The sequence below is a fragment of the Tachyglossus aculeatus genome, chromosome 11 (genome assembly GCF_015852505.1).
Source record: "Tachyglossus aculeatus isolate mTacAcu1 chromosome 11, mTacAcu1.pri, whole genome shotgun sequence".
In the NCBI taxonomy this organism is placed as follows: Eukaryota; Metazoa; Chordata; class Mammalia; order Monotremata; family Tachyglossidae; genus Tachyglossus; species Tachyglossus aculeatus.
In genome coordinates this window covers 55,135,369-55,279,547 of record NC_052076.1, presented here as the reverse complement: position 1 = coordinate 55,279,547, position 144,179 = coordinate 55,135,369, and the positions used below count along the sequence as shown (strand labels likewise).

General features: G+C 47.6%; 1 protein-coding gene across 5 annotated transcripts; it reads left to right on the top strand.

Annotated features, from left to right (window-relative positions):
* Positions 1 to 54,480: 54,480 nt before the first annotated feature.
* NDRG4 (NDRG family member 4) lies at positions 54,481 to 142,062 on the top strand. Of its 5 annotated transcripts, none has more exons than XM_038753563.1 (17): positions 54,481 to 54,593; positions 84,368 to 84,459; positions 95,206 to 95,250; positions 118,738 to 118,843; positions 122,332 to 122,452; positions 122,700 to 122,762; positions 123,858 to 123,918; positions 124,674 to 124,760; positions 125,224 to 125,280; positions 126,092 to 126,195; positions 126,764 to 126,820; positions 126,898 to 126,949; positions 128,412 to 128,459; positions 130,038 to 130,073; positions 132,915 to 132,966; positions 136,969 to 137,007; positions 138,817 to 142,062. In XM_038753563.1, exons 2-17 carry the CDS (start codon positions 84,391 to 84,393, stop codon positions 138,969 to 138,971), a joined length of 1,152 nt encoding a protein of 383 aa, XP_038609491.1. In that variant the 5' UTR covers positions 54,481 to 54,593; positions 84,368 to 84,390; the 3' UTR covers positions 138,972 to 142,062. The 5 variants fall into 5 exon arrangements, with proteins under 5 accessions (XP_038609491.1, XP_038609487.1, XP_038609488.1 ...); XM_038753560.1 differs by lacking the exon at positions 54,481 to 54,593 and adding an exon at positions 55,295 to 55,456; XM_038753561.1 differs by lacking the exon at positions 54,481 to 54,593 and adding an exon at positions 79,028 to 79,106.
* Positions 142,063 to 144,179: the final 2,117 nt, after the last annotated feature.

Genomic DNA, 144,179 nt, shown 5'->3' with positions numbered 1-144,179 from the left:
GAGCCGGAATTCGAACCCATGACCTCTGATTCCAAAGTGATCCATGCTGCTTCTCTGCTGCCATGCTGCTTTTAAGGCAACTTGAAACCGGATCAATTTTCCTCACATCTTAGCAAGGGCTCAAGTCAAAAAACATCAAGTCAAACAACACAGAGAAGGTTTTGAGAGGAAGCTGGGCTCGGCGGCTAAATGGATGGATTAAAATTTCAGACAGGAATTTCAATTTCTGGATTTCTTGCCTAGTGTAGTCCAACTGTGACCCTAATAAGTCAATATCAACGAAATCAATGCTCTGCTCAGCTTCCAAAAATAGATATAGAGTTAAATTTTGCTTAGTTTATGGATGCAGGCTTTATATTCCGTAGCATTAATGGTGAATAAACTGCGGGGTATAAAAGGCCGTTCAGATGAACAGTCTCCCTCTCATATTTATAGTGAAGGACTAATAAAAGGGAAAAGTTCTATCTTGTCTTTGGGGGCCGTTAAAAACATTTTTATTGATTTTTCTTTTATGATTTTACGTTTCTGCTCCCGAAATCACTGAAGCTCGGCGTATCATTAAAACAATAACTCTTCAAACCATTTATAGAAAAGACAGGTTTCTCCTTTTTACAAATCGCAAGTGCGTTTTCTTCATTGCTGTCTCAGTCCTCTGGAGGGCTCTTTTATAGGTGGAAAAATGAAAGCAAGGATATTGATCCGATACTAAACTAAAAGTGGAAAAAACCCCAACACTTACTAGTGTGATGCTCAGCAGTGGCTTAGGAAATGGGTGAGGGTGGGATGGCGTCTGCTGTTGCTGAAATCTCAGAGGTGGTCTATCATCATCATCATCATCAATCGTATTTATTGAGCGCTTACTATGTGCAGAGCACTGTACTAAGCGCTTGGGAAGTAGAAATTGGCAACATATAGAGACAGTCCCTACCCAACAGTGGGCTCACAGTCTAGAAGGGGGAGACAGAGAACAAAACCAAACATACTAACAAAATAAAATAAATAGAATAGATATGTACAAGTAAAATAGAGTAATAAATATGTACAAACATATATACATATATACAGGTGCTGTGGGGAAGGGAAGGAGGTAAGATGGGGGGATGGAGAGGGGGATGAGGGGGAGAGGAAGGAAGGGGCTCAGTCTGGGAAGGCCTCCTGGAGGAGGTGAGCTCTCAGCAGGGCCTTGAAGGGAGGAAGAGAATGGTCTATCATGAGAAGCAGTATGGCTCAGTGGAGAGAGCCCGGGCTTTGGAGTCAGAAGTCATGGGTTCAAATCCCAGCTCCGCCAATTGTCAGCTGTGTGTCCTTGGGCAAGTCACTTAACTTCTCTGGGCCTCAGTTCCCTCATCCATAAAATGGGGATTAAGACTGTGAGCCCCCCCGTGGGACAACCTGATCACCTTGTAATAATAATAATAATAATAATGGCATTTGTTAAGCGCTTACTATGTTTAAAGCACTGTTCTAAGCGCTGGGGGGATACAAAGTGATCAGGTCATCCCACGTGGGGCTCACAGTCTTAATCCCCATTTTACAGATGAGGTAACTGAGGCTCAGTGCTTTGCACAGAGTAAGCGCTTAATAAATGCCATTATTATTATTATATGACCACAGGCAGCCTCCCTTCTCTCTAGCAGCTTCCCCCAATGCGGGCCACTAGGTGCCGGGGGGCCATCAAGAGTGTGGGAATGACTCAGGGCCAACCCTCACTACTGCAAAAAGTTGGGCCAACGACAGGTCACGCCTTTCTCCTCTTTTAACTATTGATGTCTGGGCAAAGTTCATCCTCAAAGGCAAGTAACCAGAAAAAGTGCACGGCTATTTTCATGGACAAAATGCGCAAGTAAGAAAGATACTCTCTGTGCCACTTACAAGCATCCTCTTTGAATCAAAAGACAACTCTAGTAAGCCGAAAGACTTGGGGTCATTTGTTGCCTTTCAAAGGGAAAACAAAATGGAGCTTTGATCTTTCCAAGCTTTTCCTTAAAGGTTTGCACTGAAACCTTTTTATGAATCTACCGCCTAAAATTCTCGTAATGCCCTGATATGGATTAAAAGTTGATAGCCTTTGATAAGGTTATCTGAAACGATGCCATTCATCTGGGGTGAGAAAATAGAGGCCAACACCTTGATTGTCAAGTAACCCCCTGTTCAGTGGCAACCGTAGAAATGACATTTATTGAACACTTAGTATAAATACGATTGAATGAATGAATATAAAGCATTGGGAAAGTACTGTAGAAGCAAAACATAAGTCCAACCCACAGGGAATTTAGTCCGACAAAGGACTTTACAATTTATCAGAAGAGGTTACAATCTATCGGACCATTTCTGTCAGGGCCAGTATACTTGCCCCAGAGGTTAGATCTGAACAACAACAACCAAAAAAACCCTTTTATTTCAGTTAAAATCTCTGACAATTTTTTCTAAGGGCTAATATGATTTTTCTTCCCATCTCCTTTTATGGTAAGCCCCATTTATTTTCCTTTGTTTCCAAAGAAGTTTGAAATGAACCTCTCTTTAGACACCCGAGTTGAGAAAAAATATCAACCTAACTCCAAAAAATAGTGTCGTAGGAACTCCTGGTGATTGAAATGCATTGAAAGGAACTCGAGAGAATCAACTAATGCTTTTGATCATTCCCCAACCTGGCTTTTTTAAAAGCTTAGAAATTTAGAAGCCAGATGTCATTCGTCACTACACTGTCATCCTTTGAAGGTACATTATAGTTGATGCCTGTTTAATTAAACCTGTCTCTTTAAATCTGCAAATATATGAAGCAAAAAAATCATAGATGGAACTGAGCAGTCAACTGAAGGAAGGATTGTGAAAATATATTAAAAAAGAAACCTCCTGCCCTCTCATTTTGATCCTACAGTGGTGAAGACTAAATTAATAGGTTTCAAAGATGGTAATTTATTTAGCAGAAAGGGAAGTGAGCTATCAGTTTTGAGGCATGGGAACAGATTGTATGGGAGAACTGTAATGAGCAAGTTGACATTAGTTATGTCTAAAACATAAAGAAGTAAAGAGACAAACTTTTGTTCCCAGGAAACCATCATCTAACACAACCAACACACTTGGACATGCGTCTGTCTTTTCGACTCAGAAGTAATTTTTTTAAAAGTGCTTAAGGATTCACAATCCTTTTGAATATTCTCTCATTTTTTCCATTATGCAAAGTGTCCAGGTATATCTATACTTCAGGAAATCTTTCTTTTTGAGTCTTCAGCTGCAGTCAAAGGACCGGGTGGACAATATAAATCCAGGAACCTTGCTTACTTCAGAGTCTCAATATTTGTTCCATTGGATCGGCATTTCAGAGAATTCTGCTACTTCTGCCACCTAAGTTGTTTCAAATATATATTTTTTAATCTTTGTCAATGTTGGTCTCTTTTCTGGAGCCGCCAACAATAAGGTAATCATGTGACTGCAGTGAAGTGAAAAAAGTTTCTCCAAGAGCTACATTTTCGTTAACATTTACGTTTTCATTTTAATCTTCTAGGAGGATACTGTGAAAAAATAATCTCCAAAATCAGGAAAATCATTTAGATGGTGGTCTATTTTGAATTGTCACGCGATTGTGATATGTGTTGATATATACTCTGGGCTCTTTCCTGAATTCCATCAGGTTAATTTTTAGTTTAAAGCCCATTACTTGCCCGTTAAAGCATGAAGTCAGTAAACACACTTCTGATATCAGAGGGTGGACAAATTGCAGAGCTTTATAGGCACCTTGCAATTGAAAGAAAAGATTAAAAAACCCTAAACGGCTGTAGGGAGGAGGCAGAAGGCCACGATCATGAAATGGAATTGTGGAAGTTTTGCTTCTGAATCGAAGAGATAAGTGGTCAATATTGCAATAGTGCATTGTTTGATTACAGCCCCAGATGTACCCATTAACCCTGAGTGACACTCCAGTATTTGCTACCTGGGCAAATAGACAAAAAGGAAACAAAATAGATTTGTCTCCAGCTCTCTTGGGGACAAACACAACAACAAATTTGTCAAGTGGAAATGGCCAAGAAAATAATTCTTCTGGACTTACAGCCTCCTGGTTGACACCGGCAATGGAAAGGTCAAAGAAAGAAAGTATAACCTAACGCCATCGGCTCAGGAAACATTTTGTTTGGTTTTATCTTAAGGCAACTTCTTCCAGAATGTGTGAAAGACTCATCCTTCCACAGGTATCAACTTGTTTTCTCCAGCCTAGCCAGAGAAGAAAGGTGTTGTTTGTCACCAGGAGTTACTTGGTAAACTGGAACTTCAAACTTTGTTTGAAGACAATCATGGCCTAAATCATCAAAGAAGCATGAAACTGGCAGTCAGGACTGCGTTCTAGCCATGGCTCTGCCCACTAGTCTGCTGCGTGACTTTGGACAAATCACTTAGCCTCTCTGTGTCTCAGTTTTCTGTAAAACATGGGGTAGATCTGCTGTCATAGATTCTGAGCTGTGTGGGAGACAGGAACTTGGCGCGAATTGATTATTGCGGGTCTGCCTCAGCGCTTAAGAAATCCCATCACTGTTAGTATGTGGATCATTCCCAAGTGCTTGGAAATGAGATACAACGCTCCCATTTCGGGGAATTAAGTGGGTTAATGGAACAGGGGTTTGTCAGGCATCTCGCTCCTTCCTTAGGTTAGAAAATGGCAAGTAACGCTAAATAATGACATTCAAAGGAAACCAGCCGCCCCCCTCCCTCCTGTTTCAAAACACGTCTTCAATGTCATAGACGATTCAAGCACGTTCTTGAGATAAGCGAGTTGCTATTTTTGAAGAGCTGTCTGTTTTGCTCGGCAGCCTGCCGAAAGGTACCCCTAGCCTCCTCTAATCTTCATGTGGCTATTGGCAGGACACCCTGTGGTCCTTTGGTTAGGATTAATTGGGATTTAATCTTGCCACCCTAGCTCTTCTGAAAGACCCTCCTCTCCAGCGTCATCCCTTGCATGATGCTTGAAAACAGAGTGAGCTAATGAATTTGCCATGTTTACTGATAGCATTGTCTGGGGCCAAGGAAGGGTGAACCAGCCTGCTGCTAAGAGCAACTCTGTAGGAGAAGGGAGGCAGAATTTGGGCAAAACTGGATGGGACACCAGTCTTTCTCTGAGAAATTTGTGCCAAAATCGTGGAAGGTCATTGACATTTTAAGCTGCACCTCATTTCCAAGTTCAGGGGCAGAGAACTGCACCCGTTTCTCTAAAATTCAGCTAAGGGGAACATCCCACCCAATCCTCTTGCTATTTGGGACTTTTAAAATCCACGTCTTGGGATGGCTGACAGGTTCTTGGCCCCAGGAGCAGCTTTACTTTAAGACTTTGAAACTGGCTTTAATTTCAGAAATTGCCCTAAACAATTAGCGGCGGGGGGGGGGGGGGGTGATTCTCTTTTCACCACCTTCAGTTTAGTCAAAAACAAATGGAGACACTGTCACCAAATTTTCTGCCACCTTTGGGCCCAGAATAAGACTGAGAATGTTATCCTCACATGGTAATTTTAAAACAGAGTTTGAAAGGCTGGAGAGCAGAAGCTCATAAAGAAAGCACCTACTTTCCAACACTACTTCAACACCGTAACTGGATAGAATGAAGGCAGGGGGGAATTAATAAAAATAGAATTCGACTCTATAGCAAATAAGGCTCACACTGCCAACAAGTTCTTTAGGTATTAGATTGGTCTAAAGAGGAAGACTGAATGCAGTGGGAAAATTGCAAAATGATGTTAGGGAGAAATTAGAAAGCACTGTCAAACTATATTTTCAAGTTCAGATTCAATACTCATCGAAGGCTGCTGTGTTTGCTCCCTCTGAAGTTAAAAGAGCAAAACATGTATTTTCTTGAATTTTAATTTTACATTGTAAATAACACGATCGGGTGATTTATTTTTTATTGTATTGCAGGAGTCAAAATCCCTCTGATTTGGTTTGTTGTTACTTTTCTGTTATTGTTGTTATTATCATCATTATTATTGAATTATTGAATAATAATAATAAAGTGGTATTTGTTAAGTACTTACTATGTGCCAAGCTTGGGATAGATACGATGCTTTCAGATCGGTCCCACTTTTGACTTCCAGTCTAAACGGAAGAAGGACTGCCTTGGCCTAGAGCACAGGCCTGGAAGTAAGAAGGGCCTGAGTTCTAATCCCGGCTTTGCCACTTGTCTGTTGTGTAACCTTCACTTCACTTCTCTGTGCCTCAGTTACCTCATCTGTAAAATGGGGATTAAGACTGGGAGCGCCATGTAGGACTTGGACTGTGTCCAATCTGATTGTTTTATATCTACCCCAGTGCTTAGTACACTGTCTGGCTCATAGCAAAATAATAATAATAATTCTGGTATTTTTAAGCACTTACTGTGTGCTAGGCACTGTACTAAATGCTGGGGTAGATACAAACCAATCACAATGGACACAGCCCAGGTCCTACATGGGTGTCACAGTCTTAATCCCCATTTTACAGATGAGGTAACTGAGGCACAGAGAAGTGAAATGACTTGCCCAAGGTCACACAGTAGAAGAGTGGCAAAGCCAGCATTAGAACCCAGAGCCTTCTGGGCTCTAGGATCTACCCCAGCACTTAGAACAATGCTTGGCACATAATAAGCACTTAACAAGTACCATAATTATTATCATTATTAGTAAGCATTTGACAAATACTATTTTAAAAAAACAGGCATTCAATCCCCGTTTTACAGATGAGGAAACTGAGACCCAGAGAAGTCAAGTGATTTTTGCCCAAGGTTACAAAGCCCCCAAGTGCTAGAGACAGGATTAGAACCCAGAACTGACTTCAGTTCTGTGCTCTACACTGACACACTATTGCCCCATGTTAATTACTTTCTATGTCAGTTTCTAAGTTAATTAGTTTCTGTGGCTCCTTCGTGATATAGTTTTGCATCAGCCAGCCTTGCAATTGAAGAAGTAATTCTAATTCTTTCCCTGTCACTGCTCAAGAAAAAAAAAATATATCAGTTTGGCATGGGGGAGCAATTTGACCGTAATCCAAAGTAGTGGACCAAGAACGATTAAATAGGAGTTCGAGGAAGTGATTATAATTAATGCAAATTATGTTTTCACTAGGTCAATTTTTGCAGAAAAGCACGGACTGAAATAACATTAGCTTCTGAGACTTCCTGTTGATCCTTATTGGAAGTTGAACAAGTAAACACTATATCGGTGCCCCAACAGTCTCTTCTTTAGTTTAATTTTCTAGTGAGAAACATTCCCGTCTGTAGCAGAAGCCCCTGGGTGACTGTTGCCAACTTGTACTTCCCAAGCGCTTAGTACAGTGCTCTGCACACAGTAAGCGCTCAATAAATACGATTGATGATGATGATGATGCTGATGATGATGATATGCACCCAACTTGGAAATGGTAAGGTTGAAAGGTCAATTTTAAGAGTGATTACAGTGGGGAGGAGTTACTTTATTTTTCTGTCTCCTAGTCCAACCCCCAATGCAATCGTGTAGGGGGAAGCATCATTCATTCATTCATTCAATCGTATTTATTGAGCGCTTAGTGTGTGCAGAGCACTGTACTAAGCGCTTGGGAAGTCCAAGTTGGCGACATATAGAGACGGTCCCTACCCAACAGCGGGCTCACAGTCTAGAAGGGGGAGACAGAGAACGAAACCAAACATATTAACAAAATAAAATAAATAGAATAAATATGTACAAGTAAAATAAATAGAGTAATACATCTGTACAAATATAAATATAAGTGCTGAGGGGAGGGGACGGAGGGAGGGCGGCGGGGATGGTGAGGAGGAGAGGAAAAGAGGGGCTCAGTCTGGGAAGGCCTCTTGGAGGAGGGGAGCTTGTATCTATCCAAATGCTTAGTACGGTGCCTGGCATACAGTAAGCACTTAACAAATACCATAAAAATGCTACGAAACTGCTAATCGGAAGAGATGTTTTATCATCTTGCAGCTATCAACAGCCATGCATTCCCTCCTTTAAAAGAAAGAGAAAGACTAGACATAATCATTGGACTTAAGCACCACCCAAAAAAGAAATTCAAATACAGTATCCTGAAATATTAGTCCTCTTTTTTTTTTTTCAATTTCAAGGTGTTGGGTGTATACTTGGGGAATCAGCTCTTATGCTTAGGATATATCAAGCGCTTAGTACAGTGCTCTCCACACAGTAAGCGCTCAATAAATATGATCATGGAAGGAGAATGGGCTTGGGAGTCCGAGAACCTGGGTTCTAATCCCAGCTGTGCCACGTACCTGCTGTGTGACTTGAGGCAAGACATTCAGCGCTCAGAACAGTGCTTGGCACATAGTAAGCACTTAGCAAATACCATTATTATCATTTAACTTCTCTGTCCCTCAGTTCCCTCAACTGCAAAATGGGGATTCAGTACCCATTCTCCCTCTTACTTAGGCTGTGAGCCCCATATGAGACCTGATGATCTCACATGTGGCTCAGGGGAAGGAGCCCGGGCTTTGGAGTCAGAGGTCATGGGTTCAAATCCTGGCTCCGCCACTTGTCAGCTGTGTGACTTTGGGCAACTCACTTCACTTCTCTGGGCTTCAGTTCCCTCATCTGTAAAATGGGGATTAAGACTGTGAGCCCCCCGTGGGACAACATGATCACCTTGTAACCTCCCCAGCACTTAGAGCAGTGCTTTGCACATAGTAAGTGCTTAATAAATGCCATTATTATTATTATTATTATTATTATATAATCGGCTCTTAGTACGTAGTAAGCACACAAACCATAAAACCACAATACCAGCGTGATCTAGTGGAAAAGACATGCCTCTGGGAATTAGAGGATCTTGGAATTAGTTCCAACTCCGGCCTCAGCCTCCTAGGTGACCTCAGGCAAATCACTTAACTCTCCTGTGCCTCAGTTTCCTTATCTGTAAAATGGGAATAATAATATTCCCCTCTCCCTCCTAGAGGAAGAAAAACAAGGTAAGTAATGGGAACAAGGGAAGCAGTGTGCTTAGTGGATAGAGCACGGGTTTTGGAGTCAGAGGTCATGGGTTTGAATCCCCACTCCACCACGTGTCTGCTGTGTGGCCTTGGGCAAGTCACTTAACTTCTCTGAGCCTCAGTTACCTCATCTGTAAAAATGGGGATTAAGACTGTGAGCCCCACGTGGGACAACTTGATCACATTGTATCACCCCCAGCGCTTAGAACAGTGCTTTAACTGCCTAACTGTTAACTGTTTAACTGTTTAACTTACTTTAGTAAGCACTTAACAAATGCCATTTTTTTTTTTAATGGAAAAGCACTTTGGAAAAACCAAAGGGATCTACAGTTTCAAGAGTTCATCACTTACCCACCCCTTCCTTCCACACTTGACCACAAAGAAGGTAGATGATTTGAGATGCCCTTAGAGACCAAGGTAACTAGGGGCAATCCCATCCAATTTAAGGGCTCGGGAAGGGTTCGGCCATCACCCTGTAAACCCACGTAAACAGCAATTGTGCCTCAAACCAGCTAAACCGAATTGCCACTCAGTTAACCAAAGCAGCATTTATGCTTTACATAAAATGGGACATTCTGGGGAACCTGGAAAGAACTACTTGTAATTTACCATAGTGGCTGGCTTCCCTGCAAGGCCGTAAAATTACCTGAGGGCAGGGATCTTGTTTATTTACTCTATTGTACTCTCCCAAGCGCTTAGTACAGTGCTTTGCACACAAAGTACTCCATACATTCCACTGACTGACCGATTAATTGACTGAATCTCTCTCCTGATCCCTCTTCATTCATTCAATTGTATTTATTAAGCCCTTAGTGTGTGCAGAGCACTGTACTGAGCGCTTCTTCTCTGCCATCTGGCATTGCCTCCTGCCTCCAGGACATCCCTACCCGGTTTTCCTGCCAATTCCTCAAGTCCAACTCTTGAGGGCAAGAATCATATCTACTCATTCAATTGTACTTGGGCTTAGCATAAGGTTCTGCACAAATAATAAAAATAACAATAATTGAACTATCTGTTAAACTCTTACTATGTGCCAAGCACTGTACTAAGCGCTGAGGTAGATACAACGCCATCAGATCCCATAGAACATGGGCCTGGGAATCAGAAGGACCTGGGTTCTAATCCTGATTCCAACATTTGTCTGCTCACTTCTCTGTGCCTCAGTTACCTCACCTGCAAAATGGGGATTAAGACTGCGAGCCCCTTGTGGGATACAGACTGCGTCCAACCTGATTAGCTTGTATCTACCCCAGTGCTTAGTACAGTGTGTGGGACATAGTAAGTGCTTAACAAATGCCATTAAAAAAAGGGGAAGTCGTGCTGTGAAAAGAAGGGAATATGTTCTTTCCCTGGAGCGTTATTCCAGCAGCTCGCTAGGAAGCCACATTTCCCGGGTGAATGATTGTTCCTGTGGCAGTGCTGGTTTCTCCTGGAATCAGCCACCGCTAAAGGATTTTTTGGGGTAAAATGAGGAGCCTCACTGGGGAGTGTGTGACCCCCAACAGATGAGTCAGGTGTCGGGAGCAATGTGCGTTGTGACAGTCTGAGAGGAAGATAACACCATTTATCTCTCTGACAGTGATGAAGCTGTTTGCTTCTTGGCCTGACAAGAAAAGCCGTTCAAAATAGGCAGGCTTTAGTACGATTTTTTTCCCCCTGGCCTGCGAGAGGTCTGTAAAGGCTTTCTTCGATTTCATAGTAGTGGCCAAAATGAATACGCGCTTCCCAGATACCAAGCATTTATAGCATTTGATGTCAGAATAAGAGAGTTTTTATTTTCTAGTCCATGGGTGCTTTCGAACCACGTGAGATGGAAGCACAGCGGTCATTGCCCGGTTCCTCAGGCGTGCTGTTTGAGATTGAGATTGCGTGCTGCAGTATTCTCTCAGTTGGCTTTTTTTTAAAATGACGTAAGCAACAAAGGAGTCAGAATAGGCCTGCAGGGCAGACATTCTGAACCTTCGATTCGCCCAACAGCTCCACACCAGGAAATTAGGTTTGGAGGAGAGAAATTTTCCTTTGTAAAATACGGCTGTGGCCACATCGCTCGCTTAGACCGAACTTAATAGTGAGTGTCCGGCCCTAATGTTTGCAGTTGATCGATTGTTTCAGAGTCAGGAGGGCAAAACCATCACTAGGGAGTCGGGCGGCATTTGGGTTTCTGTGCATCCCACCCCAAGACCCTGTGGGAATAATAATAATAATAATAATAATAATAATAATGTTGGTATTTGTTAAGCGCTTACTATGTGCAAAATCCCACAGCCGCCTTTAGGACATTACCTGCGTCTGAGCAAGCTAGCAGGGGGAGAATGGTGCTTCGTACATAGTAAGAGCTTAACAAAGGCCATCATCATCATGAGGGGGAGACTGAGGGGCTGCCATAATGCAGGCAGCAGCTGGCAATCAAGCAGACTCTGGGCCAGTTGCGAGGCATGTCTGAAATAGCGCTCTGACAGTCAGTCAATCAATCATTTTTGAGCATCTTCTGAGTACTGGGCAGTGTCAAGTGCCCTGACAAGTACAATAATAGCAAGACATAATTTTCCCTCTCCCAAGGAGCTTATGCTCTAAGGAGGGAAACTGCGCTTCTTGTGAGAAGACGGTGGCCTCCGCTCATCTCTGGACCTTCAAACCGGGGGGAGAAAGACACGAATGGGGAGGAGAGAGGCCGATGTCCCTGAACGATGCATTATGGTGCAGCATCTTGTCTTTCTGGCTCAGCCCCTCAGTCCCCGACTCTGGGCACAGGTGGCAGATGGCCGGAACTGCCTGGAAGGAGTCTCGAAAGCCAAAGGGATGAAGGGGAGGGAGGAGGGAAGAGAAGGAGGGATGCTGGAATCCGCCTTCTGGAATCAGCCCTACAGCTTTGTACGGTAAACAGCAATCAACCCAATTGAGATCGGCTTTATGGAGACAATAAAAGGGGCTTGCGTCTGTGCAAACACAGCAGCAGGCCAATGGGGGAAGTCCTTACCAGGCCAGTTGTTGGTCCTTTTCAGGGTGGGGGAGAAAAAGGGGTCTCTTTCCTCTGAGAAGCAGCACGGTGTATGGGAAACAGTATGGTGTATGAGAAGCAGCAGATTTTAGCTGCAAGAGGACAGGCCTGGGATTCGGAAGGTCAGCGGTTCTAATCCCAGCTCTGCCACTTGTCTGCTGTGTGGCCTGGGGTAAGTCACTTCACTTCTCTGGGCCTCAGTCACCTCATCTGGGGATTGAGACTGTGAGCCCCACATGGGACAGGGTGTGTCCAACCCAATTTGCCTGTATTCACCCCAGTGCTTAGGACCGTGTCTGGCTCATAGTAAGCACTTAATACCGTTATTATTATTATTATTAATAAAAGCCCTGCTTTAAAGGAAAAGGGAGGTCAAAGGCCTGCATTGCCTTTGTCAAAGAAGGGAAGCAGAGTTTAGCATCAGGGGCCCATCCACCTTTCCCATCAGACCCCTGAGCTGTTGACCATAGGAGAGGAGCATTAGTGCAGCTAAGTAATCTGAACCGCTGAGGCCGGTGCCAGGAAGATAACTCTGGCTTTGAAAGGGGTCTACGAGAAAAACGCATTTAAAAATTCATGATCAAGTTGGCTCTAGCGGGACGGAGAAAGATTAGAAAATGGATGCGATCCGAACGACGGGAAAGACTCTCTGGGAAATGTTGGCCTCTACTGAGAGGTGGGTATCACACTGGTTTTCATCAATGGCATTTAGCGAGCGCCTCCTGAATACAGAGTACTGTATTGTTAGTTGACAATACAATGGTAAACTCACTCTGGGCAGGGAATCTATCATCTATGTTGTACTGTACTCTCCCAAGCGCTTAGTTCAGAGCTCTGCACGCAGTAAGCGCTAAATCAATGCCACTGATTGACAACCGTAACCAAGACGTACATTCCCTTGCCCTCAAGGAGCTTACCATCTTCAGATGTTCTAAAACAGCTGGTACTAGTTCTTTGGTCCTCCGACATCCCATCTGTGGGGCTGTGGAAAGACAGAGACTTTTCTGAGCACCGTGCTTCAGTTGAACTACTGAGTCACGCAGCACCCGGAGAAGCAGTTGGTGAAAGTAGAAGAAGCAGCTTGACCTAGTGGCTAGAGCCCGGGCTTGGGAGTCCGAAGGATCTGGGTTCTAATCCCGCCCCTGCCACTTGTCTGCTGTGTGACTTTGGGCAAGTTACTTCACTTCTCCAGGCCTCATCTGTAAAAATGGGAATTAAGACCTGAGCCCCACGTGGGACAGGGACTGTGTCCAACCTGATTAGCTTGTATGTTCCCCAGAGCTTAATACAGTCCCTGATACATAGTAAGCACTTTACAAATACCGTAAAAAAAAACCAAAACACTGAAATATCTTCCTTGTGTGCCATCATTATCTATCATTAATGGTATTTATTGAGTGTTTACTGTGTGCCGTACATTGTTCTATGCGTTTGGGAGAGTACAGTTCAGCAGGGTTAGTAGCCACTTTCCCTGTCCACAAGTCAATGCTACAGCACCAAACTATCTAGTACCCAGATGCCTCTTGTTTATTTCCTCGCCAAAAAGCCAGAGCAAGTTGTCACCCCAAGATTCAGCACTTAGAACAGTGCTCAGTGCTTAGAACAGGGCTTTGCACATAGTAAGCGCTTAATAAATGCCATTATTATTATTATTATTATATAGCCGTTCTGTAGCTCTGAATCGCCCGGTGTTGAGGTCACTGATTCCTCACCCCCGGGGATGTTTACGCAGAGCGGGAGAGCCTGAAGATTGAGCTCTCACCACCCTTATTTCCTTCATTTGACCTTGCCGGGCACATCCTAAGGACGACCTGGGGCGTGGAGGAGGAAGTTCACAAATCCTCCATCCCCTAGCCTGCAGCCTGGCATGAGGTATTTTCAGGCCCACGAGCCGATTACCGCCAGCGTGTTAATTGGCGGCGACAGCTCATTTCTTTATCTCGCATTTAGTTATTGACGTCGTTCATGCGATTGGATGAAACGAAAAGGTCACCTCCAGCGCTGCCTCCCAATACCTCCACCGTGTTGATAGCTGTGTCCTTAGGACTGCACTGTTGCTGGGCTTTGACCCAGTGCTTTGAACAGCCACGGCATCATAAAGCAAACACCTTTTGATTGGGATTCGGTAAAAAATTTCAATCTGGATTCTTCTTCCATGTCTCCTACTCTGCCTGACCTCTTTGGGACGGGGCTATAACCCCTGGACTGAAATCAACCTCTCATGTTGCCAACTTGTAATAATAATAATAATAATGGTATTTGTTAAGTGCTTACCATGTGCAAAGCACTATTCTAAGCGCTGGGGAGGTTATAAGGTGATCAGGTTGTCCCATGGGGGGCTCACAGTCTTCATCCCCATTTGACAGATGAGGGAACTGAGGCCCAGAGAAGTGAAGTGACCTGCCCAAAGTCACATAGCTGACAAGTGGCAGAGCCGGGATTTGAACCCATGACCTCTGACTCCAAAGCCCGGGCTCTTTCCACTGAGCCACATTTGTACAGATTTATTACTCTATTTATTTTACTTGTACATATTTACTATTCCATTTATTTGTTAATATGTTCTGTTTTGTTGTCTGTCTCCCCCTTCTAGACTGTGAGCCCGCTGTTGGGTAGGGACCGTCTCTAGATGTTGCCGACTTGTACTCCCCAAGCGCTTAGTACAGTGCTGTGCATACAGTAAGTGCTCAATAAATACAATTGAATGAATGACTATCTATTGGGCTTTCCTTTGCGATAGGTCAGCATTGTCTCTCTGCAGATGACAGCAAGAAAGAACAAATCAGTACAAGAGACAGGATTAGAACTCGGCACCTGGATGCTTTTCTGACTCTGCTCTGCTGTAAGGGCAGGGAGGAGGTGAAAGATCTGCCTCTCATGGGGAAAGCAGCGGGAAATGTTAAGCATCCTACACCCTCCTACCACAGGAAAAAAAAAACCAGATTAAATGGCTTCTTCCAGGGCAAGGCATTCTGCAGTATGACAATAATGATAATAATTGCGGTACTTGTTAACTCATTATATGTGCCAAGCACTGCTCTAAGCTCTGGGGTAGATACAAATTAATCAGGCTGGACACAGTCGCTGTCCCACATTCATTCATTCACTCTTATTTATTGAGCCCTTACCGTGTGCAGAGCACTGTACTGAGCGCTTGGAAAGTACAATATACTAATAAAGAGAGTCAATCCCTGCCCACAATGGACTTACGGTCTAGAGGGGGAGAGAAAGACATCAGAACAAGTAAACAGGCATCAATATAAAGAAACCGAATTATATACATAAATACATAAGTGCTGTGGGGGGTAAGAGCAAAGGGGAGTGAGTTGAGGTGGCATGGAAAGAAGGGGGAGCATAGGAAAAGGGGGCTTAGTCTGGGCTCGCACTCTTATCCCCATTTTACAGGTGAGGTAACTGAGGCACAGAGAAGTGAAGTGGTTTGCCCAAAGTCACACAGCAGACGTGTGTCAAAGCGGGGACTGTCAAACTTGCCAACAAGCTCTGTGGAATTCCTAAGCAATGGCTGCCACGGTGCAGTTTCTTTCCTAAACAAGACAACCGAAATAGGACAACGAGAGGCAGAATGGCCTAATGGATAGAGCCCGGGCCTGAGAGTCAGAAGCACTTGGGTCCTAATCCCAGCTCCGCCACGGGTCTCCTGTGTGACCATGGGCAAGTCACTTCATTTCTCTGTGCCTCATTTTCCTCATCTGTAAAATGGGGACACTTACTCTCCCTCCTATTTAGACTGCGAGCTGCAGATGGGACAGGGTCTGTGTCTGATCTAATTAACCGAATTAACAAATTCAGTAATTCATCCATCAATCATATTTACTGAGTGTTTACTGTGTGCAGAACACTGTGTTAAATAGTCGGGAGTATACAACGAGAGAAGTGGCAGGGCCCAGTGGAAAGAGCACAGACTTGGGAGTCAGAGGTCATGGATTCTAATCCTGGCTCTGCCACCTGTCTGCTGTGTGACCTTGGGCAAGTCACTTAACTTCTCTGTGCCTCAGTTACCTCATCTGTAAAATGAGGATCAAGATTGTGTGCCCCCTGAGGGACATGGACTGTGTCCGACCTAATTACCTTGTATCTACCCCAGCATTTAGAACAGTGCTTGGCAAATAGTAAGTGCTTAAAAATACCACTATTATTATCAATAAACAGACAGATTCCCTGCCCACAGTGAGCTTATAGTTGAGAGGGAGGCAGACAGACATTAATATAAATAAATGAATTGCAGATACGGACATAAGTGCTGTGGGGCGGGGAGAGGGGATGAATTCCTTCTCATCCCCCCAAAAACAGATGAGTGCATTTCTCTGACCTGCTTACCCAGTAAAAAGTAATAAAGCCAAGATGATTGGTAGCGCAGCCGAAGAGCCGATACTGCCGGAAACAGCTTTTAAGCTCAGGGAGGCTTGGGATAATCTTGGCTGAGTAACTGGCCCCGGAATATTTATCCTTGATGGTGGTGGAGAAGCCAGGCTGGATCTCTAAGGGAGCCCAGCCGATCCCTCTGCTCAAAGGCGTCAAAAATATCCGTGCCCTGCTGCCCAACAACTGCCTGCTGGCTGATTGAATCTGGAACCATTAACATAGGAATGAAGACCGTTCCACACCATATCACCTTCCTATTGAAATATTAACTGAGCAAGGGAGCGGCTTCAGACAATCCTCCCGGAAACAGATGTCTCTCCACGCCTTGTCCTACAGGCAGCTGGGGACGGCGAACGCAGCAAATTCAAGGTAAATTGCTTTCTCTCTTTCCTCCAGATTACACTTTTTTTGTGGTATCTGTTAAGCGGTTACTACGAGCCAGGTACGGTACTAAGCGCTGGGGTGGATACAAGCAAATCAGGTTGGACACAGTCCCTGTCCCATGTGGGGTTCACAGTCTCAATCCCCATTTTACAGACGAGGGAACGGAGGCCCAGAGAAGTGAAGTGACTTGCCCAGGGTCACGCAACAGACAGGTGTCGGGGCTGGGATTAGAACCCGGGCGACCTTCTGATTCCCAGGCCCGTGCTCTGTCCACTATGCCAGCCAGCTCTCAAGATGGATTACTCTCCTCCCCTCTCCTGACACCCAAGCCAACACTCTTCTTCCCCATCAGGCTGGAATCTGCTGGTCTGCAGATTAAGCGCTTAGTACAGTGCTCTGCACACAGTAAGCGCTCAATAAATACAATTGATTGATTGGTCCCAGGTGGATCATCTGCCCATTTGCCTGGAGGTTCAGATCGGCCGGTGGGTCACGGAGCTGCCGGGAAGATTTCTTTTCAGGAGCGTCAGATGGGGACGGTGCTCGGAATTCACGGGATACAGTGCTATGCATCCGGGAATTCAGTGAGGGTGGTGCAGTTTTGGAAAAAATAATTGCATTGAATTCCACCAAGCAGGCAGGTCATTGAGTACTCTGAGTTCATCTGGAATTAGGTGGTTTTGAAGGGACCCGGTGGAATTTGTGAACTGACGGCAATCAGGACAGAGATGATGCTGACTGCAGCACCTATAAGCCATTTTACATGAGGGAAGACGGCCTAATGGAAAGGACACAGAATTTGGAGTCAAGAAGCCCAGGTTCTAGTCCTTCCTCTGCCCGCTGTGTGATCTTGGGCAAGTCATTTAATTTATTTGGGCCTAGTTTCCCCAAGCATAAAATAGAGATAAGAAACTGTTCTGTCTCCTCCTCTTATAGACCGTGAGCCCTGTGTGGGGGACAGGAGCTGTTTCCAATCTTATTATCTTGTAGCTTAGACCGTGAGCCCTGTGTGGGACAGGAGCTGCTTCCAATCTTATTATCTTGTAGCTAGTGCTTATCATAATGGTGGGCAAATAGAAAGTACTTAATGCATTCTATTATTATTACCTTTCAGCTGAACAGCTCACAGCACTTTCTAAGCTTTAATTAAGTTGCACAATTACTTCTATGCAAGAGGGGTAAGGAAATTCCATTTCCAAGCTAGTTAAGCAGAACACAGCTGGGAAGGAGATGAGACCCGAGTCCAGGAGTTCTGATTCCCCACCCACCGTTTGATTTTACTAGTTGATCCTTAGAGCTCACTTTATTTCACCAACCAAGGGACGGTTTGTCATTGTGCAGATTAGAGGGTGGCATGCAGCAGTTTGGAATAAGCCTGCTGGGGGGTTTTTGTTGGTTTTTTTTTTATGGTGTTCATTAAGTGTTTACTATGTGCCAGGCACTGTACTAAGCCCTTGGGTGGATACGAGCTGATCAGGTTGGAAACAGTCCATTGCCCACATGGAGCTCACAGTCAATCCTCATTTTACAGATGAGGTCACGGAAGCACAGAGAAGTTAAGTGACGGCCCAAGGCCACGCTGAAGACTAGTGATGGAGTTGGAATTAGAACCCAGACCCTCTTTTCACTAGGCCACACTGCTTCTCCACTGGCTGGCTTACTTCCATCTCCTTTCTCCTCCTTTCTCCATCTTCCACTCTACATGGCCCTATCTCACCCCAGCTCTGGGCATTAAGGTTTAAATCAGGCAGGAAGGAGGTCATAGATCTATTCCATTCTGCTTACTCCCTTCTCCAGATTCGACCTCTTATTTGGGCCTTGTAAAAAAAATATAAAATGGGAGGTGGAACCAAATGGAAGCAGTGTTGCAAGCTCCTAATGCCCAGTTGTGTGCAGGCTCTTATGGCCACCTCCCCTTGGCCTGGAGAGAGATTAGCAAGCTAAATTGGCTATTACCGATGCACAGCGGCAGAGCAATATAATAATAATAATAATAATAATGATGGCTTTTATTAAGCACTTACTATGTGCAAAGCACGGTTCTAAGCGCTGGGGAGGTTATAAGGTGATCAGGTTGTCCCACAGGAGGCTCACAGTCTTAATCCCCATTTTACAGATGAGGTAACAGGCACAGAAAAGTTAAGTGACTTGCCCAAAATCACACAGCTGACAATTGGCGGAGCCGGGGTTTGAACCCATGACTTCTGACTCCAAAGCCCAGGCTCTTTCCACTGAGCCAAGCTAATATCAGCCTCTTAGAACACACCTGAAAGAGACAGGCTTGGTGGAAAGAGCCCGGGCTTGGGAGCCACAGGTCATGGGTTCTAATCCTGACTCCACCACTTGTCAGCTGTGTGATTTTGGGCAAGTCATTTAACTTCTCTGGGCCTCAGTTACCTCATCTGGAAAACGGGGATTAAGTCTGTGAGCTCCACGTGGGACAACCTGATCACCTTGTACCCCCCCACCCCCAGTGCTTAGAGCAGTGCTTCGCACATAGTAAGCGCTTAACAAATGCCATCATTATTATTATTATCTTCCAATCCGAGGGGGGAAAACCCTCCACTCTCCCGAGCGTTTGAGTAGCTGTAAAGCCAAACCAGGATCCGCCGTCACCCTCGGATCGTCAGCGTCACGAGACAACGTCCTCAGCTGAGGATCCAAGGTGTCTGTGCCAGACACGAAACAGAGCCCCGGGGGGAGCACGGAAATTTTGCAGGAAGGAGATGTTTGAGGTGGAGGAGCTCTGCTTGGGAAATGATGGCCCTGAGCTGGCTGCTCTTCTGCTTAGTGGATATTCCATTTAGGGGTTATTTCGTTTACATAAGGTACATTGCCCAAAGACCAAATCAGTGGCTGGTAATGCAAACTGACCTCAAGTGAACACGGATTCTTTTAGACTCCTTGTGGGCAGTGAATGAGTCTATCTACTCTATTGTATTGTGCTCTCCCAAGGGCTTAGTATAATGCTGGGCACACAGTAAATGCTGAAATACATTAAAAAAAAAATTTTTAAAGCTGGTGGTCAGGAGGCATTTGCTTCTCCGGGAATGCTAGAATCCTCAATGTTGGGTAATTAAAAATGCTCGTACCTTCCTCTGGTGATTCTCCTTCAACCTATGCCAGGTCAGATTCTTCGCAGATCTTTCTAGAGCCCAGTTTTCCCCGTCAGTCGGGAAAATGAAGCCCATAAAGGCATCACCTAGCAGGAATAGACCCTTAGGAAGTAATTTTCACAGCTGCAGCCAGTCTGTGATTCAGTCCATGGCATTTAGGGCCTCCCACTGTGGAGCGAACTATCCAACCTACGAGTTGAAGCAGCTTGGCTCAGTGGAAAGAGCCCGGGCTTTGGAGTCAGAGGTCATGGGTTCAAATCCCCGCTCCGCCAACTGTCAGCTGGGTGACTTTGGGCAAGTCACTTCACTTCTCTGAGCCTCAGTTACCTCATCTGTAAAATGAGAATTGACTGTGAGCCCCAGGTGGGACAACTTGATCACCTTGTACCCCCCGCCCAGCGCTTAGAACAGTGCTCTGCACATAGTAAGTGCTTAACAAATGCCATCATCATCATCATTATTATTATTATTATTATTTAGTGCCTCACACTGTGGGGAGAACTATCCAACCTACTAGTTGAAGCATCTTGGCTCAGTGGAAAGAGCCCGGGCTTTGGAGTCAGAGGTCATGGGTTCAAATCCCGGCTCTGCCACTTGTCAGCTGTGTGACTTTGGGCAAGTCACTTCACTTCTCTGTGCCTCAGTTACCTCATCTGTAAAATGGGGATTAAAACTGTGAGCCCCCCATGGGACAACCTGATCACCTTTTAACCTCCCCAGCGGCTAGAACAGTGCTTTGCACATAGTGAGTGCTTAATAAATGCCATCATTATTATTATTAGTTACAGCTAATCCTTTTACTCTGAAGGGCGATGTTAGGCCTTCCAACTCTATTGTGCCAGCGCTTAGAACAGTGCTTTGCACACAGTAAGAGCTTAATAAATGCCATTAAAAATGCTTAGCACAGGGCTCTGCACAAGGTAGGTGTTCAATAACTACTAATGAATGATTGATAAACTATCACTCTTGTGCCAAAGAGAGCGAGCTGAGAGTTTTGTTTCTCACTCTTGACTGAAGTTTTTTTTATTCTGCCTGAAGCTGGAACAGGAGTATCTCTCCCACTTTGAATTTGTTGGTTTTACAATAATCTGAGGAGAATCTGAACAGTCAACTCTAAACTTGAAAGGGGATTCTCACTTCAATCACTAAACTGAGTCCCAATTGCACATATTTATGACGTACCATCGATTAGTGAACTCAAAGCGTTTTATAGGCAGCTTTATATTCATTAGTCCAGGACCCTGGGAGATTGAGGGAAAGTAGGGATGATAAACTCATCTTTTAGAAAAGCAGCTTGGCTCAGTGGAAAGAGCCCGGGCTTTGGAGTCAGAGGTCATGGGTTCAAATCCCGGCTCCGCCGCTTGTCGGCTGTGTGACTGTGGGCAAGTCACTTCACTTCTCTGTGCCTCGGTTACCTCATCTGGAAAATGGGGATTAAGTCTGTGAGCCCCCCGTGGGACTACTTGATTACCTTGCATCTACCCCAGCACTTAGAACAGTGCTTTGCACGTAGTAAGCGCTTAATAAATGCCATCATTATTATTATTATTATCTTTTCAGAGTGATGGAGGGGGTGGGAGTGGGGCAAGGTAGATGGGATCAATTTAGCACCCTGATCTGCTGCTGCACCGGGGCACTCGGATTCCTAATAAGTCAAACCTCAATCTCTGGGTGACACAAATAAGAAGCAGTGTGGCCTAGTGGATAGAGCCTGTGCTGGGGAGTCAGAAGGATCTGGGTTCTAATCCCCGCTCTGCCACGGGTCTGTTTTGTGACCTTGGGTGGGTCACTTCTCTTTGCCTCAGTCCCCGCATCTGTAAAATGGAGATTAAGACTCTGAGCCCCTTGTGGGACATGGACTGTGTCCAACTTGATGAGCTTGTAGCTACCCCAGTGCTTAGTGCGGTGTCGACACTTAGTAAGTGCTTAAAAAATAGTTGCCCTAGGGACCACCAGGGTAGAGGGAAAATCCTGGCTGACTGATGTCCAGATGGGCCAGTTAATATAATTATTATTATTATTATTATTATGGTATTTGTTAAGTGCTTACTATGTGCCAAGCACTGCTCTAAATACTGGGGTAGACACAACATAGGTTGTCGCACGTGGGGCTCCCCATTTTCCAGATGAGGTAACTGAGGCCCAGAGAAGTGAAGCGACTTGCCCAACGTCACACAGTAGACAATCGGCGGAGCCGAAATTAGAATCCGTGACCTTCAGAGTCCCGGGCCAGTGCTCTAACCATTAGGCCATGCTGCTTCCCTGGAGCAGTTGGGCTGGCTCTGAACGGCCCTTACTTATCTGAGTAAGGAGTTGCAGTCATTCATTCATTCAATCGTATTTATTGAGCGCTTACTGTGTGCAGAGCACTGTACTAAGCGCTTGGGAAGTACAAGTCGGCTAGAGACGGTCCTACCCAACAACGGGCTCACAGTCTAGAAGGGGGAGATGGACAACCAAACAAAACATGTAGACAGGTGTCAAAACTAACAGTCAATCGATCGTATTTATTAAGCTCTTACTGCGTGCAGAGCACTGTACTGAGCGCTTGGGAGAGTACTATATAACATTCCCTGCCCACAGTGAGTTTACAATCTAGAGGGGGAGAGAGACACTAATATTCAGGAACCACTCAGAAGAGGCAGCCCGTAAGTGTGCTGTAATTAAACCCCTTCGACTGGGTGGAGCATTCATTCATTCATTCAATCGTATTTATTGAGTGCTTACTGTGTGCAGAGCACTGTACTAAGTGCTTGACAAGGGGCCTGGAGATCTCCAGAAACCAAATGGAGTTTAGCAAAGGCACACCTGAATCGTGTTCCCCTTCCTTGGAGCCTAAAGTCAACTAGGAGTTGCTCAGACCCAGCCAGGAGAGCAACAGGACTGCCTCTATATGTTGCCGATTTGTACTGGCCAAGCACTTAGTACAGTGCTCTGCACACAGTGAGCGCTCAATAAATACAATGGAATAAATGAATGAATGAACACACACAAAAATCCCCCTACTCCCTATCTCAAGCGTTCACGTTGGGACTTCCGAGCAGAGATTTCTGAGCCAGGCAAATCCCGATTTCCCCGGCTCCCGTTTTTTCCCTCATTTTCCCTTCCTGCCACTTCCTTTTCTGGCCCTGGTCCTGTCCCGCCTAAGGTGCCAAAACTCTTCAGTCTGTTCATTAATCACGAAACCAGAATTTCTTCCCCAACAGCGCACCGCTGAAATCATCTCTCTCCCACCCACCACTCACTCCTGCCTGCCAGGAAGTGAAGAGCTCCAGCCTCAAAGGCCCGCTTCTGTTTACTGAGTGACCTTGGACAGGTCATTTTCCCCACCGTGCAATGGGGATAATAACAGCCCTTTACCTGCCTGGTAGGGAAGGTAGAGAGAAGCAGCGTGGCTCAGTGGAAAGAGTATGGCCTTTGGCGGCAGAGGTCACGGGTTCAAATCCCAGCTCCACCAATTGTCAGCTGTGTGACTTTGGGCAAGTCACTTAACTTCTCTGGGCCTCAATTACCTCATCTGTAAAATGGGGATTAATTGGCATGTGTTAAGTGCTTACTATGTGCAAAGCACTGTTCTAAGCGCTGGGGAGGATATGGGGTGATCAGGTTGTCCCACGTGGGGCTCACGGTCTTCATCCCCATTTTACAGATGAGGGAACTGAGGCCCAGAGAAGTGAAGTGACTTGCCCAAGATCACACAGCTGACATGTGGCGGAGTCGGGATTCGAACCCATGACCTCTGACTCCAAAGCCCGGGCTCTTTCCACTGAGCCACGCAAACTGTGACTGTGAGCCCACTGTTGGGTAGGGACCGTCTCTATATGTTGCCAACTTGTACTTCCCAAGCGCTTAGTACAGTGCTCTGCACACAGTAAGCGCTCAATAAATACGATTGATTGATTGATTAAGACTTTGTGCCCACCATGGGACAACCTGATCACCTTGTAACCTCCCCAGTGCTTAGAAAAGTGCTTTTTTACATAGTAAGCACTTAATAAATGCCATCATTATTATTATTATAGGGATATTGGGGAAGAGTAAAGAGTTGTTTTGCACTAACGTGCTTTTATCTCTTCCCGGGCAAAGCATTGTGAAAGTGCACAGTGTAAGCATTTATCAGGGTTGCTTCATTTCTCCATCCCAGCTTTAACTCATTTCTCTGTCCTTTCTGCCTTTGGGAAGAGTGTTTCAAGGAGGCTTTGGATGCTTGTCTTCATTACAGGCTAACAGCCAGGCAATAGTCCTTTTAAAAACTCGGGTGACCCAGGTTCAAGACCATCAGACTCAACCACTTTGCTGTATTTTTCCCCCTTCCCAATTCTGTTAAACCACGCAAACCGATTTTCAGATCGGTAAGAGTCAATAAATCTGAGGCTCAAACGCAAAAAAGGAGAAGCAGTGGGGCCTAGTGGCTAGAAAGCACGGGCCTGGGAATCATAGGGGATCTGGGTTCTAATCCCAGCTCCTCAACTTGTCTGCTGTGTGACCTTGGGTAAGTCACTTCACTTTTCTGGGCCTCGGTTACTTCACCAGCGTGGCTCAGTGGAAAGAGCCCGGGCTTTGGAGTCAGAGGTCATGGGTTCAAATCCCGGCTCCGCCACTTGTCAGCTGCGTGACTTTGGGCGAGTCACTTCACTTCGCTGGGCCTCAGTTGTATAAAGGGAATTAAGACTGTGAGCCTCCCGAGGGACAACCTGATCACCTTGTAACCTCCCCAGCGCTTAAAACAGTGCTTTGCACATAGTAAGCGCTTAATAAATGCCATCACTATTATTATTATTCACCTGAAAAATGTGGATTAAGATTGTGAGTCTTATTTTGGACAGGGACTGGTCCAACCTGCTTAACTTATACCTATCCCAGCACTTAGAATAGTGCTTCACACACAGTACCATAATTATTATTAAGCTCACTGTGGGCAGAGAACTTGTCTATTGTATCGTTACATTGTATTTTCCCAAGCACTTAGTACAGTGTTCTGCACACAGTAGGTGCTCAATAAATACGACTGACTGACTGACTAGAATCCTGGCTTTCCGACTCCCAATCTTGGGTTCTTTCCTTTAGGCTACTTCATCATTCCTCTTTCTTACCATTTCCCAGCACTGAGCTAACGCAAAAGCTTGCCTGTCTCCCAGCCTCTCCTTGCTCCAGTCTGTCTTGCGCATGATCCGATCAAGTACTCGGGCTGTCCCTCATCCTGACGAGGAAGAAAAACAATCAATCACTCGTACTTATTGAGCGCTTACTGTGTGCAGAGCACTGTATTAAGCACTTGGGAGCGAACACCATAAAGAGTCTTTTAGACCCTCAACAGCTGGGAAAATTGAGGTACAGAATGGAGAAGCAGCATGGAGTAGTGGATAAAGATGGTCCTGGGAATCAGAAAGTCAGGGGTTCTAATCCCAGCTCAGCCACCTGTCTGCTGTGTGACCTTGGGCAAGTCATTTTACCTCTCTGTGCCTCAGTTCCCTCATCTGTAAAATGGGGACTGAGACTGTGAGCCTCACGTGGGACAGGGACTGTGTCCAACCCAATTTGCTTGTATCCACCCCAGCCCTTAGTACAGCACCTGGCAATATAGTAAGCACTTAACAAATACCATTATTATTATTATTATTATTATTATTATTATTATTATTATTATTATTATCATTAAGGTGCATGTCAGAACCATGGTGCGTTTTGGGAACAGCACCTGTTGCCTCGCTCTCGGGCTTATTCTGGGTAGATTCCACTGCTGTTTGGAGAGAAAAATCACCTGATGGTAGAGGCCAAACAATAAGAAAGGCGCCGCCAGTGATGACATAGTACACAGGCCCCTAGTGCCATGTAATCCAATCGACTGAGAAATGCCTCAACTAGAGGGCTATTTGTGGAAATGGAAAAATTTCCCCAGTGATTTATCTCCCTCCAAAACAAAGTGGTTTCTGGGTTATGAACTAGGGAGGTCACGACTGAAGAGCCGTGAGAGTCACACGAAACAGTCGTTATTCTTGTCTTACCAGCCAAAAGGGAGACTGGAGGTTCAGATTCCACTGGATAATAATGATGGCATTCGTTAAGCTCTTACTATGTGCCAAACACTGTTCTAAGTGCTAGGTCAAAGTTTCTGCGTTAGAAAGGCAATCCCTCCTTTATTCCCCCACCCCACAACCCACCACAGGTAAAGGTATAAGCTAGGGGGACATGTTTATTGCTCCCCACCTTTGGTGTTCTGACTCGTCTTCTCAATTGTCAACTGGCTTTTGGATGCGGGAAAATCTCCTTTCTCCGGTGGGATTCTGCTGGTGAAATTCTTTTGTGAGTGAAACACACCTTCTTAAGCACTCGGGGAACCACTATTCTTCCTGAATTTTTAGAAAGCTGAAGGAACATGGCTATTTTCTTTAATGTGTGGAGATCAATAAGCACAATAAGAAAAGTGAGAGTGTTCTCGCTTTTTCCCCAAGGACAAAATAATCTTTAGGGTCAGCAGGGCTCTGGGGTGGGGGTGGGGGGGGGGCTGTCTCTCCTGGGAGTGTGTTCAGTGCTTCCTTATTTTTATTCCTTTTTTTTTGGTATTTGTTAAGTGCTTACTAAGTGTCTGGCACTAAACAAAGCACTGGAGTAGATTCAAGCTAATCAGGGTGGACAGTCCCTCTCCCACATGGGGCTCACGGCCTTCATCCCCATTTTACAGAAGAGGGAACTAAGGTCCAGAGAAATGAAGTGACTTGCCAAAGGTAGCAGCAGGAAGGCCGTAGACAGCGCAGGAACCCCTCTAGACTGTAAGGTTATTGTGGGCAGGGAATGTGTCTGTTTATTGTTGTATTGTACTCTCCCAAGTGCTTAAAACAGTGATCTGTACACGGTAAGCGCTCAGTAAATAGGATTGAATGAATAACTTCCTGTGGAGAATCAATGAGAGGTGATACTTCGCTCCGGAGGCGTATCAGTTCTTTTCTCCTTTTTGATGATGCCTGCAGCCTTCTGAAGCTCGGCATTTCTGGGTTTGCTGGGCCTCCAACGCCTAACTGAAACTGGGTTGAACGTTTGGTCTCTTCCCCCACCATTTCTAGATTCGTTTCTGGAGGATGAAGCTCCTTTGTCGTGAACCTTCGATTTTTTCCATCCAGCAAAAGAAATCCAGACAAGCCTAAGACAAAGCCAAGAGACCCGGGCTGACGTGGAACACAGGCAGCATTTCAAATGGGGAAACCCAGGAGCCTGGCGACTGCTGCCTTTTGTCCATTTCCCTTCCACCGAGATCCAGCCGGGGGTTGAAACCAGACTCTTTGAATTGCAACGTTAATGACCTCAGCCCAAAGGAACAGGAAAAGTAGAACGAGTGAATCGAGAGCTCGATAAAAATAAAAAAACCTTGAACAGGAACCAAGCCTATTAAAGAGAGGAATCCCTAATTCATGGATTTGGTATGGGGAAAGTGTTTGGGGCCTGGATGGAAAATTACAGTACAGGCAGCCTTGCTGTGCCAGAGGTGAGAGACTGACATGGGTCTGTTGGCAGACTTCCCACTGAGGCACAGAGTTAACTGGGAGTTAGTGAGGGGAGGACAGAGGAATGGTGGTCCCCAGGGTATTTTCGATTGCTAGGCCTCAGGGAAGTCTTTTCTGTTCATTCATTTATTCATTCAGTAGTATTTATTGAGCGCTTACTGTGTACAGAGCATTGTATTCATTCAATCATATTTATTGAGAGCTTACTGTGTGCAAATCACCATATTAATAATAATAATGATAATAATAATGGTATTTGTTAAGCGCTTACTATGTGCAAAGCACTGTTCTAAGCGCTGGGGAGGTTACGAGGTGAACAGGTTTTCCCACGGGGGGCTCGCAATCTTCATCCCCATTTTACAGATGAGGTAACTGAGGCCCAGAGAAGTCAAGTGATTTACCCAAAGTCACACAGCTGACAGGTGGCGGAGCCGGGATTTGAACCCATGACCTCTGACTCCAAAGCCCGGGCTCTTTCCACTGAGCCACACTGCCTCTCCAAATCACCTACATACTAGGAATTAAATTAGCCCTGGCTCAAGAGCTCGGTGTTAGGGGAGCAGACTTTTCCAACAGTAAAATAATAACATCATGTTAAACCGTCCTCATGACCGGGGAATCCCACCCCTTCTTCCCCTCCCCGACTTCCATGCCTTTTAACCTTTTCACTCCCTTCTCCTTCCTCTCCACTTCGCAGCTTTCCGTCGGTAATATTTATTGAGCACTGAAGCCCTTCCAGGGCAATGGTATTGACTGGCCCAGGGCCTGCTAGTAGTAGTAATAATAATAATAATGATGATGATGGCATTTATTAAGCGCTTACTAGGTGCCTTTGCACTGTTCGAAGTGCTGGGGAGGTTACAAGGTGATCGGGTTGTCCCATGGGGGGCTCACAGTCTTAATCCCCATTTTACAGATGAGGCAACTGAGGCACAGAGAAGTTGGGGAAGCAGCGTGGCTCAGCGGAAAGAGCCCGGGCTTTGGAGTCAGAGGTCACGGGTTCAAATCCCGGCTCTGCCACTTGTCAGCAGTGTGACTTTGGGCAAGTCACTTAACTTCTCTGGGCCTCAGTTACCTCATCTGTAAAATGGGGATTAAGACTGTGAGCCCCCCGTGGGACAACCTGATCACCTTGTAACCTCCCCAGCGCTTAGAACAGTGCTTTGCACATAGTAAGCGCTTAATAAATGCAATTATTATTATTATTATTATTACTACTAAGCGCTTGGGAGAGTACAATATAACAACAAACAACAAACAGATACATTCCCTTCCCACAATGAGCTTACGGTCTAGAGGGGAGACGGACATTCATATAAATAAATAAATAAATAAATAAATTACTGATATTTTCGTAAGTACTGTGGGGTCGGAAGTGGGGGGATGAATCAAGGGAGCAAGTCAGGGTGACGCAGAAGGGAGTGGGAGAAGAGGAAAGGAGGGCTTAGTCAGGGAAGGTCTCTTGGTTTCTGTCACAACCACCATCTATAGCCATGTTTGGGGAGCAGACAAACCTTCGGTTTGTTCTCTCACTGATCTCTCGTCACAGAGGCTTGGCCAGACCAATGTCCATTTTCCTTCTCTCAAGTTTCCAGTGGATCCAAAGCAATGGGGACTTCTTCTCAGGGAAGGGGCATGCCCTAATAGAAGGAGCACAGGCCTGAGAGTCAGAGGACCTGGGTTCTAATCCCAGCTCTGCCAGCTGCCTGCTGGTATGACCTGGGGCAAGTCATTTCTCTGTGCCAGAGTTTCCTCCTCTGCAAAATGAGGATTCAATATCTGCTCTTCCTCCTACTCAGACTGTGAGTCCCATGTGGGACAGGGACTGTGTCTGACCTGATTCTCTTGGCACTTAATATAGTGCTTGGCACATAATAGGCCCTTAGCAAATATTGCAGTTATATCATTCCCAAGCGCTTAGTACAGTGCTCTGCACACAGTAAGCGCTCAATAAATTGATTGATTTAGCATTATGATTGTTATTATTCGATCATAGAAATTCAGCTCCGGAAGCTGTGAACTTCATCAGGTGAGATGCGATGCATTTTCAGGTCAAACTCACCTGCAAAATTTATATAAGGCAGAGAAAGACTCGTATCTACCCAGCACTTAGTACGGTACCTGGCACATAGTAAGTGCTTAACAAATACCATAAAAAAAAGACTGCCTCCACTTCTCTTTAAAGAATGGTGCTGAAAGATCATTAATAAAGGACATCAAAACCTCTGCCTCCTCCCCTCGTCCAAATGCCTTTCTGCCTCAGAGCTGTCGGATAGACACAGGATATCTGTTCATTGGATTTGCTCAAAAGTCCCTGGAGCGAGTTCAAAAGGAATATGCGAGTTGAATTAAGAGAGCGACCCAGACTCTTTACCAGGACATAGGGAAATTAACGGGCAAACTATATTAGGGAGAGTCGGACATCAAGAATCCCAGATAGAGTTCAGATCCACAACCAAAACGCTGCAGAATCGGATGGGGAGGGGGCTTCAAGGCAAAGAGATTCAGGCCCAGGGTCTTGGAGAACCTCACAGCCAGAGGTTTCTGCCTGATCAGAGGGGTCTTAAGTAGGGGAGTCTTAGAAGAGGATGATAAGGAGGAGGAGAAAGTGATTCTAGACCTATCAGAGAGGAGCCTGGCCCTGGAATGAAAGCAAATAGTTTGACCTCTAGATATGTCCCCTGCAGAACTTATTTCCCAATAATAATAATTCAGGGTAAAGCAGAAGGGAAAGGAAGTAGTAGCATTAATGTAGTGGATAAAGCATGGGCCTGGGAATCAGGAGGTCATGGGTTCTAATCCAGGCTCTGCCATTCATCTGCTGTGTGACCTTGGGCAAGTCACTTCACTTCTCAGTGCCTCAGCTACCTCATCTGTAAAATGGGGATTGAGACGGTGAGCCCCAGGTGGAACAGGGACTGTGTCCGACCCGATTTGCTTGTGTCCGACCCGATTTGCTTGTATCCACCCCGGCACTTAGTGCAGTGTGTGGCACATAGTAAGCACTTAATAAATACCATTATTATTATTATTAAGTACTGGTATACTCTGCCTTTCTTTCCACTGTGTTGGTTTGGCCTCACCTTGGGTTTTTATTTGATTCCAACTCAGGTCCTGAAGCAAACCAGGTAACCAAGACTGGCACTTAGGCATCTGGAATCCCAGCTCCGCCACTTGTCAGCTGTGTGACTTTGGGCAAGTCACTTACCTTCTCTGTGCCTCACTTCCCTCATCTGTAAAATGGGGATTAAGACCGTGAGCCCCCTGTGGAACAACCTGATCCCCTTGTAACCTCCCCAGCGCTTAGAACAGTGCTTTGCACATAGTAAGTGCTTAATAAATGCCACTATTATTATTATTATTATTATTATTCTACTCTTATTGTGCTTTTTGGCAGAATTGTTTGTGTGGAATTCTCCCTGTAATTCTTTCTCTGTGAGCCTGTCCTCTTCATCCTCCTAATAATGCTACTACTATATTGCTTATAGTGCTTGTTATATGGAGGGCCAGAGAGTCAAACCACTGTACCTATGAAAACAACTCTCAGAGGGTTTTTTAAAAAAATTCTCCAGGACTTTGAACTGATTGAGGAAAGGTCAGGAGCTAGTCCAATTTTTCACCTAAAAGCCCTAAAGAAGCCAAAAGGAGAAGAATCAGTTCCCTGCCTTTTGCTTAGCAGTGAGATTGTGGATGTAAATCTCTCCTGCTTGAATAAAGTGGCTCACTCTTGCCCCTCCGCCAAGCTAGCTCTCTTCCTCCCCTCAAGGCCCTGCTGAGAGCTCACCTCCTCCAGGAGGTCTTCCCAGACTGAGCCCCTTCCTTCCTCTCCCCCTCGTCCCCCTCTCCACCCCCCCCATCTTACCTCCTTCCCTTCCCCACAGCACCTGTATATATGTATATATGGTTGTACATATTTATTACTCTATTTATTTATTTATTTATTTATTTATTTTACTTGTACATTTCTTTCCTATTTATTTTATTTTGTTGGTATGTTTGGTTCTGTTCTCTGTCTCCCCCTTTTAGACTGTGAGCCCACTGTTGGGTAGGGACTGTCTCTATGTGTTGCCAATTTGTACTTCCCAAGCGCTTAGTACAGTGCTCTGCACATAGTAAGCGCTCAATAAATACGATTGATTGATTGATTGATTGATTGATTCTTACTGACTGCTGCATTTTGGCTTCTGGTTGGTGTACCACAGTTCTGGTGTGTATTTATGACCACTATGAAGGGCTTTCAGTGTAAGCTCCTTGTGGGCAGGAAACACGCCTACCAACGCCACTGTATTGTTGTCTCCCATGTGCTTAGTACAGTGCTCTGCACACGCTAAGCCCTCAATAAGTACAATTGATTGATTCATTGATCACAGGGAATAGATCCAAGGATAGTGCTTCAGGCCTTCAAGGAAACCATGATCTGAAGGTGGGGGAACCGATCACAGACACACAGGGAAAGAAATAACGGAGGAAATTTAGCAAAAACAACAGCAGAAGCCGCAGTCCATTGCTGCTGGGAGGGAATAGCTCTCAGGCTTCTCCCAGCTCCAGACCATCCAAGCCCCCACAGTCTTCCCAGTATTCCGGCACCCCTTAACCCCCAACTTCGGCATGACGGAGCATCCCAATAATAGCAGGCAAGTGAAGAGCACTGAGACCTTTTCCTTCACCAGTTATTCATTCAGTTGTATTTATTAAGCGCTTACTGTGTGCAGAGCACTGTACTAAGCACTCACATTTCCTGAGGAATTCTAGGAGCAGATAGAAGCAATCCCAACACAGCCAATACAGATTTGCACTCAACTACACCGTAAAGGAACTACATTGTTAATAGCTGAGGAACAATTGGCCATTCTTCACAACACTGCCAGAAATGAAGGCATTCCCGTTATACTGCGGAAAAAATGGCAACGTAGGAAAGACGGAATATTTGCAGGGCCGGGGGGGGGTGTCAAATTCAGGATCTCAAAATCAGGCTCTCTGGTGCTTTGCTGAGTTGCTAACGTCCCTGAATAGGTTAATTTGCTTCCTAAGTCCCAGCACAAAGCAAGTGCCCAGAGAGAAAATGAATAAGTATCCTGAAGATTGCTGGGAACTTCCAACTCTTGTACTTTCATTCATTCATTCAATCGTATTTACTGAGCGCTTACTGTGTGCAGAACACTGTACGAAGCGCTTGGGAAGTCCAAGTTGGCAACATATAGAGACGGGCCCTACCCAACAGCGGGCTCACAATCTAGAAAGGGGAGACAGAGAACAAAACAAATCAACAAAATAAAATAAATAGAATAAACATGCACAAATAAAACAGAGTAATAAATTCATACAAACATATATATATATATATATACAGGTGCTGTGGGGAGGGGAAGGACAGGTCTATTTCCTGAAGGCCAGAGCAATCAATTGTATTTATTGAGCGCTTACTGTGTGCAGAGCACAGTAATAATAATAGTAATTATAGTAATAATAATGATGGCATTTATTAAGCACTTACTATGTGCAAAGCACTGTTCTAAGCGCTGGGGAGGTTACAAGGTGATCAGGTTGTCCCACGGGGGGCTCACAGTCTTAATCCCCATTTTACAGATGAGGGAACTGAGGCCCGGAGAAGTGAAGTGGCTTGCCCAAAGTCACCCAGCTGACAGTTGGCGGAGCCGGGATTTGAACCCATGACCTCTGACTCCAAAGCCCGGGCTCTTTCCACTGAGCCACGCTGCTTCTTGTGTTTTTTAAGTACTTTTTAAGTGCTTACTATGTGCCAAGTATTGTTCTAAGCACTGGGGTAGATACAAGTTAATCAGTTTGGACAGTCTCTGTCCCCACTGGGCTCGCACTTTTAATCCCATTTTTTACAGATAGGGCCCACGGAAGTCAAGCGACTTGCCCAAGGTCACACAAGCAGACATGTGGTGGAGGCGGAATTAGAACTCGGGTCCTTCTGACTCTCAAGCCCGTGCTTTGACCACTAGGCCACACTGCTTTAGTATTAAGCACTTGGAAGGGTACAACACAACAGGGTCGGTAGACCTGTTCCGTGTCGCTACCGAGAATTCAGACATCGTCCCTACCTTCTGGGAATTTACATTTTGATGGAATTTACCTAGCTTTCACTTAAATTCCTAGGGGCTTTTTGTAAAGGAGAGGTAACATCTGGAGGATAATAAAATCCTGAATAGTAGGCAGAACAAATTGTAAATGACACCCTTGATTTTTTAAAATAAGTGTATTAAATTAGGTAAAGGGCCACGTTAGGTGTAACAGATCTGTGGAAGGCAACTGAGTGTCTCGTTCTTTGACAAATGGAATTCCAGTTGGCTAGGATCTGAGCGCTTTGCCCAGCTCTGGATACTGTTGCTTAGTACAGTGCTCTGCACACAGTAATCACTCAATAAATACAACTGAATAATAGTAATAGTTATGGTATTTGTTAAGAGCTTACTATGTTCCAGGCAGCGCTGGGATGGATACAAGCAAATTCGGTTGAACATAGTCCCTGCCCCATGTGGGGCTCACAGTCTCAATCCCCATTTTCCAGATGAGGGAACTGAGGCACAGAGAAGTGAAGTGACTTCATTCATTCATTCATTCATTCGTATTTATTGAGCGCTTACTGTGTGCAGAGCACTGTACTAAGCACTTGGGAAGTACAAGTTGGCAACATATAGAGATGGTTCCTACCCAACAGCGGGCTCATAGTCTCAGCCTTCATCCCCATTTTACAGGTGAGGGAACCGAGGCACAGAGAAGTGAAGTGACTTGCCCAAAGTCACCCAACAGACATTTTGTTAATATGTTTTGTTCTCTGTCTCCCCCTTTTAGACTGTGAGCCCACTGTTGGGTAGGGACTGTCTCTATATGTTGCCAACTTGGACTTCCCAAGCGCTTAGTACAGTGCTCTACACACAGTAAGCGCTCAGTAAATATGACTGATTGATTGATTAAGTGGCAGAGCCTGGACTTTAAACAAAGGAGAATGATAAATGGCAACTTGTGCCTGTGTTTGGGGGTAGGTGGATTGCAGAGAGCTACCAGGGGGAGGTGTGAACTTGAATTTATCGGACATTTCCGTAACAAGCTGAGAGCAGGAGCAAGAAGTATGTTCATGAAAGGATGATCCCAGATTGGGAGGTCGTGTGAACATCAGAGAAACCACCAGGCCAATAGGTAATTCCGTAGGCAAGGAATAACACAGTGAGATTAAATAATAATAATATAATAATAATGGCATTTATTAAGCGCTTACTATGTGCAAAGCACTGTTCTAAGCACTGGAAAGGCTACAAGGTTTTAAGGTTACCCCATGGAGGGCTCACAGTCTTAATCCCCATTTCACAGATGAGGTAACTGAGGCACAGAGAAGTGAAGTAACTTGCCCAAAGTCACACAGCTGACATTTGGCGGAGCCGGGGTTTGAACCCATGACCTCGGACTCCAAAGCCCGGGCTCCTTCCACTGAGCCACGCTGCTTCAACCAAGACAAAGCCAGTTAAAGGAACTTGATGAAAATCGGAAAAAATAATTACGCTTTCCTGGGGAAAGATTCAGAACTCTGGAGGCAGATGGGATAATTCACAGGGCTTTTTAATGAGGACAACATGGAACGCAATCCCCTCCCAGACTCCCTCGACTTTCCTGCCTCCTCTTCCCTATCTTGTTGGTCAGAAACAAAAGTCAGAAAACCAACGGGAATAGGAAGAGATAGAGAGCCTGGATGTCCACAAGTCGGACAATCTGTTCCTACCCAGCAAAGCAGCCTAAATAAACAATCTTGGCCTTGGAACTTTGTTTATTCTTGATTGTTAGGTTGACGATACACATCCCTTGCTTGACTTTTTTTAATGGTATTTGTAAAGAGCTTACTATGTGCCTGGCACTGTACAAAACACTGGGGCTGATTCGTTCACTCAGTCAATCGTGTTTCTTGAGCGCGTACTGTGTTCAGAGCACTGTACTAAGCGCTTGGAGAGTACAATTCGGCAACAAATAGAGACAATCCCTACCCAACAAATCGGGCTGGACGCAGTCCAAGAGGAGCAGCGTGTCTCCTGGAAAGAATACCGGCCTGGGAATCAGAGGACCTGGGTTTGAATCCCAGAACCCCGACTTGTCTGCTGTTTGACCTTGGGCACGGCAATTCACTTCTCTGTGCCTGTTACCTCATCTGTAAAATGGAGATTTAATCCCTGTTCTCCTTCCAACTCAGTTGGTGAGGCCCGGGTGAGACAGGGACTGTGTCTGACCTGATTATCTTGTATTTTATTGTATTATATTGTATCTTGTATAGAGAAGCAGCGTGGCTCAGTGGAACGAGCCCGGGCTTGGGAGCCAGAGGTCCTGGGTTCTAATCCCGGCTCTGCCACTTGTCAGCTGTGTGACTTTGGGCAAGTCACTTAACTTCTCTGGGCCTCACCTGTAAAATGAGGATAAAGACTGTGAGCCCCACGTGGGACAACCTGATCACCTTGTATCCCTCCCAGTGCTTAGAACAGTGCTTTGCACATAGTAAGTGCTTAATAAATGCCATTATTATTATTATTTTCCCCATCATTTAGAACAGTGCCTGACATGAAGTAAGCACATAAGTACCACAGTCATTATTATTATGCAGCACTCACTGCATAAAATGAATCCCCGTTTTACAGATGAGGTGACTGAGGCAATGAGAAGTTAAGTGACTTGCCGAAGGTCACGCAGCAGAAAAGTAGCAGAGCCACGATTAGAACCCAGGTTCTCTGACTCCCAAGCCTGTGCTCTTTCCAATAGTCCACACTGCTTGATTGAAAGACAATTCTAGGACAACATTACAAATCAATCAGTAGTATTTACTGAGCACTTTCTCTGCACAGGCACTATGCTAAGCGCTTGGGAGAGCAAAAGAGAGGTAATAGATATGAACCCTGCTCTCAAGAATCAAATAATTTTCAAGTCATTTGACCCACCTAATTTTCAATCTGAAAGATAAAATAATATGGCATTTATTAAGCGCTTACTATGCACAGAGCACTGTTCTAAGCACTGGGGAGGTTACAAGGTGATCAGGTTGTTCCACGGAGGGCTCATTCATTCATTCATTCATTCAATCGTATTTATTGAGCGCTTACTGTGTGCAGAGCACTGGACTAAGCGCTTGGGAAGTACAAGTTGGCAACCTATAGAGACGGTCCCTACCCAACAGCGGGCTCATAGTCTCACAGTCTTCATCCCCATTTTACAGGTGAGGGAACTGAGGCCCAGAGAAGTTAAGCGACTTGCTCAGAGAATGAAGTGGCTTGCCCAAAGTCACACAGCAAACCAGGGGCAGAGCCGGTATTCGAATCCAGGTCCTCCGACGCCCAGGCCCGTGCTCTTTCCGCTAGGCCGCCCTTCTTCTGCACATAGTAAGCGCTCAATAAGTACGATTGATTGATTGATTGATTGATTCTTTTCTAAAAGTCACTCCTCCATTGAGACCAGTCTACCTCTTGTGTCCTTGATTCACGCACCACCATGACAGCAACATGATATCGGGAAAGGAGGCCTGGTTAGAGTTCCTTTGCTTTCTCCCTCAGACCGGGCTGCGGATGAAAATCATTCCTGCCTTTCTGAGCTCCCGTTTGCCCAATCCCCCTGGGCCTCGGATGAGGTTTCCATGGGAACGGCATCAGCAACAGTCCCGGAAACAGACGGCCCATGGGAGACAGCCGAAGGCGCGTGGAAGCAACCTGGGAGATGTAATCTGCTTGACTGAGAACGGAGCAGAGACGTCCCAAAGGCAGGCTGGAGGGAGAAGAGCAGAGCTTGGCTTTCTTGGGTCGTTATCGTTTAAATTATTTATTTATTAAAGTATTCCATTATTTAAATTTCTTCATCAATTCAATTATTTTATTTAAATATTTTAAAGCTTTTAAATATTTATACTTTTAAATTATTGTATTTTATTGAAATTAAATTATACTTGGGGCCTATGCTACGTTTATTCCTCAGTAAATCTCAAAAGTGCCTGAGAAAGACCTTCGCGTCAACCCGATTTCAGGGACGGAAATCAAGGTGTCTTTGGGGAAAAGGAACTTGCCCTTCTTTTGTTGCTTCACTTCCACATCTGAAAATGGGAGGAATAGTATTTTCATTCCCTTCCCCTGATTCCCCCTCCCATGTCCATCCCAGGGCTGCTTTTGGAGTGTGTGTGTGGGGGGTGGGGGGATTAATAAATAATAATAATAATAGTAATGGTATTTATTAAGCGCTTACTATGTGCAAAGCACAGCTCTAAGCGCTGGGGAGGTTACAAGGTGGTCAGGTTGTCCCACGTGGGGCTCACCGTCTTTAATCCCCATTTTACTGATGAGGTTAGTACAGTGCTCTGCCCACAGTAAGCGCTCAAGAAATACGATTGAATGAATGAATGAATGAATGAAGTGGTGAAGCCGGGATTAGAACCAGGATTTTCAAGCAATGGCAGAGAGAAAGGGCTCGGGAAACATAAAGCTTTCATGGTATTTGAAAGCTAGAAGGAATTTTCAAAGCACTGTCCCCAGGCCGAATGGTCCTATGTCCATCACAGTTAGGTGGTTGTGGCTGTTGGTCTTTTTTAAGAGGCTTTTCAGAGTTGGAGATCCAAAATTCTCTAGCCTCCTCGTTCAGCTGTTCAAGTGTTTAGCCACCTTTCCCGTCACACACAAGCTTGCAATACCTTCCCCAAGGTGACACAGTGAGACAGAGTTAAAGTTGAGGAAAGGGCCCAGGGGTTCTGATTCCCATTCTGCTACCCTGGGAAAACACTTACTTTCCCTATAAAAAACAATAAATTGAGAAACGTCTAACAATCTCAAGGGCATTTTTCTATCTAACGCAAAATTTTGTTGGGCGGGTGCCCTAACAAAAGCCAACGAAGCTCCCTTTTTACGGTATTTTTTAAATGCTTACTACATGCCAGGCACTGTAGATACAAGTTAATCAGGTCGGACACAGTCCCCGTCCCAGATAAGGCTCACAGTCCTAATCCCCATTTTACAGATGAGGTCACTGAGGCATAGACAAGTTAAGTGACTTGCCCAAGGTCACACAGCAGACAATAGGCAGAGCCAGGATTAGAACCCAGGTCCTTCTCACTCCACTAGGCCACACTGCTTCTCCTTGAAAACAAGGTGGCCAAGGTGCTTTGTGCGAAGCTACCAGTTAAGGGTATTTATTTATTTTATTTTTAGAATGTGAGCCCACTGTTGGGTAGGGACTGTCTCTATATGTTGCCAACTTGTACTTCCCAAGCGCTTAGTACAGTGCTCTGCACACAGTAAGCGCTCAATAAATACGATTGATTGATTAAGGGGGAGGAAGGAGTGTGATGAGGCAGGCAGGGGGGATCTACAAGGACGGCAAAGATCTTGGAAGAAACAGTTACTTTTTTTGCTTGTAGTATGTGTGTCACCTTCAGCTTTTCATTCATTCATTCAGTCGTATTTATTGAGCACTTACTGTGGGCAGAGCACTGTACTAAGCGCTTGGCAAGTCCAAGTCGGCAACATATAGAGACGGTCCCTACCCAACAGCGGGCTCACAGTCTAGAAGGGGGAGACAGACAACAAAACAAACCATATTCACAAAATAAAATAAATAGAATAAACATGTGTGAGTAAAATAAGTAAATAAATGGAGTAATAAATATGCACAAACATATATACATATATACAGGGCTCGCCTATTGGAAAGCTGAAAATAATGATCGAGACTGTAAATGGTTCCTAGCGTTTTAAAGACAGCTGAAAATTCCAGAGCTATCTCTGTGAACGCATAGTTTGGGTGATTTTTATGCTTTCCTTTCTATATTTTCTCTTGTCCCCAATCCCTTCCCCAACGAGCCTGGCCTAGATTCTAGAAACTTCAGTAATTGACAGCGATAGGAGTTTCAATGGGCCAACGCTGAGATCCTGCAAGGCAGTGCTGGTAGCAATAGTAGTATGTTTTTTGTTAGGCACTTACTATGTGCCATGCTCAGTAATAAGCGCTGGGGTAGGTACAAGATAATCAGTTAAATGACTTATCCAAGGTCATATTGCAGACAAGTGGGAGAGCCCGGATTAGAACTCAGGTCCTCTGACTTTCAGGCTCGTGCTCTTTCGACTAGGCCACGCAGCATGGCTCAGTGGAAAGAGCGCGGGCTTTGAAGTCAGAGATTGTGGGTTCAAATCCCGGCTCTGCCAATTGTCAGCTGTGTGACTTTGGGCAAGTCACTTTACTTCTCCACGCCTCAGCTACCTCATCTGTAAAATGGGGATTAAGACTGTGAACCCCACGTGGGACAATCTGATCACCTTGTAAATTCCCCAGCGCTTAGAACGGTGATTTGCACATAGTTAGCGCTTAATAAATGCCATCATTATTATTATTAGTAGTAATAGTAATAGCAATCACCCAAGTATCCCAAACACTATGAGCCTTGATCACCTTGTAAACTCCCCAGTGCTTAGAACAGTGCTTTGCACATAGTAAGCGCTTAATAAATGCCATCATTATTATTAGTAGTAGTAGTAATAGCAATCACCCAAGTATCCCTAACACTATGACCCTTGATCACCTTGTAAACTCCCCAGTGCTTAGAACAGTGCTTTGCACATAGTAAGCGCTTAATAAATGCCATCATTATTAGTAGTAGTAGTAATAGCAATCACCCAAGTATACCAAACCTATGACCCTTGATCACCTTGTAAACTCCTCAGTGCTTAGAACAGTGCTTTGCACATTGTAAGCTCTTAATAAATGCCATCATTATTATTAGTAGTAGTAGTAATAGCAATCACCCAAGTATCCCAAACACTATGACCCTACTCAGGAATCGTGAGCCAGAAGAAACTGAATTAAAAAGGGAAAAAAAAAGAGCAGAAGAGAGAAAATCTGGCAAATCTCATGACCTCTGTCTACAGCAATATATTTCAGGAAGGAAATACAGCAAGTGCCATGGCCCTGGGCAGGCAGCATATGGGTGTCTTTGTAGGGAAGGAGAGCAGTAAATATTGTGATGCTGAATGTGTCTTTGCAGGGGAGGGGAACAGTAAATATTGGGATGTTGAATGAGAGAGGGAGAGAGATTCAGTAAGTGGAGCAAGCTTCTGGGGCAAAGTTGGTTAATGATCTGAATTCTGGTCTTCCACATCAGTTGACCAGATGAGTGATTTTTCTCCTCCTTACCCTCATCCCATCCCATCGCCATCAGCCTCAACGGACAATGCCCAGAATTCCGGCTGTTACTCTTCTTTTCGGCAGCCGCTCACCCCCCTGGTCACCCCGCAGGAATTCTGTTGTCCCTGCCCGCTGACTAAATGGTAGGTTCTGAGTCTTATGACTAAGCTCTGAGTCACCTAGAGACATCTTTCTTATTATGGCATTTATTAAGTGCTTGTGATATGCCAAGCTCTGATGCGGATGCAGTAGAATTAGATCAGGCATAATCTCTGCCCCACATGGGGTTCACAGTCTAAAACGGCATAGGGGCCCGGGCCTGGGAAGGTCATGGGTTCTAATCCCGGCTCCGTTACTTAATAATAATAATAATAATAATGGCATTTATTAAGCGCTTACTATGTGCAAGGCACTGTTCAAAGTGCTGGGGGTATACAAGGTGATCAGGTTGTCCCACAGGGGGCTCACAGTCTTCATCCCCATTTTCCAGATGAGGGAACTGAGGCCCAGAGAAGTGAAGCGACTTGCCCAAAGTCACACAGCTGACAAGCGGCAGAGTCAGGACTCGAACCCATGACCCCGGACTCCAGAGTCCGGGCTCTTTCCACTGAGCCACACTGCTTCTCTAGGCCCAGGCCCCAGGACCACCCCTGAGCTCTGTTGTCTGACCTCGGGCAAGTCGCTTCACTTCTCTGGGCCTCAGTTTCCTCATCTGTAAAATGAGGATTGAGACTGTGAGAGGATTGAGACTGTGAGCCCCATGTGGGGCAGGGACTGTGTCCATCCTGACTGGTTGTATCCACCTCAGGGCTTAATATAGTGCCTGACACGTAGTAAGCACTTAACAGATACCACAATTAATTAATTCAAAGTAAGGGAGAGCAGGTGTCTTTGACCGATTTAACAGATGAGGAAAAGGAGGCCCAGAGCACTGACGTGACTGACGGCAGACCAGTAACAGAGCTGGGCTAAGAACCCTGGACTCCTGACTCTTTCCACCAGACTACGCTTCTCCTCCCTCCCATGCTCCTCATCAGCCAAGTTGGATGCAGGTCCAGCTGACGACAGGAGCAAATCGTATATGATCTGAGTTTGACTCCACGGTGCTTTTCCAAGTTCCATCCAGAACCCCTATCCAGAGTCTAAAGTCAGTGGCACGTGTGTCCCCTAAAATGTCATCTCCCTTTGATGCCACAAGAGTTGAGCTTCTACTGTTCGGCCAGCAGAACCATCCAAAATAATTTTAAAGATCAACGGAGGAAGAGGCTTAAGCCAAAATAGTCTGGCAGGCTGGATTTTGTATTCTGATTTCCCCGACTCTGGGACCAGTCAATAGCTTTGTGTTGTTACCACGCTGGATTTCAGGCTGGGGGCCAGGGAGAGATATGTAGATTGAAAATGGCATTTGAAAATGCCTAAAAATACCCAGGGAGAAATTATCTGAGACAGACTGAATAGAAAGTTCACCCTACCTCTTTCTTTCTTCTATGCCTCCCCAGTCCTGCAACGATTGCTTTATAAACCGTATTGCTAAGAGGCAGGCATAACACTACCTAACCAGTGGTCTTTCCTCTTCAAGGTATAAAGTGGTGAATAGTTGAGAATAAGACACTGGTTCATTCATTCAATCGTATTTATTGAGCGCTTACTGTGTGCAGAGCACTGTACTAAGCGCTTGGGAAGTACAAGTCGGTAACATACAGAGACGGTCCCTACTCAACAACGGGCTCACAGTCTAGAAGGGGGAGACAGACAACAAAACAAAATATGCAGACAGGTGTCAGAATCGATAATAATGATAACAATAACAGTGTTTGTTAAGCAATTATTATGAATCAAGAACTGTACAAAGTGCTGGGGTAGATACAAGAAACACAGTCAGGTGAGTCAACTTGTACTTCCCAAGTGCTTAGTACAGTGCTATGCACACAGTAAGTGCTCAATAAATACGATTGAATGAATGAGACAGTCGAAGAAAAAGGGAGAACAGGTATTGAATCCCCATTTCACAGATGAGGAAACTGAGGGAGCCAGAAGTTGTGACTTGCCCAAGGTCTCCTAGCAGCAGGCAAATGGCAGAACTGAGATTAGAACACAGGTCCCCTGACACCCAAGTCCAGGTTCTTCCCACTAGGTCATGCTGCTTCTCTAAAGTGGTAGAACCCCCTTGGAAAATGCTCTCACCAAATTCCCAATTCCCACCTGGAAACTGTTCATGAGCAGAAGCATCTGATCCCATCCCACTTCCTCCTGTAGATTTCCAAGCGTTTCAGGGAGTTCTCAGTGCTTTGCACATAGTAAGCGCTTTATAAATGCCATTATTATTATTATTCTCAGACACGTGGTAAGAGGATATACGCTTTTCACTGAAGTTGTTCCAGACTGACCAAGTGGCCTGCCTAGGAAGGCTGAGAAACTGAGAAGTGGTGTGGCCTAAGACAGACCCCAGGCCTGGGGGTCAGAATAATAATAATAATAATAATAATAATAATAATAATAATAATAATAGCATTTATTAAGCGCTTACTATTTGCAAAGCACTGTTCTAAGCGCTGGAGAGGTTACAAGGTGATCAGGTCATCCCATGGGGAGCTCAAAGTTTTAATCCCCATTTTACAGATGAGGTATCTGAGGCACAGAGAAGTGAAGTGACTTGCCCAAAGTCACACAGCTGACAGTTGGAGGAGCCGGTATTTGAACCCATGACCTCCAGCTCCAAAGCCCTGGCTCTTTCCACTGAGTCACGCTCCTTCTCACAAGATCTGGGTTTTAATCTTGCCTCCACCATGTAATGGCAAGTCACAACTTCTCTATGCCTCGGTTCCCTCATCTGCAAAATGGGGATTCAATTCCTGTTCTCCCTCCTACTTATGCTTCGAGCCCTCTCTGGGCCCCCAGGGCTCAGAATGGTGCCTGGCAAATCGTAAGCCCTTAACAAATACCACAATTATTATGATTAATTATTAAGGGGCAAGTGTGTGGATTAGAATGGTCTTCATTCCCCCCATGGTTTTCATTCTCTAGGGGCCCAACTGGCAAACTGATTGATTTAGTGAGTGCGGTTCAGTGGGCTTTAGGAGCCTGTAGTCCTCGACCAATTTGCTACCAACTCACCAGGTGATGACGATGATGGTGTTTGTTAAGCACTTACTATGCGCCAAGCACTGTTCTAAGCACTGGATGACACTAGCAGATGGCTTAGCCTCTCTGCATGGCAGATCTCCTCTCCGGAAAATAAGCCTGAGGAAACAGTTTGCCAGGGATGTTATGAAAATCGCATAAATACCTGTAAGCCCTCTGAGCTCTTTGGAGCTACCTGTTGTGTAAATCCAAGGGGTTATTGGACTCTTTTTTTTTAATGGCATTTACTGAGTGCTTACTATGTACAAAGCACTGGGGAAGTTACAAAGTGATAAGGTTGTCCCATGGGGGGCTCACAGTCTTAATCCCCATTTTACAGATGAGGTAACTGAGGCCCAGAGAAGTTAAGTGACTTGCCCAAAGTCACACAGCTGACAAGTGGGGAGCCAGGATTTGAACCCATGACCTCTGACTCCAAAGCCCGTGCTCTTTCCACTGAGCCACACTGCTTCTCAATGGTAGGCTATTTCTGTTACGGGACATTCTCTAAGCACCTATTTTTTTTTCACTCTAGGACCAATCACTGGTGAGGAGTGCTTCCTACTACTACTACTAATAATAACGGTATTTCTTAAGCGCTTACTATGTGCCAGGCACTATACTAAGTGCTGAGCGGCTACAAGCAAATCGGGTTCCTGTCCCACTTGTGACTCACAGTCTTAATCCACATTTTACAGATGCAATAAGTGAGGCGCAGAGAAGTAAAGTGATCCCACAGCAGACAAGATCCCAAGACCATTCAGGAGACAAGTAGTAGAGCCGGGAATAGAACCCATGACCTTCTGAGTCCCAGGCCCATGCTCTAACCACTACACCATGCTGCTTCTAAGCGCTTAGTACAGAGCTCTGCACACAGTAAGCGCTCAATAAATACGATTGATTGATTGATTGATTGACTGAACTAAGCACTTGGGAGAGTGCAGTATAACAGAGTTGATAGGCACGTACCCTCCCCACAAGGAGCTTACGGTCTTGGGGGACTGTAATGACCTTAGTTGTCATTACGAGTTTCATACTTCCCAATTTAGGCCCTGGGGAGCATGTGGCTCCTCACTGCTCAAGAGCCTTCTAAGAAATCTCAGAGCTTCATCATCATCACCATCAATCGTATTTATTGAGCGCTTACTATGTGCAGAGCACTGTACTAAGCGCTTGGGAAGTACAAATTGGCAACATATAGAGACAGTCCCTACCCAACAGTGGGCTCACAGTCTAAAAGCTTCAGACCGGCTTGGCCTGTTGGCTTGCAACGAGCCCAACCTACAAGGCAAATGGCAGATGCAGAAACCCTTTCTCTGTGCTCCTCTTCCGCTGGGCAGCCTTGTTCTCGTAGCTTGAGGGTTCGCTGGAGGGTAGAGAACGGTTCTGAGGGTGGCTGAGTATGCCGTGAGTTTATTGTTTTATCAGGGCTATTTACTGCTGTAACAATCCCTGGGACACGAAGAGCCTGTTCTAGTCCATAAACAGTCAACTATCCCATGTCCCCTTTTGATTATCCTTGGGAATTCCTTAGAAGAAACAATCTGTTTTTTGAATACACTCTATTTCCCAGTCATTTCTTTGCTGGAAGCCACCTGCTCTGTTAATCCCCCATCAGTCGCAGAGTTTTCAGAGGCCCAAAATGGGGAGATATGACTTAGCACAGTGCTTGGCACATAGTAAGTACCTAATGAATATCACCATTATTATTGCTCTTACCATAGATTGAGGATGCTCCTTGTAGGAATAATGTGATCACTAGTGTTTAGTCAATCAATCATATTTATTGAGCGCTTACTGTGTGCAGAGCACTGTACTAAGCGCTTGGGAAGTCCAAGTTGGCAACATATAGAGACAGTCCCTACCCAACAGTGGGCTCACAGTCTAAAAGGGGGAGACTAAAAGGGGGAGTCAGGGCTCTCTCCTCTTGACTTAAGAACTTGGTAAAAATCAAGCCAATTAAACCTCATAACCACAGACGGGAACTCATCTGATTTCCAAACTCAGAATTACTATTCTTTTTTTATGTTTATGCCATTTGTTAAGCACTTACTATATGTCCGGCACTGTTCTAAGCACTGGGGTAGATACAAGTTTATCAGGTGGGACACAGTCTCTGTCCCACATAGGGCTCATAGTCCAAGTTGGAAGGGGGAGGAATTAATCACTGTTTTACAGATGAGGTAACTGAAGCACAGAGAAGTGAAGTGACTGGCCCAAGGTCATACAGCAAGCAATTGGCAGAGTGGGGATTAGAACCCAGGTCCTCTGATTCCCAGGCCCAAGCTCTTTCCACTAGGCCATGCTCTTCTCACATTTAGATGTGTTACTCTTTTTCCACTGGCTACGATAAGAAGAAACTGGCGTCAACCTTGGATAGGAATGTCCCCTGGCAGAAAGTGAGAGCGAGCAAACATTTTCACTTCCAAATCCTTCCTATCATCTCAGAAGAATCCAGGGCCTTTGCCAGAAGTGGGGTGGGGCCCAGAGCAAGAAGGAGAAGGGATGAGGGTACGGGAAGAGGAGCAGAGTGTCTATGCTTCATGAGGTTTTAGGATTTGTAGCCCTCGTAGTCAATCAGTGGTATTTATTGAGCACATACTGTGTACAGAGCAATCAATCAATCATATTTGTTGAGCATTTACTGTGTGCAGAGCACTGTACTAAGCACTTCGGAAGTACAAGTTGGCAACATATAGAGACAGTCCCTACCCAACAGTGGGCTCACAGTCTAAAAGGGGGAGACAGAGAACAAAACCAAACATACTAACAAAATAAAATAAATAGAATAGATATGTACAAGTCAAATAGAGTAATAAATATGTACAAACATATATACATATATACAGGTGCTGTGGGGAAGGGAAGGAGGTAAGATGGGGGGATAGAGAGGGAGACGAGGGGGAGAGGAAGGACGGGGCTCAGTCTGGGAAGGCCTCCTGGAGGAGGTGAGCTCTCAGCTAGGGAGAGTACAGTGCAACAGAGTTAGTAGACACGTTCTCTGCTCACAACGAACTTCACCTTATCTGGGAAGCAGGCTGTATTTCTAGGACAAAATACCCCAGAAATGCTTGGGATGGAGGAACTAATGATAATGGTAGAAATATGGGATCACAAAAGCCCGGCCCCATGTATCTACGCCAGGGACAAGCTGGTTCCCCAAAACTCACTGGGAAATCCCCAGGGTGAAGGTTGGAAAGGGGGGTGAAGGGGTGAGGAACAATAGTTGCCAACTTGTACTTCCCAAGCGCTTAGTACAGTGCTCTGCACACAGTAAGCGCTCAATAAATATGATTGATTGATTGAATAGTGGCTCTAATCCTGGCTATTGCTTGCAAACTGCTCCTCAAAGCTCTGGAAATCAATCAATCAATCCTATTTACTGAGCGCTGTGTGCTGAGCACTGTACTATGCCTTTGGTAAAGTACAATATGACAGAGTTGGTAGACATGTGCCCTGCCCATAATGAGCTTACAATCCAGAGGGAAATCAATCCATCAATCAACTGTATTTATTGAGTGCTTACTGTGTATAGAGCATTCATTCATTCAATCGTATTTATTGAGCGCTTACTGTGTGCAGAGCACTGGACTAAGCACTTGGGAAGTACAAGTTGGCAACGTATAGAGACGGTCCCTACCCAACAGCGGGCTCACAGTCTAGAAGGGGGAGACAGACAACAAAACATATTAACAAAATAAAATAAATAGAATAAATATGTACTAGTAAAATAGAGTAATAAATACGTACAAACATATATACTGTACTAAGCATTTGGGACAAAACGATATAATAATCGGAGGAGTCAGAGTAAAGCTGACAGCTCCCTTCCCCACCCCGTCTCCCTTGGTTCAGATAACAATAATAATAATGCTGGCATTTAAGCGCTTACTATGTGCAAAGCACTGTTCTAAGCACTGGGGGAGGATACAAGGTGATCAGTTTGTCTCACATGGGGCTCACAGTCTTAATCCCCATTTTCCAGATGAGGGAACTGAGGCACAGAGAGGTGAAGTGACATGCCCAGTCAGCCCACCCAGACACCTGCTCGCTAGGATTTTCCCAGGATCCCTGTGGGCCAGTCTGGTCTTGCCCACTGCCACCCTCTTGCATCGCACTGCAGTGGCACATTGACTGCTGCTTTCATCAGAAGCTCAGGGTCAATGGGATTTGGGGTCACCCTGCAAATAATAATAATAATAATGGCATTTATTAAGCGCTTACTATTTGCAAAGCACTGTTCTAAGCACTGGGCCCTCAGGGGTGGTAGTCACTGTGCCCCAGAGGAAAACTCACAGGAACGGTGGAGGTCTGTGCGGTGGTAGAGAAGCAGCATGGCTCAGTGGAAAGAGCACGGGCTGGGGAGCCCGAGGTCACGGGTTCTAATCCCAGCTCTGCCACTTGTCAGCTGTGTGACCTTGGGCAAGCCACTTAACTTTTCTGGGCCTCAGTTCCCTCATCTGCAAAACGGGGATGAAGACTGTGCCCCGTGTGGGACAACCTAATTACCTTGTATCTACCCCAGCGCTTAGAATAGTGCTTGGCACATAGTAATCACTTAATACCAACATTATTATTCTTCTAGACTGTGCAGCGCGGGGGAATGCTCTGTCAAATCTAGACTGTGAGCCTGCTGTTGGGTAGGGACCGTCTCTATATGTTGCCAACTTGTACTTCCCAAGCGCTTAGTCCAGTGCTCTGCACACAGCAAGCGCTCAATAAATACGATTGAATGAATGAATGAATGGTGGCACAAGACCTCTGGCAAACAGTGGCCCAGTTTGAATGACACGGTTGAAATGCCCTTGTAACAGCTCTGCCTCCCAGTGAACTCTGCCCCGAAACTCAGCCTCTGCTAACATGGGGGAGTGGATCGGGAGAGGGAAGCTAGCCTGTCTCTCTTCCTCATAACGCAGATTGTTATTTTGGTTCCACTGGGGAGAGAACTGAGGCCCAGAGAAGTTAACTTTCATGCAACAGGGAGCAGGTGAAAGGACAGAACTCCTCGTCCAGAAGCCAGTATTACATCCCCTTCCCAACCCTGCTTCTTGTCGTGTGCAGCCCACACAATTCTCGAACTTAAATGGTCCCCGTGGGTCCTAGTGTCCACCCAGGGATGTGGCCTAAAGTAGCGCGGGGGAATGCTCTGTCACATCTAGACTGTGAGCCTGCTCTAATAATAATAATAATAATGGTATTTATTAAGCACTTACTATGTGCAAAGCACTGTTCTAAGCGCTGGGGAGGTTACAAGGTGATCAGGTTGTCCCACAGGGAGCTCACGGTTTTAATCCCCATTTTACAGATGAGGTAACAGGCACAGAGAAGTTAAGTGACTTGCCCAAAGTTACACAGCTGACAATTGGCGGAGCTGGGATTAAACCCATGACCTCTGACTCCAAAGCCCGGGCTCTTTCCACTGAGCCACGCTGCTTCTCTAGACTGTGAGCCTGCTGTTGGGTAGGGACCGTCTCTGTATGTTGCCAACTTGTACTTCCCAAGCGCTTAGTACAGTGCTCTGCACACAGGAAGCGCTCAATAAATACGATTGAATGAATGAATGAATGTTGGGCTCTCTGGGGGGACGGCATTCACAAAACACAGGGCTGTCAGTCTAAAATGCTGATGACACACGGAGTGCTAAAAGGAGAGGTGGCTGATTTGCCAACTCTTGAAATAAATGTCTGTCATAACTTTGCCTCTCAGCCGCTTGTTTCCACACTCTGGAGGTGTATAGAGAGGAGATAATAGGCGTTTTGAGGGCAAGTCGGGATCCCGAGGGCTCTTTGGAGCAACATGAGATTCCCAAGGGGCTAGAGTGGAGCAGAGGAGGGGGAAGGGATGGGGATCGCCAAATCAGAGGATGGGATTGGGACAAGGTGGGGTTAGATCACCTTCCAAGGTCCCTTCTAACCCCACTTGATCTAACCCCACCTTGTCCCAATCCCCCTTTCCTACTCCGGAGAAAGTGGCAGATGATATTCCAGGAGAAAAAAGGGACGGGGGCAGTGTCTGTGGCGGTGGTGTCGAGAAGCAGTGCGGCTTAGCGAATGGGGCACGGCCCTGGGTTCTAAACTCGGCTCCGGCACTTATCTGCTACGTGACCTTGGGGAAGTCACTTCATCTCTCTGGGCCTCAGTTACCTCATCTGGAAAATGGGGATTACGACTGTGAGCCCCATATGGGACACGGGCTGTGTCTGACCTGATTAGCTTGTATCTACTGCAGCACTTAGTACAGTGCTTGGCACATAGTAAGCACCTAACAAATAAACATTTTTTAAAAATGGTTCCTTGTGGTTGGAAGGGATGAAGGGAAGAAGGGTAGTAATTCCGGCTCTGCCATTTGACCGCTATGTGGCCTTGGGCAAGCCATTTAACTTCTCCGTGCCTCAGGTTCCTCATCTGGAAAATGGGAATCCAATACCTGTTCCCCCTCCTGCCTTAGACTGTGAGCACCAACAGGGAGGGGGATTGGCTGATCCAGTTTTCTTGAATCTACCTCAGCATTTACAGAAAGTGCTTAACACCACAATTATCATCATCATCATCAATCGTATTTATTGAGCGCTTACTGTGTGCAGAGCACTGTACTAAGCGCTTGGGAAGTACAAGTTGGCAACATATAGAGACAGTCCCTACCCAACAGTGGGCTCACAGTCTAAAAGGGGGAGACAGAACAAAACCAAACATACTAACAAAATAAAATAGAATAGATATGTACAAGTAAAATAAATAGAGTAATAAATATGTACAAACATATATACATATATACAGGTTATTATTATTACAATTATTATTATAATTTCATTAACTTGCCCTCTGATAAACTGGAAAAAACTGAAAATGATTCTCTGGGCAGATGCCTGAAGTGGAAGAGGGAGAAGACAGGAGGGGAGGAGATGTGGTATTGGCAAGCAATCGGCTCCCAAGGCACTCTCTCAGCAGGTTCTGTACGTTAAACCTCCTACTCTGTTTTTCACTGAGCAATAAAGTACAATGCAATAACCCTAATGTTTGTTTTTTTAATGCTATTCTCCACCTCCTCATTAGTCCTCCAAATCTGGGATTCTGCTAGGGGTCATTTTGTAAAATAGAAACATCAAATCATAGTTCATTAGGAGTTTGTAAATCATCCAAATGATCAGAAGTGGTTCAAAGTAGAGGGAGAATCTATCCTGTACATATGTAATTATCAACTGTGCTGCACTTGAGCCAGAGCTCAAGGCAAATAATATAATAATCATGATGATATTTATTACACATTTTCGTTCCAAGCCCTAGGGTAGGACTAAAATAGACAAAGTCTCCATTCCACGTCGGGCTCACAATCTGAAATGTAGGAAGCGTAGGTATCTTACTACCATTTTACGGATGAAGAAATTGAGGATTGGAGAGGTTAAGCTACTTGTGCAAAGTCACACAGCAGACCAATGGCAAAATCGGGACTAGAACAGAGTCTCCTCACTCCCAGGCTCATGCACTTTTCACTAGGCCACCCTACCACACAGCTCCTTCTCTTTCTGCCCTCTTAAATAATCAGGAGATGAAGCTACCACACAAATACCTCTCCCAACAACCCACCAATGGGCTCAACCAAGAACCTGAGCCTCCCAGAGGAGCCGCACCCCACCCAGCTCTGCAGCACAGTGCAATTTGAGAGGAGAGCAAGATACTTCAAAGTTAGGGGGATGAGCCACAAGGGAGACGATTTCTTTCCTTAAATGATTAGTCCCAGGTGCCTATCAGCGCTTAGAACAGTGCTTGGCACATAGTAAACGTTTAATAAATGCCATCATCATCATTATTATTATTATAGAGGGGTGAGTGAGGAGAAAGATGACTGGAAAGTACAAAAAGGGGAAGTTTGAGGGGCTCCCTAAATCTCCTGTGGCTTATTTCCAAGGTACCCTGGCTTGCTCATTCCCTGGCCCTTCGGCTGCTGGATGTTAACTGGCTAGTAACTGCGGATACAACTGGAATGCTTACTAACCAACATCTTTGATGTTTTATTATAACCAGGTTGTTGGTGGATATCACAAACTCAACTCCAGGAAGGAAATAGCCAACTCAATGCCAGTTTTCTTTTGCCATCTCTGGCCTTTCCCAGTTCCCTCCCTCCCTCATCTCATTTGGCAGGGCACTTTGGCTCGTAACTACATAATATTTCAACGGAGATTTAGAAATACAATTAAAGTTTGTTGGTGCAAATGGCTCCTGATGCAACCGATGCACTTTAAAAATAGTTTTCACTATGATATTAGAGACTCATTAACAGGTGACACTCCTAATACAGAAGGGAGCAGCAAATTAACAGAGACTATATTCCTTAAATTTGAATTTTGAAATTATAGGTGTCTGGAGCTGGAGAGTTTTTTAAAAAAATTGATTTCATTTAATCGGGACCACCTAATGCATAAATTGCATTGATTTCAACATCACTTCCTTTGATAGGTGAATGCTGAACTGATTCCAGGTGTTTCAGCAACAAATAATCATACCTCGGCACCGTTCCAGTCCCCTAGAAGTCAACCACCTGCACATAAAAGGGTCACTTTTATCTGAAACAAACACAAGCGGGTACGCTTTGTTGTGGGTCTGTATATACACAGTCTGATCACGGGGCTTGGGCTGATAGACCCAATCTGAGCTTTGTACAATTTGCCAGAATTTTTGATTTCTTGCTTCATAATATTTTCCAGCTTAGCACAGTGACTGTTCTCCAGAAAGGGAGAGGAGAATCCATGCCCTGTGAGGTCTGGAGTTTTCAAGTGAACCCTACATGCAGATAGGCTGAACAGAGCAAAAAAATGACTTTTCAGGCTGCAGTAATTCAGAAAGGGTTCAGTGGCCTTGGTCTCTGAGGTGGGATCCTTGAGCTAAGGCTAACTCTCAAAATCTTTTCACCCTAGGAGCAAAGGAATCCCAGAGGACAAGCCCAAACACTTAAAGGATTAGGACAGTTGAGTCAAATAAAGAGAAGCAAATTTAGAGAAGCAGCATGGCTCAGTGGAAAGAGCCCAGGCTTGGGAGTCAGAGGTCATGGGTTCAAATCCCACTCCACCATTTGTCAGCTGTGTGGCTTTGGGCAAATCAATTAACTTCTCTGGGCCTCAGTGACCTCATCTGTAAAATGGAGATGAAGACTATGAGCCCCATGTGGGACAACCTGATTACCTTGTATCTACTCTAGTACTTAGAAGAGTGCTTGGCACATAGTAAGTGCTTAACAAATGCCATCATCATTATTATTATTATTGTATAAAGAAGAATTTATTATTAAATAATAAAGAGCCCCATGTGGGACAACCTGATCTTATATTCTCCCCAGCTTTTAGAACAGTGTTTTGCACATAGTAAGTACTTAACACAAGCCATCATCATCATTATTATTATTATTATTATTATTATTAAAGGCTCTGCCCTTCCTCAGCTCCCAAATTGAGGGTACCTTATCATTCCCAGCCAAGTATATGGTCAGGAACTTTTTTTCCAACCTCCTCTGGTCCCTAAATTAAGACCCTCACCTCTCTGGGGTGACTGAAGTCTAGAGATGAGGGATTTGTCCAGAGACTTTTAAAAAGGGCTAGAGGAAAGGCCCTGCCAAAGGCCCAGGAGCCCTTAAATGGAGGTGGTAAGGGGAAGCAAGCCCCCTCCCCTATTGCCTCTATTAGAAAGGGGCTGGAGGAAAGGCCCTGCTGAAGCCCCAGGAACCCCTAAATGGAGGTTGGCTGGGGAAGGGGTAGCAAGCCCCCTCCCCTATTGCCTCTATTAAATAGGGGCTGGATGAAAGGCCCTGCTGAAGCCCCAGGAGCACTTAAATGGCAGTTGACTGGGGAGGGGGAAGAAGCCCCCTCCCCTACTGCCTCTATTAGAAAGGGGCTGGAGGAAAGGCCCTGCTGGAAGCCCAGGAACCCTTAAATGGAGGTTGACTAGGGAAGGGGAAGCAAGGTGGGGAAGGGGTAGCAAGCCCCCTCCCCTATTGCCTCTATTAAAAAGGGGCTGGATGAAAGGCCCTGCTGAAACCCCAGGAGCCCTTAAATGGAGGTTGACTGGGGAAGGGGAAGCAAGGTGGGGAAGGGCAAGCAAGCCCCCTCCTCTACTGCCTCTATAGGAAAGGCCCTGCTGAAGCCCCAGGACCATTTAAATGGAGGTTGGCTGGGGAAGGGGTAGCAAGCCCCCTCCCCTACTGCCTCTATTAAAAAGGGGCTGGAGGAAAGGCCCTGCTGAAGCCCCAGGACCATTTAAATGGAGGTTGGCTGGGGAAGGGGTAGCAAGCCCCCTCCCCTATTGCCTCTATTAAAAAGGGGCTGGAGGAAAGGCCCTGCTGAAACCCCAAGAGCCCTTAAATGGAGGTTGACTGGGGAAAGGGAAGCAAGGTGGGGAAGGGGAAGCAAGCCCCCTCCCCTACTGCCTCTATTAGAAAGGGGCTGGAGGAAAGGCCCGGCTGAAGTCCCAGGAGCCCTTAAATGGAGGTTGGCTGGGGAAAGGGCAGCAAGCCCCCTCCCCTATTGCCTCTTAACCCCGACTCCCGAGCGGAGGGAAGGGGTGAGGGTCTGTGTCTGATCTGTGTTAGGGTGGCCTTTGGGGTTGCTTAACCCTCTGACCTCTGACTGCCCCCTCCCCTTTTGGTAGCCGGTCCTCTCCCTGCCGCAGTGCTGCATCTCCCAGGTAGCCCCCCAGGGCCGTGGGTGTGGGCGGGCAGCTGCCCAGCTCCCGCTGGGGGCTCCCCGGGCCCTGCCACCCCCTCCCCTCCCCTCCCCTGCCCCCGGGCCGGGCCGGGCCGGGCCGGGCCGTCCCGCCCCCTCCTCCCTTCGCCCCTCCTCTCTCCCGCCCGCTGCCGGGGAAGAAGAGGGGGAGCCCGGGGGAGGGCAGAGGGGGCTCCCCGAGGGAGGTGGGCACCTGCTGCAGCCTCGAACTTGCATCTGCCAGGAGGAGAAGGAGGAGCAGGAGCCGAGGCTACCCGGGCAGCCTCCATCCCTCCAGGGCGACGATCGGGTGAGTCGTTAGAGGGCTTTCTTAATCCCCCCTTGGCCCCCCGCAAGACCAGGGCAGCCCCAATAGGCCCTCCCCCGAGGCCACCAAACCGTGCCCACCCTTGCCAGGCCGGGCAGCCCAGGGGGGCTGGCATCTCCCTCGTCCTATAGGGCCAAAACCGAGTCCCCCCACCCCTTGAGCATCAGCGCTCGCTTGGCACCTACTAAACGCTCCACAAATCCCACCGTTATTCTTCTTATTAGGAGGACATAACGGTCCAGCCCCTCGGGTTGCACCCACCCCCATCCGTCCCCCTCCCTCCCCTGGCACCACCGAGGCCTCGGCGGGGCACGGTGGGCAGCGGTGGGGGATGCCACCCAAGCGAGACCTCCCTGGTTCACTGCAGACATGGCAACGAGACAGGCAAGAAAATCGTCCCCTTTGTTTCTGGGCTGGGGGCGGGGGGCTGCCTTCCCAAGCTGCAGGCGGGGGTGGGCCTTCTGCCCCACTTCTGCCTTTTTTTTTTCCCCTCCCTCCCCCCAAAACGCCTCCTCTAATGCCCGGTTACAGCTGCCTTTTGTGCTTCGCATTAAAGCGATTGGCTTTTTTTTCCTCCCCCCCAAAAAACCCCTTTTGAGTCGCCTACCTAGCTGCATCGACGAGTCAGATTCCCTCCCTCGTTCAGTTGCTCTTCCCAGCGCCGACTCCTCAGTCTCTCATTTCTTTTCTTCCATCCTGTCGGAGGTATCTCTTCATCGAGCCTCAACTGGGATTCCTCGCTTGCTTTGCTCCTGAGACTTTCTCTTCCTCCCCCCTCTTTCCCCCCACCTGTTGTGCGAGATCAGAAATGAAGGTTCTGGGACATAAGATAGAATTTTTAACAGGTAAATGTTACATGATGTTCTCTCTTAAAATCCTTTCCTTTTTCCCCTCTGAAGAACCGTACTTTCGGGGCCGGAGGTTGGTTGGCCAACTGGGTATCTCTGGGTCTGGGGTCGCAGGCCGCGTATTTGTGCTGGGACATGGAGGTGTCGTCCTGTTGTCTTAATTGGTTAAAGATAACACACCTCTGTGCAGTTATCATGCACTATTAGAGTTATGACTGTCAGCTGGAGAAAGGGACAGGATGGTAGTCCTGCTTCTCTTATTCCCTTTCTTGACTTTCTCCAGTTCTTCCTTCCTCAATCAATCGAGCTCGTTATGGGCAGGGAACTTGTCTGCTAATTCTGTCATATGGCACTCTCCCAAGTGCTTTGGACAGGTCTCTGCACGTGGTAAGTGCTTAATAAATGCCTTTGGCTAAGGTATTGAGCCCTTAATGTGGGAAAGTACAGTTGGTAGATCAGATCCTTGCCCACATGAAGCTTATAGTCTACAGGGAGAGACGGACGTTAAAATAAATTACAAATGTGTATGTACATAAGTGCCGTGAGGATGGGGTAACAGACCCAAGTGCGTAGGTGATGCTGAAGAGAGCAAACGGAGCAAGTGAAGGCATAACCAGGGAAGGCCCGTTGGAGATGTGATTTGGGTAGAGTTTTGAGATAGCAGTGGTTTTCTGTTGGATACGAAGGGAAAGAGAGTTCCAGACCGCAGGGAGGACATGGTCAGAGGCGAGACGGATGAGATCGAGGTACAGTGAGAAGCAAAGTGTGGAAGTTGGGTTGTAGTAGGAGAAAACTGAGGTAAGATCATAATTTTGGTATTAAGCACTTACTATGTGCTAAGCACTGTTCTAAGCGCTGGTGAGGATACAAGGTGATCAGGTTGTCCCACGTGGGGCTCCCAATCTTAATCCTCATTTTACAGATGAGGTATAACTGAGGCACAGAGAAGTTAAGTGACTTGCCCAAAGTCACACAGCTGACAAGCGGCAGAGCAAGAGGGGAAGAGTTGATTAGTGCCTTTAAAGCGGATGGTGAGGAGTTTTTGTTGGATGCAGAGTGTATAGGCAGTCACTTTTGAGGAGAAAGGTGTGGACTGAGCTTTTAAAAAGAAAAAAACACAATCTGGGCAGCAGAGGGAATTATAGACTGGAAGGGGAGAAACTAAAGACTGATACAGCAGGCAAAGAGGGCTATTATGTGCTTGGCTCAGGAAGCAAGCAGTTTGGATGGAGAGGAAAGGGCAGATTCCTCCCCACCTTCCTTCTGCCTCACCTTTTCCCTGGTTTAGGTCCTGGGTCATGAGAGCTTACCCCCAACCCTTGCTTAAGGGAGCTTTGAAACCCAGGTAAGGGGAACCAGCTTTCAGGGGTGGAGAGGGCCTTTGATACAGGCTGATTTCTTCTACCAGTCCCGATGCTCGGTTGTAGGCAGCTTCCTGGTTCAATTAAAGAATGCAATTAGGCTGGCCCAGGTGGGTAAGGGCTCTTGGTCATTATTATTATTATTATTATTATGTCAACAGGAAGCATGGCACTATTCATAGAATAGGGCCAAAGAGGGGCTCCAAGGCACTAGATTAATGGGAATGCCCAGTGAGGAGTTAAACTAGCCCTGAAATGAGGGAAAATAATAATGGCACCTGTCCTAGCAGATGCAGCTTACCAAAGATCTCAGCCAGCTTGGAGCAATCAATCAGTGGTATTATTTGACCACTTATTATATGCAGAGCACTGTATTAAGTGCTTGGGAGAGTACAGCAGAATTAGCAGACACATTCCTTGCTCAAAATGAGCTTACAGTCTAGACATGGAACATTGATGGTAAGGACATGAACAGAGAGGAAGAACTCCTTGATCTCAGGCAGGAAACATGCCTACAGGCAATTGTACTCTCCCAAGGTACAATGCTCTGCACACGGGCACTCAATAAATGCTAGGGAAGAGGAATACTTCCTTGAAGGATGAAAACTGGTGAAGCCAGAAGCAAAGCCCCCACTCCCTCCCACCTTCAGCAGGAGAAGTTGAAATGATCTTATAAGGTTTTCAGAGGCAAACCTAACCTTAGCCCACCCAACTCATTCATGTTCCTTGAATCACTCTTGCATGTCTAACTGTCTTTCATTCATTCAGTTGCATTTGTTGAGCTCTTACTGTGTGCAGAGCACTGTACTAAGCGCTTGGAAAGTACAATTCATCAATAAAGAGAGACAGTCCCTGCCCACACCAGATTTACAGTCTAGAAGCGGGGAGACAGACATTAGACAAGTAAATAGGCATCAATATAAGTGAATAGGATTATTGATGTATGCACATCAAAACAAGCATCAGTATAAAGAAAATTATAGATATGTGCATACATACACAAGTGCTGTGGGGACAGGTGAGGAGGGTGGGAGAGCTGAGGAAAAGGGGGGTTTAGCCTTTCCATCTAGGAGTTGGGGAGAACTAGGTAACTATCTCTGGTTTGTCTGCTGCAAGGGGCAAAGCAAGGGCAGCTTTTTCAAACTTCACTGAGCAGAGACCCTGACTTTTGGCCTTCTGGGGGGCTTAGGGTGAGGGTGACACAGCATCCTAGAAGTGAAGGCCAGAAATGGGAGGACCAAAATCTTCCAGAACTATGCGTGGGAGGATGAGAGCAGATATCTCACCGTGGTCTTCTCAGTGGGAGCTTTCAAACAGTTTTATCATACAGAAATCTTCTCTGCTTTGCCAGCTGGCCCCACATAGGCTGCTACAAGGAAGAGGGAGAAGCAGCCGCTTCTTTTGGGCTGGGTATCACCCCCCCACCCCACCCAAGGCACCGGGACACCTGGTTTCTGATTCCGACTCCGTCACTGACTCTCAGAACCACGTGGGACCAGAGTTTCTGTTACCTTAATGGGGACTGGGAGGATCGATAAATTCATACCCATAAAATACATCTGAATTTCTCAGGAAACTTCTGTTTTTTAAAGAACATGCTGAATGTACTTCAGGTTAATCACTAAAGGCAGCAACCTGTTTCTAGTCCCTGCCGATTTGCAATTGAAGGAATGCCCTTTTTTGGGCACTTTTCTTGCTCTTACCCAGGTTTGTAATGACTCTGCTTTCCCTGTTTCTTTGCCAATTACTTTCCTCTCCTTTACTCCTTTCTGTAGTAATAGTAGTAACATTTATTGAGCACCCATTTGGTGCAGTGTACTATATTAGGCCCTTGGGCAATACAAATTAATAGATACATTCCCTGCCCACAAGGAGCTTACACTGTATCGGGGAGACATACGTAACATTATTTGCTGGGATTGACATTGGTTGCTTCAGGATCTGACCTGCCCCTCCTTATGGATGCAGTATCTTCTCCCAGTTGGTGGGAAATCATCCTGCCAACTCTGGTGAAGGGCAGAGAGGGGGCAAGCAGTGTCAGTGAAACAGCAGGCAGGAATGTTCTGGGACTACTTGAGGGAAAGATAGAGTTGATTTGAGATTGAGTAGATTGGGTGTTTTTGCCATCTTTGGCTTTCCTCTGCCACATTGATGTGACCCTTTTTCCCCACCCCCTGCATCCTACCTTCCTCCACCTTGGTGGGAAAGAGGAAAAACACCTGCAGCAGAAGGCCTCCAAAAAACCTCAGGAAGACGGTGACTGTGATAGCAGTCGCTGTGGCTACAGGTGTGCTTGGACTCCGAGCCACGAGGAGCCTAAAATTTTGTTCTTCTAGCCACAGCACCCCACTGATTGTTGTTTTTATTTTGTGTACTTGGCCCATGTGTTTTGTGCTGCTTTAATGCTGTTTCATCATTCCCGGTGTCTTTCTCCAGTACCCTTTCCCCCATTTATACTCTTAGGTTTGTGAGCCCCCGAAAGACAGAAACTAATTCCCACCTGTGCGTTATTTTCTGGTGTTTAGTATAGTGCTCTACACACAGTAAGTGCTTAATACTGTTATTATTATTGCCAATTCTTGTCCATACACTGGCTTAGTCCAGAAATTGGGGTAACTTCTCGGACAACATGGTTCCCCTGCTTTCTGGCAAGTGTGGAGTAGCGTGAAGTTTCATATGGGATGGTGTATGTATGTGCACACTTATTTAAACACACTTTTTTGCCTTCCTTCTCTCTCATTGCCTGTGTGTGGCCCTTCCATTATTGAACCCCATTCGTTTGCCTGCATCCTGTCCTTTGGAAGTGAACATTTTACTCCGCATTAGTGTACAAACTGGATCCAGTAAAGTAGTAAGTAGGCCAAACCATTCTCTTTTTCATGTGTTCTTCCACTGACCTGATTCAGAAAAAGGGGCACTGAGGAAATCTTGGCTTTCCCAGCGAGGGGGTAGTGCAGAGTGTGGGTTAACTTTTTCCATCCTGCTCCTTCATGACCTAAATCTTAAATCCAGAGCACTGTGGGATGAGGAGAAGCCATTGCCCAGAAAATGTGGCTTCACAGGAGCACTGGACAGGTCGGACGTGGTATCGGCATCACAGCACCGAGTAAAACTGGTCAGCCTGAAGACAAGATCGGGACATGCCTTGTTCTGGGGAGGTTTTTCCTTGTCACAGCAGTAGCTATTAGGGGAATGCTTTCACAGTCAGACGGTTGCTGGGATCCGGCCTTCAAATCTGATCAGAGGGAGAAATCTGGCGACACCCTGCTCCCTAAAATAACCACCCTTGCCTGCATCTATGGGAAGCAGCATGGCCTAGTGGAAAGAGCACAGGCTTGAGAGTCAGAGGACCTCATTTCTAATACAGGCTCTGCCGTGTATCTGCTGTGTGACCTTGGACAGGTCACTTAACTTTGCCGGGCCTCAGTTACCTCATCTCTAAAATGGGGATTCAGTCCTACTCCATCCTACTTAAACTGTGAGCCCCACTGGGGCAGGGACTGAGTCAAACAATTGTATTAGTTGAGCACTTACTGTGTGCAGAGCACTGTACCAAGCCCTTGGGGAGAGTTCAACCTGGTGACTTTCTATCTACCCCAGCACTTGGAACAGTGCTTGGCACATAGTAGGTGTTTAACAAGTACCAATATTATTATTATTATCTGGAATCTGATGCTCCTACTTTTTGTCTTGGGCCAATCTGTCTAGTTGTTCCTGTTGTTTTTCTTCATTTTTTGTTTCTTGTTTTTGGCTTTTTCCCTGGCTTCCTCCAACCCTTGTTAAATGACTCAGTAGTGAAAGAAGTGTTTGCTGCTGTGGCAATTTCAGTTATATTCTAACTGCACCCATTCTTCCCCCTCGTCCCCCTCTCCATCCCCCCCCATCTTATCTCCTTCCCTTCCCCACAGCACCTGTATATGTTTGTACATATTTATTACTCTATTTATTTATTTATTTTACTTGTACCTATCTATTCTATTTATTTTATTTTGTTTGTTTGGTTTCGTTCTCTGTCTCCCCCTTCTAGACTGTGAGCCCACTGTTGGGTAGGGACTGTCTCTATATGTTGCCAGCTTGTACTTCCCAAGCGCTTAGTACAGTGCTCTGCACACAGTAATCGCTCAATAAATGCGATTGATTGATTGCTAGCTGTCTTGCAGATTGTGCCGATGGGGATGGGATGACTGGGCCAGAGAGTGTGGATGGTTCAGTGAAAACCATTCCCACTAATGCAAAGAAACAACTCCAATGCCTGACCTGCTAGTGATAGAACATAAATTGGTGTCTGAGGAATGCTCACCTGAAAGGCAAGAGATGTACTGTTGTATCTTCATGGACCAGTGGACCAGTGATTCCCTCCAAGATACACTAATAATAATAATTAAGGTATTAAGTGATTACTATGTGCCAAGAAGCTGTTGTAAGCACTAGGGTAGCAGCGTGGCTCATTGGAAAGAGCCCGGGCTTTGGAGTCAGAGGCCAGGGGTTCAAATCCCGGCTTCGCCAAATGTCAGCTGTGTGACTTTGGGCAAGTCACTTCACTTCCCTGGGCCTCAGTTACCTCATCTGTAAAATGGGGACGAAGACTGTGAGCCCCACGTGGGACCACCTGATTACCTTGTATCTACCCCAGCGCTTAGAACAGTGCTTGGCACAGAGTAAGCGCTTAACAAATACCAACATTATTATTATTATTATGCAAGGTAGACACCGTCCCTGTCCCACATGAGGCTCACATTCTTAACCCCCATTTTACAGATGAGGTAACTGAGGCACGGGGAAGTGGAGTGACTTGCCCAAGGTCACACAGCGGACACGTGGCAGAGCCGGGATTAGAACCTAATTTCCAAGCCTTGCTCTTGCCACTAGGCCATATTGGTAGGCTCATCTTGACCCATTTGCAGTATCATCTTGAAACCAAAGAACTGCTCTCACTTCTACTAGCCCTGGCACCCTCCACCCATTTGTAAGATATGAAGTACTCCCAGCGCTTAGAACAGTACTTGGCACATAGTAAGCGCTCAACAAATACTATTGTTGTTATTATTATTATTATTATAATACAGAGAGTATGAAGCAGACACCTTAATGTGGTTGGATGGTGACGTTTGTTTGCAGAGAAGCAGCGTGGCTCAGTAGAAAAGAGCCCGGGCTTTGGAGTCAGAGGTCATGGGTTCAAATCCTGGCCCTGCCAACTGTCAGCTGTGTGACTTTGGGCAAGTCACTTCTCTGAGCCTGTTACCTCATCTGTAAAATGGGGATTAAAACTGTGAGCCCCCCCATGGGACCACCTGATGACCTTGTAACCTCCCCAGTGCTTAGAACAGTGCTTTGCACATAGTAAGTGCTTAACAAATACTTTTTTTTGTGAAGCAGCGTGGCTCAGTGGAAAGAGCCTGGGCTTAGGAGTCAGAGGTCATGGGTTCAAATCCCGGCTCCACCACTTGTCAGCTGTGTGACTTTGGGCAAGTCACTTCACTTCTTTGTGCCTCAGTGACCTCATCTGTAAAATGGGGATGAAGACTGTGAGCCCCCTGTGGAACAACCTGTTCACCTTGTAACCTCCCCAGCGCTTAGAACAGTGCTTTGCACATAGTAAGCACTTTATAAATGCGATTATTATTGTTATTATTTGGCAGCTGGATCAATCCGGAGCTTGGCTTTCCTTCTTCTTCACCCTCCCTGGGGAATAATAATAATAATCATGGAATCCATTAAGCACTTACTGTGTACAGGAACTGTATTAAGCACTGTGATAGATACAGTAGAGTCAGGTTGGGTACAGTCCCTATCCATGATGAGGTTCCCAGTCTGAGGGGGAGGGAGAACAGATATTGAATCCTCATTTCACAAGTGAGGTAACTGAGGGACCGAGAAGTGAACTGATTTGCCCAAGGACTCGCAGCAGGCAAGTGGCAGAGGCAGGATTAGAACCCAGGTCCTCTTACTCCCAAACCCACGTTCTATTAGGTCCCACTGCTTTTCAGGAGAAAGTGAAAAAGAAATTGGAAATGCCGTCATTTTCCAGATCATTTGCCCGTGACTGAATCGTATGGTGCTGAGATAGCTTCCTTTTCTTGACTTCTCATCCCCTGACATAAAGGACTGCAATTTAAGAGAAAGTGTCAGCATTAGAACGGGTAATAGCAGTGATGGTACGTTTTAAGCACTTATACACAGGGCAGACCACTGCTCTAAATAGAGAATGATGATGATCGTATTTTGTTAAGCACTTAGTATGTGCCCAGCGCTGTTCTAAGCGCTGGGGTGGTTACAGGTTCATCAGGTTGTTCCACGTGGGGCTCACAGTCTTAATCCCCATTTTGCAGATGAGGTCACTGAGGCACAGAGAAGTGACTTGCCGTTAAGTGGCCATGTGACCTAGCGGAAAAAGCACGGGCCTGAGAGTCGGAAGACCTGAGTTTTAATCTCAGTTCTGCCACTTGTCTGCTGTGTGACCTTGGGCAAGTCATTTAACTTCTCCTGTATAACTCCTGTATATATGTTTGTCCATATTTATTACTCTATTTTACTTGTACATATTTATTATATTTATTTTATTTTATCAATATGTTAATATTTTGTTAATATGATAATTATAACAAAATAATTTTGTTAACATGTGAGTAGCAGCGTGGCTCAGTGGAAAGAGCACGGGCTTTGGAGTCAGAGGTCGTGGGTTTAAATCCTGGATCCGCAAATTGTCAGCTGTGTGACTTTAGGCAAGTCACTTAACTTCTCTGTGCCTCAGTTACCTCATCTGTAAAATGGTGGTTAAGACCGTGAGCCCCACGTGGGACAACGTGATCACCTTGTAACCTCCTCAGTGCTTAGAACAGTGCTTTGCACATAGTAAGTGCTTAATAAATGCCATTATTATTATTATGTTTTGTTGTCTGTCTCCCCCTTCTAGACTGTGAGCCCGCTGTTGGGTAGGGATTGTCTCTATATGTTGCCAACTTGTACTTCCCAAGCGCTTAGTACAGTGCTCTGCACACAGTAAGCGCTCAATAAATACAATTGAATGAATGAATGAACTTCTCTTTGCCTCAGTTTTGTCATCCATAAAATGGGAATTAAATCCTATTCCCTCTTACCTAGATAGCGAGCCCCGTTCTGCTTAGCACAATGCTCAGCACATAGTAAGTGTTTAACAAATACTATTATCATTATTATTAATGTTTTCTTTGTTCTAGGCACTGGGAAAAATACAGGGGTGAAAATTAGGCACCACCCTGGCTCTGAAGGGGCTCACAATTTGAGAATTAGTGGTTAAGGAACCCTCAGCAGGCTTAAGGAAGGCTCTATTTATTTTACTTGTACATATTTATTATTCTATTCATTTTGTTAATGTGGTGCATCTAGCTTTATTTCTATTTGTTCTGATGACTTGACACCTGTCCACATGTTTTGTTTTATTGTCTGTCTCCCCCTTCTAGACTGTGCGCCCGCTGTTGGGTAGGGACCATCTCTATATGTTGCCAACTTGTACTTCCCAAGCGCTTAGCACAGTGCTCTGCACACAGTAAGCGCTCAAATACGATTGAGTGAATGAACTTCTCTGTGCCTCAGTTTCCTCATCTGTAAAATAGGAATTAAATCCTATTCCCTCTTACCTAGATGGGGAGCCCCATTGTGCCTAGTGCAATGCTCAGCACATAGTAAGTGCTTAACAAATATTATTATCATTATTATTAATGTTTTCTTTGTTCTAGGCACTGGGAAAAATACAGGGTGAAAATTGGGCACCACCCTGGCTCTGAAGGGGCTCACAATTTGGGAATTAGGGGTTGAGAAGGAACCCTCAGCAGGCTTAAGGATCTATTTATTTTACTTGTACATGTTTACTATTTTGTTAATGTGGTGCATCTAGCTTTATTTCTATTTTGTTCTGACGACTTGACACCTGTCCACATGTTTTGTTTTATTGTCTGTCTCCCCCTTCTAGACTGTGAGCCCGTTGTTGGGTAGGGACCGTCTCTAGATGTTGCCAACTTGTACTTCCCAAGCACTTAGCACAGTGCTGTGCACACTGTAAGCGCTCAATAAATACGATTGAATGAATGAACATCTCTGTGCCTCAGTTTCCTCATCTGTAAAATGGGAATTAAATCCTATTCCCTCTTACCTAGATGGCGAGCCCCATTGTGCCTAGTGCAATGCTCAGCACATAGTAAGTGCTTAACAAATATTATTATCATTATTGTTAATATTTTCTTTGTTCTAGGCACTGGGAAAAATACAGGGGTGAAAATTAGGCACCACCCTGGCTCTGAAGGGACTCACAATTTGGGAGTTAGGGGTTGAGAAGGAACCCTCAGCAGGCTTAAGGATCTATTTATTTTACTTGTACATATTTACTATTTATTTTGTTAATGTGGTGCATCTAGCTTTATTTCTATTTTGTTCTGATGACTTGAGACCTGTCCACGTGTTTTGTTTTATTGTCTGGCTCCCCCTTCTAGACTGTGAGCCCGTTGTTGGGTAGGGACCGTCTCTCTATGTTGCCAACTTGTACTTCCCAAGCACTTAGCACAGTGCTCTGCACACAGTAAGCGCTCAATAAATACGATTGAATGAATGAATGATTAAGCCTCCAGTGGCCAAATCAGATCCCCTTAGAACAGGGGCTTTCAAGGCCTGCAGCTTGTTTTCCAAGACTTGCCACGTTTGCTCTGTGGTCTTGATGGGTCAGGGAACCTATGTACTTTGGGGATGGGCTCGGTGGGTCGGGGACATTTTCTGGGGAGTGATGTGAAGTTTGGAGAGACTCTTCCAGCAGAGACAGCCTCAGCCCTGAGGCTTGAGGACTGAGAACCTGCATGCAGAGGAGGTGATTATAGTGCCAGTGGCAGCCGTGACCCTGCAGGGGCCTGGGTAGAAAGAGCAGATAGAAGGGCAGCGATGCAGTTTAATAATTTTGGTATTTAAGCGCTTAGTATGTGCCGAGCACTGGGATAGATAGAAGGTAATCAGGTCAGAAGCAGTCCCTGTTTCAGATTGTCCCACATGGGACTCACAGTCTTAATCCCTGTTTTACAGATGAGGTAAGTGAGGCCCAGAGAAGTGAAGTAACTTGCCCAAGGTCACACAGCAGACATGTGGCAGAGCCAGGATTAGAACCCATGACCTTCTGACGTCCGGGCCCGTGCTCTTTCTACTAGGCCACGCTAGTATGGCCTGTATATATGTATATATGTTTGTACATATTTATTAGTCTATTTTACTTGTACCTATCTATTCTACTTATTTTATTTTGTTACAATATGTTACAATATGTTTGTACATATTTATTACTCTATTTTACTTGTACCTATCTATTCTATTTATTTTATTTTGTTAGTGTGTTTGGTTTTGTTCTCCGTCTCCCCCTTCTAGACTGTGAGCCCACTGTTGGGTAGGGACTGCCTCTGTATGTTGCCAGCTTGTACTTCCCAAGCGCTTAGTACAGTGCTCTGCACACAGTAAGCGCTCAATAAATACGATTGATTGATTGATAGTGCATATGTAGTTCGTTCCCTTGTTAGCTGGCTACCGGCAGAACCGGAGCTAGAACCCGGGCCTCCTGTTTCCCAGAGGAGGGCAATGTGAATTTTTGATCCGGTTCTTTGGATTTGACAAATGCCGCAAGAACGGGGTCCTCCCTCCATCTTCCTTAACCACTTTCAATGTTCCCTCTTTACCTGGTCTACCTCAGAGGAGATGCTTCTCGCTAAGGTCTTTGAGGAGAAATGCATCTTTCATGGTAAGGGTTAGGTGGAGACACACCGTCCTGTTTACCGAGGTGGACAATGAAATGGAAAAGGGAATTGTACACTTTTTTCTTTTTACACTTTCATTGTCGTATTTATTGAGCAGAGCACTGTACTAAGCGCTTGGGAAGTACAAGTTGGCAACATATAGAGACGGTCCCTACCCAACAGTGGGCTCACAGTCTAGAAGGGGGAGACAGACAACAAAACATATTAATAAAATAAATAGAATAAATATGTACAAATAAAATGAATACATAAATAGAGTAATAAATACGTACAAACATATATACAGGTGCTGTGGGGAGGGGAAGGAGGTAAGGCGGGGAGGAGGGGGAGAGAAAGGAGGGGGCTGAAGTGACTTGCCCAAAGTCACACAGCTGACAACCGGCGCCTCGGGTAATGTGTACACTCTGGTGCCCTCTGAACCTATAAGCCCCGGACACAATTTTCATGTGTCTCTCAAAGTGAGAGCTTGGCAAACAGTGAAGATGATGATGATGGTATTTGTTAAGCGCTTACTATGTGCCAAGCATTGTTCTAAGAGCTGAGGTAGACACATGGTAATCAGGTTGTCCACGTGGGGCTCAGTCTTCATCCCTATTTTACAGATGAGGTAACTGAGGCACAGAGAAGTTAAGCGACTTGTCCAAAGTCACACAGCTAAGTGTGTGACTTCTAGACTGTGAGCCCACTGTTGGGTAGGGACCGTCTCTATATGTTTCCAACTTGTACTTCCCAAGCACTTAGTACAGTAACCCTTTTAGACTGTGAGCCCACTGTTGGGTAGGGACTGTCTCTATATGTTGCCAACTTGTACTTCCCAAGCGCTTAGTACAGTGCTCTGCACACAGTAAGTGCTCAATAAATACGATTGATGATGATGATACAGTGCTCTGCACACAGTAAGTGCTCAATAAATACGATTGAATGAAGTGGCAGAGATGCGATTAGAACCCACGACCTCGGACTCCCAAGCCCGGGCTCTTTCCACTAAGCCATCCTTCTTCTCAAGAGAATTCCTGATGCATGTAGCTTTCATCAAAAGGCTTAGAAACTTCCCAAAATATCCTTTTGGGTCTGATGCGTTTCATCCTCGCTATCTAGATGAAATGTGTATTTTTTTTTTTCTTTCCTGTGATGTGGAAAAAGTTGGGTTCACCTCCCTCAGCCAAAGGTGGAGCTCAGAAAGCAGAGACAGGAGTTTTCTATTTGTGCTAGAACACAATGTTTCTCAGTGTTTTAAGGTCAGAGAAGGCTCTGAAATGGCAGAACCCGGGCTCTGTAATAATGGTCTGAGAGCCAAGGAGGAAGGTGAATATATTTAAAAAAAAATGCATTCTGAGTGATTAAAAATCTACTTTCACAATTCTGCTTAGAGCCCGCTACTCCATTTTAACTTGTGAGATTTTTTTCCCTAGCCAGATGGAGTTTTCAGTTCCGTGCAGTCTTGTAAACCTTATTTTAGTTTGGCAGAGTCCTGGGCTTTCAGATTGTGAAGATGTACAGTTTTATAGCTGTGTGGTGTGTTTTCCTCCCCTCCTCTGGAGAATTATTATTTTTAATCAAGAAATTATTTCTAGGGGTTTTATTTTAGGTACAAAGAAAACCATTACATTTGCCCCAGACACTTAAAACAGGGAACACATAGCCAGGGTTTTTATAGATGGGAGTCTGAGATTCAGAGAGAGTTGGAAGCGACCTGCTTTTGTCTGGAGGGGAGCTCGGGAATAGTGATTTCGTTTGCGGTTGCTCATATATAGGGGCTTCAATCAATCGGTGGTATTTATTGAGTTCTTCTTGTGTGCAGAGCACTGCTCTGAGGGCTTGGCGGAGTACGATAGAGTCAGTCGACGTGATCTCTGCCCTGGAGGAGATTACAGTCTGGACGACTCTGCTGATTGCCTCATCATCATCATCAATCGTATTTATTGAGCGCTTACTATGTGCAGAGCACTGTACTAAGCTCTTGGGAAGTACAAATTGGCAACTTATAGAGACAGTCCCTACCCAACAGTGGGCTCTGTGGCCAGGCCTGATGGTGATCAGAAACAGAAGGGACAGTGGGGCTGATTCGGCGTGGTCCAGCCGGGCGGAACCAGCCCAGGATCTGACCATATCCAGGATGGTCCCATTCTATAATAATAATAATAATGATGATTATGGCATTTATAAAGTGCTTACTATGTGCAAAGCACTGTTCTAAGCACTGGGGAGGTTACAAAGTGATCAGGTTGTCCCACAGGGGGCTCACAGTCTTAATCCTCATTTTACAGATGAGGGAACTGAGGCCCAGAGAAGTTAAGTGACTTGCCCGAAGTCACACAGCTGACAATTGGCGGAGCCAGGATTTGAACCCGTGACCTCTGACTCCAAAGCCCATGCTCTTTCCACTGAGCCACGCTGCTTGCCCACTGTTGGGTAGGGACCGTCTCTATACGTTGCCAACTTGTAGTTCCCAAGTGCTTAGTACGGTGCTCTGCACACAGTAAGCGCTCAATAAATACGATTGATTGATTGACGGCCCACTGCCCCCACTCAATGGGAATAGCAGCGCCAGCTGTACAAAATCCGTGGGTCAACAACTACCCCTTTCACAGTCTATTCCCCTTATTAGACCCACCCAATTAGATTTTTTTTTAATGGTATTTCATCAATCGTATTTATTGAGCGCTTACTGTGTGCAGAGCACTGTACTAAGCGCTTAAGCACTTAATACAGTAATTAATTAATTAATTAAGCGCTTAAGCACTTAATACAGTACTAAGCACTGTATTTAAGCACTTACTCTGTTCCAGGCACTGTTTTAAGCGCTGGGGTAGAAACAGAGCAATCGGGTTGGACACAGTCCATGTCCCACATGGGACTCACAGTCTTCATCCCCATTTTACTGATGACGGTGGCATTTATTAAGCGCTTACTATGTGCAAAGCCCTAAGTGCTGGGGAGGTTACGCAGTGATCGGGTTGTCCCACGGGGGCGCTCACAGTCTTAATCCCCGTTTTTTACAGATGAGGTAACTGAGGCACAGAGAAGTTAAGGGACTTGCTCAAAGTCACACAGCTGACAATAATAATAGTAATAATAATAATGCTGTTAAGCACTTACTGATACAGGGTAAGCAGGTTGTCCCATGTGGGGCTCACGGTTTTAATCCCCATTTTGCAGATGAGGTAACCGAGGCCCAGAGAAGTGAAGTGACTTGCCCAGGATCACACAGCAGACAAGCGGCGGAGCTGGGATTAGAACCCAGGTCCGGGCTCTATTAGCTGGGCCATGCTGGGGTGGGAGAACCCCTGGAGACCCAAATTGGCCCCTGGTACAGTAGCCGACACCCAACGAGGCAGGAAGAGATCAGGCTGGGGCTCTTGGGAACTGGGGACTTTTTGCTCCTTTATCGACAGTGTGTGCTATTACTCACCTGACAGACTTTAAAAATATATATATGTGAGTGTGTGGGGGGTTTTTAACCCTCCCTCCTGCAACAACTGTGGAAAAAAATCCGAGTTGGAACAAAAAAGCTATTAATTTTTTTTAGCAGTTTAAGTCCAAACCGCTAATTAAATGTTACTCGACTCAAAGGGCGTACATTTCCCCCAACCGGAGACCAGATGGTTCCTTCACTCAACGTACTGGCTAGGTTTTGTATTTTCCCCCGTTGAGGGTGACAGAACCTCAGCCTCTGAGTAGCAAAGACAGGATTGTGGGAGTGTAGCTTCCTTGAGGACTTTGCCGTCTCCTGTTTTTTTTTGGGGGGTTTTTTTAAGGGTATTTAAGCGCTTACTATGTAACAGGCCCCGTACTAAGCACCGGAATATATACACGCTACTCCATTTCCCATATGGGGCTCACAGTCTTAATCCCCTTTGTACAGATGAGGTAACTGGGGCCTAGAGAAGTGAAGTGGCTTGCCCAAGGTCACAAACAGAAAAGTGGCCGAGCCAGAATTAAAATCCAGGTCCTCTGATTAATAATTATATTAGTACTTGGTAATCGCTTTCTGTGTCTTAAGCTCTGGGGAAGATACAAGCTAACCAGGTTGGACACATTGTGCTCACATCCTTAATCTCCAATTTATTAGAGAAGCAGCGTGGCTCAGTGGAAAGAGCCCGGGCTTTGGAGTCAGAGGTCGTGGGTTCAAATCCCGGCTCCGCCAACTGTCAGCTGTGTGACTTTGGGCAAGTCTCTTAACTACTCTGTGCCTCAGTTACCTCATCTGCAAGAAGGGGATTAAGACTGTGAGCCCCCCGTGGGACAACCTGATCACCTTGTAACCTCCCCAGCGCTTAGAACAGTGCTTTGCACATAGTAAGCGCTTAACAAATACCATCATTATAATTATTATTATTAGATGAGGCAACTAAGGCCCAGAGAAGTGAAGTGACTGGCCCAAGGTCACACAGCAGACATGTGGCAGAGCTGGAATTAGAACCCAAGTCCTGAATTACAGGCCAGTGCTCTGCCCACTGGGCCATGTTGTTTTCTGTTGCAGTGGAAATACTCGTCCCTGACCTCAGAGTAGGGTGGGTTATTAGCTACATAATAATAATAATAATAATAATGTTGGTATTTGTTCAGCACTTACTATGTGCCAAGCACTGTTCTAAGCACTGGGAGGATACAAGGTAATCAAGGTTGTCCCTCATAGGGCTCACAGTCTTCATCCCCATTTTCCAGATCAGGGAACTGAGGCCCAGAGAAGTGAAGTGACTTGCCCAAAGTCACACAGCTGACAAGTGACGGAGCCGGGATTAGAACCCATGACCTCTGACTCCCAATAATAATAATAATGGCATTTGTTAAGCGCTTACTATGTGCAAGCACTGTTCTAAGCACTGGGGGATACAAGGCAATCAGGTTGTCCCACGTGGGGCTCACAGTCAATCCCCATTTTACAGATGAGGTAACTGAGGCTGAGAAGTTAAGTGACTTACCCAAGGTCACACAGCAGACGTGGTGGAGCCGGGATTCGAACCCATGACCTCTGGCTCCAAAGCCCGTGCTCTTTCCACTGAGCCACGCTGCTTCCCATAATTACGGTATTTAAATGCTTACTATGTTCCAAGCACATCTTAAGCCCTGAGGAAGATACAAGATTCAGGTTGGACACAGTCCCCGTCCCGCAGGAGGCTCACAGTCTACGAAGGAAGGAAGAGGATTTAATCCCCATTTTACAGATGAGGAAACAGAGGCACAGAAAAGTCAAGAGACTTGCCCAGAGTCACACAACAGACAGATGACAGAACCAAGATTCGAGCCCAGGCCCGCTTCCCAGTGGATCCAGTTTCACCTTCCCTGAGGCTTGCTCCGGTGAACATTCCTTGCCTGGAGGAATCCCTGGAAGTAGCTTTGTCAAAATGGAAAATTCTCAAGCTGTTTTCAGAGGTGGCAAGGAATATAGTGTACTCTCCTAAGCAGTTGGTAGAGTGCTCTGCACACATAAGTGCTCAATAAATACCAAGCTTATGACTGTGCCAGATATCATGAAGAGAAAACTGAAGAGTCTTCAGGGGCACTGAAATTCCTAAAATCTGCCTGGGTTCCTATGGAAGTGATTCTGAAGACGATCTGATTCGGTGACTAGGTCTGGGATCTGTTTGCTCGGCTGTTTTTTGTTTTAATGGCATTTGTTAAGCACTTACTATATGCCCGCCACTGAAATAAATGCTAGGGTAGATACAAGTTAAACAGGTTGGACGCAGTCCATGTCCCACATGGGGCTCCCAGTCTTAATCCCCATTTTACAGATGAGATAACAAAGGCCCAGAGAAGTGACTTGCCCAAGGTCACACAGCAGGCAAATGGCAGAACTGGGACTAGAACCCAGGTCCTTCTGACTCTGAGGTCCATGCTCTGTCCATCAGGTCACACTTGACCGACATAATTTACTGAGCACTTAGCAGGGAGCTTTATAAGGTGCTTGTGGGCCATACAGAATAAACCGAAGTCATGATCCCTGCCTTCAAGGAGTGTACAATTTAAAGGAGGAAGGCAGAATTTAACAAAGATATAAAAAATGTGTGTGTGAGAGAGAGATTTTTTTTAAAAAAATCCTTATGTGATGAGAGTGGCTGAGGAAATGGTGAGGTCAAATAGGAGGGGTGGGTTTATTTTGTTAATATGTTTTGTCTTGTTGTCCGTCTCCCCCTTCTAGAGTGTGAGCCCGCTGTTGGGTAGGGGCCGTCTCTATATGTTGCCAACTTGTACTTCCCAAGCGCCTAGTACATTGCTCTGCACACAGTAAGCGCTCAATAAATATGATTGAATGAATGAGATTAATTAGAGAATTCCTCAGAAAGGAGGAGGTGACTTTTGGAAAGGCTTTGAGGGATGGGAGGAACAGAATTTGGCAAAGAATGGCAGGGAGGGAAAGGTATTGTAGGGTTGGGAGAGTAGGGAGAAAAGGTGGTAGTGATGCATCCGGCAGGAATGGAAGTTTGCTTAGGAGGAGCTCAGTGGGGTGGGAGGAGAGAGCAGATAGAGAAGCAGCATGGTCCAGTGGAGAGAGCACAAGCTTGGGAGTCAGAGGACATGAGTTCTAATCCCAGCTCTGCCAATTGCTTGCTTTATGACCTTGGTCAAGTCATTTCACTTCTCTGTGCCTCAGGTTCCTCAACTGGAAAATGGGGATTTAATACCTGTTTTCCCTCCTACTTAAGACTGTGAGCCCCCATGTGGGGCAAGGCCTATGTCTGACCTAATTGACATAGTAAGCGTTTGCGTTTGGGTTATGCTGTCGAATCGTTTCCGACCCATAGAGAGTCCATGGACACTTCTCTCCTAGAACTCCCCACTCTCCTTCTGCAGTCATTCTAGTAGTGTATTCATGCAGTTTTCTTGGTAAAAATACAGAAGTGGTTTAACATTGCCTTTTTCCATACAGTAAACTTGTCTCCACCCTCGACTCTCTCCCATGCCGCTGCTGCCCAGCCCGGTTGACTCTTGACTTGTAGCAGAGATCGCCTTCCACTCGCTAGCCACTGCCCAAGCTAGGAATAATAATAATAATAATAATAATAACATTTATTAAGCACTTACTATGTGCAAAGCACTGTTCTAAGCACTGGAAAGGAATGGGTAGCCCTCTGCTTGACTCTCCCTCCCATAGACGAGACTGGTTGTGTCCTGGAAATTCTCCAGGTGCCATCCTGAGAGGGGAGGGGACTTAACAAGTACTTAAACAAGAGGGGAGCCTTTTTAATGGTATTTAAGTGCTTAATATGTGCCAGGCACTCTGCTAAGTGCTGGGGTTTGAGTCACAGAGAAGAGAGGTGACTTGCCCGAGGTCACACAGCAGAAACGTGGCAGAGCTGAGATTAGAACCCAGGTCCTCTGATTGCCAGATCCGTGCTCTTTCCACCAGGGCAGGCTGCTTCCCAAATTGATGAACCTTGAAATTGATGGACATTTCATTATTTCATTTATTTTAGTGTCTGCTCCCGTTAGACTGAAGCTTCTTATGGGTAGAGGTTATGTCTATGTACTGTATCGTACTCTCCCATTTCCTAAAACTTATTTTAATATTTGTTTCCTTCTAGAATATAAGCTTTTCAGGGGGCAGGGATCATATCTACCAATTTTATTGTAATGTACTCTTCCAAGCATGTAGTAAAGCACTCTGCATACACTAAGTCCTCAAATACCACTGGTTGATCCAAGTGTTTAATTCAGTGCTCTGTGCAAAGTAAGCACTCAATAAGTACGACTGACTGATTCCACTCAATTTTTGCCCAGGTTTCATTCATTCATTCAATCATATTGAGCGCTTACTGTGTGCAGAGCACTGTACTAAGCACTTGGGAAATACACGTTTCACTGTTTGACCTTGAGATAGTCTGCGCTCTGTTTTCGTTTTTCCCTGGGGGTCAGGGCAATGGGGAGAGCAGGGAATTTTAGTTCTGGAAAGCGATTAGATGCCTTGCAACATATTTTGGAAGGGTGCAGGTGTGCTGATCGGGAGCCAGATGGAAATGGGAGCTCTTCAGATTGGCCTGTAATAGGATTTCAGCCCCGCTCTCTCCCGGTGAATGAGCAGAGCTGACCTTGTCTTTTGCTCTTTAAAATGTCTTTCATTGTCAGTTCCAAATTTCATCCCATTTTTCATCTTGAGGGAGATGACTTAAAAATAGCCCCTCCTGCGCCCAGGCTATTGCATCCCAAAATGGAGTGGCAGTAGCTGGAGGTGAAGGGCAGTTACAATTAGATCCGCTCTAAGGGTAAAGAAGATTATCCAGATAAATGGCTTTCTGGCCAGGATCGTGTCTGCTATTTCCATTGTACTCTTCCAGGTGTTAATACAGTGGTCGGCATACAGGTGTGCAGAACGCTTTCAGTTGTTTTGAAGCTAAATGGACCTGGCCACGGTTAGGTTTTTGGATGAAAACCTAGAGGACTTCCCCAACGAGGCCCTTATTTTCTCTTCTCTCACTCCCTTCTGTGTCACCCTTTCACATGTATTTCCACCCTTCAATCTCCCTTCTCTCAGCCCCACAGCACTTATGTACGTATCCACAATTTATAATATTGTCTTTTTCCCCCTCTAGACTCTAAGCTCATTGTCGGCAGGGAGCATGTCTTCCAATTCTGTTATATCATAGTCCTCCAAGCACTTAGTACAGTGCTCGGCACACAGTAAGCGCTCAATAAATGCCACTGAATGATTGACGGATGGAAGATCGTATAGAAACTGCTGGTGCTTTTTCGGGAACTGGATCGTTTGCGATTCTCTTCAGTTTATGTTCCTGTTGACTAGTTCCTCTAAAGGAGCTTAATCAATCAATCGTTTTTATTGAGCGCTTACTGTGTGCAGAGCACTGTACTAAGTGCTTGGGAAGTACAAGTTGGCAACATATACAGTCCCTACCCAACAGTGGGCTCACAGTCTAGAAGGGGGAGACAGAGAACAAAACCAAACATATTAACAAAATAAAATAAATAGAATAGATATGTACAAGTAAAATAAATAACTAGAGTAATAAATATGTACAAACATATATACAGGTGCTGTGGGAAAGGGAAGGAGGTAAAATGGGGGGATGGAGAGGGGGATGAGGGGGAGAGGAAGGAAGGGGCTGAAGGAGAAGGAGCTTAAGGAGACGAGGAAGCAGTTTATCCTCTAGCCTTTAAGCTCATTGTGGGCAGGGAACATTTCCACCAATTCTGTTATGTTGTACTCCTTCAAGCGCTTAGTATAGTGCTCTGCACACAGTAAGCGCTCAATAAATACAATTGAATGAATGATAAATGCCACCGGATCAAATGGGGTTTAGAAGGTAAACTTGTACTCTGCTCTTGGTTTTGACACTGGTGTGGTATGACCCTGGGCAAATCCTTTGCCTCCTCTGCTTTCTCAGTTCAGTAGCCTACCTGTAAAATGAGGTTAATACCATATTCCGAATTCACAAAATGGGGATGAGCAGTCCAGAGAATATCTTTAAAGCACTTGGGGCTCCTCAAGAAAGGATGGAAGGTAAAAATACAAGCTGGTGTTTTTTGTTTCTGAGCTTTCTGCAGCACTGTGTCAACAGTAAATTGAAAGCATCAAAGCGATTTTTATCTTAATGGTTGATCAGCACACATGGTTTACCCTTTGATTTATAGAGAATGGCTGATTTTTTTTTGGTCTGGTTATCAAATCTAGAGACTGCCGTCCAGTATGCCCCCAGAGAAGCATCACTGAGGCTAACCAGGACCCAGGAAAAGAAAAAGAGACATGTACGGTTTCCAGGTTTGTTCTCCATTCAGTAGACACTGAAAGGAGAAGCAGCACCAGGGATAGAGCACGGGCCTGAGAGTTGGAAATTTCCGGCTCCGCCACTTGTCTACTGTGTGACCATAGACAAGTCATTTAACTTTTCTGGACCTCAGTTACTTCCTCTATTTAAAAAAAAAATGGTGATTAAAACTGTGAGTCCTCGTATGGGTCACAAACTGTGTCCACCCTCATTTCCTTGTATCTACCCCAGAGCTTAGAACAGTGCCTAAAAGTGCTTAACAAATACCATTTTTTGAAAAAAGGAACACAAATCTTGCTAAACCAGTAGAGAAGCAGTTTGGCCTAGTGGAAACAGACCTGGCCTTGGGGGCCAGATGACGTGGGCTCTCATCTGAGCTCCGCTTCTTACCTGCTGTGTATCTTTGGGAAAATCACTTAACTTCTCTGTGCCTCAGTCCCCTCATCTGTAAATTGAGGATTAAATTCCTGTTCTTCCTCCCCCTTAGACTGTGAACCCCAAGTGGAACAGAGACAGGAATCTGTGGCTGAGCACCCAACAAACGTCACAATTGTAGGTGAGAGGACCCTAGAGTAGGCGCAAACAAACAAATATGCTGTTGTGTTTGCTGCTAACATGCTCATGTCTCCCTTAAAAAAAATTCCTGCCTTTGATTCCACAGCTCCTCACTGTACCTCGTTCTCTCCTGTCGCACCGTCGACCCTCGGCCCACGTCCTTCCCCTGGCCTGGAATTCCCTCCCTCCGCACATCCGCCAAGCTAGCTCCCTTCCTCCCTTCAAAGCCCTACTGAGAGCTCACCTCCTCCAGGAGGCCTTCCCAGACTGAGCCCCCTTCTTCCTCTCCTCCTCCCCATCCTTCCCCCCCCCCCCACAGCACCTGCATATATATGTTTGTACAGATTTATTACTCTATTTTACTTCTACATATTTACTATTCTATTTATTTTGTTAATGATGTGCATATAGCATTAATTCTATTTGTTCTGCCGACTTTGACACCTGTCTACGTGTTTTGTTTTGTTGTCTGTCTCCCCGTTCTAGACTGTGAGCCCACTGTTGGGTAAGGACCGTCTCTATTAGTTGCCAACTTGTAGCTCCCAAGCGCTTAGTGCAGTGCTCTGCACACAGTAAGCGCTAAATAAATACAAATGGGCTCACAATCCCGGCTCTGCCACTTGTCTTCTGTGACCATGGGCCGGTCACTTCTCTAGACCTCAGTTCCCTCATCTGCAAAAAAGAGATTAAGACTGTGAGCCCCTTGTGGGACATGGACTGTGTCCAACGTAATTATCCTGTATCCACCCCAGCGGTTAGTACAGGGCCTGGCACATAGTAAGTGCTTAAGAAATACCATAAAAAAGACAAAAAAAAAAACAACAAAAAGAATCAACCAAACGGGGAGTCCTGAACAGTTAAAAGCTGGGAAAGGAGATGATCTTCCTTCTGGCGCCCCCTACAGGAAGGTTGGAGGATTAAAGCTTTCATGTTAATGATAATGGCATTTATTATTATTAATAATAATAATAATAATGGCTTTTGTTAAGCGCTTACTATGTGCCAAGCACTGTTCTAAGCGCCGGGGAGGTGACAAGGTGATCAGTTTGCCCCCCGGGGGGCTCCCAGTCTTCACCCCCATTTTACAGATGAGGTTACTGAGGCCCAGAGAAGTGAAGTGACTTGCCCAAAGTCACACAGCTGAGAAGTGGAGGAGCCGGGATTTGAACCCATGACCTCTGGCTCTACAGTCCATGCTCATTCCACTGAGCCACGCCGTCTTGGCTGTTTTGTGATAAATACCTAGCCGACAGGCTGGACCCTTCATGCCGAGATGGGAGAAGCAGTGTGGCTCAGTGGGAAGAGCCCGGGCTTTGGAGTCAGAGGTCATGGGTTCAAATCCCGGCTCCGCCAATTGTCAGCTGTGTGACTTTGGGCAAGTCACTTAACTTCTCTGTGCCTCAGTTACCTCATCTGTAAAATGGGGATTATGACTGTGAGCCCCCCATGGGACAATTTGATCTCCTTGTAACCTCCCCAGCGCTTAGAACAGTGCTTTGCACATAGTAAGCGCTTAATAATTGCTATCATTATTATTATGATGATGATGATGGTATTTAAGCACTTACTATGTGCCAAGCACTGTTCTAAGCACTGGGTGGGGGGAATACAAGGTAATCAGGTTGTCCCACATGGGGCTCACAGTCTTCATTCCCATTTTACAGATGAGGGAAGTGAGGAGCAGTGAAGTGACTTGCCAAAAGTCACACTGCTGACAAGTGGGGGAGCCAGGATTAGAACCCACGACCTCTGACTCCAAAGCCCGTGTTCTTGCTACTGGGACATCCCAGATCAGCCTGCTATTTCAGGCCTCAGGTGGATGCACTCATCTGTTTCCATGGAGACCGGGAACTTTGGTCATCTTCTTCTACAGGGGCATCTAGTGCTTTGGCATCTGCCAACTTTGAACCTTACATTTTATCCAGCGGCCCAGGCTAGGGAGAGCCTGCAGCCTGGACTAAGGGAGAAGAAAGTCTCTCTCGAGGGCTGGTTAAGAGCATCCAAAATGAAGGTGTCTGCCCCCGCCATTCTTGCAGGGGTGGGGAGGAGAGGAAGTCGGATTCCACAGAGTGTGGCAGTTGGGGGGCTCCGACTCCGCTAATAACGCTGTGTGGTCAGACCGGTTGACGGCCGTTTAGGAGTAGGGGGGAGTACTGGTCAGACTAGGCCCAGCTCGGGTTTTCTATCCTTAGATCTGGGTGAAGCGCAGTAGAAAGGCGGTCTGTGCCAACAGGACCTTCGGCAGGTAGGTTTTTCCCACTGGTAGGTAGGCGTCCGGTTATGACCAGAAGCAGCCCTTGCTCAGGTGCGGCTCAGTTTCCACCCCGAAACGTCAAGCTACCGATCCCTCAGTTCTCCGGGGGGAGTCCCAGCGGCAGAATCGGGGGATGTTTTTCCAGCACCGGGAGCCTGCCTCCGTACAGCGTGAATTGGGGTCGGAAGAAACCATTGTGCCCGTGGCGGATCACCGAGTTCTCCGTTGTAAATTTTCCGTCACTCCCAGGTCCTGTGAGAACACAACCCGTGTTTCATAGGAGAATAGGGATGTAAGGTTTGCCAGTGCTGTGGATAGCAGCGGGCCCTCTCCTTTTTATGTTATTAAGCCCTTTACCAGGCTCTCTACTAAGTTCTCAGGCCCAAGCGAATCATGTTGGACACAGTCCGTGCCCCGCATGAGGCTTACAGTCTTAATTCTCATTTTACAGGTGAGGTAACTGAGGCACAGAGCCACATGAGGCTTACAGTCTTAATTCTCATTTTACAGGTGAGGTAACTGAGGCACAGAGAAGTTAAGTAACTTGCCAAGGTCACCCAGCAGACAGGTGGTGGAGCCGGCATTAGAACCCAGGTCATTCTGACCCCGAGGCCCGTACTCTATCAGGTCATGCTGCTTCTTTGAGGAAAATTTATCCTCTGTTGTGGCTCTCCCAAGGCGAAGGTGCTACTTCTGGTAATTCATCCTCTCTCTGACTTTTCTAGTAGTAATCAGCAGCTTCCTTGAACAGTAGGAGTGTATTTCTTTCCCCCTTCCTGGCATTGTCATACAAGTTAAGCAATGGAGTTGGGGATATAACATTTCTCATTTACTTCTTTGAGGTGAGTCGATATTCTTGCTGTTTTATAGACGAAGTGACTCTTCGGGACCATTTGGCAAATGAGTGGTGTAGTCTTGAAATAGAAAGACTACTGGGGAAGCGGCCTGGCTTAGTGGAAAGAGCACGGGCTTGGGAGTCAGAGGACATGGGTTCTAATCCCGGCTCCGCCACTTGTCCGCTGTGTGACCTTGGGCAAGCCGCTTAACTTCTCTGTGCCTCGGTTACTTTATCTGTACAATGGGGATTACAACTGTGAGCCCCACGTGGAACAACCTGATTACTACCCCAGCACTTAGAACAGTGCTCAGCACATAGTAAGTGCTTAACAAATACCACGATAGTAATAATAACAATAAAGACTCCCCACTCCCCCAGTCTGGCCAGCTTCATTTAATAATAATAATAATAATGATGGCATTTATTAAGCGCTTACTATGTGCAAAGCACTGTTAATTTCCAGGTGGTTACAAAATAAAGGGAGAGGTCTCCTTCCCTGGCAGTCCGGGTTAACACATCTTAAGAGAAGCAGTGTGGCCTAATGGAAAGTGCATGGTGTGGGACTTGGGTTTTAATCCCAGCTTTGCCACTTCCTGCTGTGGGCTCTTAGTCAAGTCACTTAACTGCTCTGGGCTCTGTAAAATGGGAATTAAATCCTACTCCCTCCAGCTTAGACTGGGAGCCCCTTGTGGGACAGGGACTGTGTCCAACCTGATTCTATCTACCCCAATGCTTAGTTCAGTTCCTGGCAGTGTTAGTATGTGCTTAATAAGAACCATTTTTTAAAAAAAGAAGTCTAATCCCTTGCTGGCTGAAACTAGACTTGTGATAGTCATAACATCTGTTTTATATTCTAATTTACTGTCAAATTGCTTTTTGAATCCCTAGATGGAGGAAGTATCGTGAAGCAGAGTGGTCTAGTGGAAAAGAGAGGGGGCCTGGGTTCTAATCTCGGGTCTGCCAACTGCTTGCTGTGTGACCTTGGGCAAGTCACTTAACCTCTCTGTGCCTCAGTTTCTTCAACTGTAAAATGGGATTAAACCCTACTTCTACTTATACTGCGAGCCCCGTGTGGGACAGGGACTGTGTCCACCCTGCTAACCTTGTATCTACACTAGCATTTAGAACAGTAGTTGACATACAGTAAGTACTTAACAAATACTAGGGCCACCATCCAGAATGCCAAACCCACCCTAAGCAGAAAATACCTTCATACTGGAACTGAAATTAATGACTTTATGCCCGTTGCAGTCATTTCAATCCTCTGTGGGAGATGGAAAGCATGGTCCTACCCTTTGGATGTCCCTGTCATCAGCTATTGTCTTCCCATCTGTCCCAGAGCGGCCCACTCCGACTCTTTTATAGTAACCTCCTCCTGGGAGATGCTCTACGGATAGATACGTAGTAGAAGAGGAGTAGGCACCGCTGAATTGTCAAGGCATCCGAGTTGGTTGGAAAGAGAAGCCAGGTAGCAAAGTCCTCAAGAAGACAGGCGGCCTTCAAAGGAGAGATGTGACTCTTTTTGTCAAGGGTTTCCCCTCTGCTCTACTGTGCGCACATGTGAATCCCCTCTGCTCTAATGCATGCCCTCGCAAGCATGTGTGGTGGCTTCTCCTAAAGCCACATGTCAAAAGTGGTGGAGGGGAAACGGTTTTCTAAAAATATGTCCCATCTACATTGTGTTATCCGGTCTCTAAGGAAACCACGAGGGAACAGAGAGAGCTTGGCCAGACCCCTAGGATGAAACAGAGGCAACTGTTCCCAGGGGCAACTCACTAGGCTGATAGGTCTTGGACTTCGTTCCCTCCTTGACTTCTAGCCTGATGAGAGTCCTAGAGTGTGAGCCCACTGTTGGGTAGGGACCGTCTCTATATGTTGCCAACTTGTACTTCCCAAGCGCTTAGTACAGTGCTCTGCACACAGTAAGTGCTAGTAAGTGCTCAATAAATACGATTGAATGAATGAGAACAGTAGCCATCGGGGAAGCTTGGGAGAAGAGTAGACACTGACTGAGGGAACCAGGGAGTTCGACTTTCTCAAATGCCGACTTAACTGAGCCCCAATCAAGAGCCATAGTGTTTCTAGATGCCTGACCTTACCTTATGGAAAACTTAGTTTGTGTTCCAGACTTTTTTTCGAAAAGTTTCCTCCCAATCAATTGGTGGTATTTATTGAGCACTTACTCTGTGCAGAGCACTGTACAAGCACTTGGGAAAGTACCGAATAATAGAAATAGTAGACACGCGTTCTCTCTCCTCTGTTAAGGCGCCCATGCTACTACAGCGTTTATTGTATTCTTTGTTGGGTTTTACCCTACCCAATTCGCAAGAGACGTTTACCACACCTGCTCCACCATGCCTCTATCCAGAGTGGCCAGTGGCACTGGAGAGAAAAAGCGTCTGGAAGAGGAGGGGTTGGGCCATTTACCCTCTCCCCCGACCACCCTGTAGCATCGAAGCGGAGAAACCATGGCACCATGTGTCCTAATCCTAATTCTTTCAAGCCATCACTGGCTTTCCAGCGTGCCTGTCCCTTTCGCTCTTGAGTCACTAACAGGGATTAGCGCTGCCAACCCTAGAACAATAGACAAACCCCGAAGTCTCAGAAGGAAACATAATGAAAAAAACATTTGTCTCTCTTCCACACTCCCTCCAGTCCTCTCCCCTGCTCCCTCCCCTCCGCTTTGTCCAAACTCAAGTCTCACCCTGAGAAAAAGGTTTCTGTCGCTTTTGTGGCTCTCTGATTATCTTTGGTCTGGACTGCTCACTCGGCTGGATTGACCTGTCAGCTCAGAGTTTCTCTCCTCCCGGCTTTTTTCAGTGTTAGGGATTGTTGCATAGAAACAGGGAACTCTGTTGCTGGGGGAGGAGGCTGAAGTCGGAGGGCAACGGGTCCAAGTCTTAATGTGATGAAAAGCAGCAAAGGGGACGGGTTCGTCCTCCTGGGAAAACGAGAACTCTTGGAATTGGCCCAGACCTAGGAGAGAATTGGGAAGAGCTTGGCGAAGTGTGAAAGAGGCAGTGTGTTCTCACTCTTCTGAAAAGGAAGGGGGCAGGGAGAAGGCCCAACAGAGGCAGAGGATGTCATCCCATTGGAGTCGGGGGGGTCAGGGCTGGCAGGGCCATGTGTATTTCCTATATTGTACCCCCAGAGCCAACTTTTCTTTTCATAAATTCTTGTTGCCTCTGCCCTCAGTGAGGCAACCATTTAGTTTCTTGCCAAGTTGGGCCTGCCTCACTCACAGTGATAGGTGGCTGCCTCAGTACTGGATGCCTACTCACACCGGCCAAAACTCTAAGGGAATACTGCCATCTGGCCTACAGCATTGACTTCGTCCCATCTCAAACCCAAACAGGTCTCACCATGGTCAGCAGTCAACAATACTTATCGTGCTCCCGTTGTGCACAGAGCACAACCAGACTAAATGCATCGTCCTTGCCCTCAGAAGCATTTACAGCCTGGGAACAAATGAACCCATACAGCACCCAGATGCCTTGGATGGAGATGTTGGGTCTTTACGCAAGTTGTGTGACATTGGCTGGATCTCCACAGCCCAACAAAGATTTTCCTTCTTCACAATCCATTCTTGAAGGACATAGCTCTTTGGAAGTGAAAGAACTGCTCCTCTCCAGGAGATTGAGAAATGTCTCCCTTTTTTTATGGTATTAGATAGTGCTTACTATGTGCCAGGCACTGTACTAAGCGCTGGGGTAGATGCAAGCTAATCAGGTTGGACACAGTCCATAGTCCACATGAGGCTCACAGTCTTAATCCCCATTTTACAGATGAGGTAACTGAGGTGCAGAGAAGTGAAGTGATTTGCCCAAAGTCACACAGCAGACAAGTGGCAGAGCAGGGATTAGAACCCAGATCCCTCTGACTCCCAGGCTTGTGAGCTATTCACTAGGCTACGCTTCTCCTCTCCCAATAATGCTGCTAGATCCTACATCCCGACTTGAACTTCCTCTCTCCCCAATATGCCATCCTGTAGCCTCTTCTGGCCCTGAGCTCCACCCCGTCACACACCGCAACAAATCCTTCAATCCCTTGGAGCCCCAGAACTTCTTAGCGGGAAACGCAAATGTCAAGCCTCAGATAATCCGCTACTTCCCGGATTTGTGTTTCCGATGCCTAGGAGGTGGTGAGTTCGGGTGTGTCTGGACCCTGAAGGGGTGGGGACTGCGGGGGAGACTACCGTCTTTTCTCTAGGTACAGCAGGCTTCCAGTCCCGGCTCTGGTGCACGATTGGGGTCTCATATTGTTTTTCTGGCCCTGACGGGAAAGATGAGGTGGTAAAACACCACTGAAGTGCAGGGCCTGCCCATATGCCAATAAAAGCAAGGCGGCTCTCTCTCTGTGTCTGTCCCTCTGCCTCTCCCTCCACATTCCTGAAACCCAGTGTTCCCATCTCCAGGACTGCTGCTGCAGGAGGTGACTATGGCGGGGCTGCACGAGCTGCGGTTCACCGAGGAGAAACCCCTACTCCGCGGCCAGGACACCGAGTTGGTGAGTGGGGTTCTTCCCCGGGCAGAGCCGAAGGCCACGGGGACCACTTCCCCCGCCATCCCGGCCCCCAATTTCACTCTCCTGGCTCCAGCCTGGTTCCTGAGCAGTCGTGGGGACATCTTGTGGCGAGAGGAACGATCCCAATTTCCTCCTCCCAGGTTCAACACAAGTGTGTCGCCGTGGGGGCGGACAGATTATTTACCATCTTGGGGGCGAGAGGGAACCAGAAATGCTAGGGAAGAACAAAATAGGGTGCTGCTGCAGACAAGATGTTCCCATGGAGATCAAGACCTTCTAATTTTGGGCTCCACTTTGAGGGGAGGGACACCCTCCGAAAACCCTTTCCTTTCCCGCTCGCTTCCCCAAAGGGTAAAATGGAGCGAAGCACAACAGTCCAAGGCTTTCACGAGGCCTTCCTTGGTCCGGTTGATGCTCAGTAGCCTGTTGGGTCAGACGAGTGGCTCCAAGCCCAGCTGAAATTCAGATCCTGAAATCTTGGCTGATTCTCTGCTGGATTTCGTTCTGGTCCCAAAAGGGGTGGATTGGGTCCATCTCTGTATCCCTCCGAACCACCTTAACAAAGCCACTCTCCAGAATCAGGAGTCTCGGTTACAGGTGTCTGAGGCTAGAGGCCGGTTTGCCACCCTGGGGGTGAGGAGGGAGGGAGAGAACAGAAGGGACACTGCCCTCAGATCCCCTATCCCCTCCAGTCACCTCGGTTTTGAGCAAGGAAGAGGGATGTCCAAGTCTCCACAAGACGCAAGGGGCAGGATGTTGCAGTCTCTTCTCCTGACAGGGCCTTCCTTAAGCGGAGTCGAGGGGGAGGTCCAGTTTAAAATAGAATTTGTTTTAGAACCCAAGAGAGCGAGACTGTCCATATTAATTGGCCAGGAAGATCCACGGAAAGGGGAGAGAGCCAGTGGCCTGGAGATTGGCAGTCTGACAAAATTGCTGCCAACTCTGCAGGTCAGGAAATGAAGATTCAGAAAGTGAAAAAGGCAGCGTGACCTCTTAGAAGGTGCCTGGGAATCAGGAGACCCGGTTTCTAGTCCCAGCGCTGCCGAGGGAAGTTCGTGTGACCTTCAGCAAGACATTCAACCTCTCTGTGCCTCAGTTTAAATCAATCCAGGGAGCAAGCAATTAATCAGTGTAGTTGTTGAGTGTTTACCAAGTACTAAATGGTTGGGAGAATACAGTGGAGTTGGTAAATATGACCCTTGCCTTCAAGGAGCTCATAATCTAGTTTGGGAGGCAGACATTAAAATAGATTACAACTAGGAGAAGCACCATAGTAGAAGTCCATATATGAGTATATGTCCGTAAGGGAGGTGGGGGTGGAGTTACTATCAAAATTCTTACTATGGACCCAAATGACAAGGTGACAGAAGGGAGGGAAAGCGGGGTGGGGAGATGGATGAAAAGGTAGTCGGGGAAGGCTTCCTGAAGAGATGTGATTTTTAGTAGGGTTTTGAAGATGGGGAGAGTGGTGGTCTGTCAGATATGAAAGAGGAGACTGTTCCTGACAGGAGGGAGGACTTGAGCAAAGGGTTGTGGCATAAGAGACAAGATCAAGGCCCAGTAAATAGGTTGGTGTTTCCTAATCTGTAGAATGGAGATAGGATTCTCGCTGTTCCCTCCAGGAGAGATTGTGGGCCCCTTAATTGGACAGAGACAGTGACATCTAATTATCTTGTGCTTACCCCCACTCTTGGCAAATAGTATTTAATAACTATCATGATAATTATTCTTAATGGGGAAGTGATGTTGGGCATTGAAGCCCTTTATTTCCCCTATCTTCCCTCCCCTCTGTGAGCCCATTGTTGGGTAGGGATTGTCTCTCTGTGGCCAAATTGTACTTTTCAAGTGCTTAGTACAGTGCTCTGTATACACTATGTGCTCAATAAATGCGATTGAATGAATGAATGGTCTTCCTTCCCTTATGTGGAAGGTATTGTCCCCTGCCACCTAAAACCACAGTGTGACTTTTGACTCACAGTTCTCGAATCCCGGTACACCTTCGCTTAAATGTAGCCTTTTTAACATTTTTTCTGGAGCTCATATTTCCTTTTGTCTATTATTCAAGCTCCACTTTACTTGCTCACAACTCCCCAAGCCATATACGCACTCAAGTACTCTACATAGCTTATGAGCTCTATTACTTCCTCCTTTCTGCAATTTATTTTAGTGTCTTTGCTCTACGGGCAAAGAGGGCAGGGATCACATCTACTGATTTTAGGTACCAATCAAAACTATCCTTTCCGGCATTGAATTCTCTCCTTTTGGTATTTTAGCTCCCTGGCTTGGCTTTGTAGCCTTTTATATTCTGTGCCTTCCTAATTTGTTCTTCCTTTTTCCCTTTTAAAGTTTCTGCTGACCCCCGTCCCCAAGAACCCAAATGAGGTAGAGGAAAACTGTGTTGTTTTTTTCCTGACTCTTCCACCTCACCCTCCTAATTAAAATTGTAACAGAGCATTTCTCTAGAGTCTATAAAATAATAATAATATAATAATCATGCATGTAAGTGTTTAGTATGGCACAAGCACATTAATAATAATAATGGCATTTATTAAGTGCTTACTATGTGTAAAGCACTGTTCTAAGCGCTGGGGAGGTTACAAGGTGATCAGGTTATTCCACGGGGGGATCACAGTCTTAATCCCCATTTTACAGATGAGGTAACTGAGGCAAAGAGAAGTAAAGTGACTTGCCCAAAGTCACACAGCTGACAAGTGGCGGAGCCGGGATTTGATCCCACGACCCCTGACTCCAAAGCCCAGGCTCTTTCCACTGAGCCACGCTGCTTCCCAAATACCGTCATTATTATTATTAATAAGGTTGAACACACAGTCCCTGTCCCACGAGACTCATGAGTCTAAGTGAAGGGGAGAATAGGCGTTGAATCCCCATTTTACAGTAGAGGAAAATGAGGCACAGAAGTTTAATGACTTGCCCAAGGTCACACAGTGGGCAAGTGATGGAGATGTGATTAGAACGCAGGTCCTCTGACCCCCAGGCTTGTGCTCTTTCCACTAAGGCACGCTGCTCTCTCCCAGCGCAGGTCTGGGTTCCAAATTTTCAGCCCTCCAAGTCTGGGAATGAATATACCCAGCTACCTCTTAATCCCAGAAACTTTATCATTCTCATTATTAATAACTATATCACCAGAAATATCATGCATTCCTATGGATGGTTATAAAAGCAAACCAGAATAAAAGCCTTTTGGATGAGGTGGACTCTTTTCAATCAGTTGTATTTGAGTGCTTACTGTGTGCAGAGCACTGTATTATGCACTTGGGAGAGTCTATAACAAACATTCCCTGCCCATACAGTCTAGAGAATGTCTTAAAAGGATATTCTCCATATTTCCCATTTTTCTCCTTGTCGTCATCCTTCTTATCAAAGCTTTGTCCCTTACTTTCAAGAGCCCCCCACTTGCATTCCTTCCATCTTTTTTCTTCTCGTTCACTAATGTAATTGCTCTGCTTGTACTGCCAATAGACTTGAAGTTAATGATCCACATCTTCAGACATGTTCAAATACCTGGTGTCATGTTCAGTGCTAGCTCACTGTGGCCAGGGAACATGTTGTATGGTGTTCTGCACACAGTAAGCGCTCAATAAATACCATTGATGATGATAACACAGTCTCTTCCTCATATGCCTGTATTATATTGTCCTTAATTCTGCTGCATATTTTCTTCCTGGGGGTTTCTATTGCCAACACAAACATTAGAGGGCCGGGTGGACATCTTTGTCTTACACCTATTCCTTACAAACTATTCTTTCAGTTTTGCGATGCCAGTATTTTGTGTATAGAGTCCTGACATCTCACAAACTTTAGTCCTACACTAGCATTAGTTTAAATGAAAAGCAGTCCCTTGTCCTGGAAAAACCTTCTCCTAATCCAGACTCGCTAGCTCACCCTACAAATGCCTTAGTCCAGTACCTTCGTCTGTTTCTCTTAAAGTAATTGAAAAGACCTTATTCTTCCTATTATTGTACAGTTTGTGACTTCTTGCATCATTCTGGCACAGTTTGTCTTTTGTATCAAAATTTTGTCATCATTATCCGATAGTGTTAACTGCCTCTTTTTCTTCATGTCTTCCCTCTAACCCCTTCTTAAAATAGGCAGTAGTCAAGTACAGTGCTCTGCACACAGTAAGTGCTCAATAAATACGATTAAATGAATGTTAGTTTTCCTCTCTCCAAACTTGAGTTACAGTGCTGCCCAAAACATACCATCCATGAATTATTCATACAAGTCAGTGATGAATCAGTCTGTTCCAGGAGAATTCCCTTTCCTCAGAGGTTTGTTATGCTTCCAACCTCTAGGGCAGCTAATTTTGCCTTTAAGTTTTCATCTTCCATCGGTTAAAGTTTTTGGCGAACCCCAAAGTCTCCAATATTCTTTTACTTAACGTTTTCCCTGAATAAATGAATGGAAAAAAAAATGTTTCCCCCTTTTCTTTTGATCTGGTTAGCACTTTAAAAAAAAAAAGGCACCATGACAAACTTCCTTTCCCTTTATTTGTTGGATCATTAAAATATCTACAGGTAAAGTATGATTTCAGGTCCTCCATTCTTGTATTACTTTAATTTTCTTTATATAACCTTCTTTTGAATGCCTTATTTGAGTAGTTCTCAGCCTCCGTTTCTCCTATCAGTATGTTCATGAGAAGAAGCGTGGCTCAGTGGAAAGAGCACAGGCTTGGGAGTCAGAGGTCATGGGTTATAATCCCGGCTCTGTCACTTGTAAGCTGTGTGACTTTGGCCAAGTCACTTAACTTCTCTGTGCCTCAGTTAACTCATCTGTAAAATGGGGATTAAGACTGTGAGCCCCATCTGGGACAAACTAATTACCTCTCCCCCCCCCCCCCCCCGCAGTGCTTAGAACAGTGTTTGGCACACAGTAAGCGCTTAACAAATACTGTCATTATTGTAGGTGTCTCCTCGGTTCCATCCATGCTTTGTTTCTATTCCCTTAATTATTTTGTTCCTGCTCCTTAGTGTGTGTGTGTGTGTGTGTGTGTGTGTGTGTACACACACATAGACATGCACACCATTATGTTCCCAACCCACACAAGCTAGGACAAATTGTGAAGAGGAGTCAGTGTAAGGAAGGATTATGAGACTCCAGTATCTAATCCCTTCCTCGATGAACAAATTAAGGCAGATGTGTTGTGAGTGCCCAGTTCATCTTTAGAAATCTCCCTGTTTCCGGATTAAAATTTGGGGCTGTTCAAGTCCCCTGCCTAAAAACACGTTTCGTGTATTTCAGTAACTTAGTCGGCCGACCTGACATTGCAGAGTCTCTGTAGTCACGCACCTTGGGGTTTCCGGCAACCATTTTACTTCTGAATAAATTGTCTTTAACCTTGACCTGCTTAATATTTCCATATTGTTTCAAAACGCTGAACCAGAAAAAAATGACCCGGATTCAAGTCAAATTCCTCTCCCTTTTAAAATCCAGGGAGTTGGGATAGAAAAGTAACACATCACTCCATTTGCCTTTCCTGACACCTCTGTTATTTGTCACTTTGTTCCTGTCTCTGTTAAGTCACCTCCCTTAGTGACAGAGGCATTGGCCAGTTTCATAGGACTTTTGCCCAAGATTATTTTCATGGGACTTGTCATTTTCCTCATAAATTTATCATTGATCCGTCTTAAATTCTTGGTACTTTTAATGGCCCCCTCAGAGGTGTACTTCCATAAATAGTAGCTGTCTGACCTTTCTTTAATTATGATTTGGGAGGAGTTCAACTCAGCAGGCTCCTGAAGTCTGGATCCGAGGTGGGCTGGGCGGGGGAAGGAGAGAGGGAACTGTAAACTGCTTATTTCTCTCTTTTAAGCATATAAGAGGAGTGGGTGGGGGGAGGAGGACCCCGGGAGAGAGGCAGCCAAATGCAGGAAGAGAAGAGGCACCAATGATGGGAAGAATTCCCGAGCAAGCAGAAGAGCAGGTGTGGGGAATTTTACGGATCAGAGCTGGCTGGCAGGCCCCCCCGCCCCAGCCCCGTAGTTAGGTTGGGCTAATTACCTTGCATCTACCCCAGCGCTTGGTACAGTGCCTGGCACATAGAGCTTAAATGCTTTTGTTGTTATTATTATTACTACTATTAATAATAATAATTAACTTGTTTGGGTTCAGATTCCTCACCACCCCCTTGTTGTCATTTTTGAGCTTGGAAGTAGCCCACTAGGTCAACTGGTACAGTCCACTTTTCTTAACTGCAACTACATTTAATAATAATAATAATAATAATCATGTTGGTAGTTAAGCGCTTACTATGTGCAGAGCAATGTTCTAAGCACTGGGATGGCGGAATACAAGGAGATGAGGTTGTCCCACATGGGGCTCACAGTCTTAATCCCCATTTTGCAGATGAGGGAACTGAGGCACAGAGAAGTGAGGTGACTTGCCCAAGGTCATGCAGCAGACATGTGGGGGAGGCGGGATTCGAACCCATGACCTGCAACTCCCAAGCCCACGCTCTTCCCACTGAGCCACGCTGCTTCCGAGCTGGGCAAGGGCTTACTGGAGTGAGCCAGGCTGGGACGTTTTTACTCCTTCAAGGCTCTAGAAAAGGAGGAACAACGGAAACTAGAAAATAGAAACTCTCGAGAAAAAGTAGCCACGGAGAAACCGCAGGCAGCCATGCCTGAGAAAATCCTACGTTTCTTTATCTGGCCAAGGTTGTCGCCCTGCACATTCATGGAAAACTTTGCCATGCCTTCACCCCCATCCCTTCTACACCCTTTTCTAGCCTTGTTACATCCAGCAGTCAGTGGTATTAATTGCTTACTATGTGCAGAGCAGTGTACTAAGCACTTGGGAGAGCACAATATACAAAAGAGTTAGACTCATTCTCTGCCCTGCTCGTCACAGGACTGAAAGCTACTTGTGGATAGGGAACGTGTCTATCAACTCTGTTAAACTGTTCCCTCCCAAGCGTGTAATACAACTCTGTTATATTGTACTCTCCCAAGTGTGTAATACAGTGCTCTGCACACAGTAAATGCCATTTACTGATTGATTCCTTGATTGATTGACCCTGGAGGAAGCACCATTTCTCTATCCATATTTCTTCTTCTCTTCTCCCAGCCAACTTTCTTCTTCCACTCTTTAAGTTCAGCAGCAGCCCTTGGGCTTGGCAAAGAAAGGACGGAGAGAAGAAAGTCAAACCAAGCTTGAAGCTCAAGACTGACTCTGTGAGCATTGACACTCGGGTCTCTGGCAGTCACTACAGCTTCAAATGTAATTGTAGGATACGTGTTCAGTACTAGAATCTCCAACCAGCAGGTCTCATTTTTCTCTTCAAGAATTTCTTCTCAAGTAAATGATCAATTTAATCACTTCTTAAGCTTAATTCCGGTGGGGTTTTTTTTACGGTATTAAGCTCTTACTATGTGTCAAGTGCTGTTCTAAGCACTGGGGTAATTTTTTTAATGGCATTTATTAAGCGCTTACTATGTGCAAAGCACTGTTCTAAGCGCTGGGGAGGTTACAATGTGATCAGGTTGTCTCACGGGGGGCTCACAGTCTTTATCCCCATTTTACAGATGAGGTAGCTGAGGCACAGAGAAGTGAAGTGACTTGCCCAAAGTCACACAGCTGACAAGTGGCGGAGCCGGGATTTGAACCCACGACCTCAGACTCCAAAGCCCGGGCTCTTTCCACTGAGCCACGCTGCTTCCCTAATTACAAGTTAATCAGGTCGGACTCAGTCCCTGTCCCACATGGGGCTTATAGTTTAGGAGAGAGAATAAGTATTGAATCCACAATTTGCTGTCGAGGAAACTGAGGCACAGAGAAGTTAAGTGATTTGCCCAAAGTCACACAGCTGGCAATTGGCGGAGCTGGGATTTGAACCCATGACCTTGGACTCCAGAGCCCGGGCTCTTTCCACTGAGCCACGCCGCTTACTTCACAAATACTACAATTATTAGTGGTAGTAATAGTAGTAGTAGGTATCTCTAAGCGCTGAGGATGGGTATAAGGACCAGATGAACCACTTGGGCCCTTTTGTCATCCAGGGCATGTTGTCCTGGAAGCTTGGCATCACCTTACTGATGCAAAGCCAGGAGAAGGTGCTGGCAAAATCCAAAGCTCAGACCCAAACGTCAGACTGCATCCCTGCGTATTTAGCTGCAGACACGGTCGTCTGTGTGCGCTCAGAGCCGGTCACGTGATTGGGGCTTGACGATGTTGGGATTCTCCCTCCAGACAAGTCAGAGTTACGACGACGACGGGCTTGCCGGTGTGGCCCACACCACGCTCGGCGAACACCGACGGGGCTGGAAAACAACGTGGCCTAGTGGAAAGAGCACGGGCCTGGGGGTTAGAGGACCTGAGCTCTAATCCTGGCTCTGCCTCTTGTCTGCTGTGTCACCTTGGACCATCAATCAATCAATCAATCAATCGTATTGAGCGCTTACTGTGTGCAGAGCACTGTGCTAAGCACTTGGGAAGTACAAGTTGGCAACATATAGAGACAGTCCCTACCCAACAGTGGGCTCACAGTCTAGAAGGGGGAGACAGAGAACAAAACCAAACATATTAACAAAATAAATAGAATAGATATGTACAAGTAAAATAAATAAATAGAGTAATAAATATGTACAAACATATATACATATATACATGTGCTGTGGGGAAGGGAAGGAGGTAAGACGGGGGGATGGAGAGGGGGACGAGGGGGAGAGGAAGGAAGGGGCTCAGTCCGGGAAGGCCTCCTGGAGGAGGTGAGCTCCCAGTAGGGCCTTGAAGGGAGGAAGAGAGCTAGCTTGGCGGATGGGCAGAGGGAGGGAATTCCAGGCCCAGGGGATGACGTGGGCCGGGGGTCGATGGCGGGACAGGCGAGAGCGAGGTACGGTGAGGAGATTAGCAGCGGAGGAGCGGAGGGTGCGGGCTGGGCTGGAGAAGGAGAGAAGGGAGGTGAGGGAGGAGGGGGCGAGGGGATGGACAGCCTGGAAGCCCAGGGTGAGGAGTTTCTGCCTGATGCGCAGATTGATTGGTAGCCACTGGAGATTTTTGAGGTGACAAGTCATGTCACTTCTCCGTTCCTCCTCTATGAAATGGAGATTAAATCCTCCTCCCTCTGATTTAGTCCATGAGCCCCTGTAGGACAGGGACCGTGTCCAACCTGATCATCATAATAATAATAATGATGGCATTTATTAAGCGCTTACTATGTGCAAAGCACTGTTCTAAGCGCTGGGGAGGTTACAAGGCGATCAGGTTGTCCCACGTGGGGCTCACACATCATCTTGTATCAGTGCTTAGTACAGTGCCTGGCATATAGTAAGCAGCGTGGCTCAGTGGAAAGAGCCCGGGCTTTAGAGTCAGAGGTCGTGGGTTCAAATCCCAGCTCTGCCAACTGTCAGCTGTGTGACTTTGGGTAAGTCACTTCACTTCTCTGGGCCTCATCTGTAAAATGGGGATTAAGACTGTGAGCCCCCCGTGGGACAACCTGATCACCTTGTAACCTCCCCAGTGCTTAGAACAGTGCTTGGCACATAGTAAGCGCTTAATAAATGCCATGATTATTATTATTATTAAGCACTTTAATGCACCACTGGTGGCTGCGGTGGTGGACATTGTGGTTAGGGGTGTGATTTGACCTCTGAGCCGTGAGGAGCATGAAATTCTGCTTCTCTAGCCACAACTGCCTACCGACTTTTTGATTTCTGTAGGTAGTGTATTTGTTCTTGTCTTTTTATACTGTTTTAATGTTTTATTGCTTCATTGTCTGTGATAAGTCTGCCTCCAGTCCCCTTTCCCTCACTTATATTCATAGCTTGTCAGCCCCTCAAGGGATTCAATCATTCAGTCATATTTGTTGAGCACTTACTGTGTACAAAGTAATAAACAGCCTCATTCCCTGCCCACAATGAACTTAAAGTCTAGAGGAGGAGACAGACATTATCTACTTGTTTTGTTGTCTGTCTCCCCCATTCTAGACTGTGAGCCCGTTGTTGGGTAGGGATTGTCTATATCTGTTGCCGAATTGCTTAGTAGAGTGCTCTGCACACAGTAAGCGCTCAATAAATATGAATGAATAAATAAATAAATTATTAAATAAATTAAAAATGAGGGTCTGTGTCTAATTCCCACCTGTTTACTCTTTGCCAAGACTTAGTACAATGAACTGCACACAGTAAGCGCATAATAAATACTATTACTGCTACTACAGTCATCTCCAGGCCAGACCCCTGTCCCAGAGCAAATACCAAGGACTGCCAGGAAGAGGGAGGAGATGATAAATAAATAATCATTATGGCACTTGTTAAGCACTTACTATGTGGCAAGCACTAGGGTAAATACAAGCTAATCAGGTTGGACGCGGTCCCTCTCCCACATCGAGTTCACAGTCTAAGAAAGAGGGAGAAGGATTGACTGTCCATTTTACAGATGAAGTAACTGAGGCAGAGAGAAGTTAAGCGCCCAAAGTCACACAACAGACATGTGATAGAGCCAGAATCAGAACTCAGGTCCTCTGACCCCAGTCCGAGGCTGTTTCCACTGGGCCATGCTGCTTCTTGTGATCTGACTCAGGGGTAAGACATGACCAGGAATAACTAATCAAGGAAAATCTCACTGAGAGCCAAGGAAGGCACCCCACTGAAGGCCGGATAAAAGGATGTAGGGGCTCGCAAACCTCCATCTTGAGACAAAGGCCCTTTGTACCCTGCCCAGGCTGGTCTCTGATTCTGAACATTTCTCCCTGTTTGTTTGATTTCCCTCCAGGAGAGCTCTGACACCTTCCTCTCCGCTGTGGACACCGACTGGAAGGTAAGACTCGCGGTAGGGCCTTTCTTAGCTTCTGTCCCGCTGCAGATTTCCAGGCCCAGGGCCTTAAAGATAGACCCATTCAAGGGGGACACGGGTAAAAAAGGAAATGGGAAACAGCCCCTCACTCCCACCCCACTGAGGAGGGTCTATCTTTAGGCCCCTTAGCTAGACTAGAGGTTTTTACCCTGGGCCCATGAGAGCTGGCCATCCATCGAGCTAATTAAAGCGGGGAGGGGAAGGCACAGCTCTTCTAAGAGCTCTGCTAGGATGGGGGTCTGGGGAGTTGGTTGGTTTGCTAAGCCATTAGTCTCTCACAGTTGAAAGATTAGTAGAGGAAGGAGGCTGAGAAGAGGGTGTTGATTGTTGTGGGGTGATGAGGGAGCTCCACGACAGGCGGAGAAATGGCGGAGTCATCTGAATCAGCATTTTCCTCCAGTTAATTCCAAGCTGATTTCAGAAATAGCTGCTGTTTCCGTGGCAGCAGTTGCCACAGCAACAACTCTCCTTCTTAATTAGATGGTATCTCGCCTCCAACTCTGAAAACAATTTTTGTTTTTCAAACTGGTGTTCCTCTCACTTCCTTTCTCCCTATCCCTGGACCGAAGCTACTTATTTCTCCCTTCTCAGACATTTCCACTCTAAACCTGTTTGTTCCTGGGTCCCGCAAGACGCTTGTCTGGTTTGGATGTCCTCACTGGCAAAAAGAGCTATTTATTGAGGTGTAAGCATGATATTTGTCTAATCTGCCAAAGGGAGCTATTCATGAACACTTGAGAGAAATAACAGCGACCAAAGGATTGTCGCAAAGGGGTTGAAAATCAATTTGCAAGCGATTTGGATCTATTTGGGGATTATTTTCCCCCGTGTGAACCCATCTACCTCCTCATCAAACAGAAACTCCTTACCATCTCACTACTAAAACCCGGTCCACAAATTTTGCTCCTGTAAAGCCAACCTACTCACTGTACCTCGAGCTCATCTATCTCGCCATTGCCTCTTGCCCACATCATGTCTCTGGTCTGGAATGCCCTCCCTTTTCCCTTTTTTGACAGACTGTAACTCCCCCCAACCTTCAAAGACTTATTGAAGACATTTTCTCCAGGAAACCTTCCCTAACTAAGCCCTCATTTCCCACCCCCTTCCGCATCACCCTGACTTGCTCCCTTTATTTACCACTTCCTGACAGTCCCAGAGCACTTATGTAGAGAAGCAGCGTGGCTCAGTGGAAAGAGCCCGGGCTTGGGAGTCAGAGGTCATGGGTTCAAATCCCGGCTCCGCCACTTGTCAGCTGTGTGACTTTGGGCAAGTCACTTAACTTCTCTATGCCTCAGTTCCCTCATCTGTAAAATGGGTATTAAGACTGTGAGCCCCACAGGGGACAACCTGATCACCTTGTATCCTCCCCAGTGCTTAGAACAGTGCTTTGCACATAGTAAGCGCTTAACAAATGCCATCATTATTATTATTATTATCTCCGTAATTTATTTATATGTCTCCCCCTCTAGACTGTAAGCTCGTTTTGGGCAGGGAATGTGTCTGTTGTACTCTCCCAAGCGCTTAGTACAGTACTCTGCACACGGTAAGCACCCAGTGTGGGCAGGGAATGTGTCAGTTGATTGTTATATTGAACTCTCCCAAGTGCTTAGTACAGTGCTCTGCAGACAGCAGGCTCTCAGTAAATACGACTGAATGAACGAATAAATAAATATGACTGATGGACCAGAGTGAAAAAACCTTAACTTCTGTTGCAGCCCAGATCGAGACGTTTGTATTTAGATAAAGGATGTAGAATGTTTAGGGGACCTAGATGAAAATGTATATCCCCTGGGAGGACTGGAAGGATGAGAGAGTCTGTCATGTTGAATATTTTGACTCCTGGCCCTTGTGCGACTGAAGTTGGGGGTATTAAGTCTGTTGAGCTTGATTCGAAAGGAGAATCATCGGGATGGGCATTAACAGAGCTTCAGGAGGGTGGCATTCTGACTTTGGGGACCACCCAAAGGTTTTCAGGAGGGCAGCCAATCATCAGGAGCAGTGCAACCGGAAAAATAAGTCTTGGCACAGGAATCCCACCTACTCTTCTCCCGATGGTTCTTTCATCTCCGCCCAGTGCCAGTACGGTGGGTGAGACATCCACTAATTACTTGTTTTTCTCTTTTCTGATGGGGATTATAAATGGCACACTCTCTTTATTCTCCCCGGCACTTTCTGATTTCAAAGCATCTTACCAAGAGTCCCTCATTCACGCCCCCGGTCTCCTTCTTCTCTCCCCCTGCCTCCACTGTTCCAAAGAGGAGAAACCGAGGCAGAGGGAGAGCGGCAGCCTCAATCAATCAATCAGTCAATCGTATTTAGTGAGTGCTTACTGTGTGCAGAGCACTGTACTAAGCACTTGGGAAGTACAAGTTGGCAACATATAGAGACAGTCCCTACCCAACAGTGGGCTTACAGTCTAAAAGGGGGAGACAGAGAACAAAACCAAACATACTAACAAAATAAAATAAATAGAAACTTAAATGGCCACTCTTCTGCCTACTTAAGCATATGGCTTCCCCTGAGGAAAAGTCAGCAGTTCTTGCCTCACTCTGCCCTTAATAAGAGTTCAGGGAGGCGAACAGCTCTTAGACAGGTGATCAGCCAAAGCCCTTCCATCCCTGAAGGGCAGGCTCACTTCTGCCAAGGACTCTGCAGTCCTCAGGCTGGAAGCCACCGAGCCAGTGAGCGTCCGATCACTCTGGGCCATCCATTCGTCGGGGAGGCAGAACAGTGCTTTGCACATAGTAAGCGCTTAATAAATGCCGTTAAAAAAAGAAAAAACAGTGCATCCGGCCTCGTGATTCAGGGTGGGTGGCTAATAGTGGAAAGAGCCTGGGCCCTGGGAGTCAGAGGACCTGGGTTCTAATCCTGGCTCTGCCACTTGCCTGCTGTGTGACCAGGGCGAGTCCGCTTCTCTATGCCTCAGTTCCCTTATTGGCAAAATGGGGATTCATTACTTGTTCTTCCTCCTACTTACACTGTGAGTTGGGTAGGGACTGTCTCTATATGTTGCCAGCTTGTACTTCCCAAGCGCTTAGTACAGTGCTCTGCACACAGTAAGTGCTCAATAAATACGATTGATTGATTGTGAGGCCCTTATTCATTCATTCAATCGTGTTTATTGAGCACTTACTGTGTGCAGAGCACTGTACTAAGCGCTTGGGAAGTACAAGTTGGCAACATATAGAGATGGTCCCTACCCAACAGTGGGCTCACAGTCTAGAAGGGGGAGACAGAACAAAACAAAACATGTTAACAAAATAAAATAAATAGAATGAATGTGTACAAATAAAATAGAGTAATAAATACGTACAAACATATATACAGGTGCTGTGGGGAGGGGAAGGAGGTAAGCCGGGGGGATGGAGAGGGGAAAGAGGGGGAGAGGAAGGAGGGGGCTCAGTTTGGGAAAGATCTGATCGATTATTTTGTATCTACCCCAGCGCTTAGTATGGTGCTTGGAACATAACGCTAAACAAAAACCACAGTTACCCCAAAGGAACTAGGTGAAATCCAGCAGTCATGCAGTGGGCTCTTACTTAGGGACGGCATTTGTCTTGGGAGCCCATTGAAGGTGCTTAATAAACACTACTAATGTATAGAAACTAACAGCTGAGAGGAATCTCAGAGGTCACACCTCATCTATTCCTCAGCCAACAAACCACCCCCCAAAGAGGGATGACGCCATTTATTTAAGCATCTCCGGAACAGGACACTCCCAAAGCTAGATGAAGTCGCCGAGTTTCTGGGGAAATATTCAAAACGGGCTCTTGTTCTTCCTTCCCGCACCTGCCCTGACAAACAATTAGTCTGAGAGGGCAGGATCGCCTCGTGGAAAGAACAAGGGCTTGGGAGTCAAAGCTTGTTGTTGGGGAGGGCTTGTCCCTATTTGTTGCTGAATTGTACTTTCCAAGCGCTTAGTACAGTGCTCTGCACACAATGAGCGCTCAATAAATATGATTGAATGAATGAATGTGCTAATCCTGGCTCCACCACTTGTCTGTTGTGTGATATTGGACAAGTCATTTAATTTATCTGTGCCTCAGTTACCTCACCTCTAAAATGGGGAGGAAGACTGTGAGCCTCATGTGGGACACGGACTGTGTCCATCCTGATTATCTTGTATCTGTCTACCCCAGCGCTTAGTAAAGTGCCGAGCACAGAGAAGCAGCGTGGCTCAGTGGAAAGAGCCCGGGCTTTGGAGTCAGAGGTCATGGGTTCAAATCCCGGCTCTGCCAATTGTCAGCTGGGTGACTTTGCGCAAGTCACTTCACTTCTCTGTGCCTCAGTTACTTCATCTGTAAAATGGGGATTAAAACTGTGAGCCCCCCTGTGGGACAACCTGATCACCTTGCAACCTCTCCAGCACTTAGAACAGTGCTTTGCACATAGTAAGCGCTTAATAAATGCCATTATTATTATTATTAAAAGTGCCTAACAATACCTTTTTTTAAGACTAGCATTTATTGAGCACTGTCTCTTTGCAGAGTACTCTTCTAAGCGTTGGGCTACTACAGTAGAATGAATCGACCTGCTCCTTGCCCTGTAAGAGTTAGCAATCTCGTACTAAAATAAATTACAAATAGGAGGAATCACTGTACTAAGCGCTTGGGAAAGTACAATAAAGGACTTACATGCTGCAACCTGTACTTCTCAAGTGCATAGTACAGTGCTCTGCACACAGTAAGCGCTCAATAAATACGATTGAATGAATGAATGAATGAATTAGAGAGCTAAAAGCCAAGGAGCAATCCCTTCCCCCAACACTGTGCTTTGGTGAGGAATCATGTAGTATTTCTCATAAAGAGCTCTTTTAATGTAGAAAGCTACCCGAGGGGGAGAATTCCGCCCTTTGTGCTTGAGAACCAACCTTCTCCAGGCCAGGTTTACTGAGTATTTTGTGCTGGAAGACCCCTGGGCCGTGACCCAGGGAACTGCCAATAATTATGGTAATTGTTAAGCTCTTAATATTTGCCAGGCACTGTACTAAGCACTGGGGTGGATACAAACAAACCGAGTTGGACACAGCCCCTGTCCCGTATGGGGCTCACAGTCTCCATCCCCCTTTTACAGATGAGGTAACTGAGGGAGGGAGAGGCTGTGACTTACCCAAGGTCACACAGCACTGCAAATGCCCGCCCATTAGCTTCCTCCGGAGAGGCAGGCCAGAGGAGGTCCAGCGGGCCTCAGGGCATCCTGGTCCTCTGGACTCTTCCCGAATCCCAAGGAATGGGAAAGGAGGATGCACTCCCAGGCCTGCTGCAAACAAAGATTTGTAGGTGTCATTTGGGGGACAATTTTGTTTGGTTGGAAGTCAAGCGAGGCTAATAATAATGATACTTGTGGTATTTGTTCAACACTTTCTATGTGCTAAGCAGCGGCGTGGGTATCCAACGCTTAGAACAGTGCTTTGCACATAGTAAGTGTGCAGAGCACTGTACTAAGCGCTTGGGAAGTACAAGTCGGCAACATATAGAGACAGTCCCTACCCATCAGCGGGCTCACAGTCTAGAAGGGGGAGACAGACAACAAAACAAAACATATTAACAAAATAAAATAAATAGAATAAATATGTACAAATAAAATAAATAAATAAATAGAGTAATAAGTACGTACATTACCAGGCATCATACTAAGGGCTGGGGTAGATACAAACTAATCTGTTTGGATTCGGTCCCTGTCCCACATAGAGCTCATGGTCTCAATCCCCATTTTACAGATGCGATAACTGAGGCCCAAAGAAGTGACTGTATAAATATCTGTAATTTTATTTATTTGTACTGATGTCTGTCTGCCTTCCTCTAGACTGTCAGTTTGTTCGGGGCAGGAAATATCACTGTTTATTGTTGTATTGTACTTTCCCAAGCACTTAATACAGTGCTCAGCACACAGTAAACGCTCAGTAAATACCATTAAATGAATGAACAGTAATGACTTGCCCAAGGTCCCACAGCAGACAAGTAGTGGAGCCAGGATTAGGATTCAGGTCCTTCTGACTCTCTATCCACTGAGTCACGTTGCTTCTCTTCCCCATCAGGCCTCTTCCCACCCGCTTTTGGTTCTGTGTTTTGGTACATCTCTCATTTTGGGGAGTTGCTGCATCTCCATTTTGCCTCTCCACCTCCCTGCAGCCGCCTGGGTGAGGATCCAATTAGAGGTCAATTGGTCAATTTCAATATGTGAAATTATTTTACTCCATTTATCTGCTCAAGCTCACCCATTTCTTTAAAATTGTAGTTCCCCTCCTCCTCCTTCAAGTTTTTTTTTTTGTTTTCCCTGATCCCTTACCCCTCTTTTTCTGCCAGTACCCTCTAACAATTATTGCAGCTTGAATATGTGAATATGTGACTAGGTCACCTCCAGCAGGAGAAGGACAAGAGATGGGGAGAGGATCTGCTTCTAAGATTCTTTCACCCTCGGCCCTCCTCCCTCTGTTCTCTCCATCCCTCATCGCAATTTTCCTAAGTTTCTCCAGCAGGACTGAAAGTCAGAAGAAGCAGAGAAAAAGGCAAAGGGGATAGATCCCCCTCACCACCCCACAGCAGCCCCCGACTCCAGCTTCCAGATGGTGAATGTGTTTCGCCGTGGAGGCAGGTGGCAGGATCTGGGAAGTGGGGAGATGGGACCGAGACTTGATGCCTAGGAAAAGGGGGAACCCGGTGAAACGGGTCCCGTTATTCCGCTCCGGGTTTGCTTGATTGATTTCCTGTGTCATTGGGTGGTGGGGGAAGAGAAGAGTCAGAGACCTGGGAGAAACTCTAGGGCAGGCAGACGTGTGAGGGTGCAGGGGGAAAAGTGGTTACTGCCTTTCATCCTTCGAAACCTGGTCCGGGGATAATCAGGTTGTGTTGATCCAGGGCCCCTGGTCTGTTTCCTTGGGGTTTGAAATCGTCAGGGTAACGGGACTGTTTGTCATCAATCCTGGGCTCAGGAAAGAACTTGGAATGAAATAGGATTAGGGGCCGCGGGGCTGGAGAAAGGGATTGGGAAGTGCACCAAGGGAGGGGCCCCAGGGCTGGGAAGCAGGCTGTACGGCCTGCCTCTCTACTCAGACCTCCAGAAGTGCCAGGCTTTGATGAGTGGAGGGCCTGGTCCACCCACATTTTGCATAGGAGTGGGCCAGGGCCGTCTGGCTGATCAGGGGGTGGATCCACTGAACATAGGACTGGCTGTGTGTGTGTGTGTGTGTTTGTGAATTTGTGAAAGAGAGAGAGACTCTGACTCTGCAGGGCAGGGATGGGGGAGGGAGAGCGCTCAGCTTAACAAGGGCAGCAGAAATCCTTGAGCCAGTGAAGCTGCAGCAGACAGGTGGAGGAGAGGGCACAGAGAGAGGATGGGGGCTTTGGCAGTTCCCTCACCCCCTCTCTTCCTTAGGCGGCAGCTGCGGGAGCAAGAGCCTGCAGGTCCTCCCGTCTGGAGCCGTGTTGTGAGAGAGAGGCTCTCAAGATGTCCCTGAGGAAGGGGCCTGGCCCTCTCCTGCCTTCCCCCTGCCCCCTTCTGCCCTCCTGCCCCAGGGTCTGGGGTTGTGGGGGGTTATAAACTTCCTCAGGAAGAGGGTGAGGAGACAGAGAAAGGTAGGTGACCCAGAAAAAAGAGGGGACAGACTGGACATCTTTGAAGGCAAGAGATTGAGGCTGCTACGGCTTTGATGGAAACTAAGTCCGGGGCAGACCCTGGCCCTGGGGTATCCTGCCTCAGTTACTTGCTCCTCCTCCTTCCCCCACCCCCAATTCGTTCATTCATTCAATTATATTTATTGAGTGCTTACTGTGTGCAGTGCACTGTACTAAGTACTTGGGTGGCGTTGTCTGCATGAGGGAGAAATGGAAATGACAGCCAGGAGTTGATTCAAATTGGCAAATTGGGGATTGTGGAAGTAAAGCTACCAGTTACTTACTTGGTTTTGGCAAGATATATATATATTTGTGTGTGTCTGTGTGTCTGTATTAATGTTTGTCTCACCCTCTAGACTGTGAGTTTGTTGTGGGCAGGAATGTCTCTGTTGTTATATCATCAATCGTATTTATTGAGCGCTTACTGTATGCAGAGCACTGTACTAAGCGCTTATATTGTACTCTCCCAGTGCTTAGTAGCGTGGCTTGGTGGGAAGAGCACAGGCTTTGGAGTCAGAGGTCATGGGTTCAAGTCCTGGCTCCACCACTTGTCAGCTGTGTGAATTTGGGCCAGTCACTTCACTTCTCTGTGCTGCAGTTACCTCATCTGTAAAATGGGGATTAAGACTGTGAGACCCCGTTGGACAACCTGATCCCCTTGTAACCTCCCCAGTGCTTAGAACAGTGCTTTGCACATAATAAGTGCTTAATAAATGCCATTATTATTATTATTATTACACTGCTTTGCACACAGTAAGTGCTCAATAAATATGATTGATTGAATGAATGAGCCGTGATTAGAAATGAGCTTTTTCCATGGGGAGCTCACCTGGCTCTCCCTCAGCTCTCTCTTACCCTGCTCCTCTTCCTAGGTGCAAACCGGGAGATATATCCGATGCCCGCACCCAGTCAGGCATGTCCTTGCCCCCCACCCGCCCTTTTTATGGTATTTGTTAAGTGCTTAGTATGTGGCAGGCACTGTACTAAGCGTTGGGATAGAAACAAGCCAGTGGAGCTGGACACAGTCCATGTCCCACATGGGGTGCACAGTATAAATCCCCATTTTACAGATGAGCTAACTGAAGCCCGGAGAAGTGGAGTGACTAGCCCAAGGTCACACAGAGGACAAGTGGCGGAAGCAGGATTAGAACCCCGATCTTTCTGACTCCCAGCCCCATGCTGTATCCACTAGGTTTCTCAATCTGCCCCCAATCTGCTGCTGCTCCCTATCGAACGCCCCGGTCCCTGGGGGAGGGAAAGAGGTGGATTCTTGGAAAGGAAACTCTGCTCCAGGGATGACCCGCATGAAGCAGGACTGCAGCTCCTAATGGATGGACTGAAGTAATTATACTGTTTACTGCCCTTTATTAATTAATTAATTAATTAATGATAGCATTTATTAAGTGCTTACTATGTGCAAGGCACTGTTCTTAGCGCTGGGAGGTTACAAGGTGATCAGGTTGTCCCACCGGGGCTCACAGTCTTCATCCCCATTTTAATAATAGTAATAATGATGGTATTTATTAAGCGCTTACTATGTGCAAAGCACTGTTCTAAGCGTTGGGGAGGTTACAAGGTGATCAGGTTGTCCCACGGGGGGCTCACAGTCTTCATCCCCATTTTCCAGATGAGGGAACTGAGGCCCAGAGAAGTGAAGTGACTTGCCCAAAGTCACACAGCTGACAAGTGGCGGAGCCGGGATTAGAACCCATGACCTCTGACTCCAAAGCCCGGGCTCTTTCCACTGAGCTGCGCTGCTTCTCAGCTTCTCATTTTCCAGATGAGGGAACTGAGGCCCAGAGAAGTGAAGTGACTTGCCCAGAGTCACACAGCTGACAATTGGCAGAGCTGGGATTTGAACCCATGACCTCTGACTCCAAAGCCCGGGCTCTTTCCACTGAGCCAAGCTGCTTCTTTATGCTAAGGGCCAGGAGAGAATCCACAGGTGGGAATGACAGTCCCTGTCCCCCTTTTAGACTGTGAGCCCACTGTTGGGTAGGGACTGTCTCTATATGTTGCCAACTTGTACTTCCCAAGCGCTTAGTACAGTGCTCTGCACACAGTAAGCGCTCAATAAATACGATTGATGATGATGATGAGGGCTGTGGAGAGAGACTTACCTAAAGGAATGACCCACGATCGGAGGAGTCCTTGGCTGTGTGCACTGAATCTACATGAAGTCAACTTTTTGGGCCCCTGGGTGTGTCTGTGGATGCTTTTCAATTTAACCCCATCTCCGATCTTCTGCTCCAGTGTACGTCCTCACAATAATGATGGCATTTGCTAAGCGCTCAGTCCGTTCCAGGCACTGTACTAAGCGCTGGGGCGGGTACAAGCAAATCGAGATGGACACGGCCCCAGGTGGGGCTCACAGCCTCGATCCCCATTTTACCAATGAGGTAACTGGGGCCCAGAGAAGTGAAGTCTCCTGTCCAAGGCCACACAGCAGGCGAGTGAAGAGAAGCAGCGTGGCGCAGTGGAAAGAGCTCGGGCTTTGGAGTCAGAGGTCATGGGTTCAAATCCCGGCTCCGCCAATTGTCAGCTGGGTGACTTTGGGCAAGTCACTTCACTTCTCTGGGCCTCAGTTATCGCATCTGTAAATGGGGATTAAGACTGTGAGCCCCACCGTGGGACAACCTGATCACCTTGTAACCTCCCCAGTGCTTAGTACAGTGCTTTGCACATAGTAAGCGCTTAATAAATGCCATTGTTTAAGTGGCAGAACCGGGATTGGAATCCCTGGGCTTCCGATTCCCAGGCCCGTGCTCTATCCACTGCGCCACGCTGCTTCCCTACTGTGTACGTCCTTGTGAGTCTGTCGGTTTGCCTGGGTTTCCCATGTCTATAGATGTGCAACTGGAGAAAAGGAATGGGAAAATTGGAGAAAATTGGAGAAGCAGCGTGGAGCTCGGGCTTTGGAGTCAGAGGTCGTGGGTTCGAATCCCGGCTCTGCCACACGCCTGCTGTGTGACCTTGGGCAAGTCACTTCACTTCTCTGAGCCTCAGTTGCCTCATCTGTAAAATGAGGATTAAGACTGTGAGCCCCGCGTGGGACAACGTGATCACCCAGTGCTTAGAACAGTGCTTTGCACAGAGTAACGCTTAACAAATGCCATCATTATTATTATTATTATTATTAATAAAGGAAGGGCCCTGAGGCCTTGGGATCCCAGGAAAGCAGCCTGCAGGGCCTGCCTCTCTTTAGACCTCCAGAAGTGCCAGGCTTCAATGAGTGGGGGGTGGCTGGGGGCCTCCCACATTCTGCATAGGAGCTGCCTGGCAGATCAGGGGGAGGGTCTGGCTCTGTGGATGTTTCCTTGTGTGTGAGTGTGCGGTGCACAAGTGATTATCCCTGTGCTTGTGTGACTGCCCATATGTGCCTGGTAGCTGAGGAGGGAAGGAGGATGAAGGAGGAAACCATCAGTAATGATTTTTGCAGGGGGGTGGGGAGCGAAGAAGTGGGGAAAAAAGATCCTTGGAGCCAATTGGAGCATGAATAATTTACCCACTGACCAATCGGCAGGCTCTCGGACTCCATTTCAGCAAGTGACTGCAAAAAAAATCCCTGTGGCAAGCAGAGAAGGGGGAGGGATTAATTCCAGGACTGGTGTTGGTGTATAAATCCAAGCGAAGAGGCGGGCCCCGTTGCAGAGCTGAGCATCCCAACCCTGCCATCGGTCCTCGTTTCCACGCTCCTGCCGGTAACTAAGGCCGTTGGCATCGGTTCTCCTCCCCGTCCTCCCAAGGAAACACCACCGGCGCCGGCTCTGCAAGATGCCCGAGTGTTGGGATGGGGTGAGTTCCACACGGGGCCGGAGGGGAGGGCAGGGGCAGAGAAGGGCGAGAAGGACCGTATCCCAGCGGCACCTCCCTCTTTCCCGATGCTGCCCAGGTGGGCTCGTGGTGGGGATTGAGGGGTGCAGAGGTCACGGTAGAGGTCCTCTCCTCCCCACTCGCTCCAAGCGGCCCCCAAGCCACTTCCAGGGCCAGAGCCGGACGACCCCCTTAAAGAAGGAAGATACTTCTGCAACTGCCGCTGTTGAGCGGGCGGACTCCTTGGTTCCAGGCCTGAGAGGTGGAAACCAACAAGCTGGGGAAAGGAGAGACTCTGGATCCCCGAAGGAAAGAGGCAGCTTTCGGGGGGATGTGTGTGTGTGTGTAAATAGACCTATGTGTAGAGTTGCAGCTGTCATCGCTGCCTCTTTGGGTCCCCGCCAAACCGTGGGCGGGCTGGGGGAGGGAAAGCGGTGCCGTTCTGTCACTTGTGAATTCTGTGCATGTCTGAGCCCCCTTCTCCATCTCCCACGTCGACTGGACGAGCCCTGCTACAAGCCCTGCCGTTGCACCAGATGTTGCTGGGGAGGGGGACAGCCGGGCAGGCTTTGCTTCCTGATGGAACATGGTGTGGCGCGCGTGCTCGAGTCTTATTTGTGCACACCCTGATTGACTCCTTTCAAGGGTATACCTCGAGGGCGTTGTCTGGGGGTGCATTCCAAGGGGGACGCGCACTGCCAAAGGTGAATGGGTTTCACAAGGTGGGTGTGTGTGTGTCCGTCCTTTCCGCCTCATCCCTTGGCAGCATCGGACACGTGACTAGCGCACTGTGGCAGACCACCCGCAGGACGAGGAACGGCCTCTCACCAGCTGCGACACAACGTGCCTAGGCTGTTCTCAAATGCTGCTTCCATTCCCCCCCCCACAGCCCCAGCCAGGGGCTCCTCCCTCCTGGAGGCCATCGTTGGTGGGGGGAGAGAGTCGCCCCACCCCAGGAGCCGAGGCTCAGAGTCCTTGTGACACCAACCCCTCTTTCCCCTGGCTGCCTTGCTGCGAGTCAGAGGGGAAGGAGGGATAGGGGCAGCAGGGCAATGCCCTGGCTTCTCTTTGCCCAGTACATTTCTCAGCAAAGGGAAGGAGAGGAGCGAGAGATGCAACAGTGCAGTGCCCTGGCTTTTAGTTGCATTTTTCAGCACAGTGTTCCCAAAGCAAGACACAGATGAGCAGAAAGCAGCCTCTCGGGGCATATTCCTCTCTTCCTTAAAGGCCGGGGGCAAAGACAGAGCCTGATTTCAGATCCCATCAACCCAGTTAGATCCTCCGCCCGGGTCACTTACACTCTTGGGAGGAAATGCTGCATTTGCACTACTGGTTGCAGCAGTGCGTGGATCGTGCACGTCTGGGCATTTTGAGGGCGGGTGTTTATGCGCATCTGCTGGCGAGCACGGGTCTCACGTAGATTGGCCGGGGTCAGTCCAGTATTACCCCAGAAGTGAGGCCACCCCTTGGCCTGGAAGCCCTCGTCGGTGCCCTTGGGCAAGGTGAGACGAAGTGTCGGTTCCCAGCCAGCCACGCCTGGCCGTGCGGCCCGGTTGGTTTTCCCCTGAATTATTAATGGGAATGCTGCTGGGAAAGATAGCGGATCCCCCATCTTTGACCTCCACCACACACTGCACCCCCCGCCCCGTTGCTTCTCATTCTCCTTGGGCCCAGCCTGTTTTTCTCAGTTTTACCAGGGCCTCTCCCTTGGCTAGGCTTCCTGCCCTTGGAGGATTGAGTTAAAGAGGGCATGGAGCAAAGGGGAGAGTATGTTCCCCCTGTCCTGGGCATCCCAAGGTCACAGGCTGGAGAGGGTGAGATCAGGGCCGATCAAGACAGGGAGAAAAGAAGAGGAACAACGCACTCGCTCCTTCCACACCCCCACCCCCGGACCCAGAAGCCCACCCGGAGCCAGCCCGCCGGGCTAAAGGCTCTGACGAGGGCAGACCTGCAGTGCATTTGAAACAGCAGCTCATCCATTATACATGAGGAGGAATAGCTCCCCGGCCAGGGTTCTGACATCACTAGGAGCAAATGGGAACAACCCAGCCGGACCCAGCCCAGGGGGGTGGCCTGGGAATTGTTGGTCTTCCTTTAGCTCCCTTAAACCGATGCTCAGTTTCAGCATAGTCCCCACCCACAGCCTCCATTTACCGGCAGGTACGGGGTCACTCTTGCCCCTACCCATTCCCGCTTATGGAAAATGGGCCGGCGAAGACAAGAGCCTTGGAGAAGCAGTATGGCCTAGTGGATAGGGCACGGGCCCGGGAGTTATAAGGACCGGGGTTCTAATTCCGGCCCAACCACTTGTCTGCAGTGTGACCTTGAGCAAATCACTGCTCTGTGCCTCAGTTACCTCAGCTATAAAATGGGGTTTAAGGCTGTATGCCCCATGTGGGACATGGACTCTGTCCAACTTGGTTAGCTTCTATTTCCCTCACTGCTTTGTACAGTGCCTGGCACATAGTGGTTTACCAATACCATAAAAAAAGAGGTAAGAATAGCAGAAGAGGGTTGGGATTTGACCCTATTCGATCAATCAAGTTTACTGAGCACTTACCGTGTGTGGAACACTGTACAGTATAGCAACATAACAGAGTTATGTTAACACAGTGTGTTTAGAGTCTACCAATTCTCCCACATACGGAGGGTGAACTGGAAACCGAGAGAGAGAGAAGGTCATTCTCTCTCTGGGAGATTGGGTCAGAAAGAAATTCATTCATTCAATCGTATTTATTGAGCGCTTACTGTGTGCAGAGCACTGTACTAAGCGCTTGGGAAGTACAAGTTGGCAACATTCAATTCTCCCCTCCCTTGCTCCCTCATTTTCCCTTCCTCCCCAAGATGGTAAAGAAGCTTCTGTCTGAGTGCTGTAGACCTGCCTTTGTAATTTCCAAGTCTCTTTATCCCCTTGGCATGTGGATTCCTGCAGGGTTTCTATTTTTTTTTTTTTCCCTAGTGCTTAGAAGTGCTTAAGCCCCAAGCTCATTCCTCCCTTCACTTAGAAGGCTCAGGACTCTTTGCTCACAGCATGACCAAGTGCCCAGGACTCTTTGCTCACAGCATGACCAAGTGCCATTGCTTTTGGGTTATTTTCCCCATTTTAGTTGGGGAAGTCACTGTATTCCCAGGCCCCGGGGCAGGAGCTGACCCGGACCTGGGAATCGGTGAAGGAGTCCTTCCCTTCAATGCAGTTTTCATCCTCACAAGAGCATTTATCGCAGTCCCTCACAGTATCCGAGGACTTGGTTTCTCAGGGTCTCCGCCTTCTTTTCTCCCCCCTGCCAAGCACTGCTATAAGCGCTGAAAAATTACCAAATACCAAAAAATATCCGATTTTGAAAAAATACCAAAATTATTATTATTTTCCGGGCCTCAGTTCCCTCATCTGTCAAATGGGGATAATAATAATAATGATGATGTCATTAAGCGCTTACTATGTGCAAAGCACTGTTCTAAGCACTGAAAAATTACCAAATACCAAAAAAATACCAAATTTTGAAAAAATACCAAAATTATTGTTATTATTTTCCGGGCCTCAGTTTCCCTCATCAGTCTATCAAATGGGGATGAAGACTGTGAGCCCCACGGCGGACAACCTGATCACCTTGTTTCTCCCCCAGTGAGCTATGCTAAGGCTAGTCCTGGGTAGACCTTATTCCCCGTCACTGAGCTCTGCCCTGGCCTCTCCCCAAAGGAGGCGACTCAGGCTTCAGCAAGGCCATAATCATTAATAATAATCACTAATAACATCATTAATAATAATGATGATTGTGGTATTTGTTAAGCGCTTACTACATGCCAGGTGCCGTACTAAGTGTTGGGGTGAATACGGGCAAATCAGATTGGACACGGTCCCTGTCCCACATGGGGCTCACAGTCTTAATCCCCATTTTCTGGATGAGGGAACAGAGGAAGGTCACACAGCAGACAAGGGGTGGAGCTGGAATTAGAACCCAGGTCATCATCATCAATCGTATTTATTGAGCGCTTACTGTGTGCAGAGCACTGTAATAAGCGCTTGGGAAGTACAAGTTGGGAACATATAGAGACAGGCCCTACCCAATAGTGGGCTCACAGTCTAAAAGGTCCTTCCGACTGCCCGGGCCGTTGCTACACATCTTCTCAACAGTCTCCCAGCTCCGGCTCCCTGCTTGTCCTCCGGTCGGACCCAGTAATCGGCTCGTAACTTTACAGGATAGAGGTCAAAATAAGAAGGCAGGGGACCAGAACCAGGGCCCCGGGCATTCCTGAGCTAGAAATCGGGATTCTCCCGTACAGCTGCCAAGAGAAGCGCATTGCGGAGATGAGCGATTCCTTCTCCCCTTCAGTAGGGATCAGTTCCAACAACCCGTCCCAGGCCGCCCAGGGCCAGCTCGGATGAGCGGGCGCCGGTCTGAGGGGAGCCAGTGTCTCCATCAGCGGGGGGCTGGACCTGCTGCGGCCCCGAGGAACCGGGCGGAGATGATGGGGTGGGGCAGGAAGCACGGCTGGGGCGGGACGAATGCTTGAGTATTTCCTACCCTTCTCCTCCGGCTGGATTAAGTCCCCTTTCCATCTCCACTCTCCCCTACTTCCCAGAAAAAGGATCGGGAGCGGTGTCGCTCGGAAGCTGGTATCCCAGCGACTTTCTTGCCCAGTGCCCCTGGGGTATGGGGCTGCCTCACAGGGCAACAGTGAGGCTCCCTGCATAGCTGTCGGCCTCTCCGCCCCATCGCCGAGGAAGCGGGTTGCTTTGGTCCGAAGGACTTTGTTGGCCCTGGCTGAGGTGTCTGAAGGTCCGGCTGACTTCTCAAGGGCAAAGGGGCCCGTGAAAGAGCCGCACCAAAGAGCCGAAGGGCCTTTGACTCCAAGCCGCCCACCTTCTCCATCGTAAGTCTTGTCCCGGCTCGTTCTCGTGGCGCTCTGAAGCCTCTCCCAGCTCTGTCCTCAAGGGCTCTGTGGTCTCGGCGACTGTGGCAAGCAGCACACCCAGGTCTGCCTTACATCTCCCCGTTGCCGTCTCGTGCCTCTGTTTCCTTTCATGTAAAGCAGGACTGAGCATTCCTCTGGTTCTCCTAGCGTGTTTCTAAAAATTCTCAAGTGTTTTTATAGCTGTTATCTCATTTTTCCTCGCAACAGGAGATAAGCGAGAGCTGGGGTGATTTCTCTAGTATACAGATGGGAAACCTGAAACTTAGGATAAGGGACTGTCATAAGATCACCCGATCAGTAGCAGGGAGAGTTGGCAACCGGGCCTATAGTAAAATTGGTCAAATTCTCTGCCTAATAGACACACTAGGCTGTGGGGAAGCTTGCACCCAATGTTTGGTAGGGACTGTCTCTATATGTTGCCAATTTGTACTTCCCAAGGGCTTAGTACAGTGCTCTGCACATAGTAAGCGCTCAATAAATATGATTGATTGATTGATTGATTGCACGGTTCTCTAGAGGAAACTGTGCAGTGGAACTGTATATCAGAAACACTCTACCATCCTGATCATATCTCTCTGGCGGCCCAGTGGACGGAGAAGACACCTCTATCTACTCATTCTCCATTTTTCTTTAATGTGGTAAGATGGTGAAAGAGGAATTTGTGGGGAGGGGAGGTTCACAGATTCCTTTCTCTTTTCACTCGCATCTGGCAGAGTCTTTTTGAGAACGGATGAGAAGCAGCGTAGCTCAGTGGAAAGAGCCCGGGCTTGGGAGTCAGAGGCCTTGGGTTCTAATCCCGGCTCTGCCACTTGTCAGCTCTGTGACTCTGGGCAAGTCACTTCACCTCTCTGGGCCTCAGTTCCCTCATCTGTAAAATGGGGATCAAGACTGTGAGCCCCAAGTGGGACTACCTAATAGCCTTGTATCTATGCCAGCGCTTAGAACAGTGCCTGGCACATAGTAAGCGCTTAACAAATAGCAACATTATTATTATTCAGCCAGAAGCAACAGGCTAAAGCTTCTGTTGAAGCTTCTGAGAAGCAGGATGGCCTAGTGGAAAGAGCACGGGCCCGGGAGTCGGAACGACCTGTGTTCTAACCCTGGCTCCTCCACTTGTCTGCTGTGTGACCTTGAGGAAGTCACTTCACTTCTCTGGGCCTCAGTGACCTCATCTGTAAAATGGGGATTAAAACCATGAGCCCCATGTGGACACGGACTGTGTCCAACTTGATTAGCTTGTATCTACCCCAGTGCTTAGTACAGAGCCTGGCACATAGTAAGCACTTAACAAATGTCTTAAAAAAAAAAAACAAGCTTCCATTTCCCTTCCAGCCCTCTTGCAGGCTCCTTCTCAGGGCAGTGTGCCACCTTGGCTCTTCCCAAGTCTCCTATAATCCAGAATGATCCTAGATTCTAGTGTTTCTGAATCCCGTGCATTTTATACCTTGGACTCTTGTGTGTTTACCTGCTAACCATTTCCTCCTCCTTCCCAGCTGTGTCTCTAGAGAAGAGCTCCCACCTGGTGTTTAACGCTACCCCTTCTACCTCTGACTCCATTCCCCCTCGTCTCTTAAAAGCCCTCTCACCCACCCTCCTTCCCTCCCTCACCTCAGCCTCCAACCTCTCGCTCTCTCTCAGGTGGTTCCTTCCCCTCTGCCTTCAAACACACTCAAGTCTCCCTTCTCCTCCTAAAACCCTCTCTGGATCCCGCAGTCCAGCTTTGACCCCATCTCCCTTCTCCCCTTCCTGTCCAAACTCCTTGAAAGGATTGCATATGTCCTTCATTTCCTCTCCACACCAACTCCCCTCTCAACCCATTTCAATCAGGTTTTTACCTTCTTCCCTCCACCGAGAACACATTTTCCAAAGTCACCAGAGATCTCATAGCCAAGTTCAGCGGAGCTTTCCTCTTTTTTTTTTATGGTACTTGGGCCCTTACTGGGTGCCAGGCACTGTAGTAAGCCCTGCGGTAGATACCATTCATTCATTCATACATTCAATCGTATTTAGTGAGCATTTCCTGTGTGCAGAGCACTGTAGTAAGCGCTTGGGAAGTACAAGTTGGCAACATATAGAGACGGTCCCTACCCAACAGCGGGCTCACAGTCTAGAAGGGGGAGACAGTAAATACGTAAATAGTAAATAAGTACAAGTAGAAGCTAGCTACTTCTAGCTAATCAGGTTGGACACAGTCCATGTCCCAAAGTCGTAACCCCCGTTTTACAGATGAGATCGCTGAGGCCCATAGAGGTGAAGTGACTCGCCCCAGGTCACATAGCAGCATTGAGAAGCAGCGTGGCTCAGTGGAAACGAGCACGGGCTTTGGAGTCAGAGGTCATGGGTTCAAATCCCGGCTCTGCCAATTGTCAGCTGTGTGACTTTGGGCAAGTCACTCAACTTCTCTGTGCCTCAGTTTCCTCATCTATAAAATGGGGATTAAGACTGTGAGCCCCCCGTGGGACAACCTGATCACCTTGTAACCTCCCCAGCGCTTAGAACAGTGCTTTGCACATAGTAAGCGCTGAATAAATGCCATCATCATTATTATTATAGCAGACACGTGGCCAACTGGTGTTAGAACCCACATGATTCTGACATCCAGTCCCGGTGCTGGAGCCATTAGGCCACACTACTCCTCATTTTCTCTTCTCCTTAGAGCACTAGACGGCCTCGGTTTTGCTGACTCAGTCGGGGGACAGCAAACCTCTTCAAACTGTTTCTTTCGCCAGCTCCTCTTCCTCCCTCATCCCTTAACAGTGGGCATCCTACAAGGCTTGGGCTGTTCCCTAGCTCTTATCCCTCTCCACTGAGAAACAGTGAGGCCCAGCGAAAAGAGCCTGGGCCTGGGAATCAAAGGACCTGGGTTCTAATCCCAGATCCATCACTTGTCTTCACTCCTCCGTGCCTCTGTTACCTCATCTGTAAAATGGGGATTCAAACTGTGAGCCCGTGTGGCACATGGATTTGGTCCAACTGATTATCTTGTATCTCTACATGTTGCCAACTTGTACTTCCCAAGCGCTGAGTACAGTGCTCTGCACACAGTAAGTGCTCAATAAATTCGATTGATTGATTGATTGATCTATCTACCCCAGCATTTAGTAGAGTGCGTGGCCCATAGTAAGCACTTAACAAATACCATAAAAAAAAAGCAAAAACTGACTCCTGGGAAACTCATCCACTTGCAAAACTTCAGCTACTATTTCTATGGCGATAACTCACAAACCTTCCTCTCTAGGCCTGCTCTTTCCCCCTCATCCAATCCTCCATCTCCTCTTACCTCCAGGAAATCTCCACTCCCAGACTGAGCCCCCTTTTTCTTCTCCTCCTCCCCATCCCCCTGCCCTACCTCCTTCCCCTCCCCACAGCACCTGTATATATCGTTGTACAGATTTATTATTCTATTTTACTTGTACATATTTACTATTCTATTTATTTTGTTCATGATGTGCATCTAGCTTTATTTCTATTTATTTTGATGACACCTGTCCACACGTTTTGTTTTGTTGTCTGTCTCCCCCTTCTAGACTGTGAGCCCGTTGTCGGGTAGGGACCGTCTCTATATGTTGCCAACTCGTACTTCCCAAGCGCTTAGTACCGTGCTCTGCACACGGTAAGCGCTCAGTAAATACGATTGAATGAATGAATGAATGATGGCCTGCCAACATCTCAAGCTCAATAGGTCCGACACTGAATTTCTCATCTTACCTCTTAAACTCTCCCCTTCTCCTCCCTTCCCCGCCTTGAATGGCAATACCACCCTTATCCCTGAGACTCAAGCCCACAACCTTGGGCAAGTCACTTCACTTCTCTGTGCCTCAGTTACCTCATCTGTAAAACGGGGATGAAGACTGTGAGCCCCAGGTGGAACACGGACTGTGTCCAACCTGATTAGCTTGCATCTATCCCAGCGCATCAAAGGGTATGTAGCACGTAGTAAACACTTAACAAATGCCATGGAAAATCCTTTGGTATCATCCCTGACTCATTGCTGTCATTTTGCTCTCACACCCAATCTACTGCTGAAACCTGCTGGGTTTTTTTCTGCTCAAAAACATCCTGCTGAAGCACCCCTTCCTCTGTCCTCGTTCAGCCACTGTCCTGGTTTCAAGTGCTCATGATATCGTGACTGTGACTGGATTTCTCGCTGGTCTTTGGTCCTCTCCTGCCTCTCTCCAACTCCCTCCCCTCTGCGGACCTTACTCTATACTGGGGCCAGCTCATCCCCCTGAATCCTCTCAACCCTCACCTCAAACCCTCTATTCATTCATTCAGTCTCATTTATTGAGCACTTATTATGTGCGGAGCACTGTACTAAGCGTGTGAGAGAGCTCTCCTACTGAGAGCTCACCTCCTCCAGGAGGCCTTCCCAGACTGAGCCCCTTCCTCTCCCCCTCCTCCCCATCGCCCCCGCCTTAATAATAATAATAATAATGATAACATTTATTAAGTGCTTACTATGTGCAAAGCACTGTTCTAAGCGCTGGGGTCCCCTCCCCACAGCACCTGTATATATGTATATATGTTTGTACATATGTATTACTCTATTTATTTTACTTGTACATATTTATTCTATTTATTTTATTTGTTAATATGTTTTGTTTTATTGTCTGTCTCCCCCTTCTAGACTATGAGCCTGCTGTTGGGTAGGGACTGTCTCTATATGTTGCCAACTTGTACTTCCCAAGCGCTTAGTACAGTGCTCTGCACACAGTAAGCGCTCAATAAATACGATTGAATGAATGAATGAAGACAATATAACAATAAACAGACACATTCCTTGCACACAGAGAGTTTACAGTTGACCGGAATGGCTGTCCACCTCACCAGGTAAAGGCTCTCCCATTGTTTTCTTAGATTGTGAGCCCCCAAAGGGACGAGGATCATGTGGAATTCCCACCAGTATATTTTCTTCTAGTGCTTAGTACAGTGGTGGGCACACAGCAAGCGCTTAATAAATCCTACCACCTTTAGTTCTACTTCAAGACTCTGTACCACTATCTCCGCCATACTTACCTATTCTCCTCCCTTCCTCACATTCTCATCTCCTCCCAGGGACCCCCCCCCCCCACCGGCTGCACCCCACTCTTTCCTTGCCCACTTGAGAAGCAGCGTGGCTCAATGGAAAGAGCCCGGGCTTGGGAGTCAGAGGTCATGGGTTCTAATCCCGGCTCCGCCACTTGTCAGCTGGGTGGCTCTGGGCAAGTCGCTTCTCTGTGCCTCAGTACCCTCATCTGTAAAATGGGGATTAAGACTGTGAGCCCCACGTGGGACAACCTGGTTACCTTGTATCCCCCTCAGCGCTTAGAACGGTGCTTGGCACGTAGTAAGCACTTAACAAATACCACCACTTCTGACCCCCTGCTCAGGTTGTCCCCAGGGCCTGGAACGTCTTTCTCTCCCAAATCTGCCAGACCTCAATCCATTCCACTTCCTCCAACGAACAGTGGCCTAGTGGAAGAGAATGGGCCTGGGAGTTAGGAGACAAGGATTCTAATTCCAGCTTGGCCAGTTGCCTGCTGAATGACTTCGGGCGTGTCGCTATACTTCTCTGTGCCTCAGTTTCCTCCTTCCTACTTAGACTGTAAGCCCCATGTGGAAAAGGGACTGACTGATTTGTATCTAGCCCAGTTGTTAGAACAGTGCTTGACAAATGAGAATCAGCGTCGCTTAGTGGAAAGAGCCCGGGCTTGCGAGTCAGAAGTTGTGGGTTATAATCCCGGCTCCGCCACATGTCTGCTGTGTGACTTTGGACAAGTCACTTAACTTGTCTGTGCCTCAGTTACCTCATCTGGAAAATGGGGATTAAGACTGTGAGCCCCACGTGGGACAACCTGATGACCTTGTATCTACCCCAGCGCTTTGAACGGTGCTGAGGGAACCTATTTCCTTATGAATGCAATTTGCCTATGTGTTGGATTTCTTGTATCTTGGAATGGTGGTACTATGTTGAGAAGCAGCGTGGCTCAATGGAATGAGCGTGGGCTTTGGAGTCAGAGGTCATGGGTTCAAATCCTGGCTCCGCCAATTGTCAGCTGTGTGACTTTGGGCAAGTCACTTAACTTCTCTGGGCCTCAGTTCCCTCATCTGTAAAATGGGGATTAAGACTGTGAGCCCCCCGTGGGACAACCTAATCACCTTGTAACCTCCCCAGCGCTTAGAACAGTGCTTTGCACATAGTAAGCGCTTAATAAATGCCATTATTATTATTATTATGTTGGTTAATTTTTTTTAATTTTGTGATATTTGTTAAGTGTCTAGTACAGTTCTGGCACACAGTAAGCATTACTATTTAGGTCGGGACCAATCCTAAAATAATAAGGTTGGGCCCAGCCCATGTCCTGCATGGATCTCACAGTCTTAATCCATATTTTCCAGATGAGGTAACTGAGGCACAGTGAAGTTGAGGTGACTCACCCGAGATCACACAGCAAACAAGTAGTGGAGCCAGTATTAAAACCCCAGGTCCTTCTGACTTACAGACTCATGCTCTGTTCGCTAGGGCATGGCTGCTTCTCAATTTATTTTTCAGTTTATGATAATGTCCTGTCTAGTGGTTTAAATACTCTGCTTCCCTCTACCTGTAATTTATTTTAGTGTCTGTCTCCTCTGTTATTTGGCAAGCTCCTTGAGAGTAGGGATCCAGTCTACTTAGAGCTTAGTTCAGTGCTTATCGTACGAAACACTGTTGTTTGACTGCCTAGGCCTTCGGCAACAAACGGAAGCTGCTTTATCTGGACTTTGCAATATAATTGCCCAGAAAGTTTAGAATGAAAACATGATGCCACAGACTCTGAACTTGGATTCCAGGAATCAGGAATCCAAGTTCAGAGTCTGTGGCATCATTTCCGTCGGTGACGCTGGCTTCTTGTATCTGGTTTCATGGGAGCCTCAGCTCAGTTATTCCTCAGTGCCGAGGCCATCACAACCCCCATTCCCAGAGCTGCCCATTCACTCAGAGAGGGAAAGAGCAGTTCTTTTCCAGAAACATTCCTGGGAAAGGGGCTCGAGGGACAGAGATGTTTCTAGATGGGGTGTGGGCAGCAGATGTTCCAGCGTGAGAAGCCACTGGACAGAGATGAATTGTAACCATTTACCCCCTCTTTTCCAGGAGCATGACATCGAGACCCCATACGGGCTTCTCCACGTGGTGATCCGGGGCTCCCCGAAGGGGAACCGCCCTGCCATCCTCACCTACCACGATGTGGGACTCAACCGTAAGTTCGAATCCCAGCTCCGCCGCTTGTCTGCTGCGTGTCCTGGGGCAGGTCACTTTATGTCTCTGGGCCTCCGTTTCCTCATCCGTAAACTGGGGATTAAGGCTGTGAGCCCCTGTGGGACGCGGACTGTGTCCAACCTGATTATATCTACCCCGGCACTGAGTACAGTGCCTGGTACATAGTAAGCAACTAACAAATACCGTTAAAAAACGAAATATGCAGCCCATGAGCCAGAAGTGTCCAGGCCTCTGCTAAATACAGATCCTCTAGGGGCCAGGGTACAGGTAGCCTCTGTGGACTGGGATGATTCTCTCTTTCTCCTTCTGTCTCCCCTTATCCCCTCCCTCTCTGCCCTCTCTCCCCTCTCCCTCCTCTCCCTTGCTGATTCCCCCCACTGAGCAGACAGCAGTGGATTGTTGGCTCTGGCTAGCTCTCCCGCTAATGTAAATGAAACTGTATGGGGAACAGACCTTAGTCCTCTTCCAACCTGGCTACTGAACCATTAATCCCAATAGTTTCTCCATCTCTTAGGGATTGGCACACACCACTCCAAGGAAGCAATTGTGGATTGTAGGGGAGGCGGGGTGATACCGATGACTGTGGTATTCAAGTGCTTACTATGTGCTGTGCACCAAACTTAAGTCCTGGGGAAGAAGCAAGATAATCAAATCCGACACAACGCTTGTCCCACGTGAGGCTCATTGCCCCTCACTGTTTCAGCCCCATTTTTCTATTTGGGACTCAAAGAAGTGGTTTAGCTAATAATAATAATAATAATGGCATTAATTAAGCGCTTACTATGTGCAAAGCACTGTTCTAAGAACTGGGGAGGTTACAAGGTGATCAGGTTGTCCCCCGGGGGGCTCACAGTTTTAATCCCCATTTGACAGATGAGGTAACTGAGGCACAGAGAAGTTAAGTGACTTGCCCAAAGTCACACAGCTGGCAGTTGGCGGAGATGGGATTTGAACCCATGACCTCTGACTCCAAAATCCGGGCTCTTTCCACTGAGCCACGCTGCTTCTCTAGCTCACTCTCTTGACTCCTTGGGTCTCTAGACTTTGAAAATAAGATAGAGGACACAAGCCTTCTCTAAAGCCTTTCTTGTACGGAGTTTGCTCAGCCTCCCAGGGAGCTATCAGACGATCAGATATCAATCTCAGTTTCTTAGATGATGAACTGAAGACCAGAGATGTTTAGGGACCAGCCTAAGGTCACACAGCATATAGGGGCTGACCTGTGGAAAGAAACGTCTTCCTCCTCCCCTCCAAAGGTTTTCCACTAGTTGACATTGCCTCCTGTTGGCTGACACCTCCGGTGCCATTTATATTCTGAAAGATCCAGGTTTTTTTGCCTCCTGGACCCCCTTTCCCATCCTTTGAGCCACAGTCCCAACCTTAGGATAAGCAGTGCGGCGTAGTGGATCGAGCACTTTCCTGGGAGTCAGAAGGATCTGGGTTCTAATTCCAACTCGGCCACATGTCTTCTGTGTGACCTCAGTCAGGTCACTTCACTTCTCTGGGCCTCAGTTACCCCATCTGTAAAATGGGGATTAAGACTGTGAGCCCCACGTGGGACGGGGACAGTGTCCAACCCGATTAACTCATATCTACTCCAGCGCTTAGAGCAGTGCTTGGCACATAGTAAGCGCTTAGAAGCAGCGTGGCTCAGTGGAAAGAGCACGGGATTGGGAGTCAGAAGTCACGGGTTCTAATCCCGGCTCTGCCACTTGTCAGCTGTGGGACTTTGGGCAAGTCACTTCACTTCTCTGGGCCTTTGTTCCCTCATCTGTAAAATGGGGATTAAGACTGTGAGCCCCACGTGGGACAGCCTGAGTACCTTGTATCCCCCCAGCGCTTAGAATAGTTCTTGGCACATAGTAAGCACTTAACAAATGCCATCATCATCATCGTTATTATTATTATTATTATTATTATTATTATATGGAACAGAACAGAATGGTTAGGTGGGAAACTAGGTCTCTCCTGCTGGGCCAAACTATGGGAGGCAAGAAAAAGGAGAAACTAAAGAGACGGGGAGAGGTTCCAGGAACCAGGAAGCTCTCCTATACCCTGCCCTACACAGCGTCCTTTAAGTCTTCAAGGAGCCAAGCCTCCAGCCCTGGGGGTCTCTGCTCCTCATTGAGATGGAAATGAAAATTGGAGCTGCCTAGCCGGGAGCCAGAGAGAGGCACTTGGAAAGCCCAGCAGCTCAGCCCGGCCAGCCCTCCTTCCTTCCCTCCCTCCCTCCCCTATCTGTCCTCCTGGCTTATTTGGAGGCCTGGACATGTTCTGGTTTGATGCCCAGATTCCTTTCCTGACAGAAGGCCCAAACAAAAAGAATGAATGTATTCTTGAAAATCCCACCCCCGACCCCCAGTCCTTTAAGGACAAGAACAGATTCTAGCAGTCGCAAACAAAGAAGGGGAGAGAGAGGGAGGGAAGTACAAGTTGCCGACTTGTACTTCCCAAGCGCTTAGTCCAGTGCTGTGCACACAGTAAGCGCTCAATAAATACGACTGAATGGATAAATGAATGAAGGGGAGAAGGATGGAGAGAGAGTTATGTTGTTCAACCCAGCTGGCTCATGGATTTCTGGGAAACGGGACAGTTAAGGTCTCCTCTAACGCAGGCTGGGAATCCCGGGGTCATGGGGTAGGAATCCCCACCAGGTCTGAGGTTGGGTGGTAGAGGGATGAGCGAGGGAGGGAAGAATTAAGGAGGATGGAAGGAGGAGAGAGGGAGGCGAAAAACAGGGAAGGGAGCAAGAGGGGCCGTAGAATCTATTTTCCTAATTATAGAGATCAGGAGGTAGGTTGGGGGAGGGGAATTGAGGAGACTGATGGAGATAGAAAGGTCACCCAGCGGATCAAGAGTGGAGCCAAGTACCTGGGAGTGCTGTTCCCACCCTCCTCCTTTACACCTCCTGTGGCCGGGCCCCCGGAAAGAAGAGTCGCAGGTCCCTGAGCTGCCCCTATCAAAGCTTTTCAGTCTCCGTGAAGGTCAGGAGTCAGACCTATCCACCTTTCTACCCCTCCGTAAGACCCAGAATTCCCCAAAGTAACCTAGAGGGCCTGGCCAGAGCCCAGCACATTGTTTTGGGTCATCCAGACCCAGCCGGCACAACGGCCAAGAAGTGAGAGTGGATTCTGGAAGGTGAGGTGGGAGGAATTGGGGTCAGAGGACGTTCAAGGTCGGGGAGTAGATGGTCCAAGCTCCAGTGGAGTTGATGAGGATGGGATGGAGGATGTGGAGCCGTGATGGACTTCCGTGTCCGTCCGCTCGTCTGAAGTACCAATTTGTACTTCCCAAGCGCTTAGTACAGTGCTCTGCACACAGTAAGTGCTCAATAAATACAATTGATGATGATGATGATGATGAAGTACCATCCTCTGAGTCTTGAGGGAACCGACCTCTAACACGTGGGCCCATAAGGGACTGGGGTTTCGAGGCGTCCTGCCCGGTTCAACGCTCTCCCCTCTGCAGATAAGCTGTGCTTCAACACCTTCTTCAACTTCGAGGACATGCAGGAGATTACCAAGCACTTTGTGGTGTGCCACGTGGACGCACCAGGGCAGCAAGTGGGGGCGTCACAGTTTCCCCAGGGGTACGTAGCGACTCCCCTCCCTGGAGATTCCCCTTCAGCCCAGAATGCCATCCTTCCGAGCAAGCCCCCTCTTGCCCAGTGAACTCTCTCTATCCACCAACCTTCCGGGACCGGTCCAAGAAACAAGACCCTAGATGGGGCGGAGGTCAATAGCGGGGTCTCCCCCCGGGGCCGGCTGAAGGGGACCCCTCCTTCCTGTCCCAGGTCCCCCTCAACCAGACTCCTTCTCCTTGTCCTCCTCTCTCAGTTACCAGTTTCCCTCCATGGAGCAGTTGGCCGCCATGCTGCCCAGCGTGATTCAGCACTTTGGGTGAGTCTCTGGGCCCAGGCCCCCAGGCCTTCACTCCCTAGTTAAGAATGCCTGATCGCTCCCAAACTAGACACGTTGGGAATGACTTTCAACCCTGGAAAATGAAGGGTTGCCTGGGATTCGAGACACGGCAAGCGGAGCACTCTGAGTGCCTTCTCCCGACCTGCCCTGGCCCTCCACCCCACCCCCAGCACTGCCCCAGGGCTTTTGAAGCTCTGCTGGTCCACTAATGGAGTGTTACCTCCATCCTACCTAAGAAGGGAAAGAAAAAGAGTGACAGAAAGAGAAATCCCCACTCCCTCCTGGGCATCGAGGGGGACAGGCAAACAAAAGGATCACCCACATTCATCCAGATCCCTCCTCCGTCCTCTAAGGAATTTGTTTTCAAAGTGGAAGGTCTTTAAGATGGAACAGAGCAAATAGTCAAGCAGCAACCACCCCGTAATAAGCACCCAACCCCGAGAGACTGGACACATGCGTGCGAAGATCCAGGAACATGGAGAAAAAGGAGATGAGGGGATGAGAGGCAGGGTGTGATACTCTGCGAGACGAATTTTTTTTCCATTTTAAAACATCACACTTGGAAGAATTCTCCCTAAATCCAAGATCAGCTTGGATGTGGAAAGCAGCATCACCCTGAATTGTTCTCAGAGACAAGGGAAGCAGATACTTTCAATCCACTGAGCAGCATCTGTAACAGAATAGTGCTTAATCCATCTCTGTCCTCCCCCATCATTTTCTTGGGCCAGGCTCACCGACTTTCCCCATCAGCATCCATCTTTGCTCCCTGTTCGCCCTTTGGCTGTTGGAGAGCGATGGGGCTCTGACCCTCAGACCCGGAGACTGTCTGGCTCTTGGATTTCCCCTCCTTCAGCTCCACAGCCCTTATGTACATATCCATAGTTTATTTATTTTTATATCAATGTCCATCTCCCCCCTCTAGGCTGTACCAACTCTGTTATACTTTACCCTCCCAAGCGTTTAGTATGGTACTCCCCACACAGCAAGGGCTCAATAAATACAGTTGGTGGATTGGTTCTCCTATTTTTGACCACCAAAGGAACGTAATGCGGGTCTCGCTGGCTTCTCCTCCAGGTTCAAGTACGTGATCGGCATCGGGGTCGGAGCCGGAGCCTACGTCCTGGCCAAGTTTGCGGTGAGCCACCTGGGCGCGGATCTCTGAACCCGTCGGCCAAAGGGATGGGAAAGAGGAGGCGGGAGGGAGAAGGGCAGGTAAATGTCGTCTCTTCGTTTTAACTGGAGGGGAGGGAGCTCCTGACAGAGAGCCAGACCTCCCCAGCCGGCCAGTCGGTGGGTTTTGAGAAGGGAAGTGGGAGCACGGTGTGGTCAGAAGAACAAGGAGAGAACGTGTGGCAGGGTTGCCCACAGCAAAGGCCTAGAGGCCTAGAAGCATAATTTTGGTTCTTGTTAAGCACTATGTGCCAAGCACTGTTCTAAATACAGGTAAATCTGGTTGGACACAGTCCCTGTCCCACACAGGGCTCACAGTCCTGTGTGACTGGATGATGGCAGCCATCAGCATCAGTTCCCCAAGCGACAAATCCAACTTCTTGGAATATCTCTGGAGGACCTATTTCCTAGGCCCGGAAAGGAGGAGCTGAAGTTACCTCAGAGCGCACGCTCACCCAGAAAACCCATCCTCTGTCCACAGGCACAGCCTCCTCTTCAGGTTCTCCTGCTGAGCCACCAATGAATGTTTCCTGAGCATAATAAGAATAATCATAATTGTGGTATTTGTTAAGCGCTTACTCTGTGTCAAGCTCCGTGCGATCAGCCTTCTTAATCAGGCCCATCTGTACCCCTGGGCCCTAGTCCTGGAGCTCCCCCGGGTCTGTGAGAGTCCCCTGGCTCTCATCGATCCTTGACTTAGTTTGCTTTTTTTGGTTGTAGTTGATCTTTCCAGACCTAGTGGAGGGGCTGGTCCTGATGAACATTGACCCCAATGGCAAGGGGTGGATCGACTGGGCTGCCACAAAGGTGAGAGCCATGGGGCTGAGGGAAGAGGTGTGGGATGGGGATGGGGTGACACCGGTGGCCCCGGGTCCCGCGGGACACCCCTGGTCATTCATTTATTCAGTCGTATTTATTGAGCGCTTACCGTGTGCAGAGCACTGTACTAAGCGCTTGGGAAGTCCAAGTTGGCAACATATAGAGATGGTCCCTACCCAACAGTGGGCTCACAGTCTAGAAGGGGGAGACAGAGAACAAAAAACATATTAAGAAAATAAAATAAATTGAATAGTAAATATGTACAAGTAAAATAGAGTAATAAATCTGTACAAACATATATACAGGTGCTGTGGGGAGGGGAAGGAGGTAAGGCGAGGGGGAGGAGGGGGAGACGAAGGAGGGGGATCAGTCTGGGAAGGCCTCCTGGAGGAGGGGAGCTCTCAGTAGTGCTTTGAACCGCCCCATCAGGATCCTCTTTTTTCCCTTGCAGCTCTCTGGCTTGACCAGTACCTTACCTGATACAGTCTTGTCTCACCTGTTCAGCCAGGTAAGCGTTGGAGGCTTCTGGGCCAAGGAGGGAGGGAGTCCTGTTGACCATAAGCTCGTTGTAGGCAGGGAATGTGTCTACCAACTCTGTTATAACATTCTTATACTGCACTCTCCCAACTGCTACTACGGTGCTCCGCACGCAGTAAGCACTGAGTAAACGTGATCGATTGAGAGGAGCAGGCTAGCAAAGAGCTGGCGTCTCAGGTCTTCAGTTCCTCCTGACCACTGAGAAGCCAAGTTATCTTATTAGGAAAGAGGTTCCCAGGAATGGGGTGGGATGAGCTGGTTGGCTGATTGTGTTGGGAATCATGGGGCTACCCCCAGGTCCTCACCATAGTCTTGGTTATAATAGGGTCTAATGGTTCCTGCCAAAGTCAGTGACTCTCCCCACCATAGTCTTGGTTATAATAGGGTCTGAGAGGCCCTGCCAGCTCAGCAAGGGGTCTTTCTCCCAATATGGGGCATCGAGGAGAGATTATGCCGCCTGAGGAGAAACCGATCCTCTCCCTGCTAGAGAGGCTGGCCTTAGTGGGAAACTCCTCCAGCCTACTCCATTCCATCTCTTCCCTCCTTTCCCCCAAGCTGGGCAGTTTTGGCAGCCCCCAAGGATGGGAACGGGAGAGAAGGTAATAACCTGAGGCCAGCCAGGCTCTGGCAGAGTTAAAAGGACACCCAGCTTGGCTCTAGGCAAGCCGGGACCCCATGCCTAGGAGCCGGGGCTACCAAAGTCCCGGCAGTGGAAGTCTGGGTCTTGAGCTGAGCTCAGCCCTGATGGTTGGGTCCCCCTGTTCTCCTGCTCGGCCACCCAGGAGGAGCTGGTGAACAACACGGAGTTGGTTCAGAGCTATCGGCAGCAGATCGGCAACGTGGTGAATCAGTTCAACCTGCAGCTCTTCTGGAACATGTACAACAGGTCAGGGCGGGCGGCACGGGGCTCTCGGCCCAGACCCGAGCCCCGGGCGAAGGGTCCAGGGCTCCCAAGGAACCACGGGAGGGCCACAGGAGGTGGGAGCAGGGTGGCCTGCAGTATAGCCTCTCCCCCACCTCGGCATTTCACAGGATATTTGGTTCGGGATGACCCTGACCTCCCCTTCCGGAGACCCGCTGCCCCTTACGGGGTTGGAGGCCCGGGGGCAGTAGGGTTGCTTGTGTCTTGGCCCCAAACGCCACAGTGAGCCCCCTCTGAACTCTACCCCGTGTATACCGGCAGATACAGCTGCCGAACTCAGGGCCCGGGAGTCCCCCCGCAAGCCACTGCTGGATTGGCAAACCTCCTCCCCTACCTTGGCAGTTGGGCAGCGAGGGAAGGAAGAGTTTCGAGTCGAGTGACGTCAAGTAGCCAGCTGATAGTGCTGGGGCCCGGATGGGGGTAGCGAGGAAACCCTTCTCCTCCAGCGAAGGGGCTGCCCGGCCTACATTCAGCCTGCCGCCGCCTTCCCACAGCCCTCATCTCCAGCCCCTTTTCCCCTTCTGTCTCCCAGCCGCAGAGATCTGGACATAAACAGACCTGGAACCGTCCCTAATGCCAAGACCCTTCGGTAAGTGTCCCTGCCCGCCCCCGCCCCTGTCCTGTCGGGGCCCTCTGGCTGACCGTCTCTCCTCTCCGTGTCTCCAGTTGTCCCGTGATGCTGGTGGTGGGAGACAACGCACCTGCGGAGGACGGGGTGGTGAGTAAAGGCCGCGTTACAGCCCGCCCGCCCTCCTGAGAACCCGGGGCTAAGGAGCCACCCAGATGGACCGGAGCTCCGGGCCTGGAGGGAGCAGCGTAGACGTGATCGGGAGTTAGGATTTCCATGTTCGGCCCCTGCTGCTGCAGCTCTTTGCCTGTGTGTGCTCAGGTGCCATCACTGCCCGACTGAACACGGAAACAGTCCCTGTGAGATGCTTTAAGGGACTCTGAGACACCTTGGCACAATCGATTGTCAGTTTAGAGCCCGGTCTCTGATATACCTAAGATTTTAATGCACTTCTTTATAGTACCTGAAATGGCCCAGTGTCTTTGTTAATAATAATAATAATAATAATGATGGCATTTAAATGTGCAAAGCACTGTTCTAAGCGCTGGGGAGGTTACAAGGTGATCAGGTTGTCCCACGGAGGGCTCACAGTCTTCATCCCCATTTTCCAGATGAGGTAACTGAGGCCCAGAGAAATGAACTGACTTGCCCGAAGTCACGCAGCTGACAATTGGCAGAGCCGGAATTTGAACCCATGACCTCCGACTCCAAAGCCCGGGCTCTTTCCACTGAGCCGCGCTGCTTTGTTCTTTCCGTTCCCCCTACCTGCTCTTCTCAGCGCCTCCAGTCTGCCCACCTCCTCCAGCCCAAAAAGTTTCTGCCATTGGAAACCCTTTCCTTACTACCCTGCCTCTCTGTCTCTCTTCCTCTCTCTCTTTCTCTTCCTTGTTCTACGCTCTTTTCGTCTCTCATGTCTCTCCCTCTAGGCTGCCCGCGCCCACCCACCCCCCAGCCACTTTTAATCTTAATCTCCCTCCCCACCTTGATTTCGGGAACTCTCCGGGAGCTGCCCCTCCTCTATCCTAGAAGCAGGGAAGCAGCATGGCCTGGGAGACAGGGGACCTGTCCGCCTCATGCCGGCTTTACAACCCCGGGCAAGTCGCTTAACTTCTCCGGGCCTCAGTTTCCTCATCTGTAAAAATGAGGATTCAGTACCTCTTCTCCCTCCTTAGACTCTGAGCCCTACGTGGGATGGGGATTGTGTCTGACCTGATGATGTCGTACTTACCCCAGCGTTTAGTGTAGTACTTGGCACATAGTAAGCGCTGAACAGATACTGCCACTGTAATCATTAGAGGAGTTCCTAAGCCACACAACCTTGAGGGCTCTAATCCCGGCCCCGCCGCTTGTCAGCTGTGTGACTTTGGGCCAGTCACTTCACTTCTCTGGGCCTCAGTGACCTCATCTGTAAAATGGGGATTAAGACGGTGAGCCCCATGTGGGACAACCTGATTACCTTATATCCCCCCCCCCCCCCCCCCCCCCCGCAGTGCTTAGAACAGTGCGTGGCACATAGTAAGCACTTAACAAGTGCCATCATTATTATTATTATGAGGGTGACAATTCTGCTTTGTTCCTGGAGCTTCTGAAAGAATGCTGTCATTATTCCCAGGTTGAGTGTAACTCCAAACTGGATCCAACCAACACCACCTTCTTAAAGGTAACATCACCACTCGCCGACCCCCTGCCCAAGCCTCATTCATTCATTCATCCATTCAGTCGTATTTATTGAGTGCTTACTGTGTGCAGAGCACTGTACTAAGCGCTTGGGAAATCCAATGTAACCAGGGTCCCTCTGTTCCCTCACTTGGTCTGACGAAAGGGCTGGGGAGTTTGGCAGAGCCCCTCTGCCCAACCACATTGCCCCCACTGCCCTCATACCTCAAGCGGCTAGGGTCCGCTGGGTCTCACTCCTGTGCCATCATCATCATCATCAATTGTATTTATTGAGCACTTACTGTGTGCAGAGCACTGTACTAAGCGCTTGGGAAGTACAAGTTGGCAACATATAGAGGCAGTCCCTACCTAACAGTAGGCTCACAAGGGGCACTGGGCTCCGAGTTCGAACGCAGACGGTATTCATTCATTCATTCAACCGTATTTATTGAGCGCTTACTGTGTGCAGAGCACTGTACGAAGCGCTTGGGAAGTCCAAATGAAGAGAGAGCGGGCCTCCGCTGGAACCCAGGCGGCTGGGCTTTAGGCTGGCAGCCGGGGAGAGGGAGGCCCAAGTGAGGGTGGCATCCCTTAAGGCATCCGCATGGTCATTCCAAGGATGCTTACAGCCAAAAACAAGTCCCCAAGAGGATTGGGGACTCAGGGCATACCCGAGGTTTCTGTGGGCAGGAAGGGCAGACAGTCCCTTCTAGACTGTGAGCCCGTTTTTGGGTAGGGACCGTCTCTATATGTTGCTGACTTGTACTTCCCAATCAGTCAATCAATCAATCATATTTATTGAGTGCTTACTATGTGGAGAGCACTGTACTAAGCGCTTGGGAAGTACAAATTGGCAACATATAGGGACAGTCCCTACCCAACATTGGGCTCACAGTCTAAAAGGGGGAGACAGAGAACAAAACCAAACATACTAACAAAATAAAATAAATAGAATAGATATGTACAAGTAAAATAAATAAATAAATAGAGTAATAAATATGTACAAACATATATACATATATACAGGTGCTGTGGGGAAGGGAAGGAGGTAAGATGGGGGGATGGAGAGGGGGATGAGGGGGAGAGGAAGGAAGGGGCTCAGTCTGGGAAGGCCTTCTGGAGGAGGTGAGCTCTCAGCAGGGCCTTGAAGGGAGGAAGAGAGCTAGCTTGGCGGATGGGCAGAGGGATTGGGGGCATTCCAGGCCCGGGGGAGGACGTGGGCCGGGGGTCGATGGCGGGACGGGCGAGAGCGAGGTACGGTGAGGAGATTAGCGGCGGAGGAGTGGAGGGTGCGGGCTGGGCTGGAGAAGGACAGAAGGGAGGGGAGGTAGGAGGGGGCGAGGTGATGGACGGCCTTGAAGCCCAGGGTGAGGAGTTTCTGCCTGATGCGCAGATTGATTGGTAGCCACTGGAGATTTTTGAGGTTTAAGCGCTTTCCCAAGCACTTAGTACAGTGCTCTGCACACAGTAAGCGCTCAATAAATATGATTGAATGAACAGTGTGGGTGGCCAAGCCGCCCAGGAGTCCAGGGTGTGGCTCTCCGCCCGTCCCCGTGTCTGACGGCGGTTTCTCTCCCTGCAGATGGCCGACTCCGGAGGACTCCCCCAGGTCACCCAGGTGAGAACCGCTCCCCCTCTCCATCCCCCGCATCTTACCTCCTTCCCTTCCCCACCGCACCTGTATATATGTATCTATGTTTGTACACATTTATTACTCTATTTATTTATTTATTTTACTTGTACCTATCTATTTTATTTTGTTAGTATGTTTGCTTCTGTTCTCTCTCTCCCCCTTCTAGACTGTGAGCCCACTGTTGGGTAGGGACTGTGTCTATACGTTGCCAGCTTGTACTTCCCAAGCGCTTAGTCCAGTGCTCTGCACACAGTAAGAGCTCAATAAATACGATTGATTGATTGATTGAGAGGCTCCCGCTCTCCATCCCCCGCATCTTACCTCCTTCCCTTCCCCACCGCACCTGTATATATGTATCTATGTTTGTACACATTTATTACTCTATTTATTTATTTATTTTACTTGTACCTATCTATTTTATTTTGTTAGTATGTTTGCTTCTGTTCTCTCTCTCCCCCTTCTAGACTGTGAGCCCACTGTTGGGTAGGGACTGTGTCTATACGTTGCCAGCTTGTACTTCCCAAGCGCTTAGTCCAGTGCTCTGCACACAGTAAGAGCTCAATAAATACGATTGATTGATTGATTGAGAGGCTCCCGCTCTCCATTCCCCGCATCTTACCTCCTTCCCTTCCCCACCGCACCTGTATATATGTATCTATGTTTGTACACATTTATTACTCTATTTATTTATTTATTTTACTTGTACCTATCTATTTTATTTTGTTAGTATGTTTGCTTCTGTTCTCTGTCTCCCCCTTCTAGACTGTGAGCCCACTGTTGGGTAGGGACTGTCTCTATATGTTGCCAGCTTGTACTTCCCAAGCGCTTAGTCCAGTGCTCTGCACACAGTAAGCGCTCAATAAATACGATTGATTGATTGATTGATTGAGAGGCTCCCCCTCTCCATCCCCTGCATCTTACCTCCTTCCCTTCCCCACCGCACCTGTATGTATGTATCTATGTTTGTACAGATTCATTACTCTATTTATTTATTTATTTTACTTGTACCTATCTATTTTATTTTGTTAGTATGTTTGCTTTTGTTCTCTGTCTCCCCCTTCTAGACTGTGAGCCCACTGTTGGGTAGGGACTGTCTCTAGATGTTGCCATCTTGTACTTCCCAAGCGCTTAGTCCAGTGCTCTGCACACAGTAAGCACTCAATAAATACGATTGATTGATTGAGAGGCAGATGAGAAGCAGGGCTCCCAAATCCCCGCGTCTCCCCCTTCCACCTCCGTCGCCGCCGCCGCATGCCCCTGCTCCGCGTGGTCGTTCCTCAGCTCCAGGATGCAGATGAGGGGGGCCTTTTGGGTGGAAAAGTAGATTGGCCTGGTGGCTAGAGCACAGGCCTGGGAGTTGGAACCACCTGGGTTCTCGTCCCCGCTTGTCTGCCGCCTGGCATCGGGGCAAGTCTCTTTTTTTTTTTAATGGCATTTATTAAGCGCTTACTATATGCAAAGCACTGTTCTAAGCGCTGGGGAGATTACAAGGTGACCAGGTTGTCCCACGTGGGGCTCACAGTCTTCATCCCCATTTTACAGAGGAGGTAACTGAGGCCCAGAGAAGTGAAGTGACTTGCCCAAAGTCACACAGCTGACAAGTGGCGGAGCCGGGATTCGAACCCATGACCTCTGACTCCGAAGCCCGGGCTCTTTCCACTGAGCCACGCTTCCCCTCTCTGGGCCTCAGTGGCCTCATCTGTAAAATGGGGGTTAAGACTGGGAGGCTCAATGGAAAGAGCCTGGGCTTTGGAGTCAGAGGTCATGCGTTTGAATCCCGGCTCCGCCAATTAATAATAGTAATAATGATGGCATTTATTAAGTGCTTACTAGGTGCAAGGCACTGTTCTAAGCGCTGGGGAGGTTACAAGGTGATCGGTCAGCGTGGCTCAGTGGAAACAACCCGGGCTTGGGAGTCAGAGGTCATGGTTTCGAATCCCGACTCCACCACTTGTCAGCTGTGTGACTTTGGGCAAGTCACTTCACTTCTCTGGGCCTCAGTTCCCTCATCTGGAAAATGGGGATTAAGATTGTGAGCCCCACATGGGACAACCTGATCACCTTGTAACCCCCCCAGCACTTAGAATAGTAAGCGCTTAGCAAATACCATTATTATTGGAGAAGCAGCGTGGCTCAGTGGAAAGAGCCCGGGCTTTGGAGTCAGAGGTCATGGGTTCAAATCCCGGGTCTGCCACTTGTCAGCTGTGTGACTTTGGGCAAGTCACTTCGCTTCTCTGGGCCTCAGTTCCTCAACTGTAAAATGGGGATTAAGACTGTCAGCCCCCTGTGGTTGCCAGCTGTGTGACTTTGGGCAAGTCACTTCACTTCTCTGGGCCTCAGTGACCTCATCCGTAAAATGGGGATTAAGACTGTGAGCCCCCCGGGGGACAACCTGATCGCCTTGTCAATCAATCAATCAATCGATCGTATTTATTGAGCGCTTACTGTGTGCAGAGCACTGGACTAAGCGCTTGGGAAGTACAAGTTGGCAACATATGTCACCTCCCCAGCGCTTAGGACAGTCCTTTGCATATAGTAAGTGCTTAATAAATGCTATCATCACCATCATCATGTGGGCCAGGGACTGTGTCCAGCCTGATTAGCTTGTATCTACCCCAGCACTTAGTACGGTACCCCGCACATAATAAGCACTTAAAAAATACCATAAAAAAGGGGGTTTGCCCTCTGGGACAGGCAGGAGGAGGGAGAGGCGGTGGACATTCCTCCAGCTCTTCAGCCTCCCCAAGGAGCTCTTCTTGTAGGCCATCTCTGGACCCCAGGGGCTCGGCTGGCTCTAACGCAAATGTTTCTCTTCCCCTCCCACAGCCGGGGAAGCTGACAGAAGCCTTTAAATATTTCCTGCAAGGCATGGGCTACAGTAAGTGCAAACCTCCATTGGCAGCGGGGCTGGGGGCGGCTAGTGGTGCCCGGCAAATTGGGGGACGGAGGGAGGCCGGGAGGGATGGCGGGGGGCCCACCGAGGTGTGAGCGGGGAGCCAGGGCCAGAAAGCAGGCTGGTGAAGAACCACGGGCAGATATACGCACAAAGTGTGCGCACAGACCCACAATCTCAGTGTATCTCACTGGTCTGGGGAAGCTGTGAGTGTATCATCATCATCAATCGTATTTGTTGAGCGCTTACTATGTGCAGAGCACTGTACTAAGCGCTTGGGAAGTACAAATTGGCAACATATAGAGACAGTCCCTACCCAACAGTGGGCTCACAGTCTAAAAGGTGAGTGTGTGCAGGCGGCACGTGTATACGCACACAGTATATTGTAAGAAAACACATACGTTTATGCATCTGTAATTGGAGGGAAACTTAAGTTTTTTTCCTTCGTGGGTATGTGTGTTACAAATTTTATCCCGTTGTTGGGTAGGGACCGTCTCTTTATGTTGCCGACTTGTACTTCCCAAGCGCTTAGTACAGTGCTCTGCACACAGTAAGCGCTCAGTAAATAATATAATTATAATAATAATAATGGCATTTATGAAGCGCTTACTATGTGCAAAGCACTGTTCTAAGCGCTGGCACTGTTCTAAGCGCTGAATACAGTTGAATGAATGAATATATATATGTCTGGCTCAGTGGAAAGAGCCTTGGTTTGGGAGTCAGAGGTCATGGGTTCCAATCCCGGCTCCGCCACCTGTCAGCTGTGTGACTTTGGGTGAGTCACTTCTCTGGGCCTCAGTGACCTCATCTGGAAAATGGGGATTAAGACCGTGAGCCCCACGTGGGACAACCTGATCACCTTGTATCCTCCCCAGCGCTTAGAACAGCGCTTGGCACATAGTAAGCGCTTAACAAATGCCATTATTATTATTATTATATTTGTGATTATCGATTATAAATGATTTAGTCATATTAATGTCCGATCCCCCTCTAGACTGCAAGCTTGCTGTGGGCAGAGAACGTGCCTGCTAATTCTGTAGTTTTCTACTCTCCCGAGCGCTTAGTACGGTGCTCTGTACATAGTAAGCACTCAGTAAATACGATTGATTGATTGTGTACGGGTGGATGATGTGTTGTGCGGAGTGGAGAATACAGGCAGGTGCCCAAAGGTGAACCAGGGAAGGCTGCCTTGTTGCCTGGATACCCAGCCATCTTTCTGGTTCCTCACGCAAGAGTGTGGCGATCACCTGTGGTGGTGAGGCAGGAACAGCTTTTCCCTTACACTGTGAGCGGGAGAGCTCTCCCTCATTTTTGCTTTTGTGCTCTCCTCATGCTGTCACACACTCACAGTCTCGTACTCTCTTCATGCTTCCACGCTCTCACACTCTCTCACTCTCCCGTGCTCTCTCTCTTTCTCGCCCGTTTGCTCCTGCCCCCTCATTGCCCTCCTGTTTCAAGAAATGACGTTACGGGCCTGCCATGAGCCGTAGGCGGAAAGTTTGTCTTCGTCGCGCGACTCCCGGGGAAGCAGAGCTGGGAAACCAGAGTAAAGGTGTGGGGCCCAGGGCGCAGGAGACCGTTACCAGTAGGTTTGGTTGGGATCCCTTGCGGAATTTCTTCCTTGGCTCCCAGAACCCACCTTGGGTCCACCTCTCCGGTTCTTGGTTTCCTGATCAGGATTGTGGATTCTTGGCTTGGCTGGCTCTTTGGATGTCGCGATCCTCTTGGCTGCTCTGCCGGGAGGATTCTGGGTCTGCTTCCAAGTGAGATCACTCAGTTCATTCCTTGGAGAAGGATTCCTTCAGGTTAGGAAGCACTTAAGGATCCCGAGCGAAAGCCAAGACGTGGGGCAGGGTACCGAGGAAGTAGTGTCTGACCCTCGGCCTGGGGAGCGTTTCGAAAGGGCCCGCAGAGAATAAAAATAGGAAGGGAATGAGGAGGAATCTGGGAAGAAGAGTTTGGGGGTTCTTTCATTCACATGCTCCCGTTAACATACGGTTCTTTCCTACAAATGCTCACCTGTCCCCCACCTCCCGATCAGCGGTCACTGGGTCAGACAGGACCCGTAGCTCTTGTAGTCGATAGGCTGCCTTGGACGCTGTACTATTCTACATCCCAAAGGACTCCGCGTGCTCACGGTTTGCTGTTCCACTGATCCAGAAGGCCTTGTGCATTCAGCAGTCCGAGGACCCCCCGGCCCCCGTGGTGGCAATCCTGGCATCAAAGCCACGGCTGGCCTAGTTTTAACCAGTTCGCCCAACTCTTGCCAAAGTCCTGCCTCTGGCCTGGAAAGCCCTCCCTCCTGACATCCAAAAAACAATGCCTCTCCCCACTTTCAAAGCCTTATCGAAGGCCCATCTCCCCCAAGAAGCCTTCCCTGACTAAGGCCTCCTTTCCTCTTCTCCCACTCCCTTCTGTACCACCTTGACTTGCTCCCCTTATTCATCCCCCCCGCCATCAAACCCCACAGCACCCATGTCCATGTCTGTAATTGTATTTATTTATATTAATGTCTGTCTCCCCCTGTAAACTGTAAGCTCGGTGTGGATGGGGAATGAGTCTGTTATATTGTTATGTTGTACTCTCCCCAATACTTAGTACAGTGCTGTGCACCACAGTAAGTGCTCAATAAATATGATTGACTGACTCACCCTGTGCTATGGACCTGCCGAATGGATCCATAGGAATTCCAGTTTGAAAAACCCAAATGGAATCCACGGCCATCCCACCCGGCCCCTCATTGCGCTTGGCAAACCAGGCACCGTCTTCATCACGCTGCTCCCTCCCCCCGCAACGCCCCACACCTTTTTGTCACTCACACTTTGCTCCCACCCAGGGCTCACAAAGCGCCATTTAAAAATACTTAATTATTCCCCCGGGTTTTATAAAGCATTGTTTATTCTCACAATTCTAACATGTAGGGGAGAGAAGATAGGAGCTGCATTTCCCTGTTGGGGAAACAGGCCCGTGAGTTGGTGACTTCTGCAAGGTCACATAGAAGGTTATCACCTGGACCGGAATTAGAACCCAGGACTTTTTGTCCACCTTCCCAGTGATCTAACCTGGTGCTGCAGAGTGATCTAGTGAAAAGACCACCGGCTTGGGAGTCAGAGGACCAGGGGGCTAATCCCGGCTCCGCCACTTGTCTGCTGTGTGACCTTGCGTGAGTCACTTAAACTCTCTGTGCCTTAGTTCCCTCACCTGCAAAATGGGGATTCAATACCTCTTTTATCACCCACCCTGTGGGGCCCGATTATCTTGCGTCTACCCTGGCGCTTAGTACAGTGCTTGGCACATAAATGCCACAATTATTATTCTCTAACCTGTCTATCAGGTGGACGCACTGTAAGAGGCAGGAGTGAATCCAGAAAAACAAAAAGGCGCTGTGGATCCGTTGGCCTTAGAGAACTGTAAGAAAAAAAAGTCTTGTGTCTGCCGGGAGGCTAGTGAAGTGCAGGGCTGCCGGCAGGCGGAGCAGAATGAAGTGATTGCCGAGAGCCTGGAATTTGAAGCCACCAAGGATAAATTTGGCTTACAAATTGCCTGGGCTCTGGCCACTTCAGCCAGGATGAGCTTCAGTTCCCTCATCTGTAAAAAATGGGGATTGAGACCGTGAGCCCCATTGTGAGGCATTGACTGTGTCCAATCTGATTACCACCTCTACCTTAGTGCTTAGAACAATGCCTGGCGTACAGTAAGTGCTCAACAGATACCATAAAAAAAAAAAAAAACAACCTGGCTCCTTCCTCTTTCCACCAGACAGACAGAGGAGTGGGATTTCACATTCTCTCCCTGGAAGAGCAGTTCTTCGGGGGCAGCCTTGGGGGCTCGGTGGGATCGGGGCACATTCCATCCCGCCTTCCGTCCGTGTCTTTCTCTCTCCATCCGTGTCTTGGCTGGGTCATTTGACAAAGTTCCTCAACCCATATTTTGTATCCCCCCCCCCCCCCCGCCCCTTCTTCTCTTGCTCTCTGTCTTCTCTCTTAGTTGCGTACCTGAAGGACCGAAGGCTGAGTGGCAGCGCAGGTAGCCCCCGTCTCTGTCCTCACCTGCTCCCCCGCGCTCACCCACCTGCATGTACCTTGTCCCCATCCTCCTTCCGTGTGCATCGCCGTAAGGAGGCTGCGTCTTGCTCCAGTTCCCGTCCCCACTGCTCCGCACCAGGCTGCCGCCACCCCCTCGGCGGGGAATCCACTGGAAAATCCCCTCTGTTCTGTCCAAGCTACCTTGGACTCCTCCGGCCACCAGCCTTTCAACAGGCTCATTCTAGTAGCGGTCTGAGGCTGCCTGTGACCAAAGGCTTCCCCTTTCTGCTTTTTTTTCTTTTCCCCGGTTGTGGGCCCCTCGCGTCCGTTCTTTGCCGCGGAAGAAGCGGCTCTAGCGAGCCTCTCAGAGGGAGGGTCGGGAGAACCCGTCCCATCTGGAGGGCTCTTGGATTTGGAAAGTGGAGTCTCACTAAAGCGGCTGAACCAGCTTCACTCAGGCCCAGGATGGAGACGGTGAGGGGCCCCAGCCGAGGAAACCCAGCCCAGTAGGGTGGTCCGAAGCCCCCGGGATGTCCGTCGCTGCTTTGAGGCACGGCCGAGGGCCCTCTCTTCAGGCTTAATAATAATAATAATAATGGTGGTATTTGTTGAGCACTTACTGTGTGCCAAGCACTGGGGTAGATACAAGGTAATCAGGTTGTCCTACGTGAGGCTCACAGTCTTCACCTCCGTTTTACAGATGAGGGAACTGAGGCCCAGAGAGGTTACGTGACTTGCCCAAGGTCACACAGCTGACAAGTCACTTCACTTCTCTGGGCCTCAGTTCCCTCATCTGTAAAATGGGAATTAAGACTGTGAGCCCCCCGTGGGACAGCCTGATCACCTTGTTACCTCCCCAGCACTTAGAACAGTGCTTTGCACATAGTAAGCGCTTAACAAATGCCATTATTATTATTATTAAGTGGCAGAGGTGGAATTAGAACCCATGACCTCTGACTCCCAAGCCTGGGCTCTTTCCACTAAGCCACACTGCTTCTCTGGGCTTAGTGTCTCCTAACACCGTTCCCTCAGGACTCTTCGGAGTCATTCATTCATTCATCCAATCGTATTTATTGAGCGCTTACTGTGTGCAGAGCACTGTACTAAGCGCTTGGGAAGTACAAGTTGGCGACATATAGAGACGGTCCCTACCAACAGCGGGCTCACAGTCTAGAAGGGGGAGACAGACGAAACAAAACATGTGGGCAGGTGTCAAGTCGTCAGAATAAATAGAATTAAAGCTAAATGCACATCCTTAACAAAATAAAAACAATAGTAAATAAGTACAAGTAAAATAGAGTAATCAATCTGTACAAATATATATACAGGTGCTGTGGGGAGGGGAAGGAGGAGAGGAAAAAGGGGGCTGAGTGTGGGAAGGCCTCCTGGAGGAGGTGAGCTCTCAGTAGGGCTTTGAAGGGAGGAAGAGAGTCCAGGGCAGCCGCCCCAGACACAGAACTGTGGTCCTCCCTGCCCTCCCACGCCCCACTTCTTGCTTCCATCACCCCGCCGTCACCAACACTGCATGTCCTAGGCTTGAGCAAAGCGGTACCGGTTACCAGGAGCGGGCCCGGAGGCCCCGGAAGGGGCTGCCAGGAAACTCAGGACCGGCGCGGCTGGCCGCTTGGCTTGTGTTGCGGGGGGGGGGGGTGTGTGCGTGCGTGCAAGCGTGCATGTCCGCCTGCCCTGGCCTCCCGCTGGCTTCGCTCGGACACTGATGCCGTGTGTTTTCTCTCTCTCTCTGTCTCTCCTCCTCTCTCTGTCCGCCTGTCTCCCTCCCCGCCCGCCCCGGCCGGTTCCGTGTCCGCAGTGCCCTCGGCCGGCATGACCCGCCTGGCCCGTTCCCGCACGGCGTCCCTCACCAGCGCCAGCTCGGCAGAAGGCAGCCGCCCCCGGGCTTGTACCCACTCGGAGAGCAGCGAGGCCATGGGCCAGATCAACCACACCATGGAGGTGTCCTGCTGAGGCCCTTCCCCGGCCCCCGCAGGCCTCCCCCCACCGCCTCGTCCCGCATCGAGTCGCCATCCAACCGCCATTCCGGGCTCACGCCCACAGTTCCTTTGTGTTGGGGAGGGGAGCGGGGCGGGTTAGTTTTCTTTTATTTAAAAAAAAAAATGTAAAATATCCTGAAATGGAGGGGGGGCCACCTTAAACGCCAAGCCAAACAGAATCTCCAGAGCCCTTTTTTGAGGTCGTCGGGGGAGACAGGGAACTGAGATGGAGTCCTCCCCCGTGGCGCTTTGGCCAGTTGGGGCTCCGGGGAAGAGAGTCTCGGGCGAGTCGGGGCTGCTCCTCCTCCAGCGGCCTCGTGCCCGTGGCTACTCCGCCTCTCTCCAGGGATAAGTCCCCGGAACTGTAGGAAGTCAGCCACAGTATTTGAAGGCAAGTTCCCGGCCCCCCTTGGTTATTCTCTCAGTTCCGGGCTGGGGAGGACGGGGAGGGGGAGACCCTGAAGCTGGGCTACGTAGGAGCCCCCCGTTCCATGTGGCAAGCTTGCTGACAAGTCCCCCGGTATCTATCCTCTGAGCACTGGGGCTTTTCCCGGGCCTCCATCGGTTCTCAAAGCTAAACCTTTCTCCCCGAGGCTCGAGAACCAGGAGCCCGGAGAAAAGATCTGGGGCTGACAGCTTGCTTTTCCCGAGGATCCCTTCTTCCTCTTCCCCCGGGCCCAGAGCATCTTTGAAACAGGGAAGGGACGTGATGGGTGGAGGAAGGGGCCAGAGTTCAGTTCCATTTCCCCCGAAACCAAGCCAGGGGGAAGACTCCCAGCTAACCGAGGGGAATGGATGTGAAATCAAAAAAAAAAAAAAATCCATTGGTGGTTCAGGAGAACATCAAGTGTGGAATTTTGGTTAGTTGTACGAAAGGTCAGAGAGAGAGAGAGAGCCAGGAAAGAACCAGCTTCTGAGCAAATTCTGGGAGGAGGTGCCCTGTCCTTAGAACTCCAGTATCCCCTGCTCCTCACCAGGCATTTATTTTTTTATTTTGTTGCATAAACGACAATCAACAATAACCAAAAGGATGAACCCGCCCGCACCTCCTCCTCGACTATCTTTTCTCCAACCCCGATCTGCTGTCAGAAGCTGAAAGCCAATGGAGAGTGAGCTTAAGGCTAATAGAGGCCCTTTTCTCTAGCTGCCTCCCAGTTTTGGGGCTCTGGGTTTCCATCTTGGAGTCAGCGACTGCCCCTGCTGACCCTCAGGGCACGGCCAATCCACCTGGCCTCTTCCTCCACCCTCCCAACTCCTTCCCTGCCAACCCCAACCCACCGGGCTTCCAGGATAGAGAGAGGTCAGACTAGGAAACTGTCTCCCTGCTTAAAGAGCACTGGAAGAGTGAGTGCAAGAAAGGTCCCCGCTCTCTTGGATTGGGACCGTGCGGCACCACTATTAGTCTGTTGGCCTCATTCCTCTCATGTAGCTGCCAAGGCAGAAAAATGTGCAGGTTTTTCTTCTCCTGTATCATCCCCGGAGACTGCCTGCCTTTCTGGAACTGCATCAGGCCTATTGACCAGAATTCTCAATCAAGGTAGGTGTCGAAAAATGCCTCCCCGGATCCAGAAAAGGCAAAAAGCAGGGAAAATTTGGGGTTGGGGCGGGGGGAGAAACGACCTTCTACTTGGGAGGTCTCTTCTCCCACTCTTTCTTCCCGAGCACTTTGGACAAAGCATCCATCAAGGCCTTGGTCCCTCCTGAGGGTGTCCTACAACATTTTCCCCGGAGGATCAGGAAGCCCAAGGCCCTCCGTGTCCTGAATGCTTTGGAGCATGCAGGGCCCTGGAACCGCTCTTTACACATGTCACCAAGGGGTTTCAGTCACCGGAGCTGGGAGTCGAGTAGAACCGGGATAGCGAGGGGCAGTGGTCAGCCTCAGGATTTGACCCCAGCACTAAACACTTTTCTAGATCCATCTAGAAATGGGCACACACACACCCCGCCGAAATACCTTGGTCCAGTGACTAAAGAGCTTTTTTTCCCTCTGGAGCTTGGAGAAGAAAGGCGCGAGGAACTCTTCCTGAAACTTCAGTCCTTCCCAGGGCAAACTCCTGGGGTCGGCCTAGCTGTACTAGGGCCACAGGGTGTCACGGAAGCCGGCCCGATGGCAAAGGGAGAATTTAGGAAGCGGATGGGAAGGGAAGGGAAAGCTACCCACCAATCCTGCCTGTGGATCTCAGCCGCAGCCCCCATCGCCATCCGAGAGCACTTCTGCTGTCACGCCCCTGGGCCCCACTGAACTTCCATCTCCGCAGGGCCGGGCGGCTTCTCCCTCTCCGTTTCGCTACCGCGAACGGATCGCATCGCGAGTGGGTCGAGTGGGTAGGTCTTTGGCATCCCTTCAAGAGGTGGGAACAGAGAGAGAGAAGTTAGAAGTTCATTGTACCGGAGGCATGATGTAAAAAGAGGTGGGAGCTAATGGTAAACAGGACAGGGTCTTGAGCTTCATGCGTCATATATATTTTTTAGAGGACGAGTGTCTGAATGTGTGCCTGAGACACACACACCCATATACATGTACATACACACGCAGACCGACTCTACCCACATTCAAGTAACTCCATCTAAATGGTATTAAGGCGTCACTAACCATTCTAGAAACTACGTGGTGTATCAGTTTGTTTCCCACTCTGTTCTCCCGTGCGCTTCCTTGGGACATTAAATGTGAATGTTTGAAAAGCTGGTAGAAAATATACTTTTTACTGTAGATAGCGCCGCAATTTTCCTTGGTTTTTTTTGGTGTGGTCTTTAAGATGAGCTATCTATAAATATCTATACATAATATATATATTGGGTCCCCACGTGTGGTCTCTGAGGGTGGTCTGACTGTATCCGTCGGTTTGCTTTTCCTTTCAGCCAAGGTGAAGATTAATTGATTTCCTACTTTCTCCTGTGTACAAGGTGAAAAACCTATTTTTGTGTTTTTACGGAGGTCGATGCTATGAGTTGCACTGATGCCATGAGATTGAGACGACAAAAATGTAAAAAAAAACAAAAACCTTCGTCGGTGTAGAGAGAATTAACTGTGTTGAAAACCAATAAAGAAACTAATAAGAATGTGAGCGTGAGAGGGTCTGGCGTGTTCAGAAAGTGTGTCCCTTGGGCCAAGACCATGAAATCAGAGATTCCAGGGCTAGAGAGATTTTTTTACCTCTTCTAAGAGAAAGTGTCCCACAGGGCAAAACGGAAAAGGACATGCTTCCAAGTAGACGTGAAAAGTGGCCCAAATCAGCTCCTTCAGTGATGAATAATGGACCACCCCAGATTCATTCATTCAATCGTATTTATTGAGCACTTCCTGTGTGCAGAGCACTGTACTAAGCGCTTGGGAAGCACAATGTCTTAAAGCTCATCCTCAGACTGGAGAGCTGGACCTTGGACTTCCCAAGTGCTTAGTACAGTGCCCTGCACACAGTAAGCGCTCAATAAATACGACTGAATGAATGAATTAAAGCTCATCGCCAGACTGGAGAGCAGAACGGTCTCTAAGCCAACCTTGACAGGGACTCCTTTTTTTTTTTATGGTACTTTCATTCATTTAATCGTATTTATTGAGCGCTTCCTGTGTGCAGAGCACTGTACTAAGCGCTTGGGAAGTACACGTCGGCAACACAGACAGTCCCCAACAACGGGCTCACGGTGTAGAAGGGGGAGATGGACAACAAAACAAAACATGTGGACGGGTGTCATCAGAATAAATAGAAATAAAGCTAGATGCACATCAAGAGAAGCAGCGTGGTTCAGTGGAAAGAGCACGGGCTTTGGAGTCAGAGGTTGTGGGTTCAAATCGTAGCTCTGCCAATTGTCAGCTGTGTGACTTTTGGGAAGTCACTTAACTTCTCTGTGCCTCAGTTCCCTCGTCTGTAAAATGGGGACTAAGACTGTGAGCCCCCTGTGGGACAACCTGATCACCTTGTAACTTCCCCAGCGCTTAGAACAGTGCTTCACACATAGTAAGTGCTTAATAAATGCCATTATTATTATTATTATCATTAACAAAATAAATAGAATAGTAAATATGTACAAGTAAAATACAGTGATAAATCTGTACAAACATATATACGGGTGCTGTGGGGAGGGGAAGGAGGTAGGGAGGGGGAGGTGAGGAGGAGGAGAGGAAAAGGAGGCTCAATCTAAGCACTACGTGCTAGGCACTGTAATGATGATGATGATGGCATTTATTAAGTGCTTACTATGTGCAGAGCACTGTTCTAAGCGCTGGGTGGGGGGTTACAAGGTGATCAAGTTGTCCCACGTGGGGCTCACAGTCCTCATCCCCATTTTCCAGAGGAGGGAACTGAGGCTCAGAGAAGTTAAGTGACTTGCCCAAGGTCACACAGCAGACGTGGCGGAGCCGGTATTCGAACCCATGACCTCTGACTCCGAAGCCCGGGCTCTTTCCACTGAGCCACGTAGTAAGCACTGAGGTAGATATAAGATAATCAGGTTGGATATAGGTCATGGCGCAAATGGGGCTCCAGTTTTAATCCCCATTTTACAGGTGAGGTCACTGAGGCCCAGAGAAATGAAGTGACTCGCCCAGGGTCACACAGCAGACAAGTGGCAGAGCCGGGGTCGGAACCCAGTCCATCTGACTCTGGGGCCTGTGTTCTTTCCACTAGGATTAGGCTGTTTCTCTCCAAGATCTCTGGCTAGGGAGATGCCTCATCCTGGACAACTTTCTTCACCATCCTTATCATCATCAGTGTTAAGTTGAGTGGAGACTACTGGTTTTTAGGCCTTTTAAGGGACGCACAGACTATTCAGAACACAAGCTCTTTGAGCCAAGGTTTTGATAGCCTAGTCAAGGGCACAAAAAAAGCATTTGGGCTTCATACAGAAGATCACCTGTAGATCACCATAGAGAAGCAGTGTGGCTCAGTGGAAAGAGCCCGGGCTTCGGAGTTAGAGGTCATGGGTTAATAATAGTAATAACGATGGAATTTATTAAGCGCTTACTATGGGCAAAGCGCTGTTCTAAGCGCTGGGGAGGTTACAAGGCGATCAGGTGGTCCCACCGGGGGCTCACAGTCTTGGCTCAGTGGAAAGGGCAAAGGCTTGGGAGTCAGAGGTCATGGGTTCAAATCCCGGCTCTGCCAATTGTCAGCTGTGTGACTTTGGGCAAGCCACTTAACTTCTCTGGGCCTCAGTTCCCTCATCTGTAAAATGGGGATTAAGA

Coding starts and splice junctions, on each gene's coding strand:
- NDRG4 (XM_038753560.1), top strand. CDS start 55,420: ATGAAGGTTCTGGGACATAAGATAGAATTTTTAACAG. Junction 125,281..126,091: donor TGTCTCACCTGTTCAGCCAG/GTAAGCGTTGGA, acceptor TCGGCCACCCAG/GAGGAGCTGGTGAACAACAC. Junction 126,950..128,411: donor CACCTGCGGAGGACGGGGTG/GTGAGTAAAGGC, acceptor CATTATTCCCAG/GTTGAGTGTAACTCCAAACT.